Below are 144179 nucleotides of genomic sequence, written 5' to 3' on the forward strand. Positions count from 1 at the left end.
CCCACCAATCTCCAGAGAGGCAGGTATTCAGGAAGGAGCCCTCTATAATAGTCTGATAGTTACTTCTTTATTAGCTGCTGAAATCAGACACAAGTGCTTGACCAGGAGGAAAAACTGGGGTAGGTTCAGGTGTTTGAGATTAAGGCCCAGAGATGTGTCAGCACAGAATAAGATCAATGTTTTCCAGCGGGGTGTGGAATTCAGTACCTCAAGACGCTTTTGGTGTCCATTATGAAGGAACAGTTTTGGGGGTACTAAAATGCACACAGTACAAAAGTATGAACATAGCATGCTTACCTTAACGGGAAAACATGCCTGACAAATATGTAGGTATTCTTTGAGGAAACCACGGGCCGGTCTGAACAAAGGCTGGGAAGTGTATGATAAATCAATGTATCTGAATCTGAACCTGAGGTAGATGCAGTGAGCCACAGCGGGAGCGTATCTAACGGATTGTTTAAGCCCCGGGATACTAAAGGGAGAGGAGTTGTAGGGACTGCGGGGGGGAGTATCGCGGGTCCGGAAGCTGGGCGGTAGGTGGAACTGCAAAGTGATCTCAGATATGATTTGGCACCTGATTGAATGGAAGGACAGGGTCGAGAGAGGGGGTAGGGGGCTGCTGAATCGTAATTGTTCTTTTCCTATTTTACGGTGTTTGCATGTTTCAGGTGTTTATCACTCGTTTCCCAGTGACGGATGTGTTCGCCAGGAGTATCCGCGGGTCTCTCTATACTGTCGTAGCTGACTTCAACCGCACTCTCACTGAGCAGAATGTCCATGTCAACAATTCCAACTTCTTCATTTCTTACTGCACGGGGTAAGTCACACAGCGAAGCATTTAGTTGGGTCTTTTGTGCGATCATTGACCAACGGGCTGAGGATCTTCTCTCACAATGTTTTCTAGAAGGAAGGTTACCCGGCAGCATAATCAACACCGTCCTAGAATGTGCTGGGACAGCCCGCAGGCGTCGCCATGTTTCCGGAGCCAACATATCATGCGCACAGCTTCCTCATCCGAACCCACAGTTTCCCAATATCCAATGACAGCAGAATGTCTCCACACAGGACAACCCCACTCCCGTAGTGTGAGGCAAACTTACTCCAAGGGTGAATCCACCACTTCCACCACGTCACCAATAGCAAACATCTTAACCCCATATAGATACAGCACTGGAAAAATGAAACATGAGATTTCACCCAGGTTAACCACTAGCCTCTCTTCCCTCTCCCTATCCCTCCATCGAGCAAATAATCTCAATGTCATTCCTGGTCTTCCGAGGCCACGGACAGCGCAAAGCAGAGCCACCATGTAGTGTCCCGTTTTGGACGCTCAGACAAAGTTAGTCAGCATCTTTATCCCACTTTCATGCAAAGTTACATCTTGTACTGTCGGATTCAGACCATTATCACTGTCCCATCTAAAGACAACACCTCGTATGAACGCACGATGAATCTCCGTTTTGTCAGAGGCGGCATTGTGTACGTCCTGTTGAGCTGACAGTGAACCACGTCTCTGAGTTCACCTCGCTGCACCCGACGGAGGTTTCTTCAGATCCTGGTTTACAAAGCCAATTAGCGGCCAAAGGCTCGGAATTGGCAAGTAAGTGCATTTGGTACATTGTCTATGTGAGCGAGGCGATAAAGAGATCAGAGGCAATGTATCGTTATGGTGCTCACGCTGACAGAGGGTGGAAATTCTCCCGTGGTGAATCCCCTCACCTCATGCTGTTCTTTCAAAGGGAAGGGACCGTTTGACCGGCTGTGTCATGGTCCAGTCCGTGAAGTCCGCATGCCAGTTCACGGTCCGGTCCGTCGATGCCTTACTCTGGGTTTTCCTGTTTTCGCATGTTCTATTGGGTGCCTTAATTGAGGCACCTGATTCTCTTTTTGGGGCTGGCACATAAATACCTCTGTAGACCAAAGATTCCCTGTTGGACTGTTCCATTCCCCTTTCTTCTGAATTCTCGCCTGCAACCTCGTCAGTATCCCCATAAATTTCAACCGCCGGAGTGAGACCGGAGCCTTGCCACGCCAAGATAAGGAACTATCTATCGTTGAGTTTGGAACTGTCTCTTTGTGTCCCCGTGTTTAGTGTCTGTGTTCTGTGTACGAATCCCGGCCCTACGTCCTATTCCCAAGGAGGAGTCCTGGCTCTGTGTTCTGTGTACCTGCGCTCAAGTCCAAGGCTCTGTGTACCTGTGCTCAAGTCCAAGGCTCTGTGTACCTGCGCTCAAGTCCAAGGCTCTGTGTACCTGCGCTCAAGTCCAAGTTTCCGTGTTCCTGTGCTCAAGTCCAAGGCTCTGTGTACCTGCGCTCAAGTCCAAGGCTCTGTGTACCTGCGCTCAAGTCCAAGTTTCCGTGTTCCTGTGCTCAAGTCCAAGGCTCTGTGTACCTGTGCTCAAGTCCAGGCCTCTGTGTTCCTCTGTTCCAAGACCAATTCCAACTGCCCGTGTTCCAGCCCTGTCCAAGTCTGAGCTTCGTGTCCTCATTTAGTTCTGGTGCGTCTTCTAGTCCATGTTCCTCGCCCAACCCAGCAGTTCCTCGCCCAACACAGCAATTCCTCGCCCAGCCCAGGAGTAACTCGCACATCCCAGGAGTACCTCGCCCAGCTCAGGAGTTCCTCACCCAGCACAGGTCTGGGGGTACCTCGTCCATTCCTGTATCACGTCCTGTACCTGCGATGATCCTAGTCACGAGTCCCAGCGTAGACCCGCGTTCCGGTTCCGAGTTCTTACCAAGAACCAGGTTCCGGGTCCTTGTCCTGGCTCTCGTTCTGGAGTTCCCTGTTCTTGGTCCAGGTTCCTTGTTCCTAATTCCACGTCCGTGTCCCGTGCTTCTAGCCCAAGTTCAAGCCCAGGACCTGAATCCTAGTCTCGTTCAAGGCCTGTGTCAATTTCCAGCGTCGTTTCTTCCCAAGTTCCCTGGCATTCATAATAAAAATAGTCTAGTTCCTGGAACTTCAGTGTCTGTGTCATTCACTTGTGTCAGCTCTCAACGCCCCGCTTGCAACAGAACAGCCCAGTAATAAATGGACACAGCGACGCAGAAACTGACGTTTAACTCTCGCCATTCTGTGTTCCCTCCTGTTGAATACCCCCCTACCCGCCTGGGTCGTCCATAGTCTAGAAAAGTCAGTAAGGTCGCCAGGAGGCTGACATAGAGTGGGGCTGGAGGGGGAGGGGGTACACTGTCATGGTCCGGTCCGTGAAGTCCGCATTCCGGTTCATGGTCCGGTCCTTCGATTCATTACTCCGGGTTTTCCTATTTTCCCTTATTCCATTGAGTACCTTAATGAAGCACCTGATTCTCGTTTTGAGGCTGCCACATAAATATCTCTACCAACCGAGGATTCCCTGCTGGACTGTTCCCTTCCCCTTCCTTCTGAATTCTCGCCTGCAACCTCTTCAGTAAAGTTCAACCGCCGGAGAGAGACCGGAGCCTTGCCACGCCATGATAAGAAACTATCTATCGTTGAGTTTGGAACAGTCTCTTTCTGCCCCCGTGTTTAGAGTCTCTGTTCTGTGTACGAGTCCCGGCCACTCGTCCTGCTCCGAAGGAGGGGTCCTGACTCTGTGTAATGCCCCTGCCCTAAGTCCTGTCCCAAGGAAGGGTCATATCTCTGTCTTCCGTGTACGAGTCCCGGCCCTGCATCCTGTTCCAAAGGAGGGGTTCTGACCCTGTGTTCCGTGTTCCTGCGCTCAAGTCCAAGGCTCCATGTTCCTACGCTCAAGTCCAAGTCTCCGTATTCCTGCGCTCAAGTCCAAGGCTCTGTGTTCCTGTGTTCCAACACCAAGTCCAGCCGCCCGTGCTCCAGCCCTGTCAAGTCTGAACTTCGTGTCCTCATTCAGTTCTGGTGCTTCTTCCAGTCCATGTTTTTCGCCCAGCCCAGGGCTGGGGGTAACTCGTCTTGTGCTGGGTGTACCTCGTTCAGTCTTGTGGTCATGTCCTGTTCTTGCCAAGATCCTAGTCCCGAGACCTGGCCTAGACCCAGGTTCCAGTTCCGAGTCCCAACCAAGAGCCAGGTTCTGGGTCCTTGTCCTGGCTGTAGTTCCGGAGTTCTGTGTTCCTAGTCCAGGCTCCTTGTTCCTACTCCCACGTCCAGGTCCCGTGCTTCCAGCCCAGGTCCTAGGCCAGCCCTTCTCTCCTAGTCTCGTCCAGCGCCTGTGTCAATGTCCAGCGTCGTTTCTCCCCGACTTCCCGAGCATTCTTAATGAACATAGACCAGTTCCTAGAAATTCATTGTCTGTGTCTTGCATTTGAGTCCCCTCCAAACGCCCCACTTTCAACGGGCTGTTTTCGGCTCTAAATGTGAATGCCCGAATGTGGTTTGAACACAGAGCCCTGCAATAAATTTTTAATGTTTTCAGATGTTTCTGACGGATTTCTTTGTCAAGATCTCCCCTATACAAAACACTGCGGGCTTGAGACTGTTCTATCACGTACTACAACATAATCCAAAGTTTCACCCTCAATAATGACTGAAAAATTTCATCAACAGGTAGCAGTCCACTTCCTCGTTAATACTTCCTTTTCAAAATAATATCCTACTGCCACTTTCTTAATTTAACTATCTGGAAGAGCTTGTTCTTTTAATTTAACTATCTCAAGATCGCTACCCTGCTCTTCTATCATCTCCTTCCGAGATTGTCATGGGTAACAACCTCATCCGGTACATCAGTCTCCTTACCCATAGCTCGGGTTAAAACACAGGAAGTATCCGTGTTAGAATCCCTCTGTGTTTCCTCAGCAATATGCTTTATTGTCGAATGTACATCAGGAAAAAACTTGTCCATTAGCTGCGTCATTCCCTAACAACAGGGCAACATCATTCATAGGTAAACTAGGTTGTAGTCCTACTTTAACAGGTCCTATAACTAACACTGACCTTAAATTAACTGCATATAAATATACCAACGTAAGGGCACTTCCAAATCCTCGTATATAAGTCACCTCAGTAGTGTCGGACACATCACTAATTTTAGAACACTGTCTCATATTAGTGATTGAGAAGCTCCAGTATCTCTAAGTATTTTTATTGGTACAGGAGTGGATCCCTCTTTCAAGGATACAATCCTTCAGTTATAAAATGCTCTTATCTCCTCTTAACTCGGTCAGACTCTAACAAAACTTCATTTGTATTTTCTGAACCCTATGTCTTTACAGGTTTTTCAATATGTTGCACACAAGTATCTGAGACTGCTTCCATCTCTTTCTTCTTCAATCGAAAGCAATTAGCTATTACGTGACCAGGTTTCCTACAATAATTGTAAATAATACCAAAATGTCTTTCCTTCACATGTCTCCCTTCATCCTTACCGTTCTCACGAACTTCTGATTTAATTTCTGGTGTACTTTGACTCTCTGTGATATTTTTCCTTTTAAATGTTCAACCTGTAGAACATTTACTCTTATGAATTAAAGTATATTCATCAGCCAATTTAGCAATCTCCTGCAATGTAGCGGTGTCCCTTTCATTTAAATATGTCCTCACTTCAACAGGAATGCCTTTTAATTCCTCCTACAAAATCAACTCCTTTAATTCATTATACTCCCCATTCACATTTTTAGAGGAAACCCATCTCTCAAAAATACACACATTTCTCGGAGGCAAATTCCACATACGTTTTTTTTTCCCACTAGTTTCTTCAAATTTCTGAATGTCTCTCTGTACTCTTCTGAAACCAGCTCAAACGCCTTTAATATAGGCGGCTTTACAGTATCATAATCAAGTGCTTGCTCAGCATTTAATTGGGTCTAAATTTGTTGTGCCTTTTCTTTAATTACACTTTGTAACATCACTGGCCATTTCTCTTTCGGCCACGCTGAACACAGAACCAAAGTTTCAAAATGCTGGAAATATTTATCCACTTCTGTCTCATTAAATGCAAGAGCCAAAACAACCTCACGACTTGCTACAAACTGTTTCCTAGAACCAGAAGATCGATTTTCCATCTTCAATTTCTCCATCTCCAGTCCAAATTTCCTCAGGTTCTCAGTTTCTCTTTCAGCCATTTCCGCTTTAAATTTCTGAAACTTTATCTGTTCAAGATGTAACTGCATTTCGAGTGTACTCATTAGAAACCTTCCCAACTCCTCCTCATCAAACGCCCCCAAACTCACATAATGCTCAGCGATTTCCTGAATTATGGGTTTAGTTGTACCCTTTGTAATACCTTTAAGTTTCTACCTTTCAGCAATCTCCGACACCTCAGGTTTACTCGCATTCACTAAAACCTCCGGGTTTAGCGTTTTCATAAACTCGTCAACATCCATTGTTGCCGAATACCACTCACACCACAATCAAACAAAAGAATCAAGTATATTCCCTTTTCCAAATCAGATTTGATACTTAAACAAGCACTTAAACTCAAAATCGGAACATCTGCTGAAGAGCCCACAATTAATGTCACGTGATCGGCAACAATGAATATATCGAGTCAAGATTTATAAACAAACAAATATTTATTAAATTCTGATATACAAAGAAAAAAAAACCGAAAACCCTAACCGGAAGTAAACGGCTATGCGGCCATTCGGTAAACCTCTATTCAGTTCCAAAAGCAATCAAGCAAGACCAGTTCTTAAAGCCATAATTTCAAACACAGTTCTTCGAATGGCAAATTTTAAAGTCCAATAGATTTATACAGTCAATTAGTAGAGATTTTCATGAAGTAACGAATTCCTCGAAGACACGACGTCACTGCCACTCCCAGTCGGATCCTGCCTTTTCCACAGGATTCACGGAGACGGAAACAAAACAGTTTTAAAGGCACCGACCTTCCTTCGTAGAAGAATCTTACACAGCCTTTCTGCCACTTTTAGTAGAGGCTATCTCATGCAGATCACTCTTTCTTGAACGAATTCAATAATTGTCAATCCTTTCCAAGTCCGTCGAACGTCTCCCTCAGGGTCCCGTCTTCACTCTGCAATGTTACTGAAAAGATACATTAACAAACCGGGCAGCGATTGCCAAACTGCCGGTCCAGACTTCTGTGCCTTAAGTTAGAACATAAAACTCCGTTTAAAATCAAAACTACGTCATACTGCAAATAAGCAGCAGAGCGGAGTATCTCATTGACGTTCTAACTGGAAAACTAACTGCGTCACCAGGGGTCTTCCCCTTTTATACCCGTGGTGAACATGTCATCATGTGACCTCACATGGGCGGGAAAATTACACCAGGTGACCTCCATAAGACCATTGCATAATTCTCAGAAGAAGGTCACAAGATCTCCCTGAGGTATGTAACAGGTGGCAGTGATAAAGGAAGAGATAGTTAGAGTCAACTGGATTATGTGGGGTCTCTAATTCTTTTTTTTTTCCCACAACCACAGGAACTCAGTGGCGTTCATTGATTTGATGCAGGGGTAAGTGACAGGGAATGTTGCGACTGTGATTGGGTCAGTTAATAAATCAGAGGCGCTGCAGTAGCAGGTGGGTGCTCATGCTGACGGTCGGCCAGGAACAGAAAATATAGAACACCAGACCTCTATGTTCGCCCTTTAGTCTTTGATTGTTGCCAGCTCAAAACCTTCATTCCTACAGAGCCGTCTTCTTTATTTTCTATTAACCATGCGACGAAGAGTCTCTTAAATGTACCTGATAGATATATCTCTAACAGGACTCCTGACACCGCTTTCCACACACTCACCATTATGTGTAAATACATACGCTTGGAAGCCCCTATACATCCCTCAAATCACTTTTAAATTATATCCCGTAATTAGTTATTTCCACACTGGGAAAAAAAGTCTTTGGCTATGCGCTGGATCTATGCCGTTTAACTTGTACAGCCCTCTGCAGTCGTCTTTCATCCACTTCGCTGTAAAAGGAAAAGCCATAGCTCGCTAAATCTATCCTCAAATGAATATCCCTCTAGTCTAGGCAACATACTGGTAAATCTCCGTTGTTCTGCTTCTAAAGCTGTCACGTACTATCTGTAGTATGCGACCAGGACTGCGCACAATATCCAAAGTTTAATTGAGCTGCAACGTTACCTCGCGCCTTTGAACTCAATCCCTCGACGATTGAGGCCAACACCTCATACACTTTCTTAACAACCTGTTCAACTTGCGCGTCAACTTTGAGGAATCTATGGACGTGAAACTAAAGGTGACTCTGTTCTTCCACACTGATAATGAGCCTGTCATGAACGTTGCATTTTGCATTCAAATTCAACTTTGCAACGTGTATCACTTCACACTTGCCCACATTGAGCTCAGCTTTGCCAATTTTCAGCCCAACTTTGCATTTCTGATAACCCTGTTGTAACCTACAACACAATCCACACTACCCGGAAATGTCATCTGGAAATGGACCAGCCCAATCACCCGCTTCCCGAACAGATCTCTGTGGAACACCACCGTTCATCGAACTCCAAGCGAAATACCCTCCACCTGCGACCGCACTCTGTTTACTGTGGGTAAGCTAGTTCTATATACAGCAGCCATGTTTCTCGGACGCTCATAACTGAGAAGGTTTTGCTAATGTTTTCATCAGTGTGCTTTGTATAATAATTTAGAATTTGATTCCATTCCTGAGACTTGTCCTGCTCCTCTCACAGCTATGCTGACTATCCCAGACCTGACTACCGTTCTTCAACTGTCCGGAAATACTATCGAAATATATCCTCTGACAGTTTGACCGCAGGAACGTTGGGCCCAGTGGTCTGTAATTCCTAGCGTTTTCCCTGTTTCTTTCCTTGATCAAGCGAATAACAGTTGGCAAAGTCCATCCTCTGATACTACTGCAGTAGTCAGAGGACACAGAAAGGTCATCACCGAAGGCACAGCAGTATCTTCCATCCCTTCCGGTAGAAAAGTGGGGTACCAGGAAATGATGTATCGTAATGTTCCCGAAATTTTCAGCTCATCCTCTTTCTTAACATCGATATGTTCAAGCATATCGGCCTGTTCTATGTCATGCTCACATTTCAAAAAATCGCTCTCAATTGTGAACACTGAATGAAAATATCCATTAAGAACCTTGCCTAGGCACATGTTTCCTCTGCTATTCCTGATCTGTCCTACGCAGTCATCCGTCTGTTCATCTCATAGGAGTAAAAGGCATTTGGGTTTATAAGCTCCTGCCTGACTACCTTGTAATTCATTAGAAACCTGTCTGATCCCTGCTTCCTAAATCTGAAGTCTGCTTCTTTCTCCCTCTTGACTATGTCCTGTCATCCATGACTCCTTCACTCTACCATTGCCGAACTTGTCTCAAAGGGACGTACCTATCTAGAAGAACATTCTAGTGCTTCCTCAAAAAAAAAGTTCCACATTTCAGTTGTGCATTACCCTGCGTATATCTCTTCCCAATCTACGTTTCCAGTTTCCTGACTAATAGCAACGTAATTCGCTCTCCCACTAATCAACTATTTTATAATACTGTCTCATCCCATCCTCATTTAATGCCAGGGTAAAGAATAGAAGTAATGGTCACTGTCTATTATCCATTCCACTGTGGATGATCTAGCATTTACCAACGTTGCACTCCATCTGATAGACCTTGGACCACTCACTTAATCAATCTATATCGCTTTGCGACACTCCATATCCTCCATGCAATTTGATTTTCCACTCAGTTTAATGTCATCAGCAAATTTGGCTACGTCGACTCCTGCGGCATCCCACTCACCACTGACTGTCAAACTGAGAAAAACCCGGTTATATCAACTCCCTGCCTTCTATTGGTTAACCAATCCCACTATTCATGCCAATACACTTCCTCCGACTCCATGCATCCGTATCTTATTTATAAGTCTCTTCTGCGGCATCTTATCGAACGCCTTCTGGAAATCCAAGTGTACGACATCCACCTGTTCCCCCCTATCCACTGCAGTCATTATGTCCTCAAAGAACTCCAGTAAGTTTGTCAAACAGAAACTGAACTTTCTGAATTCATGCTGCGTTTGTCTAATGGAACCACTCCTCTCTGAAAAGGGATGCTGACAAGCGTCAGAGTGAGATGGTAGAGGGATGTCAGACAGGAGACCGGTAGGAAGAATGATCAGTAAGTTTGCAGTTGACACTGAAATTGCCGCTGTGGTCGATAGTGGAGAAAATTGTCTGAGGTTACATCGGGTAGTAAGTCAACTGGGGAAGTGGGTCACAGAATAACTTAGGCAAGTAGAGTGTGGTGCACTTGGGGAGTTAAACCGACAGAGAACTTACACAGATAATGGATACCTTTGGATAAAGGTAGATGGATCGGTGGGAAGGGAGACACAGACAGAGAGATGGTGAAAAAGATGTCTGGTCGGTTGTCCTGCAGCAGTAAAATCATTGGCATCCAGAGTTGGGAGGTCACCTGACAACTGTTCATCATGTTGGTTGGACTTCACCTGCAGGATTGTGTACACCTGTGGTCACTATTATATTGAAGGGATGTTGTGATTTCGCTTGTGAGGGCGGAGAAAAGAATCCCATGGGCGTAGGAAGTCATGCTACAGACAGGGGAACTTCTAGAGTTGGAATCTCGAGAAATATGTCACCTGTGTAACGAACCTGAGGCGATTAGGGAGCTGGAGGTAAAGGAACCCCTTGGAAGCAGTGATCATAATATGATTGAATTCAGTTTTAAATTTGAAAAGTAGAAGCTGGTATCAGGTGTATCGAAATTTCAGTGGAACAGGGGAAATTACAGAGTTATGAGAGAGGAACTGGCGCAAGTCGATTGGAAAAGTAAGCTATATGGAGACACGGCAGAGCAGAATTCGATGAAATTCCTACAAGAAATAAGGAAAATGCAGGAAAAATATATTCCAAGAAAAAAGAAAATCATGAATGGAAAAATGGCAGAAATGTGACTAACGAGAGAGGTTAAGGCAAAATTAAAAGCAAAAGAAACGGCGTACAGGGAAGCAAAAATTAATGGGAAAAATGAGGACTGGAAGACTTTTAAAAACTTACAGAAGAAAACTAAGGAAGTCATTAGGAAAGAAAAGATGAATTATGAAAGGAAGTTGGCGATTAATATAAAAAGGATACGAAGAGGTTTTTTTTTAATATATGAAGAGTTAAAGAGTGACAAGAGTAGATACGGGACCGATTGAAAATGATGCTGAAGGAATTATAATGGATAACAAAGAGACGGCGGAGGAACTGAATGAGTATTTTGCATCAGTCTTCACAGTGGAAGACAGGAGCAATATACCTGATAGCCATAAGTATCAGGGAATAGAATTAGGTACAGACAAGATTACTAGAGAGAAAGTGTTTGGGAGGCTAAGTGGACTAAGAATAGATAAGTCTCCAGGTCCGGATGAGGTGCACCCAAGGGTTCCGAAGGAGGTGGTTTTGGAGATTGGGGAAGCATTGGAAATGATCTTCCAAGAATCAATAGTCTCTGGCATGGTTCCGGAGGACTGGAAGGTCGCAAATGTAGTTCCGTTATTTAAGAAAGGAGGGAGGCAGCGAAAAGAAAATTACAGACCTATTAGTCTGACACCGGTAGTTGGAAAGATATTGGAGTCCATCCTCAAGTTGGAGATTATGAAATACCTCGAGGTGCATGACAAGATAGGCCGAAGCCAGCATGGTTTCATGAAGGGAAGATCCTGCCTCACCAACCTATTGGAATGTTTTGGGGTATCCTCGATTAAAGTTGACAAGGGAGAGGCTGTGGATGTTGCGTTTTTGGATTTTCAAAAGGCCTTCGATAAGGTGCCGTATATGAGGATGCTTAATAAGATGAGAGCCCATGGAATTATAGGAAAGATATTTAAATGGGTGGAGCATTGGCTGATAGGCAGAAAGCAAAGGGTGGGAATAAAGGGATCCTATTCTGATTAGTTGCTGGTTACTAGTGGTGTTCCGCAGGGGTCGGTGTTGGAGCCGCTTCTTTTTACGATGTATATCGATGATTTGGATTATGGATTAATTGGTTTTGTGGCTAAATTTGCGGATGACACCAAGACAGGTGGAGGAGCAGGAAATGTTGAAGAAACGGAAAGGTTGCAGAGAGACTTAGTCAGTTTTGGAGAGTGGGCAAAGAAATGGCAGATGAGATACAACGTTGACAAATGTACGGTTGTACATTTCGGAAGAAGAAATAATCGGGCAGATTACTATTTCGATGGGGAGAAATTTCAAAAATCGGAAGTGCAAAGGGACTTGGGGGTCCTCGTGCAGGATGCCCTAAAGGTTAACCACCAAGTCGGATCGGCGGTAAGGAAAGCGAATGCTACTTTGGCATTCATTTCAAGAGGAATAGTGTATAAGAGTAAGGAGGTGTTGATGAGGCTCTATGGGGCATTAGTGAGACCTCATTTGGAATACTGTGTGCAGTTTTGGGCCCCCTATCTTAGAAAGGATATACTGATGTTGGGGAGAGTTCAGAGAAGATTTACGAGGATAATTCCTGGACTGCAGGGGCTAACATATGAGGAGCGTTTGTCGGCTCTTGGACTGTATTCATTAGAGTATAGAAGAATGAGAGGGGATCTCATAGAAACAATTCGAATATCGAAAGGGTTGGACAGAGTAGATGTGGAAAGGTTGTTTCCCTTGGTGGGTGAGTCCAGGACAAGAGGCCATAGACTTAGAGTTAGAGGGTACCCAGTTAAAACAGAGATGAGGAGAATTTATTTTAGACAGAGGGTCGTGGATTTGTGGAATTCCTTGCCACATACAACTGTGGAGGGCCGATCATTGAGGGTGTTTAAGGAGGAGATTGACAGGTATCTAATTAGTCAGGGTATCAAGGGATATGGGGAAAAAGCCAAAAATTGGATAGATGGGTGAATGGTTTAGCTCATGGGGGAGCTGCGGAGCAGACTCGGTGGGCCGAACGGCCTACTTCTGCTCCTTTGTCTTGTTATTTTGTGATCTTGTGATCTTTCGCATTTGTGACGCCGAATCTCCAACACTCGCCCGTTTAAACTCCGCCATTTATTTTATTTTATTTTTTTTTGCTCTTTGGAAGGCGTCCGATTTACTGATGATGAGAACAACCCCTTCAGTAAAGGGACTGCTCTTCCACTCTCAGGAGCATTTCCCTCAACTTTATGCTTTATCTTTCAGTCAGGAGATATGGCTCGTTTCCACTGACCGATTCGACTGCCCGGTCCCGTGAGGCCAAAGAGGACGCTTTGGATCCTCTGCTTGCTTCTTGTTAAACATCGCGTTCTACATGTTGTCCACTGTTAATTCACTCCCAACACCGGCACTCGGTAATCACAGCACTGGCCTGTCCACCCGGCATGACATCGAATATCCGTGACCAACCCGTGTGGCATCATCACCCACTCTCACAGCTAACACAGGACTATCGCACCGTTGTAAAGTGATGTGGCCCAGAAATGACATTTCCTTGTCGGCCTGGGACGTCTTGTCACGATTACAAGACAGATGTGACGCTTCCTTGGATCTCTTTCATTCCCGGTGTAACAGTACGATAGGGAACACGTCAAAAACCGCAAGTACACCCAGATTGAAGTTTGGGGTTCGAGTGGATGTCTGTGTCTTCTCTGCGAGTGCACGGATGAAAGCCAAGAGGCGCGGGCCACTTCGGTCTTTCCGCACGGGGTGTCGGCGCCGGAGCGGTGTAGACACTGGGCCGAACAGCCAGTGGATGTTTGATGTGATCCAACTCCTGTCTCGATGTAACTGTAATAACTCTTCTGTTCTCTGATGATAAAAAGGATTCTAATATTTCGTTGTTCACGGCATGTGGCCGCTCCTTCTCTGATCTCACTACTGACCACACTGCCTTTCTGATATCTGCCCGCGGTGCTATAGCCATTTCCCAAGTTCACTGCATGAATCAATAAAACCGACGCTGTTTGTATTAACTTGGTCTGCATCTCTTGACAAAAGCTCTCTGCTGTCAATTCCGGCTGGTCATTGGGAGGGTACGTTCAGCCCCACCAGGAGTAGCCAATCCCAGGGCAGAGGAAACAGCGTGCTGACGTACCCCACACTAACAGCTCACCCTTTTTCCCTCCCAACGCTGAGCCACTCTGTGGGAAACTGCCAGCTGCTAGTGACGCCGCCCGGGGTGCGGCGAGGGACGTGGGGGACCGGAGCGGTACACCGTCAGGGAGAATACGAGCAGTGACATTACTAACATGGGCACAGCCCATATGGTCCCTCCCACCATATTGGTATCACATGCCGTGAGGGTAGACATGTCTGAATTGATGGCTTTGATAATCAGAGCGCAGGAGGATAACCTATCCGTGGGGTAATGCCAGACTTACCAGCTATCACCGGACAGACGCCATACCTACGACTATCCCCCTGTTAACCACCTCCATCCTTTCGCAGGGCTGTCAGGCTACTCGGGGCGAGGCACCGAACCCATAACCGAATCACACAGAGAGACAGTGACATCTGGAATGGAAGGTGTGAGAATCAGGGACCAGGGACACTAAGAATCAGCGCGTGGAAAGCGGGCATTCGATGAGGGGCCAGGGAGCGGCGTGGTGTGGGTGTTGGTGGGGGTGATGATAGGGTCGGTGGGGGTGATGGTGGGGTCGGTGGGGCTGATAATTGAGTGTTTAGGGAGAGAAAGAATCGGGGAGAAGAGACGGTGAAGGGCACGGAGACGTAATCGGTAACAGATCTGAGAAGGGGCATGTGGCTGGCCGTGGCTGTGGAAGTGATTGCGGGGGTGGGGGGGGGGTGAGTTCGAAAAGTTTGATTACCGAGAGTCCCGGGAGGGAGCGCCGCCTGTTTGTTGGTGGATTTAATATCACTGGCACATTTCCAGACACGTGTTGTCTTCTGGCACTAATACAGCAAAATACGAAGTTTTAAAACTAAGTTACATTGAGAAACATATATTAATATTAAATATGTATTTTTCAATGTATATGTAGTTCATAAAGAGAGGGAAATTATGTAGGCGTACATATGGGCTCATTTTCCATTCTGAAATTTGATGGCGGAGGTAAGATACTGCTTCTGAAACGTTGAATGTGGGAGTTCAGGTTCATGACGGTAGCAAGGAGAAGAGGGCGGTTCTTGGGAGATGGGGATACTTCGTGATCGATGCCGGATTTCTGATCATCGCCTGTTGAAGATGACTTTGGAGCTGGAGAGGACAGAGCCCGTAATCAATTTGACTGAGACTGCATCTCTCTGTAGCTTTTCAGATACTGCGCAGTTGCCCCTTGAGGAAGGGATGGAGAGTTGGAGGGTTGATCACTGAGAGTTCAGGGAGGAGTAACAGTTCTGGGAGATTAACTGTCCGCCCATCCCGCTAACACAGTGAGGGACGCGGAGCAAACTCGCTGTCTGCGAACTGCAGCGTACGGATGCACCGTCCCTGCCGGTTGTTCCGGTGTTTTCAGTAGAGCACAGCACAGGAGGGAAATCGGCCCCTAAAATCAGCGCTGGCAATCTCCATGACCATGGTTAATCATCCCATGTCTCAGCTCCTTTTCCCCATCATTTAAATATGCTCCCGTCTCCACTGTAACTATACCTTATGACCCGTTGCATACACACCACTGTACCATCTCTGGGTTAGAAGATTTCGGGGATTCAGCTACATGAGAGAGCAAATGACCCTCTGTCGCGCTCAACCCTGAACATGGTTCAGCTCTAAACCAATGTGAAATACCACCCTCACTGGCCATACCGCTGCCGAAATTCTGCTGCGTCCTGCATTCGTCACTCACCCCCTCCCTGGGAAATACCCTTCCCCCAATCCCTTCGATTTCCATCTTGTGCTGACACTATGTGATGAGACACGTCTTGTCGGGTTACCTCCCCAGTGACCTTCCGGTCTTGCCGGGCTTTAGAAAATAAGAACATATAGCAAAAGTTCTGAGCCAATTGGACCAGCTAGTCTGCTCCGACTCATCATCGTGGCTGATGCACTTTCTCTCTCAGCCCTGTCTTCTGTCTTCTCGTAACCCTTCATGCCCCGATTAATCAAGAATCTATCAACTTCTGCCTTAAATATGTCCAATAACTAGGCCTCCACATGTGCCTCAATGGAAACGATCCCGATGATCCATAAATTTGAGTTCCTGCCTCCTACACCAGTCCCTCAGCCACACACGCACCTGTCAGATCATCCCATCCTTACCTTCACTGGAGGGCGCACAGACACTGGTCTAGATATAACTACTTGAAGCTCCATAAATATCTCTTCAGTGTCTACTTATTTTCCCATGTATATTACTGGTCGTAGGATGTATCCTGGCTTCAGGTTGCTTACACTCCCCCTTGAGGTTGCTGTGAACCCGATCAGAGACTTCCCTGCCCAGGCGCCTGGGAGAAACATACCAACCATGTGCCACTATCGAGTCGACAGAATCTGGCCTCCGTTCCTCTGACTATCTGATCTCCTATCACCACTGCAGTCCTCTTCATCTCTCTGCTCTTCCATGCTACCACAGTGCCAGAAACCAGATCACTGCGAAGGGTTCCGGCCCGAAACGTTGACTGATCGTTTCCACGGATGCTGCCCGACCTGATGGGTTCCTCCAGCGTGTTGTGAGATCAATGCGACCACCTGCCCCACACCCTGGAGCAGATATGTTTATCAGGGACGCTGGAGGTATCCCGGAATCCTACATCTAACGCACAGACCAAGTCCAGAGGAGATGCTCCTGACATTAAGTTGCTGCACAAACACATTTATTTATGGGGTAACGCACGCCAAGTTCAGGCAACAGTTCATCAGTGTAAAGCAATATCCGTTCATGTCAATTATTCAATTAATTGATAAACGTAATATCAAAGTTCTTCTCGGAGGCAGTCACCATGTTTTCTATCTTGACGCTACAGAACTGGCGGTCATCAGAGAACATGGCAGCAGGTAGAATAAATGTGCTTTAGAATCCGAGAGTGACAGAGCACGTCAGCAGAATCTTCTGCAAACGCTGCTCCCAACCTTTACCTCCTGCCAATTAATAAACCTTTCCTTCCTTTTATTTTTTTTCATTATATCCCCGTTCTCGCCACAACCACATTACGTTCGGTAATGAATCCCATACTCCAGTGTAAATTTCCAACGGTCAAGTGACCGACAAAGCTGTGGCTTCCTGTGACATGGAGGAAAAGGAAAAGCGAGCGGAAATACTGCCGTCACGAGGCGAACGGTCGGAATTCGCTCAGAGCAGTCCTGAGATCAGATCGGGCCTGGTTCGTGCTCGGATTCTGTGAGTAGCACAGCAAAGAGATTTAGCTGATTTCATTCTAAATCAGTAGGCCCTTCAACACGCTATGACCAGACAACATCCAACTGCACAGAGGTCCTAACTTCATCGTTCGAGTTCACCTGTCTCCAGTGAGTTGGTATCAACTTTCTGATGTGTTTACCTGAACAGGGAATGACGCAAAGAGGTCCTATTCTCATCTAAAGAAAGTCTCAAGTGACTTGCATGACATAGTTAGGAAGGTGTCTTTCTGCTTCATTTCCCAGAGTGTTCATTAGGAGGTAACAAAGAATTTTAATGAACGCAGCACGGTAGAAACCATCAACACGCAGTTTGGTAAGGCATTGAGTCAATGTCCGATGGTTAATGCAGACGGTCAAATGACAAGGGACATGACCATTAAACCACAGGATATCGGAGCAGTATTGTGACCCTCGGTCCATCGTATTCCTCCAATTTTCCATCGCGGGCAATCTGTTCCACAACCCCAACCTCCTTCTCTTTCCCAAAAACCTTTAGTCCCCTGACCAATTAAGAACCTATGATCCTTTTTCTGGAAATCACCCAATCAACAGATGTACCTTGAAAAGACTTCTTAACAGGCCGCATCACTGTCTGGTATCGGGGTGGTGGAGATTGAGGGGTGCTAATTCACACGACAGAAAGTTGTAAAATTGGTCAGCACTATCTTGGATACTAGCCTCTGTGGTATCCAGGATATCTTCAAAGAACAGTGCCTCGGAAATTATGATGGCCCTAGTCCCCGAAGGCACGCCCTCTTCTCGCACTCACTCTCAGCGATTCAGGAGCAAAATCTTCCCCTCTGCCATCCAATGTCTAAATGGACATTGAACTTATGAACCTCACTCTTTAATCTGTTTTGCTCTATTTTTTTTAAATAACTGTTTAATATACATAATATGTTTACTCTAATTGAATGATTGATTGAATTTTATTTCTGTATTTATCATGTATTGATTGTATTGCTGCCGCTAAGGTAACAGATTTCTCGACACACGTCCCAGATATTAAACCCGATTCTGATATTGATTCTGAAGCAAGTCACATCCGTAAGACAGATGTTGGTGAAGATCAGAACTGAGATTCTCAATCTGGATCAGAGAAAAATGAATTCAGTGTTAAAATTCCAGCTCTCGAAATCCCAAGCGTTTGGCACAATAATGTGACAAGAATGAGCAGTTTCGCTCACCTAATTTCTGCCCGCACCGATTCGAAACCCCAGAAAATGTATATACCGATATTGTATGCAAGTTAGAGCCGCCTGTGTCCTGGTCAGAGCAAGGGAAGAGGTTAAGCAATGTAATTTCACTTGCCAGTTTCTTGTTCTTCCACATAAATGTCTACAGCGCTCGTCGACATGCAGATCCATAGTTTTCCAAAGACTGGCTGTGCTCTTTCCATTTTACACGTATTTCCACAATAGAGTGCCGAACACCTTTCCCACAGTCTCTCTGCATATGAGACGGTTTTCAGCAAAGTATGCCCTTCTGCGACTCTCTCTCTCTCTCTCTCTCTCTCTCCTTGCTGATTTGCACTCCCCGGGGCGCTACCATTCATAGAATAAATACTCAGCTGTTTTGAAATTCCAAAATGTGATACTTCAAAATTACCCACCTTGAAAACTATTTCCAATTCCTTCGTCAGTGTTTCTGTTTGATATAGCCATTTATCTCGTGCGTCAGTGCAGAAATCGTGAAGCAAATCGCTGATAGTATCCAATAACGGGGCTCGTCCGGGATTTGAACCCGGGACCTCTCGCATATTCTATGCTTTTTCACCCAAAGCGAGAATCATACCACTAGACCAACGAGCCCACGTTCGCAGACTGCGTCGCAGCTGAACTCCGAAGCCACTTAAAGTTAATTGGTGGAAAACCCATTCTCCTTTCCGTTGTTGAGAGGAGAGCCTGATGTCGAAATATGTTGGGCCCGTATTTCTTTGAGATTACGAGTATTTGCTACTTCATTCAGTCAAAATAAGAATATAACGGGCCCTGATATAGAGCAGGTGAGAATGCATTTGCCAGTGGAAGAGACCCAAACAAGGGACGTTTGTTTAAAACTCAATTCCGAGCAGACTTTTCTTGCATAGGGTGATGCTGCTCAGCGATTCCCTGCCCCGGCTGCTGGTGGACGGTTGATAATTGAATGATTTCAGGCGGGTGTACAGAAGTACTTGTTTCATGAACAGCACAGTCGTTTGATACTATTGAGACTTGGCTGTAGAAGGAAATAATACTCCACAATCTGATCAGTGTTCCAGGGATACACTGTTTTAGACATGACAGAGCAGGGGTGTGACGAGTCAGTGAAAATGTCAGGGCATTATTCCAACAGGACAGGATGGGGGGTTTGACTACTGAGGATATATCGGTGGAACTAAGGGATCAGAAATGAGTGACCACATTAGTGGGATTATATTACAAGCCACTCAATAGTCAGTTGGATTTAGAGGAGCAGACTACTACAAGAAACATAAGGTGGTTTTAACTTTCCACGTATTAACTGGGATATCTATAGTGTAAATGATCTTGAGGTGGATAGATTGTGTCAAATGTGTTCAGCAAAGTTTCCTTCATCAGTACGTAGAAGTCCCAGGTCTCCCTGATAGAGAGTATGCGATACTTGATCTGCTGCTGGGGAATGAGACGCAGCCGGTCATGTTTGTTTACGGGAACGAGTTTGTTATTTCGAAGCTCAACCCACCACAGAAAGTTTGCAAAGGGCTAGCCGGATTCGGACCCAGAACCACTCGCCTTGAAGTTCGGGTCTTTAGTTTAAAGGCAACAAGGGTGCAGATTGTGCTGCTCCTCAGTTGACATTATAAATCACAGAAAGGCCAGTTTTCATGTTATCAGAAAGGATGTGGCAAGTGCCGATTGGTACAGGTTGTTTTCTGGTAAAAGTATGATTGGCATGTGGGAGGCCTGCAAAGATGAAATTTTGAGAGAACAGAGTATGTCTGACTCTGTCAGAATAAAAACAGCAAATATAATAGATTCTGGAAACCTTGGTTTACAAGAGATATTCAGGTCATGGGTAAGAAGAGGAAATGGGTGCATAGCAAGTGGGGGATGGAAGGAACAAATTAGATACCTGAGTATAGAAAATACCGGACAACAATTAAGGAGGAAATCAGAAGGGGTAAAAGAAAGCATGAGTTTGCTCTAGCAGATTAGGAGAAAGATAATTCCAAGGAATTCTACAGCTATGTGAAGAGCGAAAGGATAGCAATGGACAAAACTGGTCTTCTTGAGGATCTTCCATTCATGGGGCCAAAAAAGATGGGAGAAACCGACATGTCCATTCTCGTAATAATTCTAAGTGTTTATCAGACAACCGGCTTCCTCACAACTACCAGCTCCTCCACTCATTATCTACAAACTTGGCACAAGGTTATCAATTCTGCCATCCAAATCACTGACTTATTATAACCATATAACTATATAGCAATTACAGGCCATCTCGACTCTTCTAGTCCATGCCGAACTCTAACTCTCACCTAGTACCACCGACCTGCACTCGGCCCATAACCCTCCATTCCTTATCTGTCCATTTAACTGTCCAATTTAACTTTAAACGTCAACATCAAACCTGTCTCAACCATTTCTGCTGGAAGCTCGTTCCACACAGCTACCACTCTCTAAGTAAAGAAGTTCCCCCTCATGTTACCCCTAAACTTCTGCCCTTTAACTCTCAACTCATGTCCTCTTGTTTGAATCGCCCCCATTCTCAATGGAAAAAGCCTATCCACATCAACTCTATATATCCCCCTCATAATTTTATATACCTCTATCGAGTTCCCCCTCAACCTTCTACGTTCCAAAGAATAAAGACCCAACTTGTTCGAACCTTCTCTGTAACTTAGATGATGAAACCCAAATAACATTCTAGTAAATCTGCTCTGTACTCTCTCTATTTTGTTGACAACTTTCCTATAATTCAGTGACCAAAACTGTACACAGTACTCCAAATTTGGCCTTACCAATGCCTTGTACAATTTCAACATTACATCCCAACTCCTATACTCAATCAACAGGAATTCTGCAGATGCTGGAAATTCAAGCAACACACATCAAAGTTGCAGGTGAACGCAGCAGGCCAAGCAGCATCTATAGGAAGAGGCGCAGTCGACGTTTCAGGCCGAGACCCTTCGTCAGGACTAACTGAAGGAAGAGTGAGTAAGGGATTTGAAAGCTGGAGGGGGAGGGGGAGATGCAAAATGATAGGAGAAGACAGGAGGGGGAGGGATAGAGCCGAGAGCTGGACAGGTGATAGGCAAAAGGGGGATCATGGGACAGGAGGTCCGGGAAGAAAGACGGGGGGGGGGTGACCCAGAGGATGGGCAAGAGGTATATTCAGAGGGACAGAGGGAGAAAAAGGAGAGTGAGAGAAAGAATGTGTGCATAAAAATGAGTAACAGATGGGGTACGAGGGGGAGGTGGGGCCTAGCGGAAGTTAGAGAAGTCAATGTTCATGCCATCAGGTTGGAGGCTACCCAGACGGAATATAAGGTGTTGTTCCTCCAACCTGAGTGTGGATTCATCTTTACAGTAGAGGAGGCCGTGGATAGACATGTCAGAATGGGAATGGGATGTGGAATTAAAATGTGTGGCCACTGGGAGATCCTGCTTTCTCTGGCGGACAGAGCGTAGATGTTCAGCAAAGCGGTCTCCCAGTCTGCGTCGGGTCTCACCAATATATAAAAGGCCACATCGGGAGCACCGGACGCAGTATATCACCCCAGTCGACTCACAGGTGAAGTGATGCCTCACCTGGAAGGACTGTTTGGGGCCCTGAATGGTGGTAAGGGAGGAAGTGTAAGGGCATGTGTAGCACTTGTTCCGCTTACACGGATAAGTGCCAGGAGGGAGATCAGTGGGGAGGGATGGGGGGGACGAATGGACAAGGGAGTTGTGTAGGGAGCGATCCCTGCGGAATGCAGAGAGAGGCGGGGGAGGGAAAGATGTGCTTCGTGGTGGGATCCCGTTGGAGGTGGTGGAAGTTACGGAGAATAATATGTTGGACCCGGAGGCTGGTGGGGTGGTAGGTGAGGACCAGGGGAACCCTATTCCTAGTGGGGTGGTGGGAGGATGGAGTGAGAGCAGATGTACGTGAAATGGGGAGATGCGTTTAAGAGCAGAGTTGATAGTGGAGGAAGGGAAGCCCCTTTCTTTAAAAAATGAAGACATCTCCCTCGTCCTAGAATGAAAAGCCTCATCCTGAGAGCAGATGCGGCGGAGACGGAAGAATTGCGAGAAGGGGATGGCATTTTTGCAAGAGACAGGGTGAGAAGAGGAATAGTCCAGATAGCTGTGAGAGTCAGTAGGCTTATAGTAGACATCAGTGGATAAGCTGTCTCCAGAGACAGAGACAGAAAGATCTAGAAAGGGGAGGGAGGTGTCGGAAATGGACCAGGTAAACTTGAGGGCAGGGTGAAAGTTGGAGGCAAAGTTAATAAAGTCAACGAGTTCTGCATGCGTGCAGGAAGCAGCGCCAATGCAGTCGTCGATGTAGCGAAGGAAAAGTGGGGGACAGATACCAGAATAGGCACGGAACATAGATTGTTCCACAAACCCAACAAAAAGGCAGGCATAGCTAGGACCCATACGGGTGCCCATAGCTACACCTTTAGTTTGGAGGAAATGGGAGGAGCAAAAGGAGAAATTATTAAGAGTAAGGACTAATTCCGCTAGACGGAGCAGAGTGGTGGTCGAGGGGAACTGATTAGGTCTGGAATCCAAAAAGAAGCGTAGAGCTTTGAGACCTTCCTGATGGGGGATGGAAGTATATAGGGACTGGACATCCATGGTGAAAATAAAGCGGTGGGGGCCAGGGAACTTAAAATCATCGAAAAGTTTAAGAGCGTGAGAAGTGTCACGAACATAGGTCGGAAGGGATTGAACAAGGGGTGATAAAACAGTGTCGAGGTATGCAGAAACGAGTTCGGTGGGGCAGGAGCAAGCTGAGACAATAGGTCGGCCAGGACAGGCAGGTTTGTGGATCTTGGGTAGGAGGTAGAAACGGGAAGTGCGGGGTGTGGGAACTATAAGGTTGGTAGCAGTGGATGGGAGATCCCCTGAGCGGGCCTTTTATATATTGGTGAGACCCGACGCAGACTGGGAGACCGCTTTGCTGCACATCTACGCTCTGTCCGCCAGAGAAAGCAGGATCTCCCAGTGGCCACACATTTTAATTCCACATCCCATTCCCATTCTGACATGTCTATCCACGGCCTCCTCTACTGTAAAGATGAAGCCACACTCAGGTTGGAGGAACAACACCTTATATTCCGTCTGGGTAGCCTCCAACCTGATGGCATGAACATTGACTTCTCTAACTTCCGCTAGGCCCCACCTCCCCCTCGTACCCCATCTGTTACTCATTTTTATGCACACATTCTTTCTCTCACTCTCCTTTTTCTCCCTCTGTCCCTCTGAATATACCTCTTGCCCATCCTCTGGGTCACCCCCCCCCCCCCCGTCTATCTTCCCGGACCTCCTGTCCCATGAACCTCTCGTATCCCCTTTTGCCTATCACCTGTCCAGCTCTCGGCTCTATCCCTCCCCCTCCTGTCTTCTCCTATCATTTTGCATCTCCCCCTCCCCCTCCAGCTTTCAAATCCCTTACTCACTCTTCCTTCAGTTAGTCCTGACGAAGGGTCTCGGCCTGAAACGTCGACTGCGCCTCTTCCTATAGATGTTGCTTGGCCTGCTGCGTTCACCAGCAACTTTGATGTGTGTTGCTCCTATACTCAATGCTCTGATTTATAAGGGCCAGCATACCAAAAGCTTTCTTCGCCACACTATTAACATGAAATTCCACCTACAGGGAACTATGCACCATTATTCCTAGATCCCTCTGTTCTACTGCATTCTTCAATGCCCTACCATTTACCATGTATGTCTTATTTTGATTAGTTCAACCAAAATGTAGAATCTCACATTTATTAGCATTAAACTCCATCTGCCATCTTTCAGCCCACTCTTCTATCCGGCCTACATCTCTCTGCAGGCTTTGAAATCCTACTTCATTATCCACAACTCCAACTATCTTCGTATCATCAGAATACTTACTCATCAAATTTACCACCCCATCATCCAGATCATTAATGTGTATGACAAATAACATTGGACCCAGTGCAGATCCCTGAGGCACACCACTAGTCACCGATATCCTATCTGACAAACAGTGATCCACCACCACTTTCTGACATATTCCCATCTTGCCACTGCTGAATTCATTTTACTATTTCAATATTAATACTAAACGATTGAACCTTCCTAACCAACCTTCCGTGTGGGACCTTGTCCTTGTCAAAGGCCTTACTGAAGTCCACATAGACAACATACGCCGCTTTACCCTCGTCAACTTTCCTGGTAACGTCTTCAAAAAAATTAAATACGACTTGTCAAACATGACCTTCCACGCACAAATCCATGTTGACTGTTCCTAATCAGACCCTGTCTATCCAGATAATTATGTATACCATCCCTAAGAATACTTTCCATCAATTTACCCATCACTGACGTCGAACTCACAGGCCGATAATTGCTAGGTTTACTCTTAGAACCATTTTTAAACAATGGAACAACATGAGCAATACGCCAATCCTCCGGCACCATGCCCTTTTCTAATGACATTTGAAATATTTCTGTCAGAGCCCCTACTATTTCCACACTATCTTCCCTCAATGTCCGGTGGAATATTCTGTCAGGACCAGGAGACTTATGCACTCTTGTATTCCTTGAAAGCGGCAGTACTTCCTCTTCTTTAATCGTCATACTTTCCATAAGTACCCTTCTTGTTTCCTTTACCTTACACAATTCAATATCCTTCTCATTAGTGAATACCGAAGAAAATAAATTGTTCAGAATCTCCCCCATTTCTTTTGGCTCCACACATAGCTGTCCACTGTGATTCTCCAAGGGACCAGTTTTAACCCTCACTATCCTTTTGCTATTTATATAACGGTAGAAACCCTTGGGATTTATTTTCACCTTACTTGCCAAAGCAACCTCATATCTTCTAGCTTTGCTAATTTCTGTGGAATGTGGAATATAATGTGGAAAGAAGAGGCCCAAACCAAAACCAACCTCTGAAGGAACAACACTAGTCACTGGTAGCTAACCAGAAAAGTCCACTTTGTACCTACTCATTGCCTCTTACCAATCAGCCAATCCTCTATGATGCTTGTACCGTTTCAAGCCTCTTCTGCGACATTATTTAGAAGGCCTACTAAAAGTGCTAGTAATTAACATTTACTGATTCACCTTTCCTGACTGTTATTTCCACAAAGAATTCGAACAATTTTGTCAGGAAAGATTTCCCCTCATGGAAACCATGAAACTACGGTCTATTTTATCATGTGCCTTCAAGCTCCCCAAAAGCTCATTGTTAATAATATCTTACCTACCACTGACGTCATGCTTCCTGCATGCGTTCTGCCACTCTCCCTTCTTAAAGAGTAGAGTGACGTTTACAATTTCCAGTCCTCCAGATTCCAATGACTGTTGAATGATCACTACCAATCCCTCTATAGTTCAGTAATGCCTGATGATGGTGGGCGTCAAGGAAGAAGCTGTTCCTGAAACAATGAGTGTGTGGATTTATGCGACTGTACCACCTCCTTCAAGGTAGCAATGAGAAGAGAGCATGCTCTGGGTGATGGGTCTTTAACGCTGGATGCTGCCTTCCTAAACATCACCTATTTAAGATGTCCTTGCTGCTGAGGAGGCTGGATGCTGGATGAGTTTGCCACTTTCAGTAGCTTTTGTGATCCTGAACAATAGCACACCTCCACCCAATAGCAGACAGTGATTAAACCAGTCAGAATGCTCTCTGCGGGACATCTGCCAAAATATGCAGAGTCTTTTGTGACATATCCAGTCTCCTCAGACTCCGAATGAAACATAGCATCTGCCCTGCCTTCTTCGTAATTGATGATGGGTGCAGGATAAATCTTCGGAGATGTTGACACCCAGGTCCTTGAAACTGTTCACCCTTTCCAGTGCTGATCCCTCAATGAGGACGGGTATGAATTCCCTTGACTTCTCCTTCCTGAAGTCCACAGTCAAAGCCTTGGTCAGACTGACGTTAAGAACAAGCTTTTCCTTTTGACACTGCACAATCCGCTGATCTGTCTCACTCCTGTACAACTCCTCCTCACCATCTGAACTTGTGCCAACGATAGTAGTGGAATCGGCAAATTTATAGTCGGTAGGTATCGGCAAAATGATACATTTATATTTGAGGCACACAGACTGACCTCCCATACTCTCGAATTTCTGGCATACTGTCATCCACAGTGAAAACAGACACAAATACATATTCGGTTCATATTATCATCACTGATGCAACCACAAGCTTTTATTTAAAAAGCCGTCTCATAGGCATTCTACTATTTTTTTTTTCTTTTTGGATCAGGTAACAACCTGATTTTCCTAATCTACCTGCAAATTCAAACCCCTTGGCCTGTTTCTGTGTTGTCTGACTCTGTGACTATTTATCCTCCTCTCTCAGCTCCACAGTCTTCCACTTTCTCCATCTTCCTTTCCTCCCCCCCACAACACGTCACACTATAGCAATACTTTTATTTTTCAACCTGTGACCTTTTGTCTGTTCTCAGTCTGTTCGCTGTTGGTGGCAGATAGATGGACAGAACAGGGCAGAATTAAGCAGAAGGATGTTTCTATCAGAATGTTAATGGCCACAGAAACAAGGTTACAGGAATAAAGCACCAGCAGAACTTTGGAGTCCAGTATTGCTATTACCTAATAATATTTATTAGTAACTACGCAATACAGTAATATAAATGTAGATAAATCAAACAGGTTAGCAATGATTATATAAAAGTAAGTGTGGAATATATGTGAAAACCAAGCTTCTTCAAGTCTAGGGGTAAAAAGATACACTCTTACGATGATGAGTAAAGTTCAGTTCAGTTCAGTTCGTGGTATTGAGTTGAGTAGTGATGGAAAGAGAGAGAGACGGAGAGATTTGAGTCTTCAGATAAGCTGACACCGTCGATCTTCTAGTTGTCCTCCAAAATTCTTTAAAAGGCACCGACTGAGACTTTAACAAAGGGGACCATTTTTCTGTGGTGGAGCTATCACCCAGGCAAGCGTGGACACATGGACAGATCCCCACCGGTCACTGCCTTTTCTTTTCACTGCAAGAGCCACTGATCGATCTGCCCGATCAATCCTCAAAAAACGCACTTTTTCTGCGGGCACACAAATCTCATTCAGAGTCCAAAACATGTGTCTGAGGTCTATATCATCTAACCTCCTATTTATCTCACCGTACTGGATACCAGCTGCCATTCAAATAACTCCTCCTTCCTCTCTCTGTGTAAGAAATGCCAGCAGGAGACTGTCCTTGAAGAAATTATAAGCAACCTGTGAGCAGTCTTCATCTCTCTTTCTCTCTCTTAAAAACAAGTTGTTTGTGTTAAATAACTCTCTCTCTCTCTTTCCAAAAGCACAGTTAATAGGGGTAAACTAGCACAGTTCAAAGGGGTAATTCAGGACCCCGTCACAATAGGCAGTATGAATCGACAAAATTATACATTTTTATTTGAGGTACCCATACTGATGCTGTTCTCCTACGCTGTCGAATTGCTGGCATACTGATTCTGTTCTCTTACGCTGTCGAATTGCTGGCATACTGATTCTGTTGTCCTACGCTGTCGAATTGATGGCATACTGAATCTGTTGTCCTACGCTGTCGAATTGCTGGCATACTGATTCTGTTCTCCTACGCTCTCGGATTGATGGCATACTGATTCTGTTGTCCTACGCTGTCGAATTGATGGCATACTGATTCTGTTCTCCTACGCTGTCGAATTGCTGGCATACTGATTCTGTTCTCCTACGCTGTCGAATTGATGGCATACTGATTCTGTTCTCCTACGCTGTCGAATTGATGGCATACTGATTCTGTTGTCCTACGCTGTCGAATTGATGGCATACTGATTCTGTTCTACCACGCTGTCGAATTGATGGCATACTGATTCTGTTCTCCTACGCTGTCGAATTGCTGGCATACTGATTCTGTTCTCCTACGCTGTCGAATTGATGGCATACTGATTCTGTTCTACCACGCTGTCGAATTGATGGCATACTGATTCTGTTGTCCTACGCTGTCGAATTGATGGCATACTGATTCTGTTCTACCACGCTGTCGAATTGATGGCATACTGATTCTGTTCTCCTACGCTGTCGAATTGCTGGCATACTGATTCTGTTCTCCTACGCTGTCGAATTGATGGCATACTGATTCTGTTCTACCACGCTGTCGAATTGCTGGCATACTGATTCTGTTCTCCTATGCTGTCGAATTGCTGGCATATTAATTCTGTTGTCCTACGCTGTCGAATTGATGGCATACTGATTCTGTTCTCCTACGCTGTCGAATTGATGGCATACTGATTCTGTTCTCCTACGCTGTCGAATTGCTGGCATATTGATTCTGTTGTCCTACGCTGTCGAATTGCTGGCATACTGATTCTGTCCTCCTACACTGTCGAATTGATGGCATACTGATTCTGTTCTCCTACGCTGTCGAATTGCTGGCATACTGATTCTGTTCTCCTACGCTGTCGGATTGATGACATACTGATTCTGTTCTCCTACCCTGTCGAATTGATGGCATACTGATTCTGTTCTCCTACGCTGTCGAATTGCTGGCATATTGATTCTGTTGTCCTACGCTGTCGAATTTCTGGCATTCTGATTCTGTTCTCCTACGCTGTCGAATTGATGGCATACTGATTCTGTTGTCCTACGCTGTCGGATTGATGGCATACTGATTCTGTCCTCCGACGCTGTCGAATTGCTGGCATACTGATTCTGTCGTCCTACGCTGTCGAATTGCTGGCATACTGATTCTGTTCTCCTACGCTGTCGAATTGATGGCATACTGATTCTGTTCTCCTATGCTGTCGGATTGACCGCATACTGATTCTGTTCTCCTACGCTGTCGAATTGCTGGCATACTGATTCTGTTCTCCTACGCTGTCGAATTGCTGGCATACTGATTCTGTTGTACTACGCTGTCGAATTGATGGCATACTGATTCTGTTCTCCTACGCTGTCGAATTGCTGGCATACTGATTCTGTTCTCCTACGCTGTCGAATTGCTGGCATACTGATTCTGTTCTCCTACGCTGTCGAATTGATGGCATACTGATTCTGTTCTCCTACGCTGTCGAATTGCTGGCATACTGATTCTGTTGTCCTACGCTGTCGAATTGATGGCATACTGATTCTGTTCTCCTACGCTGTCGAATTGATGGCATACTGATTCTGTTGTCCTACGCTGTCGAATTGATGACATACTGATTCTGTTCTCCTACGCTGTCGAATTGATGGCATACTGATTCTGTTGTCCTACGCTGTCGAATTGATGGCATACTGATTCTGTTCTCCTACGCTGTCGAATTGATGGCATACTGATTCTGTTCTCCTACGCTGTCGAATTGCTGGCATACTGATTCTGTTCTCCTACGCTGTCGAATTGATTGGCATACTGATTCTGTTCTCCTACGCTGTCGAATTGCTGGCATACTGATTCTGTTCTCCTACGCTGTCAAATTGCTGGCATACTGATTCTGTTCTCCTACGCTGTCGAATTGCTGGCATACTGATTCTGTTCTCCTATACTGTCGAATTGATGGCATACTGTTGTCCACAGTGAAAAACAGACCCAGCTGCATATTCAGTTCATATTATCAACATTGATGCAAGCACAAGCTTTTATAAAAAGCCATCACATAGGTACTCTACTATTTCCTTCTTTTCAGATCCAGTAACAACCAAATTTTCCCATTCTACCTGCAAATTCAAACCCCATGGCCTATTTCTGTGTTGTGTGACTCTGTGACTCTTTCTCTTCTCTCAGCTCTACAGTCCTCCACTTTCTCGCTCTTTCCATTCACCCCACCCCACAACACGTCACTCTATAGCAATACTTTTATTTTCCAACCTATGACGTTTTACCAGATGTTACCTATTCGATAATGAGGAAATCTCTCTGTTCTCGGTCTGTTAGCTTTGGGTGGCAAATAGAAGGACAGAACAGGGCAGAATTAAGCAGAAGGATGTTCCTATCAGAATGTTAATGGCGACAGAAGCAAGTGTGAATTATTTGGAATGTTTTGCAGACAAACAGAATTTTCTGCCTCACACACAGCCCGGCATCAGTTTGACCCTCCCTCGTAAACCGTCACCCCCTTTCTGTTTATCAACCCTCTCTCTCTCTTTCTCCCTGTCCCACTTCACCATTCGATTCCAGGAACTCCTCTCACTTCTGTCTGTGGGTGAATTTGCATCTGTGGCTTTGAACACGTGATACCTGCGTGAGTGAAATGAATAGTCCTTTGTTCTTGAACTGTGTTTCCTGTTGCCAATAATTTCCTGTGTTTTGCCTCCCTCCTTTCTTAAAGTGTGGAGTGGCATTTGCAATTTTCCATTTCCCCGACACTATTCAAGAAGCTCGGGACTATTGAAAATTATCGACTGCTAATGCCTCCACAATCATTTGAGATACTTTCAGACCTTTCAGCTACCCAAGTACCTTCTTCTCAGCATTATCAACTACACTCACTTCTGCCTCCCGACACTCAAAATCCTGGCATACTGATGGTGCATTTTGCAGTGAAGATCAACGCAAAATATTTAGTAAATTTGGCCGACCTTCTTAATCACGACTTCTTCATCATCATGTTCCACTCTTGTCTCTACTTTAGTCTCCATAGAACTGAAAATGCTTTTGAAATTCTCTGTTACATTATTAAACATTTCACCTTTTTATTCATCTTTTCGTATTTCTCTTTTATTGATTTCAGTTTTTTTTATCCTCTAGTTTTCCATTAATTATTGCGTTGTTGAATACACTCGTTTGCTTTTCTGCTTCGTCCTGCATTTACACGATCACTTTACCAGGCATTGCTGCTCTGTCATGGTCCCCTTCCAATCAACCTTTACCCAGGTACACTCTCATCCCTCTGCAGTACTCCACTGCCGAACTCACACATCTGATTTCATCTTCTCCCTCTCAAAGTGCAGGGTGAATTCTGATCACAGCCTGATAATACAACACCTAATCCAAGCCTACATTTACCGTAGCCGGCTCAATCACAAGCTGCTGGAAAAAGTCATCGTGCAGGCACCCTACAATTTCCATCTTTTGGGATCCAACACCAACCTAATTTTCCCAAGTGTCCTGCCAATTGAAACCTTTATGCCTATCATCACATTGCCATTTTTACATTCCCTTTCTACCCCCTGCTAAAATTTGTAGCCCACATCCTAGTTACTGGTGAGAGGTCTGTATATAACTCCCGTCAGGGTCTGTTTACCATTGCAGTTTCTTAATTTTACCCACAAGGATACTCCATCTTCCCAATCCTGTAAACCTATGAAATAAGAAGATATAGGAGAAGAAATAGGATATTAAGCCCATCATCTTCTCTACCATTCCATCATATTAGATCCGTGATCTCAGTCAACCCCATATACCTACCTCCTTGCCATATCCCCTGATGCACTGACCGAACAGGAAGCAATCAACTACTGCCTTAAATATACACATGGACCTGGACTCCACCGCTGCCTGTGACAGAGTGTTCCACGTATTCACCAATCCTTGGCTAAAAGAATGCTGCTTACCTCTGATCAAAAAGGGTCGCATTCCATGTTGAGCCTTGTGCCCTCTGTTTCAGTATATCCCCTCCATAACCAAAAAACATCCTTTTCACATCCGTTCAACAGGATTTAATGAGATTCCCCGACATTCTTCTAAATTCCAGTGAGTACTAGCACAAAGCTGCCAAGCATTCCCCATTTTTAACTCCTTCATTCCTGGAACCATCCTCGTGAAACTCCTCTGGACTTTCTCCAATGAAAACACATCTTTTCTGAGATATGGCTCCCAAAACTGTTGACAATACTCCAAGTGGAGCCTAGTTAGAGTCTTATAAAGCCTCAACATGATTTCTTTGCTTTTATATTCCATTCTTCTTGAAACAAATCAAAACATTGCACTTGCCTTATTTACCACAGACCATCTGCACCTGCGATGATTATCATTCTCCCCATTCGATAATAGTCCATTCTATTATTTGTTTAACCAAAGTGTATCATCATACATCTGCCATACTGTATCTCCTCTGCCACTGTTTGCCCATTCTTTCAATTGGTCTAAGTCCTGCTGCAATCGCATTGCTTCCTCGGCTCTATCTGTCCTTCCCCTTATCTTCGTGTCATCCACAACTTTGCCACAAAGCCATCAATTGTATTATCCAAATCTCAACCAACAATGTGAAAAAGCAGCAGTCCCTATAGTAACCCCAGAGGAGCACCACTAGTAACTAGCAGCCAAACAGAAATGTCCCGTTTATTCTCACTTGTTACCTCCTGATGTTTCTATCTTGTTCCACATCACCACCCTATTCCAGCAAGTCCTCTCACTTCTGTCGTGGGTGAATTTACATTTGTGGCACGTGGCACATGTGTGAGTGAAATGAACAGTCCTTGGGTTCTCTCTCCATTTGCTTCCTGTTGTGAAAGTGGTGTCAGAACGTAGCTACAAAAGTCAGAGTAAATCATTTAAGAGGAGTTTGCAAGAACAGGCCACTTGGAACAAAAGATCATCCTTAAATATACCCAATCTTCGGCTGCACAATCATCTGTGGCAATGAATTCCAATGAACACTCTCTGGCCAAAGAAATTCCTTTTCATCTCAATTCTAAAGGACGTCCCTCTATTCTGAGGCTGTGACCCTCAGACTTAGACTTCACCACAATAGGAAATATCTTCTCAAAATCAACTCTATCCAACACTTTCAATATTCCATAGGCTCAAATGTGATCCTCCTCATTCTTGTTAACTCAAGCAGGTAGCTACACAGAAACATCTAATGGTCTCCATACGTTAACCTTTACATTCAGAGGATCATTCTCGTGGACCTCCTCTGAATACTCTCCAATGTCAGCACATCCTTCCTTGGAAAAGGCCGTCTGACACAAGCCTTCTCAAGCCCAAGCATTCCATCTTGGCCTTTATATCCTAGCCTTCTCAAAATGAATTCTATCATTGCATTCGCCTTCCTTGCCGCCAACTCACCCTTCAGGTTAACCTTTCAGCAATCCTGCATGAGGACACCTGGGTGTCTTTGCTCCTCTGATTTCTGAATTTCCTCTCCATTTGTGGGCTGAGTTAAGAAACCGGCAAGGGTAAAAAGATTTTAATAGCAGTAACTTTGAAGTGAACCACAGATTACAACAGGAAATTGAAAAGGCGAGTCAAAGGGGCAATGTTATGGTAGTCATGGAAGATTTTACATTCAGGTCGATTGGGAAAATCAGGTTAGTAATGTATCTTAAGGGCGTGAGTGTTTTGAATGCCTCAGAGATAGATTTTTAGAGCAGTTTGTCATTCAGCCTAGTGGGAGATCAGCTATACTGAATTAGGTATCATGTGTTGAATCTGGAGGTGATTAGGGAGCTTAAGGTAAAAACAAAAAAACAACAACTCTCAGGATCCAGTGTTCACAATATGATTGCTTTCAACTCGAAATTTGATAGGGAGAAAATCAAGTCTGAAGGGAAATTACAATGGTATGAGAGAAGAGATGGCCAAAGTAAATTGGAAATAGCTGCTGGGAAGGATGTCAGCAGAGCAGTCGTTCCTGTAGTGATGCGACCAGAATTGAGCACAGTGTATCAAGTGGAGTCTGACCAAGGTCCCATATAGCTGCAAAATTTCCTCTCGACTTTCAAACTAATTCCCATAAAATCAGAAGTGCAGAAAAGGGACAGTATTTCCAGTCACTTAGACAATGTCAATTTTCTAGAGAACATTGAACGGATTTGCTAAATACCAATCGACTCTTACTAAAATGATACAATACTACAGTGAAGCATCACGGCACAAGAATAACTAAATAAAATGGGACAGGTACTGACTTCCAAAGACAGCTAGATAATGGGGTTGCCCTCGGGATGAAACATCGTAGAATGATAGAAACTGCTACTGTACTGAAACAATGCCGAATCCTGAACTGTTGTAATTTTGGTACTGGTGGAAAAATCACACTGGACACCTCATCAGCGCTGATTCCACTATAACATTATGAGTCGAGTCTCTGCTCCAGCACAAGCTCTAGTAACATTCAGTCAACAACAAAGTCAACATTGCCTTGTTGCTTCACTGTGATGACTCATCTTTAATGCGATTCACAGTTACTCTGTTCTGGCAATTGTTTGTTTTTCCAATATATGGTAGGAGTCAAACAGGACACACTGGAGGCCATGGTAGAACAAAGTACCCTATGGAAAATGCTGGCAATGCTGGACAATATATCTCATCCTCTGCATGCTACCTTGGCTGCACCAACTAAGAATTAAATTGAAATGAAATAAATTGAATTGAGTCGACTTTATTACTTACAACCTTCATATACATAAGGAGTAAAAATCTCTACGTTACGTCTCCTTCCAAATGTGCAATGTAAAATTTGTAGGAATTGATAATAAAAATGTATTTACAACAGGACAGTCAATATAACAGAGAAATATAGTTGTATCAGCATGAATTAATTGTCTGAATCCCTGGGGGAAGAAGTTGTCCCGGAGCCTGACAGTCCTGGCTTTTATGCTGCAGTACCGTTTCCCTGATGGTAGCAGCTGGAACAGTTTGTGTTTGGGGTGACTTGGGTCCGCAATGATTGTTCGGGCACTCTTTACCTCACTTGCCTTTTTAAATGTCCTTAATAGTGGCAGGTTCATATCTACAGATGTGCGGGGCTGTCCACAACACTCTCTGCAGATTCCTACGATTGAGCGACGGACAGTCCCCATACCAGGCAGTAATGCAGCCAATCGGGATGCTCTCAATTGTGTCGCTGTGGAAAATCCTTAGGATTTATGGACTCATGCCAAACTTCTTCAATTATCTGTGGTGCAAGAGGCGCTGTTTTGCTGTTTTCACCACACATCCTGTACGTTTTGACCACTGCACTGCTCCAAAGTGCGCAATTGGAAGTTATTCTTACCCTCAGTTTTTTGGCTCTATAATGAGTCAAAATATAGCCGAAGTGATGAACCCCTGCTGGTAAACTGCTTATTGAAACTTTTTTTTTGTATTCTTTCTAATATCTCTATCTGTGCACTAGTAGTGCAACTGTGACAATGTAATTTCCTTTGGGATCAATAACCTACCACCCTATCTATCGATTAATATTAACTGTATTGGTATAAACCCTCAGTATCTGCACTATTACCAGTATCAGCTGCGAGCAATGGTTTCGGTAAATACACAGCACCAGAAACAACACAGTGACCCTGCATTACAGACCCGATCCTCTAACGCTGCTGACAGAAGAAAAAGAGAAATCATTGTGTCGCCATCAGTTTTAAGGGAAAAACAGATGCCGGTAATAACATTAAATGTGTTGCAGAGTCAGAAAATGATATTGAAAATTGGACCATAAAATAATGGATTGAGGGAAGTGGATGAAGTGCTTGTAAAGCTGCTAACTGGACATGTACTACGCAGTGGGGCATCAACACACTCGAATCAGAATCAGAATCAACTAGTTTTAAAATCACCCGCATATGCCGTGACATTTGTGACTTTCTGATAGAAGTACAATGCAACATATAATAGAAATGAATCAACATTGTTAATTATAGTAACTATATGTCCATTAAATATGTAAATTCAGTAGTGGTGCAAAAAATAGAAATTAAAAAAGGTGAGGAAGTGTTCATGGGTTCAATATCCATTCAGAAATCGGATGACATAGGGGAAGAAGTTGTTCCTGAAGCGCTGTGTGTGTGCCTTCTCATTTCTGTACTTCATCCTGATCGAAGCAATCAGAACAAAGCATGACCTCAGTGCTTGGGATCCCTCCCAGCTGCTTAAGCACATGTATCCCACTGTCTCACTGCCAGGACTGTGAGCAGTGACAGGAGTGGCTGACGGAACAAAGAGCCTTCATACAACACCTGAGCCTGAACCCCTAAGCTTGAACCCCACACAGGTAGTACACACGTTTCTTCCTAATGTGCTTCTTCCCTCCTCTAGTCTGTAAGTCACCCTTGCGAGTAGCAGATGCTTAACCTACCACACCCCCTCCACCATGGGAGCATATCCCCAAAAAAGGGAGACAGCATGGTCTCCGTCGTCCATCCATCCTGATTGGTTCATCCTCATTCAATCAGTGTTCTGGTGCCCCACCTTATTTACAATCAAATTCCAGACTTACTACCCCATTAAACATTTAACGACCATGCAGGAAGAGTTCAGTTTGATTTTAGAACAGGTTAAAAGTGAACAAAGGTATGCAAGTCAACAAAATGGTGAAGGCCTGTTTTTATTGACATGCCTGTCGTTATTGGTTGGAGAAGGTCAACAGCAGCTCCATGAAACATTGCCGTTTGCACTTGGAATACAATTGTGCAATTCCAATCACCCTAAGGTGACTTTCAAAATGTACAGGTAAGATTTACTAGGATGCTGCCTGTCCCAAGGTTTATGAACAGAGTTTAGAGTTTCAACAATCATGGGCTTTTATGGAATGCTCGGGGCTGAGGGGAATCTTGATAAAACTCGATAAAATTATGGAGAAATTATCATGTAGACCGGGGTTGCCAACTATTTTTTTCTTAACAGCCAAAACCATTAACCAAGGAGTCTGTGACCATGCGGGGGATGGGAGGGATAGTTCAAGGAGATGAGTGAGGCAAGTTTTTCTGTCGATTTTCCCCGGTAATCAGTATCATCCTGTAACCCAAGACTATCCTACCGATGGACACGGCCACCATATTTTATGTTATCTGCAATCTATATAGATTGGTTCCCATTGTCATAAAGCTTTCTGAAAATATTTGTGCAGTATTCTTTGTCTTTAGTACATTAACTTTCACAACGTAGATAAATCAGAATAATGTCACACTGAAGTAAAACAGGAACATATGCCGTGTATCAACAGATGCAGAAACAATTACTGAAACAGCTAAGAATATCATGAATGCATCTGTCCTTGCATAACATCATTGACAAATTACAGGTGTTTCCATTCTGAAAAGGCCAATGTACTTGAAGAAAAAATCCTACAAAAAGTAAAGGATACAGCCTAATCCGTCAGCGATAAAGCCCTCTGAGCAATTCTGTACATCTACATGAAGCACTATGGCAGGAAAGCTGCCACTGTCAACAGGAACACCTACATCAAAGGCAGGTTCAGAAACAGTTACCACCCTTCAACCATCAGGCTCTTGCACCAAAGGGGATAACTTCACTCAACTTCACCTACCCTCTCAGTGAAATGTTTCCTGAACCAATGGATTCACTTTCAAGAGGTCTTCATCTCATGTTTTCAATATTCAGCACGTTTTTATTTATTATGATCATCTCTTCATTTTGTATTTACACAGTTTGCTGTCTTCTGCACTCTGGTGAACACCTTAGTTGGGCGGTCTTTCATTGATTCGGTTATGATTATTATTCTATTCATATGCCTTTTTAAAATCTTTTTATTAATTTTTCAAAATTATAAACTCAATAACAAAGTTGGTACAAAGAGATTGGAAAAATGTTCATCAGCATATATAAAATGAATTTTAAGTAACATAGATATAAAAGACTTCCAAACTCATAATGAGATTAAACATTAAAAAAGAAATAAAAAGAAAAAAAATATATAAACAAAAAAAACCCCAAAAGAAAAAGAGAAAAAAAAACAAGAAAAAAACAAAACAGGGCTAGACCAACAGCTTGTATCGGACACGTTCAATAATGTTGTTAATTCCGCTCCTCTGATCATATAATTTAAGTTTAGAAAAAAGATTTGGAAAGGTCAGATTACATCATATGAAAATGTTGCTTAAAAGGTTTCTGAGTTTCTTCAAATTTAACCGAAGGGTCAAAAATATCACTTCTAATTTTTTTCTAAATTTAAACTTAATATGATTTGAGAAAACCATTGGAATGTAGTTGGAGGATAAGTTTCCTTCCAGTTCAACAAAATAGATCTTTTCGCCATTAAAGTAACAAAAGCTATCAATCAACAGGCTGAAGAAGACAAAGATCTATGTTCTACCATTGGCAATCCAAAGATTGCCGTAATAGGATGGGGTTTAAAATCGAAGCATAGAACTGTTGAAATAATATGAAAAATGTCTTTCTAATATTTTTCCAAAAGAGGACAGGACCAAAACATATGAGTTAAAGAAGCCACTTCAGAGTGACATCTATCACAAGTAGGGTTTATATGGGAATAAAAACGAACTAGTTTATCTTTGGACATATGAGCTCTGTGTACTACTTTAAATTGTATTAAAGTATGTTTAGCACATATAGAAGAAGTACTAACTAATTGAAAAATTTGATCCCATTTCTCTGTAGGTAGGGAAAATTTAAGTTCCCTTTCCCATTCATTTTTAATTTTATCAGATATATCTGGCTGTAATTTCATAATTATATCATAAATTATTGCTATTAATCCCTTCTGCAAAGGATTAAAACCTAAAATTTCATCAAGAATGGCAAAAGGATTGGAAGTCGGAAAGGTAGGCAACGTAATATTTTAAAAAAATTCTTATTTTTAAGTATCTAAAAAAAATGGGATCTAGGCAAATCAAATTTCTCAGATGACTGCTCAAAAGACATATAGCAGTTATCCAAAAATAAATCACGAAAACATATCATGCCTTTCGTTTTCCATATCAAAAAGGCTTGGTCCATTACCGAAGGTTGGAAAAAAATTAAATATAATAGGACTTGATAACATAAATTCATTCAGGCCAAAATATTTACGAAATTGAAACCATATCCGCAATGTATATTTAATTATAGGGTTGAAAATTTGTTTATTCAATTTAGATAGTGCAAAAGGCAATGAAGTTCCTGAAATAGAGGCTAAAGAAAACCCTTGTACAGAATGGCCTTCAAGGTTTACCCAATGTGGGGTTGGAGTTATATTCCATTCTTGTGTCCAAAATATTAAGTATCGGATATTAATTGCCCAATAGTAAAATCTTAGGAGAGGCAATGCCAAACCACCTTCTTTCTTAGATTTCTGTAAGTATTTTTTACTTAATCTGGGATTTCTATTTTGCCATATATAAGAAGAAATTTTAGAGTCAATAATATCAAAAAAAACTTAAGAATAAAAATCGGTATCGCTTGAAGTAAATATAAAAATGTGGGTAAAATAATCATTTTAAAAGCATTAATACGGCCAATCAGTGATAGAGACAAAGGGGACCATTTAGTAATCAGTTGTTTAACCTGATTAATTAATGGTAAAAGGTTGAAATTGAATAGATCCTTATGTATGTTAGTAATTTTAACTCCCAAATAAGTAAAATAATCAGTAATCAGTCTAAATGGAGAATTCCTATAAATAGGAACCTGCATATTTAATGGCAAGAGTTCACTCTTACTTAGGTTCAGTTTATAACCAGAAAAGCTACTAAACTGAGCAAGCAAAGTTAATGCTGCTGGAATAGATTTTCCTGGGTTAGATATATATAATAGTAGATCATCTGCATATAGTGATAATTTATTAGTCTCATTTCCACGGGTAATACCAAATATATTAGGGGAGTCACGAATGGCAATAGCTAGCGGTTCCAAAGCAATAACAAATAGTAATGGACTAAGAGGGCAACCCTGCCTAGTACCACGGAATAAATGAAAAAAGGGGGATCTTTGGTTGTTAGTAAATACCGAGGCCAAAGGGGTAAAATATATCAGTTTAATCCAAGTATTTCATATCCATGAAATGAATATCAGACTAAAATTAAATTTCTCAAGGGTATTGAATAGATATACACATTTAACTCTATCAAAAGCTTTTTCAGCATCCAATGAAATGACACATTCTGGAATTTTGGGTGAAAGCGTCTAAACGATATTCATTAATCTCCTAATATTAAAAAAAAGAGTAACGGTTTTTAATAAATCCAGTTTGATCAGCCGAAGTAATTTGGGGTAATACATTCTCCAATCTCGTTGCCAATATTTTAGAAAAAATCTTAGAATCAACATTCAGCAGAGATATAGGCCTATAAGATGCACATTCAGTAGGATCATTATCCTTATAGAAAAATTGTGGTAATTTACCTATTGAAACTGCATCCCTAAAAACACTACATAGCCAAGGAGTTAGTGCAGTTGAGAATTTTTTTTTTAAATTCTGCTGTAAATCCATCTGGACCAGGTGCAATAGCATTCTTCATTTCCTCTACTGTAATAGGTACATCTAGTTTTGAACATTCATTAGATGATAATTTTGGAATATTCAAGTTTCCCAGTTTTATCATCATGTATATAAAATTGACTCTTAGTTTTGATTAATTGACTTTCAATTGAAGATGATAATAAAAGCTTATGTTCCATTTGAAGTTCAACTCTCTGTTTATAAAGTTCTTGATTAGGAGCTATAGAATATTTCTTATCAACCTCTTTAATCATGTCAACCAGTTTAAGTATTTCCTTATTAGTTCGCTTTTTTAGCCCAGCAGTGTATGAAATAATTTGTCCACGAATATATTCTTTAAAAGTATCCCAGAGGATCCCACTGGAAATATCATCTGTGGAATTCGTTGTAAAGAAAAACTTAATCTGTTCATCCATAAACCTAACGAAGTCTGAATCTTGAAGCAAAGAGATATTAAATCTCCATTGTCTAGAATTAGTAGATATATCCCTTAAGTTAATAAATAATTTCAACAGTGCATGGTCAGAAACAGCAATAGAATCTTATTCACAACCCGTAACAAAAGGAATAAATCGAGAGTCAATAAGAAAGTAGTCAATTCTTGAATAGTGCTGATGTACATGTGAAAAAAAAAGAGAACTCTTTGTCATTCGGATGCAAAAATCTCCAAATTTCTGAGATTCCAGAGTTGATCATGAAAGAGTTAATAAGGGTAGCCGATTTTTTTTGGAAGTGCTTGATTAAACTTGGATCTATCTATCAAAGGATTTACACAACAATTAAAATCACCACCCATAATCAGCATATAGTCATTTAAGTTGGGAAGAGATGTGAGGAGATTCTTAAAAAAAATCAGGACAGTCAACATTTGGGGCGTAAACACTGAGCATGGCAATTTTTTTGTTAAATAGCAAGCCAGTAATCAACAAAAATCTGCCATTAGAATCTGAATTCGTCTCATAGTGCGTAAATGAAATTGACGAATCTATAAATATAGAAACGCCTTTTACTTTAGCTTGTGAATTCGCATGATACTGTTGGTCCTTCCAGAATCTAAAGAAACATTGATTATCCTCTTTCCAGACATGAGTTTCTTGTACAAAAATAATATGAGCATTCATCCTGTGGAATACTTTAAAAATTTTCTTCCGTTTAACCGGGTGGTTTAAACTATTTGTATTCCAAGAAAATAAATTAATAGTCTTATCCATCATAATGAGCTCGAGTATAAAGTATGTAAAGGGTTAACCAGAGTAGAGACTCATGACCCCGGAAGAGAAAAAAAGGTCCAAAGAGGAACTGGAAGTTACGACATTTCAGACATTTTAGTAGTTTCTGGTCAGCCCGTTTAAAAAGATAAAATGAAAAAGGAATAAAAGGAAAAATACCACCCACCTCCCACAAAACCCCAGAAAAAAGCCAGACAGTGGCCAATGCTAAATCTAAGACTAAACTTACCCCCATCTTTCTGGAGGGTGACCCGACAGAAATATGTTTATCAAGAAAAACACCACCCTTATGGAAAAAAGTAAAAACTAGCTATAACAAGAAAAAATTAAGAATCTAAAGCAATTAAAAGCATCGAATAGTTCCTTGCTACTCATATTTCAAAGAACATCAAACATTAAATCATATTACTATGTTAATTTTTCAAATATAAATGATCAGAAATGACGTAAGAAACAGCAAGGACTCTGGGGACAAGAAAAAAACAATCCCCCATTTTAAAATATAATACTTTACTAACATTTCAAAAAGAAAACAATCATTAAACGTATGACTAAATAACTACCCAAAGGTATTAAGAGTAAGATATACAGGATCATGAACAGAAAAGCCTAATATCGTTTAACTATATAAAACAAGCCTACACTGCCAGATCGAGAAAACAAAACCTGGAACTAAACAATCAGAGACGAGAGAAAAAAAACAAATGATACATTGATTAATCCTCCGTAAAGGGAGGCAGATCATCGAGAAAACTTTGTGCTTCCATTGGATTTTTAAACAGACTGTGCGAGTTATCCGGCATAACCACTCTCAGACAGGCATTCATATACAAGAAAATAAATCTCAGGATTGTTTATGGTAACATATATGTGGTTTAATAACAAAATTTACTTTGAAATTGGAAAAAAAATAACTTGTTTATCAATAAGATGTAGGAAATGCAGAAGAAAGACTGTACGGATAATTATGCATTTTTTTAGTTAAATTACCCGACTGTCCCAGATTCCCCACCACCATCCCTACCCCATCAATACATTGAATAGAGTAATACATTCATGACCATAATCCAGTATCTTCTGTATCAACTCTTTTCCATCTTCCTGCTTTCTCTGTTCTGTTTACCTCCTGTACTTGGACAGGACGTACTTACAGGGGGTCTGCTCTATCAGCATCTCACGTATCTGTGGATCAGGGCAATTGATGATGAGGAATGGGTGACGAAACATGGTTAATTTGCACTCCTGGGCTCATGACCCCCAGCATAACAGCAGAGAGCTTCCCTCTACCCACCATCATCCACAGAAATCCATTACTTAACACCAAGAGAATCCCCATCCTTCACACCAAGAACCACATCCCCAAAACAATGGGAGACTTAATCACTTCCAAATCAGATTGTTCATGTTCCTCATTAATCACCAGCCAACTTTTCCCTCACCAGAGCAAATCACCTTCCAAAACACTAGAGAACATCCCTCTCTCACGGTTCATGGAAATCTCCCTGTGTGTACACCAGGGGAATGAACTTCCACATCACACCAAGGAATCTTGTTTTCCAAGCCTGTGAAGATCCCTCACTCTGCATACATGGCTATCTTTTTCCTCTGTAATAAGACACGAATCTTTGTTGGAACAAACCAACTCACACAAATAGTACCTAAAACAATTCAGTAAATTAATCACAGTCTGTCAGTGCAGGGATTACACTCGTGTGACGTAATGCCTTGCTCAAAATCTTTATTTTTAAATCTGTTGAAATCTGTCACTTTGGAGTGGCTAAGTAGTATTTCAAATCACAGACTTAACATTTTATTCACAGAGATCGTCTGTAGCGTCCAGCGTCAAATCACTCGATGGAGAAAATGTCTGAAATGTGGGTTAGGTATGGCAATGTGCAGAAAATATTGTACACGGTCATTGCCATCACTGGAGTTCTTTGTGAGTGAGCACAGCAAGTCATATTTGGAATGTCCATTTGTTAGATGGAGCAAACCTGTTCATAACCATTTTAAAAACTAGATATAACTCCTTCCTACAAAATAAGCCTTCCAATTTCCCTTGACTGGGGAGAAAACAGATCTCCATCTCAAACCAATTATTCAGGAAAAAACAAGGGAGTATTTCCTACTCCCTTAATATAGGATATTCCATAAGCCCCCCAAGACAGGTAAATTCATTTTCCTACATCAGACTGCCTTTCTCATTGCAATGTATTCCAGTTTGTCAAATAGAGCCATACAGTCCTTGTCTTCCCCATACATTCCTGTTTCCCTTACACTTTCAACAAAGGTTCTTTGAGATGAAGCATTAAATCTGGTTGTCCTTCCCAGTGCTGCCTGTTTTGAAGGGCGTTTCCAGTTTTGTTTTGTGTGCATTCTTCACCCTTATTTCTACATCACAGGAAATCCAAAAATTCAAATGGGTGGAATTCCCATCAATAGCATTTCCAAATCTAGTAGAACTGTAATTTCCTTTACGCAAACTGGGAGATAATTGTCCCTCCAAAATTGAGGGAAACACTTCAACTAGTACCATGGATAACCTACTCTACAAATCAGAGGAACCTGATCTGCTCAAAGTGAAGGGAAAACCATGCTATCAAACACCAGAAAAGTTAAAAAGTGGTCACCACCACCAAACTATGGCAACCGGAGCTGAGTCGAGATGTCATTGGCGGAAATGTGAAGGGAAACTCTACGGTATCAGAGAGTGAGGAAGCCGGGCTGATACTGGAATGGAAAACTCTGAAAATGTGGGAAGGTTAACCACAATAATGGAGAACTGAAGTAATATTGATTGTGGAAGGCAAATAATGTTAATTACTATAGGAAATTAAGAGCAACATCTGTTCCTCAGAGGAGAGCAGGCAGCATTCTGAGAAGCATTGAGGTCCACTGGTCACCAGGCATTCTCTGCAATTGGCAGAATGAACGAACAACTGGTTCAACAATAACTTCGAGAGAATGCAAAGGCTAAATGGATAATCATACAATTTTAGCTTATATTTCTCACCATCATCCCAAATTTCCTGCCACAGTACCACATCATCAGCAACAGCTCCCACTGTCCAGTGATACATTGAATGATCGTAATTCAGGATCCAGAGTATCAATTCTTTCCCTTCTGTTATGTGTAAACCTTTGCACTTGGACAAGACATACCTACTCTCTCGGCATCTAACCTATTGACGAGGACAGTCGATGGTGAGGAACAGATGAAGAAACAGAGTCAGACAGCACTATGTGGGGATGATAACTCAGACCAGGACACCTCTCACACCTCCCCCCATCACCCACAGGCTCTGTCACCCAACATCGAGAAATTGCTTCTCCTTCACACCAGGAGCCACATCCACTGTACCCTGGCAGAAATCCATCCCTTCTGAATCGGACTGATCACATTCCTCATCGATCAATATACAAATCTACCCCTACCAGGGGAAATCCACATCCACTGTACCCTGGCAGAAATCCATTCCTTCTGAATCGTACTGATCACATTCCTCATCAATCAATATACAAATCTACCCCTACCAGGGGAAATCCACATCCACTGTACCCTGGCAGAAATCCATTCCTTCTGAATTGGACTGATCACATTCCTCATCAATCAATATACAAATCCACCCCTACCAGGGGAAACCCCTTCCCACTAAAGGACACCCTTTGCTGAGGATTTATGGAAATCTCCGTGTGTGGACACCAGGAGAACGACTTTTCCTGTCACACCCCGGCATCTCTTCTTCCAAAACATTGAAGGCCCCACACTCGACACATGCAGGAGATTTCCCCTCCTCCAAAAGCGTGACAGCTTCTGCTCCATATTAGGGGTAATGCCATCCTCTTAAATAAGGATTACATTGTCCTTTAACTGGACAGAAGAAAATTTCCATTTCAGTCCTCATATTCGAACCCTTGCCCCTTCTTCCTCAAATGGAATGCTACCTCCAACCAAAGAAACTAGGGAATACCTTTCACCTCCCTCAATCTAGATCAAGAGTCCCCAACCTGTGGTCCATTGATCCCTCAATTAATGCTGTGACTTCATTTTATATTAAAAAAAAAAGACTGGGAACTCTTGATTGAGATGATTCCACTCACCATCATCATCATATCTGTTCATGACCATGATTGTTTAACGGTTCAGTACATAAGAATGCATACAGTATACAAAGTGAAATTCTTACTCTTCACAGACATCCACATAATGGAAAAAAAACAAAGAAAGAAAATTTCAGACCCCCAAAACACCCCTCCCCATCCCATGTATAAGCATCATGATGTAAATATCATGGACTGTAGCCCCACCTGCTCCACCTACCTGCTTCAGCAAAAGCATCTCCCCCAGCCCCCACCAACCACCAGGTAAGTAATAACAACTTATTCTACAGAAAGGCTTTGCTATTGCCTTCTTCTGGGCAGTATCAATGAACTTCACATTTTGTCTGCCTGGGGTTGAATAATCAGGATTTATGATCTGCACCAGCTGCTCATTCACCACTTTCTCCCATGGTTTCACGTGACTCTAATCTGGGGCTTATCCAAAGGTGACCTGCAGGCCACCAGACGGAAGGAGCACCCTAACACCTCATGTGGCAGAGACGCATCACCAAATCGCCACCCAAACATGATTGCACTAAACCTCTCAGACCAGTTAATTCCCTTTCTCCACAACAGAAATCTCAGTGGTATCTGGGAATGAAGGAGTAAGGCTGATGGGGGAAATTCAAACTATGAAAAGGTGGGACATTCAATCTGTGTTGATGGGGAGATTAAGTAACTTTGATTGTGGTTGGGAGACAATGTTAATTACAAATGGCAAACTGGGAGCAGCAACTGTTCCTCACAGAGGATGGATATCCACCATTCAATGAGAAACAGTGGTCACTGGGAATGGGAGGGGAAAATTCAGGCTTACTGGGATGGGGAGCTACAACCACCGCTACATTAGTCAGAATCTTCGAACCAGAATCAATGTGGAATAAACCTCTCACCTGATGGAGATACTCCTTGGAGTTTTCCAGGTTGCTCTGTCCAACATATAACACTAGGGCCGTGTTAATCATCTTTTCACACTCCTCCTTTGTTGGGAGTTCATTGACTGGAAGATTAACGCAGTTTTGAGTTACATTTCCACCTGGCCTGACCCAGAGGCAGCAACACCCAGAGTATGGGGGATTGTGAAGGTGGGATTGGAAATCACATTGCCAGAGAATGCAGCACATCATGATCTGCACTGAAATGTAAAGGAGGCTCAGCAGGGAAAGAAGGTTGAGTGGGTGGGGATGGATGAGAAGGGGTAAAGGCAGGTGACAGGGAGGGGTCTCATTTGAGTCTAATTTTGGATACAACTAATGAGATTAACTGATCTTCACAAATAACATGTACGGACTGCCACAGAAAGGCAGAATGGTGCAGTGTGAAGTGTTTGGAATGAGGTGTGGGGCATACAGCAAGAAGATATAGAGATCATCAAAGAACAAGAGTGCGGGTGGAGCATACAAGCTATGGGCTGAGGAAATATAAGTAGAGTGTATGCTGTGATATTTACACAAGGAATAACATAGTTTCAGAGAAGTTCCTCCAACAATGTGCAAATATGGTATTTCTTCCTGTATCCTGTGGGTAGATCACACATGATGTCACTGGGCACCAAATCTGACTGAGGGCCCTCCAGCAGACCAACTTGCATTAACCTCCCGCCACCCCAACAGACACACACAGACACATGCACACACACAATACCTGAGCAAGTTTCTTCCTCTTGGGAAGAGGATGTTTCTTGGATGGGTCCTGTAGTTGTTGACACACTGTGTCCTTTACCTTTGGAAGTCAGCAGATGTAGACAATAAAATAAAAAAGGAACATAACAGTTTGACAGACTACAATCACTAAAAGATAGCGTCGGGGTGAGATAGGAGTTGGGGGAATGCATGCTTTCCAACTGCGGTGAAATCTTTAAGACTCTATGGCATTTACTCTTGCACGACCAGATTGCTCTCCCAAACAACTGTCACTGCTTTCAGCATGAAACAGAATGAACCTCCAGGAAGTCCAGACCATTGCTTTGAGTGATCTCAGACGATGCTGAAATGTGGCCGAGGAGGGAAATGAAAACCTGATGTCATTCACCTCTACAATTCGACCATAAGACCCAGGAACAGAATTAGGCCATTCGCCCCTTTGAATCTGCTCTGCTATTCCATCATGGCTGATCCTAGATCCCACTCAACCCCGGACAGCTGCCTTCTTGCTATAGTCTTTGCTGCCCTTACTGATGAGGAAACTATCATTTTTCACTTTAAGTATACCCATGGTCTTGGCCTACACAGCAGTCTATGGCAGAGCAGCACCACACAGATTCACTACCCTCTGGCTAAAAAAATGTCTCCTTACCTCTGCTCTAATTAAGGGTTGCCCCTCACTTTTGAGGTTGTGCCTTCTAGTTCTGGACACCGCTACCATAGGAAACATCCTCTCCACATACATCTTTACTAGTCCTTTCAACAATTGGTAGGTTTTAATTAGATCCCTCTGCATTCTTCCAAATTCCTGTGAGTACCAAAGGCCACAAGATGCCAGATGCTCCTTATATATCAATTCCTTCATTCCCAGAGTCACCCTCTGGACCCTACACAGCAGGGTCCTGTGTAGAGTCCTCTGGACTTTCTCCAATGACAACATTTTTTTCCTGAGATACAGGGCTTAAAACTTTTGGCAATACTGTGCACTACACTGGATGTCCAGCAGGTGAATTAACCCATGAGACATTCTTGGTGAGAGAATGGGAGAGACTGATTGAACCCCACAGACACAGGATTTGGTACCTGTGGATGTGTCTCCCATTGGGACAGACGATGGTTCCTGGTTGTGTCCTCCAGCTGATGATTTTCCAGCTTCTTCACTTGTGGATATCTGGGGATCTGGGATAAAACAACAGAGAGAGTTGTGGGTGTGGACTTTGAGAATAGTCATTGGGCTGGGAGAGATGTTTGTGGAGCAGAGAACTGGCTTCATGTTATCCCTCTTACCTTCACCATCTTTCCCACACAAACAATTGATATTACCCTCCTTCTGGGCGGGGATGAATTGCAGGGAAGAAATGTGGGACCCACATTTCCTTGCAGTAATCCTCACTGCTCACTCCTGAGCCTGAGGACATCACTGTGCACATGGGCAATCCCAGACCTGGTCCTTTCTTTTACTCCTGTAATCTCCGCCCTGCATCTTGGCATGGATCCCATCTCACTTTCCTTATTCTTCTCCTCCAGGGGTAACTATTATTCTTCCTACTTATATCTGCTGAGTGGGAAATCACAGAGTGAATTTGAGTTTTTTTTTGTGGATTTCACATGCCAGGTTTAAAAAGCAACAGGGGCAAGTCAGGGCTTGCCTGCCAGCAGAAGGTCACTGAGAGAGTCGGAGATGGTTGCTTGTGGACTTTATGCACCAGCTTTTAAATGTGACCGAGACCTGATAGGACATGTGTGTTGAGCAGAAAATCACCTGGATTGTTGGTGACTTTTCAAGGGTCAACAAAAAGAAACGAAGTATAAGCAGAGCAGCCATTGTTGGAGTAAGAATGGTCAGGCTTTGACTCAACAGGCAGAGGCTAAGGTTCTGAGTTGTTTGAAATCATGTAGTTGATTGCAGAACTTAAGCTTAAGATGTTAAGAGTCAAAGATATCACTATTGTAGGCAGGATGATAGCTTGGGCAGTGGAATGTTCCTCCTGTATTATATGGGATCTCCGCGTACCTCAGAGACTCCCTGAACTCTACATCTGCAGGAAGTCCAATTTGAGGTCCTGACTGAGGAGATCAAGGAAATTGAGCCAGACGTACTCTGGAACATCCTGGAGGCTGAAAACCTCTTCGATGAAACTTTCACTGAGGTGTGTGCAACCTTCAGATTGTAAAATGTTGATCAGTTGGAGATCTATGGGGAGTAAGCAGTTAGTTCAAGTTTCCCCGTGGCTGTGCCATACAGCACCTTGTGGATACTGCTGGGGGGATGACCTATCAAAGCACAGTCACATCTACCAGGTCGTGGCAATGTGGCCGATTCTAAGGCTCAGAGGGAAAGGGTAAATTCAAGTTGAGCGATGTTGGTAGAACACTCAATAGTTCAGGGACTGACAGCAGATTCTGTGGCAACAGGATCGTCTGTTGGCTTCCAGGTGCTAGGATCAAGGATGTCTCAGAGAGACTGCAAAATATTTTCAGGAGGGAGGGTGAGCAGTCAGAAAGTGGGAAGGGGGCCTGCGCTGAGAGTATAGGGAATTATGGAAGAGGATGAAGAGCAAGGCAGTAATCTCTGGATAACTCCCAGTGTCACATGTCTCCCATTCACAAAGCAGGAATTGGATGATGGTAGCAATGCATGAGTGGATGAGGGTAAACAACCCTTACGTGGTACTGTTCATGATATGAAAGAATTTACCCTACAGTTTCAGAAGGAGAATGAAGTCGGATGCATCCATATTTCAGCAGAGTAAAGGGAATTACAGAAGCATGAGACAGGAGGTGGTGAAAGTTGATTGGAAGGGGATAGTAGCAGAGAGAGAATTTAGTAAAAGAATTGCAAGAGTTTCTCGAGGCACTTTTGAAGGTGAAGATAGATACATCTCAAAGATGAAGTAGTACTCTCAAGGGAGGGCGAGACGACTGTGGGTGACAAGGGAAGTCAAAGATGCATTGAAGGAAAAGAGAGGGCATATAACATAGCAACGATTAGTGGAAAGTTAGATGATTAGGAAACTTTGAAAACAAACAAGAAGGCAGCTAAAAAAAACATAAGAGAAAAGCTGAAATATGAAGGAAAGCTATTTAATAATATAAACGAAAATCCCAAAAGTTTCAGCTGTATAAACAGAAAACGAGAAATGAGGGTTGGTATCAGAATGCTGGAAACTGACACTGGGAGGTAGTAATATGGGACAAAGAAATTATTCTGTGTCACTCTTCACTGTGGAAGACAGAGGAAGTATGCCACAAATTTGAGAGTGTCGGGTGAAGGAGGTGCTTGGAGAGAAAATGTCTGAAGGTAGAAAATTCACCTGATCCAGATGGACTACACCCCAAGGGGTCTGAAGGAGGCAGCCTAAAGGATTGTGCGAACATTAGTAATGATCTTTTAAACAACTGACTTGAATGTCTATTTAGTACAGAGATGAGCGTCACAGTAGCGTAGTGGTGAGCTCTACAATATTACAGCACGGAGCATTCTGGAGTTTGGAGATCAACCCTGGTGCCATTCTGTTAGGAGTTTTTGTGTGCTCCCTGTGAAATGTGTGGGTTTTCCCTGGGTGCATAGGATTCATTCCACAGTCAAAAGACATGCCGGGTAGGTTAATTGGTCACTGTAAATTGTCCCGTGATTAGTTTAGGAATAATCAGGTTTGTCGGTGTTGGCTGAGACATCAAGGCTCAAAGTGCTGAAAGGGCTTCCTCCGCTCAGTATCACTAAATAAATGAATAACATAAAATAAGGAGGATTTTCTTCAACCAGCGGGTGGGTGTTTCTGTGAAACTCGTTGCCATGGACAGCTGTGGAAGTCACGTCATTGAGTATAGATGAAGAGGTGGCTGATAGACTCTTGTTTATTCCAGTGTCAGAGGTTATGGGGAGAAGGCAGGGAATGGAGTTGAGAGCCTTAATGGATTGGGGCACACATGATGGGTTAAATGGCCTAATTCTGCTCTTATACGACCATTCGAGCAGAATTAGGCCATTTGGCCCATCAATTATGCTTCATTTCATCATGGCTGATACATTTCACGCTCAGCTACAAACTTCTGTCTTCATGCTCTGATGAACCATTACCTTAACTATACCCAATCACTTGACGTCCTAAGCCACCCATGATAAAAAACCTCACAGATTTACCATTCTCTGCTGAAAACAAATCCTCTTCAATATGTTCTAAATGGAAATCTCTTTATTCTGAGGCTGCGTCCTCTGGTCTAAGACTCCCCCACCAAAAGAAACATCCTCTCCACATCCACTCTTTCGAGGCCTTTCAAAATTCGATAGGTTTCAATGAGATCCCCCCTCATTCTTCTAAATTCCAGTGGATACACTCCCAGATGCTTTATGGTTTTATGGACATGACAGGCAATTACTCAGCCATCAGTTCATCAATGTGAATCTGAAGACCTGAATAAATACAGCATCTTTGTGTGAGTAAGTAAGACTGACAGAGAAAATCTCCCTGAAAAGATATATTGATGCAAAACCACCATCTCACTGAGAATGATGAGAACCGGCCGGGTTACTTAAGTGACCCTGAATGTTAAACAGCATCAGATGCATGTTCAGATTAATAATAATAGCACATTCACCTATGAGCTCTGGTGAGGAAACACAGCTACCACCTCTACAGAGCTTTAAAAATTCAAAGTTATTTAATACTAGACTGGCTTCCAATGAGCTTCAGCGCAGTTTGAAGAGGTATCCTATGTTTCTTTGCAAGAATGGATATTTCCTCAAATACGGAAAATACAGTTTGCCAGATGGTTCACCTGTTTGCATATTATGCTGACCTTCAGTCAGGGCATTGACCAAAGGAGGTGACAAATTATTCTGTAGTGCTATGAGATGATGATGAGGCTACACTCGGAATAACAGGCTCACAGCTTTGTTCATCCTGTTTTCGGAAAGATGTCACCAAACGAGAAACGTAGAAATACAGAACACCTACAGCACAATACAGGCCCTTTGGCCCACAAGCTATGACGAACATGTCTTTACCTGAGAAATTACCTAGAGTTACCCATAGCCCTCTATTTTTCTGAGCTCCATATACCTGTCCAGGAGTCTCTTAAAAGACCCCATCGTATCCACCTCCACCACTGTTGCCGTCAGCCCAGTCCATGCACTCACAGAAAGACTGTGTAAAATATTCACAAGACATTTGCCTATATTTCAGTATCAAAGTTATAAAGAGAGGTTGTGTAACCTGGGACATTATTCATTCATCCCACAGACCAGTCCACAGCTTCACCACAGAGACTTGGGTGAGACTCCATTTCTAAAGCAGCTCCCAGTGACAAATGTACTTGTGATGTCTCTGGGATTGTGGACAAAGTCATGCTCTGTACCCTACTGTTCCCGAGAGAGGGAAAGTGTTTTAAATCAAGGACACATGGTGAGTGTAGGAGAGGATGTATTGTGCTAGTTTGAGATGGGAGGAGACAGCAGTAATCACCACAACCAGCCTTCCATCATACCAACACATGTCCATCACGCCCAGACATTAAGGTTAGACAACACTCATCCAACCAACAGTCTCTGCAGACCTTTTCTTCCTCCCCTGAGATATCCTAAGTCATCCCAAACGAATCTCCTCCACCTTTCTACCAGATGGCTCAAAGCCTCTGATAATGTCTCCATTCCCAATCTAAGTCACATCTTCTGAATACGTAAGACACACCAGATCAAGTGTCTAGGATGCAACATCCAGGGATACTCAGATCTGAACCTATATGTTGCAGCCCCTCAATTATCGCAAACATCTGAATATTCATATCACTTCATGTTTATCACAGCACATTACCTTCTATTCTACCCATGTACCAAACCAAATGGCCTCCAAACAGTCACTGCACAGGATGCCTAGATACTTTTGTCCACTCCAATTGATCTAGACAACCATGCAACACTTTTTCTTGGTTCCACACCCCTCTCACTCGGTCTCTCCCATACACATCACCCATTCCCCTCAGGCATGCCATCACCTATCCCCCTCGGCCACTCAATCATCTATCCCTCTCGGCCACTCCGTCATCCATCTCCCCTCATTTAGTTGCATGATGTTGGTAGAATCCGTTGAATGTTAATTGCAGAGGAGTCTCTGTAAAATACTTCCCCACAACTGATACCTGAGCTTGTATCTGGGTCCTTGGTCGTGGACAAATCATCGCTTAGCTCAGGAGTTGTCCCCTCAGTTTGTGGAGTTGGTTCGGATGTTGGATCTGTGATAAAAAGGAGCACATGGTGGGAACAGAGGAAAAGACAATTGACCACCCAGTTGGGACTCCAACATCTACTCAATCACTGAAGTCAGAATAACTGGCCTATAGTTTCCCTCCTTCTGCCTCTCTACCTTCTTGAAGAGTGGAAATACATTTGTAATTTTACAGCCATCCGGAACCATTCCAGAATCAAGTAATTCTTGCAAGATCATTTCCAATCCCACCACCATTTCGTCAACCTGCTTTTCCAGAACTCTCGTTCATATGTCTCATCTGCATTCAGACCTTTCAGTTTCCCAAGAACCTCCTCTTTAGTGATGGTAACACAGTTCATTCAAAGCTACACCATTGTGATTTGCAGGAGGCTCCATTTCTACAACTGCTACCACTGACAAATGTGCCTGCAGACGGTGATGCAATTGTGGACAAAGTCATGCTCTCTGACTTACTGTTCCCAAGAGACCCTGAATATGTTTTAAATCAAGGGCACATGGTGAATGTTGGAGAGGAAGTATTATGCTAGTTTGTGATAGGATGAGACAACTGATATCATCACAACCAGACTTCCAACGTACCAACAAAGGCACATCACACCCGATCATGTAAGGTTATCCAGCACTCACCCAACCACCACACTCAGCATTTGGCATCCTCCTCCCATGAGAGGTCATGGGTCATCCCAACCAAATCACCTCCATCTTTCGATCAGATGGCTAGAACCCTCTTGGTCAATTTCTCCAGTCCCATTCTCTCATTCCTTGCCAATACGTCATTCTCTCCAGGGATGCAGCGTCCAGGGATACTGAGATCTGACTCTGTATGCTATAGTCACTCAATTATCTACAGCACCTTTAGGTTGATTTCAAATCATATTATCTCAACAACCGAGCTCCTGTGCACTCCACTCACGCGTGTGCCAAACACAGTGACCTCCACGACCCCCCCGCAGCTCAGGGCAAACCCCAAGCCCATCCCGATTGGTCAGACCCATCATGCAACACACTTTTACTTGCTCCCTCAACACTCTTCCCTTGGTCTCTCCCACACCCTTTGAGCCATCCCACGCCCCTCTGTCCTTGGTCCATCTGTCATCGGTCTCCCACAGCCCGTCCATCACCCATCTCCCACGGTGACTCTATCACCAATCTCCCTCGATCTCTCCATCTCCCATCTCCCCTCAGTCAGTCACTTGATTCTGGTTGAATCCATCGGATAATAATTTCAGAGTGATGTCTGTGTAAAACATGTCCCCACAACTGGTACCTGAGTTTGTATCCTGGTCAGTGATTGTGGACAAATCATCACTTGGCTCAGGACTTGTCCCTTTGGTTTGTAGAGTTGGTACAGATGTTGGATCTGTAATAAACAGGGGTAAATGGTGGGAACAAAGGAACAGACAATAGACCACCAGTTTGGACTCCAACATTTTCCCTACCACTGAGATTAGAATAACAGACCTATCATTTCCTTCTTCCTGCCTCGCTACCTTCTTCGAGAGTGAAGTGACATCTGTAATTTTCTTGTCTTTCATAAACGTGTAGAATCAAGGGATTCTTTGAAGATCAAGACTAATCCCTCTACAATCTCCTCAGTCACCTCTTCCAGAACTCTGGGTCTGGTCCAGGTGATCTATCTACATTCAGACCTTTCTGTTTCCCAAGCACCTCCTCTCTTGTTATGGAAACATAAACATTCAAATTTCCACCACAGAGACATTGGACAGCCTCAATTTCTACTACCCCTACCACTGACAATGTGCTTGTAGATGGATATGGGATTGTGGACGAAGACATTCTCTGTACCCTACTGTTCCCAAGAGACGCTGAATGTGTTTTATATCAGGAACACATGGTGAGTTTCGAGAGGAAGTACTGAGTAAGTTTCTGATGGGACAACCTACAGGAATCACCAAAATCAGCATTCCATCATGCCATCACAGGCCCATCATTCTCCACAATGTAAGGTTATACAGTACTCACTCAAACACCAGTCACTGCAATCCACATCATCCTCGCATGAGAGGTCGATTCAGCTGACTAAGTCGTCCATTACAAAACACCTCCATCTTTCTACCAGATGGATCTTTGACAATTCCCTCCATCCCCTCCACACTGAGTCAATTCCCTCAGTTCCCTCCACTCTGAGTCAATCCTTCCTTGTATGTCAGACACTCCAGAACAATTCTCAAAGATGTAATATCCAGGGATACTGGGATCTGACCCAGTATGCTACGGTCACTTAATTATCCCAGTATCTGTACGTTCATTTCAGTTCATGTTTATCAAAACACATGACCTTCTGTTCATCTCACAGTTCCATGTACCAGTCCCAGTGGCCTCCTGAACACCCACTGCTCAGAATACCCAGACACTTGTGTCCATTCCAATTGGTCAGACCTGTCACGCAACACTCTTTCACTTGATTCCTCACCACTCTCCTTTGGTCGCTCCCACACATTCTCGGCCTTCCCACACCCCTCTGTAATCAGCATCTCCATCATCTATCTTCAACAGCAACTCATTCACCCACCTCCTTCAGTAACCCTGACACACATCTCCCTCGACGACTCCATCACCCACCTCTCTGGGTAACCCTGACACCCATGTCCCTCACCCACTCCGGCACACATCTCCCTCGACCACCCAGTCACCTACCTCTCTTGGTCATCCTGACACATATCTCCTTCAGCTAATCCATCACCCATCCCCATCTGGCACTCGCACCGATCTCCTTCGGGCCCTCCATCTCCCATCATCCCTCAGTCAGCCGCTTGATGCTGGTTCTATCCATCAAATGTTAATTGCAGAGAGGAGTCACTGTAAAACACATCCCCATAATTGATACCTGAGCTTGTATCTGGGTCCATGATTGTGGAGTAATCATCACTTGGATCAGGACTTGTCCCCAGAGTTTGTGGAGTTGGTACAGATATTGGATCAGTAATAAACAAGGGCACATGGTGCGAATAGAAGAACAGACAAATGCCCACTGCATTGGGACTCCAACATCTCCCAGTCACTGAGGCCAGAATAACTGGCTTGTAGTCATAGTCATAGTCCATACTTTATTGATCCCGGGGAAATTGGTTTTCATTACAGTTGCACCATAAATAATTAAATAGTAATAAAACCATAAATAGTTAAATAGCAATATGTAAATTATGCCAGGGAATAAGTCCAGGACCAGTCTATTGGTATCCTTCCTTCTGCCCCTCTACCTTCTTGAAGAGTGGAGTTACATTTGTAATTTTGCAGTCATCCGGAACCAATCCAGAACCTCGTGATTCTTGAAAGATCATCACCAATCCTTCCACACACTCATCAGCCTGCTCTTTCAGAACTCTGGGGTACACGATCTCGTTCAGATGTCTCATCTACATTCAGACCTTTCAGTTTCCCAAGAATCTCTTCTCTAGTTATGGTAAAACAGTCCAGTCAAAGTTCCATCATTGTGTTTTGCAGAAGGCTCTATTTTTACCACCCCTACCACTGACAAACGTGCTAGTGGATGTTTCTGGGATTGTGGACAAGGTCGTGTTGTGTACCCTACTGTTCCCAAGAGTCCCTGAATGTGTTTCAAATCAGGGACACATGGTGTGTGTGGGAGAAGATTTACTGGGCGAACTTGTGATGGACCAGATACAGGAATCACTACAGCCAGCCTTCCGTCATACCATCACAGGCCCATCGTGCTCCACTATCTGAGTTTATACAGCACTCACCCAACCACCAGTCACTGCAATGCATATCTTCCTCACATGAGAGGTCTGGTCAGCTAAACTAAGTCGTCCATAGCAAATCACCTCCCACTTTCTACTAGATGGCCCTTAGGCAACTCGCTCTTTTCCCAATCTGAGTCAACCCTTGCCTGTACGTCAGATACTACAGAACAATTCTCTAGAATGTAACATCCAGGGATACTCAAATCTGATCCTGCATGCTACGATCACTCAACCATCCCCAGCATCTGTACATTCATTTCAATTTATTTTTATCACAAAGCATGACCTTCTGTACATCCCGTAGTTCCATGTACCAGTCCCAGTGGCCTCTCCAACACCCACTGCTCAGAATACCTAGATATCTCTGTCCATTCGACCCATCATGCAACACTCTTTTATTTGTTTCCTCACCATTCTCTCCTCGGTCAGTCCCACACCTGCTTGGCCTTCCCACGCACCTTTGTCCTCAGAATCTCCATCACCTATCTCCCTCAGCCACTCATTCACTCAACCATCTCCCTCAGCCACTCCGTCACCCATAACCCTCGGCCACTCCGTCACCCACCTCTCTGCGTCACCCTGACACACATCCCCCTCTGCCACTCCGTCACCCAGCCCACTCTGTCACTCTATCACCCATCTTCCTAGGGCCCTCCATTACCGTTGACTGTAAATTGCAGAGAGGAGTCTCTGTAAAACACATCCCCACAACTGATACCTGAACTTGTTTCTGGGTCATTGATTGTGGACAAATCATCACTTGGCTTGGGAGTGGTCCCCTTGGGTTGCAAAGTTGGTACAGATGCTGAATCTGTAATAAACAGGGGCACATGGTGGGAATAGAGGAACAGACAATTGCCCACCCCATTGGGACTCCAACATCTGCCAGTCACTGAGGCCAGAATAACTGGCCTGTAGTATCTTTCCTTCTGCCTCTCTACCTTCCTGAAGTGTGGAGTTACATTTGTAACTTTGTAGTCATCCGGAACCAATCCAGAATCTAGTGATTCTTGAAAGATCATTACCAATCCTTCCACACGCTCATCAGCCTCCTCTTCCAGAACTCTGGGCGTACACCATCTTGTTCAGATGTTTCATCTACATTCAGACCTTTCAGTTTCCCAGGAAACCTCCTCTCTCATTATGGTAACACAGTTTTGTCAAAGCTCCACCATTGCAATTTGCAATAGGATCCATTTCAACCACTCCTACAACTGACAATGTGCTTGTAAATGGCTATGCAATTGTGGACACAGTCAAGATCTGTACCCTACTGTTCCCAAGAGACGCTGAATATGTTCTAAATTAGGGGCACAAGGTCACTGTTGTGCCAGCTTGTGATAGGATGAGACTACAGGAATCACCACAACCAGCCTTCCAACATACCAACACAGGCCTATCACACCCAGTCATGTAAGGTTATAGAGCGCTTACCCAGCCACCAGTATCTGCCTTTCGAATCCTCCTCCCATGAGTTATCCCAACCAAATCACCTCCATCTTTCAACCAGATGGTTAGAACCGTCTTTGTCAATTTCTACAGTCCCACTCTGGCATTCCTTGCCAATACGTCATTCTCACCAGAACAATTCCTGAGTATGCTGGATCCAGGGATACTGATATTCGACTTTGTACGCTACAGTCACTCAATTATCCATTGCACCTTCAGGTTGAATTCACTTCATGTATATCTCAACAAGCGAGCTTCTGTTCATCCCACTCAACCATGTGCCAGGCACAGTGACCTCCATCAACCCCAATACGCATGGCAAACCGATGCCCCATCCCCACTGGTCAGACCCATCATGCAACACTTTTACTTGCTCCCTAAACACTCTCCCCATGGTCTCTCCCACACCGCTTGAGACATCCCACACCTTTCTGTCCATGAACCGACTGTCACTCATATCCCTTGGCCAATCTATCATCCCACAGTCAGTCCCTCGATTCTTCTCGAATCCCACTGCTCGGAATAATGAGATATTTCTGTCCATTCTAATTGGTCAGACTGGTCACCCACCTCACTTGGCCACTCCAACACCCATCTCCCACAGTGACTCTACCATCAATCGCCCGCTATCCCTCCAACACCCATCTCCCCTCAGTCTATCCCTTGATTGTGATTGAACCCATTGGATGATAATTTCAGCGGGAAGTCTGTGTAAAACTTGCCCCCGCAACTAATACCTGAGCTTATATCCTGGTCTCTGATTGTGGACAAATCATCACTTAGTTCAGGAATTGTCCTCTCGGTTTGTGGAGTTGATACAGATGATGGATCTGTAATAAACAGGGGTACGTAGTGGGTACGAAGGAACAGACAATAGACCACCGGGTTGGGACTCCAACATCTTCCCATCCAGTGAGATTAGAATAACAGGCCAATAGTTTCCTTCTTTCTAACTCGCTACCTTCTTCAAGAGTGGAGTGATATCTGTAATCTCCTTATCTTCCAGAAACATATAGAATCTAGTGATTCTTGAAAGATCATTACTAATGCCTCCACAATCTCTTCAGACATCTCTTCCAGAACTCTGGGGTGCACACTGTCTGGTCCAGGTGACTTGTCAACATTCAGAACTTTCTGTTTCCCAAGAACATCCTCTCTTGTTATGGAAACGCAAACATTCAAATTTCCACCACGGAAACTTGGGAGAGTCTCCATTTCTACCACCCCTACCACTGACAATGCGCCTGTAGGTTGTTATGGGACTGTGGACAAAGTCATACTCTGTACTCTGCTGTTCCCAAGAGACACTGAACGTGTTTTAAGTCAGGGACACAAGCTGTGTATTGGAGAGGAAGTGCTGAGCTAGTTTGTGATAGAACGAGACTATCGGAAACACTAAAATCAGCATTCCGTCATGCCATGCCATCAGAGGCCCATCGTGCTCCACCATGTAAGTTTATACAGCACTCACCCAGTCACCAGTCACTGCAATCCACATCCTCCTCGCATGAGAGGGCCGCTCAGCTGAACTAAGTCATCCATAACAAATCACCTCCATCTTTCTACTAGATGGCTCTTTGACAATTCCCTCCACTTCCACTCTGAGTCAATCCATGCCTGCACATCAGACACTCCAGAACAATTCTCCAGGATGTAATATCCAAAGAGAATGGGATCTGACACTGTATGTTACGGTTACTCAACTATCCCCAGCATCTGTCATTCATTTCAGGTCACGGTCATCCCACAGATCCGCGTACCAGTCCTAGTGGCCTCCTCAACATCTACTGCTCAGAATACTGAGATATTTGTGCCCGTTCCAGTTGGTCAGGGCCATCACACAATGCTCTTTTACTAGCTTCCTCACCTGTCCCGCTCTATCTCTCCCACAACTTCTTGGCCCACCCATAACCCTATGTCCTCAGCACCCCCATAACCCATCCCCCTCGCGCCCTCCATCACCCATCCCCCTCGCGCCCTCCGTCACCCATCCCCCTCGCGTCCTCCGTCACCCATCCCCCTCGCGCCCTCCGTCACCCATCCTCCTCGCGCCCTCCGTCACCCATCCCCCTCGCACCGTCTGTCACCCACCCCCCTCGCGCCCTCCATCACCCACCCCCCTCGCGCCCTCTGTCACCCAGCTGCCCTCAGTTAGTCACTTGATTCTGGCTGAATCCATCGGATGATAATTTTTGAGAAGAGTCTGTTTAAAGCACATCCCCACAACTGATACCTGAACTTGTAACTTGGTCTGTGATATTGGACAAATCATCGCTTGGCTCAGGTGTTGTCCCCTCGGGATGTGGAGTTGGTACAGATGATGGATCTGTAATAAACAGAGGTACAGGTGGGAAAAGGGGTACAGACAATTAACCATTCAGTTGGGAATCCAGCATTTTCCCCAACCACTCGAGGTCAAGATATCTGTCCTACAGAGTTCCTCCTTCTGCCTCTCTGCCTTCTTGAAAAGTGGACTGACATTTGTTATTTTCCAGTCTTCCAGAATCATTCGATAATCTGGTGATTCTTGAAAGATCTTGGCTAATGCTTCCACTATCTCTTCAGCCACCACTTCCAGAATTCTGGGGTGCCTCCTCTCTATTTCTGGTAACATAGTCCAGTCAAAGCTCCACAATATAGATTTGAAGGAGGTTCCATTTCTACAACCCCTTCCACTGACAAAGGTGCTGGTAGATGTTACTGGGACTGTGGTCAAAGTCGTGCTCCATACCCTACTCTTCCCAAGTGACCCTGCATGTGTTTTAGATCAGAGAGACATGGTGAGTGTAAGAGAGGGTGTTATGTGCTAGCTTGTGATGGGACGAGACTACAGAAGTCACCACAACCAGTCTTCCATTGTCCCAACACAAGCCCACACACACCATCATATAAGGTTATACTGCACTCACCTAAACGCCAGTCTCTGCATTTTGCGTCTTCCTCCCATGAGAGGTGCTGAGTTATCCCAAACAAATCACCTCCTTTATAGCAGATAGCTGGAAATGTTTGACAATTTCTCCAGTCCCAATCTAAGTCACATATTACCCATACGTCAGACACTCCAGAACAATTATCTCGGATGCAACATCCAGGGATATTCAGATCTGACCCCGTATGCTGCAGTCACTTAGCTGTCCCCAACAACTGTACATTCATTTCTCTTTATGTTTATCTCAATGCATGACCTTCAATTCATCCCACTCACCCATGTACCATGCACAGTGGACTCCCCCATCCCCACTGTTCCGAATACCAAGAAATGTGTGTTGTTCCAATAGGTCAGATATATCATGAAACACTCTATGTCTTCCTTCCTCACCCCTCTTCCTACACCTTTTTGGCGCTACAGCACCACTCTGTCCTCAGTACCTCCATCACCCATATCCCTCGGACACTCCGTCACTCTACTCCCATAGCCTCTCCGTCAACTACCTCTATCAGTTAGTCTATCACCCATCTCCCTGGCTGACTCCATCACCCATCTCTGTCGCTGACACTAACACCAATCTTCCTTGGTCCCTCTATCACCGATCTCCCCTCAGTCAGCCCCTTGATTCTGGTTGAATCCTTTGGATCATATTTGCAGAGAGGACTCTTTGTAAAACACGATCCCACAAATGACACCAGAGCTTGCTTTTGTGTCCGTGATCATGGACAAATCATCCATTGGCTCAGGAGTTGTCCACTTTGTTTGTGCAGTTGGTACAGATGCTGGTTCTGTAATAAACAGGGGTACATGGTGGGAACAGAGGAATAGAAAATAGACCACTGAGTTGGGATTCCAACAAGTTCCCAACCATTAAGATCAGAATAACAGGTCTAAAGTTTCCTCCTTTCTGCCTCTACAACTTATTCAGGAGTGGAGTGGCATCTGTAATTTCCTAGTCTTCCAGAAATATTGAGAATCTAGTGATCCATGAAAGATCATTACTAATGCCTCCACAATCTTTTAGCCACGTCTTCCAGGACTCCGGGGTGGAGAATACCTGGTCCAGTTGATATATCTACATTCAGACCTTTCTGTTTTCCAAGCACCTCCTCTCTTGTTATGGAAACACAAACATTCAAAGTTCCACCACAGGGACATGGGACAGCCTCAATTTCTACAACCCCTATAACTGACAATGTGCTTGTTGATGGTAATGGGATTGTGGAGGAAGTCATACTCTGCACCCTACTGTGCCCAAGGGATGTTGGTTGTATGTTAAATCAGGAACACTTGGTGAATGTTGGGCAGAAAGTATTGAGCTAGTTTGAGAAGAGACCACACGAATCACCAAAATCAGCATTCTATCATGCCAGCACAGGCCCATTGTGCTCCACAATGTAAGGTTATATGGTGCTCACCAAACCACCAATCACTGCAATCCACATCCTCCTCGCATGAGACGTCTGCTCAGCTGAACTACATTGTCTATAACAAAACACCTCCAGCTTTCTACTAGATGGCTGTTTTACAATTCTCTCCATTCCCTTTCTGACTCAATCCTTGCCTGTGTGTTGACACTCCAGAACAATTCTCTAGGGTGTAACATCCAGGGATACTCTTATCTGACCCTGTATGCTACAGTCTCTCAACCATCCCCAGCATCGGTACATTCATTTCACATCATGTTTCCACAATGCATGAACTTCTGTTCACCCCGCTGTTCCACGTACCAGTCTCAGTGGCCTCCTCAACATCCACTGCTCGGAATACCAAGATATTTGCGCCCATTCATATTGGTCAGACCTGTCATGCAACATTATTTTACTTGCTTCCTTAACACTCTCCCCTAGGTCTATCCTATACCTTCCAGGCCATCCGACACCCCTCTGTTCTCAGCACCTCAGTCACCAATCTACATCGGCCACTCCGTCATCCAGCTCCCTTGACTACTTCGCTCCCTCTGCCACATCATCACCCAGCTCCCCTCAGTCAGTCACTTGATTCCGGTTGAATACATTAGTTGATATTTTCAGAGAAGAATCTGTGTAAAACCCATCACCACAACTGATACCTGCATTCGGATCTTGGTCCGTGATCGTGGACAAATCATCGCCTTGCTCAGGAGTTTTCCCCTCAGTTTGTGGAGTTGTTATAGATGTTGCATCTGTAATAAACAGGTGTACATACAAGGAACAGAGGAACAGACAATTGAACAGCCAGTTGAGACTCCAAAATCTTTCCAACGGCTGACATCAAAATAACCAGCCATTGGTTTCCTTTCTTCTACCCCTCTGCCTTCTTCAAGAGTGGCGTGACATTTGTAATTTTCCAGTCTTCTGGAACCATTCCAGAAACTAATGATTCTTGAAAGATCATTACAAGTACCTCCACAATCTCTCCAGCCACCTCTTCCAGAACTCCAGGGGTACACGATCCAGCTCAGGTGACTTTTCTACATTCAGACCTTCAGCTTCCCAATAAACTTCTCTCCAGTTATGGTAACACAGACATTCAAAGTACCACCATAGAGACTTGCGAGGCTCCATTTCTACAAATCCTAATACTGACAGATATGCTTGTAGATGGTTATTGGATAATGTGAAAAACCTGCTCGATACCGTACTGTTTCCAAAAGACCTTAAATCTGTTTTAAATCAGGGACACATGGTGAGTGCAGGAGAGGAATTATTGAGCTCGCCTGTGATAGGAGAGACGACACGAATCATCAAAACCACCCTTCCACTTCACCTGCAAATGCCCATCACAGCCACAATGTAAGGTTATACACCAGTCACTGTATTCCACATGCGGCTCCAATGGGAGGTCCACTCAGCTGTCCTAAGTCATCCCAAACAAATCATCTCCATCTTTCCAAGTGATGGCTAGAACTCTCTTGGACAATTCCCTCCATACCCACTTTGAATCACTCCTTGCCTGTACATTCATCACTCAGAACAATTCTTGAGGATGCCACATCCAGGGATACTCATATCTGACCCTCTGGACCCTCTGTGCTATGTAACTCAATAATCCCCTGCATCTGTACATTCATTCAGCTTCATGTCCCGCTCACCCATGTACCAGGCCCAGTGGTCTCTGCCGAACCCACAGCTCGGAATAGCTAGATATTTGTGTCCATTCCAGTTGGTCAGACCAATTATGTAAAACTCTTGTTTCCACACCCCTCTCCTCTTGGCCACTCTGTCGCCCATCTGCCTTGGTCACTCCGTCGCCCTTTTCCCTCTGTGACTCTGGCACTAATCTTCCTAGTCACTTTGTCAACCATCTCCTTCAGTCACTCCATCACTCCTCTCCCTCAGTCATTCTGTCACCCATCTCGCCTCAGTCAGTCTCTTGATTCTGGTGGAATCCCTTCAATGCCAGTCTCAGAGATGAGGCTGTGTAAAACACGTCCCTGCAACTGATACCTGAGCTTGTGCCTGGGTCTGTGATCGTGGACAAATCCTCGCTTGTATCAGGAGTTGTCCCCTCAGGTTGCAGAGGTGGCTCTGATGCTGCATCTGTAATAAAAAGGGGTACATATTCAGAGCAGAGGAACAAACAATTGGCCAGACATATGGGACTCCAACAACTTTCCAACCACTTAGATCAGAATAATTGGCCAATAGTTTCCTTCCTTTGGTATAGGATTGTTTTCTACAACCCCATAACACTGACAGACGTGCCTGTAGTTATTTATGGGATTGATGACAAAGTCCTGCTCTGTACCCTATTGTGCCCAAGTGACTGTGAATCTGGTTTAAATCAGGGACACATTCTGACTTTAGGAGAGGAAGTATTGAGCTGCTTGTGATAGGAGAGAAGACAGGAATTGCTGAAACCTTCCTTCCATCTTACAAGCAAATACCCACCACAGCAGTCATGGAAATTTAAACAGAACTCATTCAACCACCATTCACTGCATTCCACATGCTCTCCAATGTCTGCTCAGCATCCCTGTTATATCCCAAACAAATCATTTCCAACTTTCCAAAAGATGTTGAGAACTCTTTTTGACAATTTCTCCATTCCCATTCTGAGTCACTCTTTGTCTGTATGTCAGGCACCTCACAGCATTTCTGGAGGATGGAAAAACCAAGGGTATTCAGAATTGACCCTGTCTGCTACAGTCACTCAGTTATCCCCGACCACTTCATGTTTGTCTGAATGCATGACCATCTTCCCACCCACCCACGTACCAGGCCCGGTGGCCACACCCATCCCCCACGGAAAACCTACAGCTTTGTGTTGATTCCCTATCTCCCTCGGCTGTTCCGTCACCTATCTTCCCTCAGTCAATCCCTGGATTCTGGTTGAATCCCTTGGATGATAATATCAGAGAGGATTCTTTGTAAAACAGATCCCCACAACGTATACCTGAGCTTGTATCTGGGTCCATGATCGTGGACAAATCATCGCCTGGCTCAGGAGTTGTCCACTCAGTTTGTGGAGTTGGTACAGATGTTGAATATGTAATAAACAAGGGCACTTGTTGGGAACAGAGAAACAGACAATTGACCACCCAGTTGGACCTCCAACATCTTCGCTACCACTGTGGTTGGAATAACAGGCCTATAGTTTCCTTCCTTCTACCTCTCTACCTTCTTGAAGTGTGGACTGACATGTGTAATTTTCCAGTCTCCTGAAAACATTCCAGATTCTAATGAATCTTGAAAGTCAAAGCTCCACTATAGGGACTTGTTCCTCAACTGAGATGTCCGCTCAGCTGTCCAAAGTCATTCCGAACAATTCACTTCCATCTGTCCAAGTGATGGTAATAACCCTCTTTGTCAATTTCCCTCCATACCCACTCTGTGTCACTCCTTGCCTGTAAGTCATGCACTCAGAATGATTCTCGGGTTTGCAATGTCCAGGGATACCCATATCTAAGGCTCTGTGCTATGGTAACTCGATAACCCCTAGCATTTGTAAGTACATTTCCCTTCATGTTTATCTGAATGCACAACGTTCTGGTCATCCCACTCACTCATGTACCAGGCCCAGTGACATCTGCCACCCCCAATGCTCAAGGAAATCCTACACACTTTTATCCATTCCCTTTGGTCAGACCCCCAATGTAACACTCTTTAACTTGTTCCCTCAATACTCTACTGAATCTCTTCCAGACCCTTTTGACCATCCCAGTCACCTCTGTCCTCGGTCCGTCTGTCACCCATCTTCTTTAGTCCTTCCATCACCCACCTCACTCGTTTACTCTGTCACTCACACCCATCAATCACTCCGTCAAACACCACCCACAGTCACTCCATCACCAGTCTCCTCTCAATAGTCAGCTGATTCTAGCTGAATTGCATGGCTGGAAGTACTGAGATATTTCTGTCCATTCCAATTGGTAATGCAACATTCCTTTCCTGCCTTATCAAACCTTCCCTTCAGTCTCTTCAAACACCTTTTGGCCCTCTGACACCACTTCTGCTTGGCCACTTTGTCAGACATACATCTTGCCGACTCCATCACACATCTCCCTCTCCCACACCATCACACATACCCCTTGACCACTCCATCACCCATATCCTTCGGACTCTCCGTCACTGATATCCTTCAGCCACTCAGTCACCAATCTCACCTGATCACTCCTCCACCTTTCACCCTTTGCCAGTCTGTCAGCCATCTCCCTAGGTCACTCCATCATGCAACTCAGTCAGTCCCTTGATTCTGGTTGAATCCCTTCAATGATAATTTCAGAGAGGATTCTGTGTAAAACATGTCCCCACAACTGATACCTGAGCTTGTATCTGGATACGTTATCATGGACAAATCATCACTTGGCTCAGGTGTTGTCCTTTCTGCTTGTGGAGTTGATACAGATGCTGGATCTGTAAAAAAATGATGATACATGTTGAGAACAGAGGAACAGGAAATTGATCACATATTTCGGCATCCTATATCTTCCCAATCATTGAGGTCAGAATAACTGGCCTATAGTTTCCTTCCCTCTTCCTCTCTACCTTTTTGAAGAGTGGATTGAAATTTGTCTTTTTCCAGTCTTCCGGAACCATTCCAGAATGTAACGATTCTTGAAGATCATTGCAAATACCTCCACAATCTCTCCAGCCAGCTCTTCCAGAACCCTGGTGGTACACCATCTACTTCAGATGACTTACTTACATTCAGACCTTTCAGTGCCCAAGAAACTTCTCCCTATTTCTGGTAACACAGTCCAGACAAAGGTCAACTGTAGAGACTTTTGGGAGGATCTATTTCTACAACCCTTACTTCTGACAAGTGTGCCTGTAGATGGTTATGTGACTGTGGACAAAGACCTGTTCTGTACTGTTCCCCTTAGACCCTGCATCTGTTTTAGATCAGGGACACATGGTGAGTGCCAGAGAGAAACGATTGAGCTCGTTTGTGATAGTGGTGACTGCAGGAGTGACCAAAACCAACTTTTCACTGTACCAGCAAATGCCAATCATGACTGCAATGTAAGGTTATACAGAACTCATCCAACTACTGTCTTCCACGTGCTCCTCCAATGAGAGGTTCACTCAGCTGTCCTAAGTCGATCCTCTTTTTTCAATTTCCCTCCATACCCATCCTGAGTCACTCCTTGTCGTTATGTCCGTCCGTCAGAACAATTCTCGAGGATGCTGGATAGGTAACAAACAGGGATATGCGGGAGGCTCCATTTGTACGACCCTTCCAATCACATATGTGCTTGTAGATGGTTATGGGATTGTGGGTGAAGACCCGCTGTGTACCCAACTGTTCCCAAGAGGCGCTGAATCTGTTTTAAATCGGGGATACATGGTGAGTGACAGAGAGGATTTATAGAGTTCGCTTGTGATAGGACAGACTACAGGAATAACCAAAACCAACGTTCCACCGTAGGAACAAACGCCCTTCCTAGCAGCAATGTTGGGTTATACAGCACTCAACAAACCACTGGTCCCTGTATTCTCCAAGCTCCTCCCATTAGAGGTCCACTCATTTGTCATAAGTCATAGGAAACAAATCACCTCCATCTTTTGAAGTGATGGCTAGAACCCTCTTTGGCATTTCCTTCATAACCACTCTGAGTCCCCCCTTGCCTGTATGTCAGTCACTCAGAACAATTCTCGAAGATGCAACTCATATCTGACCCTCTGTGCTATGGTAACTACATAACCCCCAGAATCTGTACATTCATTTGACTTCATGTTTATCTGAACGCACGACCTTCTGGTCGTCCCCAGACTGAGTGGCCTCCACTACCCCACAGCTTGGAATACCTGTATATTTGTGTCTGTACCCACTTGTCAGATGGCCAGGCAACACTCTTTTACTTACTCCCTCAACACTTTTCCTTGGGTCGCTTCCACAGCCTTTTGGCCATTGGACACCTCTCTGTCCTCAGTCCATCTGTCACCCATTTGCCTCAGCCACTCAGTCACACAACTCTCTCTGCCACACAGTCCCCAAAACACTCGGCAACTCCGTCACCCATCTCCCTCGGCCGCTCCATCACCTGTCTCCCTCGGCAGATCTGTCACCCGTCTCCCTCGGCCGCTCCGTCACCCGTCACCCTCGGCAGCTCCGTCACCCGTCTCCCTTGGCCACTCCGTCACCCTCAGCCACTCTGTCACCCGTCTCCTTCGGCCACTCCGTAACCCGTCTCCCTCGGCCACTCCGTCAACCTCGGCTACTCTGTAACTCGTCTCCCTCGACCACTCCGTAACCCGTCTCCCTCGGCCACTCTGTCACCCGTCTCCCTCGGCCACTCCGTCACCCGTCTCCCTCGGCCACTCCGTAACCCATCTCCCTCGGCCACTCCGTCACCCTCGGCCACTCCGTCACCCGTCTCCCTCGGCCACTCCGTAACCCATCTCCCTCGGCCACTCCGTCACCCTCGGCCACTCCATCACCTGTCACCCTCGGCCACTCCGTAACCTGTCTCCCTCGGCCACTCCTTCACCCGTCCCCCTCGGCCAATCCGTCACCCGTCCCCCTCGGCCAATCCGTTGTGAGACAGAGATTTTTGCCACCAGTAACTTCAGAAATTCAGCTACAAACCAACAAAGTCATCAAGTCAGCAAAACCTCAATACAAGGACAAGATCCAGACACAACTCTCCACCAAAACACACACAACTTATGGGAAGCTCTGCACACCATTGCAGACTTCAAAGCTAAAAGCAGTGGTGCCGCCATCATCGCTGGCCTCTCTCCCAGATGAGCGAAACCTTTTTCACACTTGGTTCAACGTCACCAACACTGAGCCCCCGATACAACCTGCAACTTGGTCGTCTCTGAGCCTAAAGGATGCAGATGTTTCCACGAGTGAACAGCCGCAAGGCTACGGGACCGGACGGCATCCCAGGGCGGGTACTCAGAGTGTGTGCGGCACAACTAGCTGGTGTGTTTGAACCAGTTTTACTCTCTCCCTCTCCCAGTGTATGGTGTCCTACTCATTCAAAACATCCGACATCCCTGTACATAAGACGACCAGGGTAACATGTCTGAACAACTTGTGCCCTGTCACATTCTCCTCAATTGCTATGAGCGCCTGTCAAGGACTATATCTGCAGCATGCTACCGCCCACACTGGAGCCCCTACAATTCACCATTCGTCACAACCGATTGATAGATAACGCAATAGCCACATCTGTCCATACACATCTGGAGAAGAGGGATGTTTATGTGAGAATGCTGTTCTTGGACTACAGTTCAGCATTCAACACCATAATTCCCTACATGTTTGACAAGAAGCTCAGGGACCTCAGACTTCACCCTGCCTTGAGCAGCTGGATTCTGGACTTCCTGTCAGATTGCCGGCAGGTGGTAAGTGTGAGCTCCCTCACTTCTGCCCCCCTGACCCTCAACACAGGAGCCCCTCAGTGCTGCGTACTAAGCCCCATCCTCTGCTCTCTGTACACCCATGACGGTTGCCACCCACAGCTCCAATCTGATAATTAAATTTGCAGATGATACTACATCCTAATTCACCTACGGTCTTTTACTGGCTCTCCTCCATTACGCCCTGTTTATGTTTAGAGAAAATAGGAAGTCAGACATTTGATGCATCCTTTAAATTTGAGCAAATATGGTAACTCTTTATCCAATACTTTCATTTAATTTGATTTATTACTCCTTCAATTTTTTTTCTAAGTTTTAGATTTGATTAGAAAGTCTTTCCTTCTTTCCTTTTTGGTCATATCCTCAAAATGGACTGCCCAGTGCCTTTTTTTCTGTTCTGTTTTTTTTTAATATAGTGAGTTGCTTTTTTCTTTTCATTTAAAACCCAATGTTTTTTCCTTTCTCTTCATAAACTGGTAAGAGGAGAATTGTTATTTTCATTTTTTTATTATATTTTCTTACTAATTTAAAAATATCTATGATTTTGACAATGCCTACCTTAATCTTGGTTTATATTGTTACTGATACATATATATACTTGTTTTAATCAATAAAAAGATTAAGAAAAGAAAGATACTACATTGATTGGCCTTATCTCAAGTAATAACGAGTCAGCCTACAGAGAAGAAGTGGTGTGAAGAAAACAACCTCTCCCCCAAAGTCACAAAAATAAAGGAGCTGGTTGTGGATTGCAGGAGGAACGGAGATAGACTCACCCACATTGACATCAATTGATCTGGGGTTGAAAGGGTTGAAGTTCCTCAGTTTACACATAACTGTGAACATCATGTGATCTGTACATACCGGCTGTGTGGTAAAACCGCACAATACCGCCTTTTTCATCTCATGCGGTTGAAGAAGTTTGGCTGTCTCCAGATCTTAAGAACCCTTTACAGAGTCACAATTAAGAGCATCCTGACTGGCTGTATCACTGCCTGGTATGGGAATTGTACTTCTCCCAGTCGCAGGGCTCTGCAGAGAGTGGTGTGGACAGCCCAGCGCATCTGCAGATGTGAACTTCTCACTACTCAGGGCATTTACAGTGAAAGGTGTGTAAAGAGGGCCCAAAGGATCATTGGGACACGACTCACCCCAACCACAAACTGTTCCATCTGTTACCATCCAGGAAATGTTCGCGCAGTATAAAAGCTTGGCCTAACAGGCTCCATGACAACTTCTTCCACCAGGCCATCAGACTGATTAAATCATGTGATACAATTGTAATTCTATGTTATATTGACTGTCCCGTTGTACATACTATTCATTATAAATTACTATAAATTGCACATTCAGACAGAGACATAACGTAAAGCATTTTACTCCTTATGTATGTGAAATACATATGAAATAAAGTCAATTCAATTCACCCCTCTTCCTTCAGTCACTCTATCACCATTCTTCCCTCAGTCAATGCCACGCACTCCATGATCCTGGTTGAATCTGATGATGATTTCAGAGAGGAGCCTGCTTAAAGCAAATCCCCACCACTATTACCTGGGCATGTCACTGGGTCCGTGATCGTGTACGAATCATTGCCTGGCTCAGAAGTTGTCCCCACGGGTTGCAGAGTTGGTACAGATGCTGGATCTGTAGTAAACAGGGGCAAATAGTGGGAATAGGGGAACAAACAATTGACCACCCAGTTGGAATGAAATTAAACTAAAGAGAACAACTGACAATAAAAACAGAACTGCAGACGATGGGAAACTAAAACTGAAGCAGAAAACACGTGAATTCTAAGTCGGTCAGTCTTCATCTGTGGGAAGAGGATCAAAATTAACATTTCAGGCCATCTGTCAACAATGATTGACACCAGACTGAAACTCTCCGATAACAATGTGTTCTCATTCTCTAAGTACAGCTCACTCTCTGAGTCACTACAAGGCACTCAACATCCTCACTTCATACTTTCCGCATACCTCCATGTCACTACCATACCCTGAGGATGGACAGCATTAATCCCAACACATGGAAAGGCTGAGAGATTAAGCAGAAACAAGCAGGGCTGAATGCAGAACAACAGCTGGGGTTTCTGGGACCCATTTCAAAGGCACTGGAAAGATTTATCCTAAAAATTTGTAGTACACCATTGGGTGAATATATCAAAACTTAGTGAGATGCTAGAAGATTGGGAAGTGGTTGGTTGGAATGTTTACTTGTTATTTTTTTTTTGCAGCTTGTATTTGTTACAATCAACTGATATCCTTTGGATTATCTGGAATGTTTCATATTGGTTGCAAGTCCTGTCCTTCCTGCAACCAAGTCTCACTGCTGGCTACAATATCATAGAACATAGAAATCTGCAGCACATTACAGGCCCGTTGGCCCACAATGTTGTGCCAACCATATAATCTACACCTGAAACTGCCAAGAATTTCCCTACCACATTGCCCTCTTTCTAAGCTTCATGTGCCTATCTAAGAGTCTCTTAAAAGACCCTATTGTATCCACCTCTACCACCATCACCAGCAGTGTATTCCACACACCCAGCACTCTGTGTGAAAAAAAATACCTTTGACATCCCCCTTGTACCTACCTCCAAGCACCTGAAATCTATGCCCCCTCATGTTAGATGTTTCAGCCCTGGGAAAAAGCCTCTTGTTATCCACATGATCAATGCCTCTCATCATCCTACACCTCTACCAGGTCACCTCTCATCCTCTGTCAACCCATGGAGAAAAGGCCAAGTTCGCTCAACCTGTAAGGCATGCTCTCCAATACAAGCAACGTTCTTGTAAATCTCCTCTGCACTCGCTCTATAGTATCCACATCCTTCCTGTAGTGAGGTGACCAAGACTGAACATAGTACTTCAAGTGGTGTCTGACACTTGGTGTTGAAGTGGTGTTGAAAAGCTGAATCATTACCTCACGGCTCTTGAACTCAGTCCCACGGATGATGAAGGCCAACGCACCATACGCCTTCCTAACGACACTGTCAATCTGCACAGCAGCTTTGAGTGTCCTATGGACAAGGACCCCAAGATCTCACTGATTCTCCACACGGCCAAGAGTCTTAAATTAATATTATATTGTCTTCAAATTTGACCTACCAAAATGAACAGCTTCACACTTATCGGGGTTGAAATCCATCTCCCACTTATCAAACCAGTTCTGCAAGGTACTGATGTTGCAATATAAACTCTGACAACCCTCCAGTCTACCTGCAACATTCACAGCTTTTATGTTATCAGCACACTTACTAACCCACCCCTCTACTTCCAGGTCATTTATAAAAATCACAAAGAGAAGGCGTCCCAGAACAGATTCCTGCAGGACACCACTTGTCACTGTCCTCCAGCAGAATACAAACCATCCACAACCACACTTTGCCTTCTGTGGGCAAGCCAATTCTGGATCCACAAAGCAAAGTATGCTTGGATCCAATGCCTCATTACTTTCTGAATGAGCCTCGAATGGGGAACCTTACAAAATGACTTACTATAGTCCATATACACTACATCCATTGCTTTACCTTCATCAATGTGTTTTGTTACATCCTCAGAAATTCATTCCAGTTAGCAAGGCATGACCTGCCCCAGGAGATAATTCCAGGTGTGGATCTACACCCTGAGCTCTTCCACCTTTCCTACGATACTTCTTGCATTGAAATATCTGCAGCTCAGGACACGAGTTGCACTATACTCAACCTATTGATTCCTGATTTTATCTGAGGTCTTATCAACATGGGCCTCCAGAACATTTCACTAACTGTTCTGGCATTCTGGTCCCGTCCCCCACAACTCTACTTTAAACAAGAGGTACAGCATTAACAACCCTTCCCACTTAGTCCTCTTCCAGTTCAAGTGCAAATTGTCCCACCTACCCTGGAAGAGAGCCTAATGATCCAAAGATCTTGTGAACTCCATCCAACAGTAACTCCTTGGCCACATGTTAAACTCTATAATTGTCCAATTTCTTGCCTCTCTAGCACACGGCATAGGTAGATATCCTGAGATTACAATGCTGGAGGTCCTGCCCTTTAAATTAGCATCTAACTCCCTGAACTCCCAATGTATAATCACATCAATTTTCATTCCCACATCACTGGTACCTATATGGACCACGACCACTGGATATTCACCCTCCCACTTAAGGATGCTCAACATTTGATCCGAGTTGTTTTTGACCCTGGAAGTCTGGAGACAACTAACTATCCAGGAATCTCGTTCTTGCCCACAGAACTTCCTTTCTGTTCCCCTAGATAACAAATCCCTTATCACCCTTGCCTCTTCTCTCCTCTTCTCTTCTGAGTAACCTATGAAGTCACGCTGATATGAGCATACTCTATATTATATTGACTGTTCTATTTATGATAAATTATTATAAATTACTAGGATTGCACATTTAGATGGAGACGCAACATAAATATTTTTACTCCTGATGTGAAGGATGTAAGAAATAATGTCACTTCAATTCAGAAGCAGACTTAGTTCGAGAGACTTTCCTCTGCCCTCCCCCTACAACAATATCCAAAATGATACACCTGCTGTTGAGGGATTGGTCACAGGGGTACTCACCACTGGCTCCTTAACCCCCTTCCCCTTCCTGACTATCACCCAGTTCCTGTGCCCTGCACCTAAGGTGTAACTACTTCTCCATCTGTCCTATCTATCACACCATCAGCTTCCCAAATTATCCAGAGTTCATCCAGTTCCGGCTCAAACTCCTTATCACAGATTGTTAGAAGCTGCGGCTGGATACATTTATTGCAGTTGTAGTCGTCAGGGACACTGGAGGTCTCCCTGCCTTCTCACATCCCACAAGTGGAGCTTTCCACTGTCCTGCCTGGCATCACTACTGTTCTAACTCAGCAAATGTAAAGAAGGGGGAAAAATAGCCCAATCTGCATGTTTTTTGCCTTCCCTGACTGAATTCTCTTCTTTTCCGAAGTTGCACAGAGCTAAATCCTCAAGATCTCCACTCTCCCTCTGTCCACTCCAATGATGGCTGCTCTACTTGCACTTCCCTTACTTTAATTTGTTCTTGTTAATCAATCCCGAACGCTGATTGGCTGCTACTCAAAGTACCAAAAAAACACCTCGTGTTGTTGCTTTTAATACGGAGTGCTTTACGTCCTCTCAAGTTTCTAATCTATCTGATTGGCCGCTGCTCCAAACTTCAAAATACAGCCGTGTCGCTGCCCTTAATACTCGATCAGCAAACCTGAGTGAATTGTGTCCTCTCCAGATTCTCAACTCTCTGACTGGCCACTGTTCGAAGATTACAGAAGAGGAGGTATTTGCTCTTCAGAGGAAAATAAGGATTGATAAACCACCAGGGCCTTACAAAGTGTTCCCTTAGACCCTGCGGATGGCAAATGCAGAAATCTCTAGGGCGCTAGCAGAAACCTTTAAGCCATCCTTCGCAACAGGTGAGGTGCTGGAGGATTAGAGCATAGACAATGTTTAAGAAAGGATTTAAAAATAAACCTGTGTGGTTAAGGCGTCATACAGTGCATTGGCTTTCATCATCCGTGGGATTGTGTTAAAGAGCCGAGAGGTAATGTTACAGGTCACAGGTCAGACCCCATTTGGAGTACTATGCTCAGTTCTGGTCATCTCACTACAGGAAGGATGTGGAAGCTATAAAAAGGTGCAGAAGATATTCTCAAGGATGTTGCCTGGATTGGGGAGCAAGCCCTATGAGATTAGGTTGTGTGAACTTGACCTTTTCTCCTTGGACCGATGGAGGATGAGAGATGACCTGATAGAGGTGAATAAGAAGATGAGAGGCATTGATCATGTGGATAATCAGAGGCCTTTTCCTAGGGCTAAAATGGCTAACACGAGAGGGCACAGTTTTCAGGTGTTTGGAAGTAGGTACAGGGGAGGTGTCAGGGGCAAGTTTGTTTGTTTGTTTGTTTGTTTTTTTACACAGAGGGAGGTGAGTGTGTGGAATGGGCTGCTGGTGACAGTGGTGAATGTGGATACGATAGGGTCTTTTAAGAGACTCCTGGAGAGGTACATGGACCTTAGAAAATAGAGGGCTAAGGCTAATCCTAGGTAATTTCTGAAGTAAGTACATGTTCGGCACAACATCGTGGGCTGAAGGGCTTGTATTGTGCTTTAGGTTTTCTATATTTTCTCTAAAACAGGAAATTATAAACTGGTGAGCCTGGTATCAGTAGTGGGAAAGTTATTGGAAGCTATTCTAATGGACTGGGTATACGAGTATTTGGATAAACATGGTCCGATTAAGGATAGTCAGCATGCTTTCACTCTGGTACATCGAGTCTAATCAATCTTATATAGTTTTCGAGGAAGTTACCAGGGAAGGTGATGAAGGCAGGGCAGTAGATGTTTTCTACATGGACTTTAGCAAGGCACTTGACAAGTTCCCACATGGGAGTTTGGTCAAGAATGTTCAGCCGCAGAGCAGTCAAGCTGAGGCAGGAAACTGAATTAGACATCGACTTTCTGGGAAAATCTAAAAAGTCAGAAAGTGGAAGTAGGTGTTTGCCTCTCTGACTGAAGTCCTGTCACTAATGGAGAGTCGCAGGGGTCGGTGTGGAGTCCATTGTATTTTGTCATCAATATCAATGATCTGGATAATAAAGTGGTAAAACAGAGGTGAGTGTGGATATTGGACAACTGGATAATTGTGTCGGGGAAGCAGTAATGGGGGACAAATAAATGCTGGCTGAACTTAATAAGCATCTTGTGTGAGACTTCACTCTGGAAGACACTACCAGCGTGCCAGAAACTTGAGTTTCAGGGGGCAGAGTGAGTGCAGTTGCTGTTACTAAGGAGAAGACTCCTGAAGGCAGAAGATCTGAAGGCAGGTAAGTCACCTGGGCCAGGTGGATAACACCTCAGGCTTCTGAAAGAGGTAGCGGAATAGATTATGGAGGTACTAGTGGTGATCTTTCAGCAATCACTGGATCCTGGAATGGTTCTGGAGGACTAGAAAGTTGCAAAGGTCACTCCACTCCTTAAAAAGGGAGCGAGACAGAAAAAAAGGAAATTGGAGGCCAGTTAGCCTGACTTCAGTGGTGGGAAAATGTTCCAGTCCATTATAAAGATGAGTTTGAGATATCTGGGGGCAAGATAAAATATGCAGAAGTCAGCATGGTTTCCTTGAGAGGAAATGTAGCCTGACAAATCTTTTGGAAATTTTTGAGGAAATAACAGATAGGTCAGACAAAAGATAGTCAGTGGATGTTTATTTGGATTTTCAAGATACCTTTGACAAGATACCACATATGAGGCTCAGTGCCCAACAGGAAAGATACTAGCATATGTATAGAAAATTGGCTGACCGGAAGGAGGCAGAGTGGGAATAAAAGGGGACCTTTTCTCGTTGGCTGCCAGTGACTAGTGGACTAAAACCCATGGATTATCAGAAGTACAGATAGGGTGGAGGTGGAGAGGTTGGTTCCTATTTGGTGTAAGTCTAGGACAAGCATCTAAAGAGAGGGGTGTCAATTTAGAACAGAGATAATGAGAAATTTATTTACTCAGATGGTATGAATCTTGAGAATCCTTTGCCACAGATTGTGGTGGAGCGATGATATTGGGTATATTTAAAGTGGAGGTTGATAGATTCTTGATTAGTCAGGGTGCCAAAGGTTACTGGGAGAAGGCAGGAGAATGGGTTTGAGAAAGAAAATAAGTAAACAATGATTAACTAGCAAAACAGACACAGTGGGTGAATGGCCTAATTCTGCTCTTGTATCTTATGGTCTTGTGGTAGAGCTGCTGGCTCAGATGCTTTGCAACCAGGCTTCAATCCTAACTTCTGATGATATCTGTGAAGAAGCTGCATGTGACCATCTGGTTTCCTTTCACATCCCAAACATCATTTATCCCTCTTGGGAAGGGGAAAGAGGGAAAGACATGTCCTGCCAAAGGGTCTTGGCCCGAAACATCGACTGTACTTTTTTTCAGAGACACTGCCTGCCCTGCCGTTCCTCTAGTATTTTGTGTGTATTGCTTGTATTTCCAACCTGCAGATTATCTCTTGTTCATGATATGTTCTGAATCGGGGTTTGGTTGGGGAATAAGAGATGTTGCTCAGTCTGAGGTTTGGAGGATGGGCCATCACTCTGTATGGAGGTGAGTGATTTTACCTAGAGTGGAAGTGAAAGAAGGGGAGGATGGATGTCCTCAGAATTATGGTCCTCATGGGAGGAGGGGTTGACTCGAGATTGGTGCTCAGCACTCATGTGGCACAGATAGTGGATGGTTCGTGTCAGTCTCGGTGTGGGAGAGGATGTTACATGTCAGATCAGGAGGATGATATTCTGACATGGCAGACTGACTTGCAGACTGGGTACAGGGGAAATGACTGAGATGATCCACTGATCTTGCGATAGACTGGAATTTTCAGCAAACTGTGTGTTTTGATCAATTGGCATGTCTCAACATTTCCGAATAACTTCTCCCCCCCCCCCCCCAATGTGTTAATGGAGTTTGGTAACGTACCTGTACAATAAACCTTGTCACAGCAGAGTGTCGGCTTCAGCCAGTAGACAAAGAAAGCACCACAGTTTTTGATCTTGATTGTCCGATTTGTCTCGCAGTTGTTTTCCTTCCAGCTGAAGCAGACAGTCCTGTTGACCTCCCCCTCTCCCACGCTGGGATGGTGACCTGGAATCGGGGTTTGTGAACATTGTATAATATACCTGTCTCCACAGCACAGTGAGAAACATTCAACCAGACCCACTGCAAAACCATTGTTCACAACTCGCTGTCTGGACTGTGCTCGGTCAGTGTGAGCTGCTGTCCTCCCCACAGCCACACCTAGTATCAGAGGAAAGCTCTTGCTGATGAGACCTTGTGGGTCCCTGTCCCATGAAACACAAGTCCCTCCCCTGGTGCTTGACAACGATGAAACTATAAGCAAACTGACCCACTGTTGAATATTTCCAAAGAGAATCAGGGACATCTGCAAGCTTGGAAAATATACAAAACTGATAACAATTGCAGTGGTGGTAAGTTGTTTATAATTGTTGGATATGTTCAAATATAAGCATAACATAGACTTAGAAAAGAAACATGAATTTTAAAATAATTGCAACATGGAAACTAAGGACTGCGATTAACTAAAAACATTGCAGTTTTATCAAGCAGTAGTAAATCAAGGCAACTGGACTTGCTGTGTTGTCTAGAATAAGAAAAGAAAAACAAATCCCTGTGCTTTTCAGACCGACAAACATACTCAGACAGAAACTCATCCACCTCAGGGATCCTACACCCAAACACAGACAGAACAGTATTGTATCAAGGAATGAGAACTGCACCGATCTGTATATCAGTGAGACAAAACAACCACTTCACAAGTGGCTGGCCCAACATAGGAGGGCTAACACCTCAAATAAATACTCAGCTGTATGTCTACACATAAAGGACAAGGACACTCCTTTGATAACAAGGCCAGAAGGATGGGTGATTTGAAAGATGGGTTAAAGAAGCCATCTTCGTCAAACTGGAAAACCCATCCCTGAACAGAGAAGGTTGGGTACGACACCGCCTATCGCTACTCACAATACAGTCCTAACATGTCTACGCCAGCACACATCCATTCACGCAAAGGTAAGACTAATGATCCCCTCACTACCACTACGACTCTTAACAACCCCCATATGATCACTATACCTTTAAACAACTCAGAGTTTATAAGCCGGGAAACTGCCCACCATGGATCAGAACTGAAGAAGCCTCTCGGATGAGTGGTGAAATGTCTTCCAGAAAACACAGCAAGTCCAGTTGCCTTGATTTGCAACTGCTTGAAATGCAATGACCTGGATGACTGAGAACCTTGATAGACATTACAGATTCATTGAGAAATTACATTGACTTATTAATTACCTCATGAACTGCTGGCTGCTGTGGATTACATTCAACTCCCTGGGTGCTGCTCCTTCTCTGAAATTGCACCGGGTCTTATCTGGAGTGGGCTTGACCGGCAGATCCAGAGACCAGCTACATGTACCAGGAATCTCCAGGAAGCTGATGCACCACTGTCAGATTCCACGTGGGACCAGAATTGCAACGTGGCTTAAGTGACTGTGGGGAGCATTTCTCAGGGATGTTGAGACCTGTTTCTGTGTCTAGTCTGCTCTACCTGAAAAGTAACCAAGCTCCGCTGTTGCACATGATGACCTTACCGTTTAACCAGCCTGGACTTGTCCCGGAGCACTTGTATGTTGGAACAGCAGTCTCAGGAATCCTCCAGCCCCCAGAACTGGAAAAGAAAGCATCAACGTCCTCAACTGAGCATCCACTGAGAGAATGAGCAGGAACTGGAGCCCATTCCATTGGTTTGATATTCCCGCTAATCTCAGGAAACACTGTTTGATATTTGACATAAAATATTCTGCTGATGCAGGAAATCCTGAGCAACACTCATGAAATGCTGCAGAAACTTAGTAAGTTAGGCAAGGTTCAAAGCAAAATTTATTATCAGAGTAAATACCGTAACTACATACAATCCTGAGGTTCTTTATCTGCGGGCATATTTAGCAAATCTTTAGAACAGTAACTGTAAACGGGATCTCTAAACTTTACCTCCTGAGAAAACTAAAGAAATTTGGCCTGTCTCCTAAAACTCTCACTAATTTTTATAGATGCACCATAGAAAGCATTCTTCTAGGGTGCATCACAACCTGGTATGGAAGTTGTCCTGTCCAAGACCGGAAGAAGTTCGTGAACATGGCGCAGCACATCACACAAACCAATCTTCTGTCCTTGAACTCACTTTACACCGCACGCTGTCAGAGCAGTGCTGCCAAGATAATCAAGGACAGGACCCACCCAGCCAACACACTTTTCATCCCTCTTCCCTCCGGGAAAAGGCTCAGGAGCTTGAAGACTCGCCGGCCAGATTTAGAAACAGCTTCTTTCCATCTGTGATAAGACTGCTGAATGGATCCTGACCCGGATCTGGGCCGTACCCTCCAAATATCCGGACCTGCCTCTCGGTGTTTTTGCACTACCTTACATTCCATCTATTTATGATTTACAATTTGTTTTTTTAATAATTACTATCGATTTGTAATCCAGGCAGCAGGAAGCGCAGAATCAAATATCGCTGTGATGATTGTATGTTCTAGTGTCAATTGTTTGGTGACAATAAAGTATAAAGTACAAAGTAAACATCAGGACTGTGAACTATAAATAAACTGCAAATGCAGATAATAAATGCAGCATCTGTTTGCAATAAACTCATGACATTTTCAGCTGAGAACGTTCATCCAAACTGGAAGGAAACAGAAATAGATTGTAGCCAACTCACCCCCTTCTCTCTTCCCTTGCCTCATGTCAATGTCACCACCTCCCTCTGCCTCCCCACCTCGTTCCCTTTACTGCACTGTCCACTCCTATCAGATTCCTTCTTCCGCTGGCCCTTCTAACCATCAAATTTAATAGACTTTATTACTTGCATCGTTCAAAACATGAGAAGTAAAAATCTTCACGTTACGTCTCGGTCTAAATGTACAATGTGCAATTTATAGTAATTTATAATGAATAGTATGTACAACAGGACAGTCAAAATTACACAGAAATACAGTTGTGTCAGCATGAATTAATCAGTCTGACGGCCTGGTGGAAGAAGCTGTCCTGGAGCCTGTTGGTCCTGGCTTTTATGCTGCAGTACCGTTTCCCAGATGATAGCAGCTGGAACAGTTTGTGGTTGGGGTGGCTCGGTTCCCCAATGATCCTTCAAGCCTTTTTTACACACGTCTTTGTAAATGTCCTGAATAGTGGAAAGTTTACATTTCCAGACGTGCTGGGTTGTCTGTAACACTCTCTGCAGTGTCCTGTGATTGAGGGAATACAGTTCCCATACCAGGCAGAGATGCAGCCTGTCAGGATGTTCTCTTTTGTGCCCCTATAGAAAGTTCTTGAGATTTGATGGCCCATACCAAACTTCTTCAGCCATCTGAGGTGAAAGTGCCTTTTTCACCACTCAGCCGGTATGTAGAGAGCAAGTGAGATTCTCGGTGATGTTTATGCGGAGAAACTTAAAGCTGTTCACCCTCTCAATCCCAGATGCATTGAAGTCAATAGAGGTTATCCTGTCTCCATTCCTCCTGTGGTTCACAACCAGCTCCTTTGTTTTAGCGACTTGAGGGAGAGGATGTTTTCTTGTCACCACTGTGTCAGGATTATGACTCCTCTATAGAAGAAAAAGAATGCCCTTAACTCCTGGTGGAGTCCTTGGGGCGCCGTCATGACAAGCTTTTTGCACCGATCTTTTTGGTGATTGCTCATCATGGCGTTTCTGTAGCATTCACCAGGTTTTTTTTTTACGAGGTCGAGTTTCTAGCTCGACGCTCAACCCAGCACGGATGGAAAGCGTGCAAGGGAGCTGCTGGAAATGAACTCGGGACCTTTCTCCCTGAAGTCCAGCGCTGATGCCACTACGCCACCAGTCGGCTACTTCTCTGAAGGCTACCTTGTTATTATTTGAGATCAGGCCAATCATTGTAGTGTCGTCAGAAAATTTGATTCGCAGATGGGAGCTGTGATTGTTGACACAGCCATGGGTATACAGAGAGTAAAGGAGGGGGCTTAGGACACAGCCTTGAGGGGCATCAGTGTGGAGGGGCAGAGGTGAGGGAGCCCACTCTTACTGCCTGCCAGCGATCTGACAGGAAATCCAGGATCTATCTACACAAGGCAGAGTGAAGGCCGAGGTCTCTGAGCTTCTTGTTGAACCTGGAGGGAATTAGGGTGTTGAATGCTGACTGCAGCCCAAGAACAGCATCCTCACATAAGCATCCCTCTTCTCCAGGTGTGTAGTGACTGTGTGTAGAGCTGTGGCTATTGCATCATCTGTTGATGGGTTGTGTGGGTAGGTGAACTGTAGGGGGTCCAGTGTGGGTGGTAGCATGCTGCAGATGTAGTCCTTGACCAGCCACTAAAAAACTTGCTTACTCTTGAGCTGAATACAACAGGATGTTCAGACATGTTACCCTGGTCTTTTTAGATACCGGAACAACGGTGGATGATTCGAAGCAGGAGCATACCCCACACTGGGAGAGAGATTAATAATGTTTGTAAACACAATTGCCAGTTGTGCCACGTACATCCTGAGTGCTCGCCCTGGGAAGACGTCCGGACCTACAGCTTTGCGACTGTCCACTCGTTGGAAACACTTGCGTACTTCAGCCTCAGATGACCAAGCTGCCGGTCACATCAGCAGCTCTCTTCAGGGGCTCAGAATTGGCAACATCAGATCGAGTGAAAAAAGAAAGATTTTGCTCATTTGGGAGAGGGGCAGCATTGCAGGAAACTCTACTGTATTTAGCTTTGAAGTCTGCAATGGTGTCCTGATTTCAATCCCGGCTTCTCACATCGTCCCCACCTTTCATGTCTCCTGGCCTCATCTATCACCTTCAGCTTGTTTTCCACTTAAATCCTCCTCCCTCCACATGTTCTTAAACTGCGTTCCACCTCCTTTCTTCCCAGTCCCAATGAAGGGTCTTGGCTTAAAATAGTGAGTATTTATTCCTCATCAAAGACGTTGCTCGACCTGCTGAGTTTCTCCAGCATTTCCCATGTGGTGTCCCTTTTATACTTCGTGCTTTTCTCTATTACATTCATGCCCCATTGCCTGGGAAAGGGACTGAGCGCTTCCCACTTCCTACGTTTAGTCTCTGCTCCATCTCAGACTTCCTGCACCCACTCCCTGTTCCATGCCTGTGACTGATAATCCCATTCCCTGTTTGACTGATGCTGACATCTCTATGTATCCACAACTTGTCCCATTTCTTTCAATAATAACTCAAAACCCTGTGTATCAAACCCTATATATCCAGTCCTTTCTACATAATGATCCCAGACAACCTTATCCATTCCCTCTCCCAGACGCAAAGATGTTTATGGACACTGCCACATCCCTCTAACAAAAAAATAAATTTTCCTTCACATTCCCCTTGTTCCCAGCATATTCTCCATTTGATTGACTGATATTAATTTAATTGTCTCCTCCCATTACCTCTTGAATCGGTACCATCCTTCTGTCCGGGTTTCATCATTCATGTATTTACTGCATTCTTCCGATGAACAATCCGTGCTCCTCCAGGGCTGATCCAGGATAGTGTGGTTTACACACGGATCACCGAGTGTGGAAACTGCAGCAGGAGTATGCTCAGTGTCAATGATATAAACAATAATCTTAATTCACAATATTAATTAACAGTGTTGATATTAATGCCTCTTGTAACTCACCCCCACTCCACCAATCTCAGGTGTACACTCTAAAATAATGATCACCTACTCACATAAACACTCTCAGTGCAGTTTCACCTTCCAGCTCTCTTTATTGAATTGGTGGTAGTAAAACTGAATCATGGCGTGTATAAACATCCATACTGACAGTGGCCACCTCTCAGTCCTATCAGTCCCAACCTGGTCCATACTCCTCTTTGCCGAAATGATTCTTACTCAGTTAAGACACATAAATTCTTTCAGCAACCACTCTCTGAGGCAGTGCATTCCAAGCATTTGCTGCTCCAGGGGTTAAGGTCTCCTTCACAAACCCTGTGAACCACTGCTACATATTCCCTAGTTTTTTCTACGTCTGATATAAGACCATAAGCTAGAGGAGCACAATTAGGCCACGTGACCCATTGAGACTGCTCCACAATTACAAGATGGCTGATCCATTTTTCCTCTCCTGCCTTCTCCCCATATCCCTTCATGCCCTGGCCAATCAAGAATCGATCAACCTCTGCCTTAAATATATGTAAAGATGGCCTCCAGAGTCATCTGTGGCAACAAATTCCATAGATTCACCACTCACTGGCTGGAGATATTCATCCTTATCTCTGTTCTAAAAGGATGACCCTCTGTTCTGAGGCTGTTTCATCTGGTCCTGGGCTCTCTCACCAGGGGAACCATCTTTACCATATCCACTTTCAAAAGCAGATAAGCTTCAATTAGGTCACCCCTCATTATTCTAAATTCTAGTGAATACAGGCTCAGAGCAATCAAACACTATGACACGCCGTTCAATCCTGAAATTATTTTCATTAACCTTTGAACCCTCTCCAGTTTCAGCACATCCTTTCTAGAATAAGGTGCCCAGACCCAATTACAATACTCCAAGTGATGCCTTACCAGTGCTTCATAAAGCCTCAACATTATATCCTTGCTTATCTATTCTCGTGTTCTTGAAATGAATGGTAACATCCTATTACCTTCCTCACCAGTGACTCATCCTGGAAATTAACCTTTTTGGAATCCTGTACAAAAGCTTCCAAGTCCCTTTGCACCTCAGATATTTGAATTTTCACTCCATGTTGAAAATGGAGAGAACCTATCGTTTCTTCTAACAAAGTACATAACCATACACTTCCCGACACTGTATTCAATCTGCCACTTCTTTGCCCATTCTCCTAATCCATCTGAGTCCCTTTCTCACCTCTGTACTTCCTCAGAACTACCTGCCTCTCCACCTATCATTGTATTGTCTGTAAACTTTACAACAGCCATTAATTCCATATCATTGATATGGTAAAGGTTACTCGCAGCCAACCCTCTCAATATCCTTTCATTTTATACACCAATATGATATTCCTTTTCACCTCCTTTGCTCCAGAACATGCCTAACCTCTCCACACTCTCATCATAACTGAAACATTTCAGCCTGGGTATCTGCCATTGCACCTCCCCTGCATTCTTCCCATGCTCTGGTGACCAAAACTACCACCGATGTCTGACAAAAGCTTTAGAAAGTTCTGTATTCTGTACCCTGAATAATAAAGGTCTGTATCACATCTACGATCACAAATAGCGGCCTTGTCATTGCCAATAAATGTCCTCATGTTGTCCTTCTATCCACCCTCATACTCGAGTATCCATGAATCGAGCATCGAGCATTAGTCTTATCAACATCCCAAACTGCAGGTGTAGATGTAAAAGTGATTAATAGATAAATCTAAATTGTATTAAGTTCCATTTGCTCGTCCATGCAGCATCTTCAGACATCTTTACTGTACCCACACATGGATCTCTGTGTTGTCTGACAAACTTCAGCACCGTAAAGCACTCACCAACCTTCATGTCATCGGCAATTTACTATCAAGACTCACACGTCTACATCCAAGTCATTCAAGTATATGCATCTCCATTCAATTCAGTGTATGGTGGGTACATGGTACACCCTAGCAGGGGTAGTAGTACAGACAGATACACTGGGGACATTTAAGGAACTTAGAAACAAAGGAGAGACATGTAGGAGGGAAAGATTGGGTTAAAGGTCAGCACAATGTCACGCACTGAAGAGCCAGTACTGAGCTGTATTGTTCTATGATCTGGAATTACACTCCGTTCCCAATGATATCCCAGATAACGCTGCAGAGCAGATTTACTGGGCAATTGCCTTGTACGGGATGTCACAGTTTGGGTCTGAGAAGCCAGTTTGGGTTTCCATGCATTAGAGGCTGCCAATGGAAGATCTAATGAAGAGACAAAGCAATGAGTTTCATAAACAGAATAAGTATGGAGAAGCCAGTTTTCAAGGCTGAAGTCTCTAAGAGGGGGACTGTAGATTTCAGGAATATGAGTTTCAGAGGGAATACCAAAAAAAAAGTCTTATCACTCTGTGAGCGCCTGCTTTCTGAACCACACTGCCCGAGTTGTTGGTGAACAAACGCTCATTCAGGACTAGTCCACCAATTGTGTTTCTTTGTTTTGTGGCTGCCTGCGAGAAGATGAATATGCAGTTCATAGATGGCAGACATACTTTAATCTTAAATATATTTTGAACTTTGAAATTGCCAAGGCATTGTCGGCTATGAACCAAATGTTGGGAAGTTGAATAGTAAACTGTGGTCATCATGGATATGATGGGCTGAATGGACTGTTTCTGCTCTATGGACAATGGGTAGAGTCAAAAAGTATGTTGAACTGAGACAAAATATCTATGACTGTGTAGCCTTGACCTCAATGATCAGAGCAAAACATATTGAAACTCATCCTCTCACCTCGCAGACTCCTTTCGCTCCAGCCCTTTATCTTTCCCAGCTACCTGGCTTCACCAATCATCTTCCTTCTTCCGCACTCCCCCGCCAACCATCTTTTTATTCTCGTGTCTTCCCCCTTCCTTTCCAGCCCTGAAGAGGGTCTTGGCTCAAAATGTCGACTGTTCATTCATTTTCACAGATGCTGTCTGACCCGCTGTGTTCCTCCAGCATTGTGTGTGTGTGTGTGTGTGTGTGTGTGTGTTGCTTTACACACATGTTCAGACATTTCTGAGCTGTACAAAACGTCGACTGTTCAGACATTTTCACAGATGCTACCTGGCCCGGTGGGTGGGTGGGTGGGTGTGTGTGTGTGTGTGTATGTGTGTATCTATTGTTTTACACACATGTTCAGACATTTCTGGGCGTACAAAAGTGCCAGATTAAAGATGACTGTGGATTTCAATCACCCTGTCACTATTGTGCAGGAACAGAAGGAAGAGTTGGAAAAGAGCCAAGGTTTGGAATGTGATTGAGAGCACAGTCTTTAATCAGCACGTGGCAAACCGAGCAGGAGAGGAGGTGGTTCTGAACCTACACTTAGAAGATGAACTGTGTCAAACAGAGGAGTTGCTAGTGATATATTGTGCAGGGGATGGATTAAACTGGAGAGGGGGCAAATGTATTTCAAAAAGAATTAAAACTAGACTAGATCCAGTGACAAAGGAAATTAAGAACAGTCGAAGTTATTGAAAGAGGAGATAATGAAATGCAAAGAGAGAAACATCCCAATTGAAAACAGTCGTGAAGCCCAATACCCATATACCCATGGATGAAGCAATACGGAGGTGGCTAAGGACAGATACTGACAGCTGATGACCAGATGTGTGCAGGAGTGAGACTAAAATTGAAACTGGAATGGTAAAGTTTGCAAGAAAGCACATTCAGCTAAAATCAAATGCACCTTTTGATGTTGGATTGGTATTGAATTTGGGTCCTGATAGTGACCATCGGTGGAGGGGACAAGATGCAAGTAAGTACCTCAAACACTTGCTTGTATCAGTCTCTGTGTAAGACGGGACTGATGTTAGCATTTCACTAAATGCTAACGTAAAGCTGAAGCAGGATCTTCAACCTGAAATGTTAGGATCACAATCAGGTTTAATATCACTGACAGACAGTATGTTATGAAATTGGTTGTGTGTCAGAATGTTGTTCGCTTCAATTGTTTGTATGATTTGTGTTTTTTTTTCTTTCGCTTGTGCATTAGGTGTTGGTTTTTAGTTTGTTTTAATTTGTATTCTTTTTTTTTAAAATTGGGTCTTGCTTTATGGCTACCTGTTAGCAAACCAATCTCAAAATTGTACAATTTATACATTCTTTGATAATAAATGCACCTGATTGACTTGAAATTTGTTGCTCCGTGTCAGCAGTATGTGACAATACATAAATTATTTATTTACTCTAATTGATCATTCTTATTTAGAAGTTAAATTGGTACACAAAAAGAGAAATAAAGTAGAAAGGTTGTGTTCATGAGTTCAATGTGCATTCAGAAATCTGATGGCATGGGGCGTCACGTGATGACGTGGGATTGAGACGTGTAAATTCAGCTCTCCCGCAACAAATCAGTAAAGTACCGTTTAAATAAAACAAAGTTGGTAAATATTTTTTGAAAACTATTTATAAACTTTGTAAGACTACTTTACGGTATGCCTCCTAAACCGCAACAAAAGAAGTCTGCTGTTGCGAAGCAGCCATGAGACGGGAAGAAAAATGGGGCCTACTGCAACGATGGAGCCTCGGACTCAGGTTGGATCTCCTTCGGTAGAACAAGGAGCAATGGCGGTGGCAGAGGTTGCTCCGAAGAAGGCAACGGAATTGCGCATGCGCAAATCGACACAACACAAACTACAAGAACTGACACCCACTGCAATTGAAAATGACTCAGAGTCAGAACTGGATTCTGCAGAGAACACAGATGAAGAAGAGGAGGAAGAATTGGAAGCGAGTGGAAGTAAAGGAGATGATAGAGACATAAGAGAGGCTGTATTGCGATCAACGGCTGAATTAAGGAAAGTAAGAGAAGAGCTTAGAGATACGAAGAGATGCTATAATAAAGTTATGGAAAGACAGGACAAAATGGAAAAGAAGCTTCAGAAGATGGAAAGAGAAATGGGGCTTATGAATGATAGAGTGGAAAAAACAGAAAATGATTTGCTTGTCTGGAACTCGGAAAGAAACCGACTCTTGGAGAAAGTGGACATGTTGGAAAATTTCAGTAGATGTAATAATATAAAAATTGTTGGTCTTACAGAAGGTATGGAAGGAGAAAAGCCCATAGAATTTTTTCAAAGATGGATCCTGGAGGTTTTGCAAATGGGAGAGGAGGCTCGATCAATTGAAATTGAGCGGGCACATAGAGCTTTAAGACCAAAACCAAAAGATGACCAATATCCACGATCGATTTTAATAAAATTCTTAAGATTTCAAGACAAGGAAAGGATTCTACAGGCGGCTGTTCGAGCTGCCAAAGATAGAAAAGGGCCATTGATAATTAAAGGGAAAAGAGTTTTTTTCTACCCTGATATAAGTTACGAACTTTTGAAGAAAAGGAGGAAGTTTAATCCAGTGAAAAAAACCCTATGGGAGCATGGTTATCAATTTATACTGTGTTATCCTGCAACTTTGAAGATTTTTTTGTCTGGTGGAGAAAAAAGATTTTTTGATGACTACCAGAAAGCAGAGCAGTTTGTGCAAGATTCTCTGAATATTCACCAGATACAAGAACAAACTCAGGAGAGCGAGATAGATTGAAGATGAAGATTGGGTTTAAGAATGGATTTGTTGGATTTTTGAAGCTGGATGAATGTATAAATATAGTATTAATTATATGAGGGGCGTAAGAAAGGTTAATACTGGAGGAAATTAGCTGGGAATAATAGTACTAATTTTGTTTATATATATATAACTTTTTTTTGTTGCGGGGGAGCTGGAAGAAGCACTGATCGATTGCTACGTTAATCATGTGTGCAAGCGTGGCTTTTGCCGCGACCCGTAAAATGGAGGGGGTAGTGTTGTGTATCTTTTCATTCACAACATTAGTGGGGGGGGTATTTTGTTTTTTCTTTTTTTTTCTATCTTTTTTTCTCTTTTTGCCTGGAAGGTTGGGGGGGGGGGAACACATAGCATCATGGTGAAGTTTAAAGTGATTCCCCAAGGAACTATGAGAGTTGAGAAGATAAGTAATGTTTTAGATTGGAGTAACTTTGTTAAGAATAATGACTAATTTATTGAATTTTTTGAGTTTTAATGTTAATGGGCTTAATGGACCAGTGAAAAGAAAAAGAATCTTAACATATATTAAAAAAATGAAGATAGATTTAGCTTTTTTACAGGAAACGCACCTAACAGAAACAGAACATCAGAAACTAAAGAGAGATTGGGTGGGTAATGTTGTTGCGGCCTCATTTAATTCAAAAGCGAGGGGAGTAGCAATTTTGATCAATAAAACGTTACCAATTAGGATACAAAATGTAATAACTGATTCTGCGGGGAGATATGTGATTATACATTGTCAACTTTTTTCCGAACTATGGACTTTTATGAATATTTATGCACCAAATGAAAATGATGCAAAATTTATACAAGAAACTTTTTTGAATTTGGCGGATGCACATGAAAAAATATTAATTGGAGGCGACTTCAATTTTTGCTTAGACCCAGTCTTAGATAGATCAACCAAGGCTGTTATAAAATCGATGGTAGTAAATCTAAATTTATCATTGATGAAAGATTTAAATTTGATTGATATATGGAGAAGAATCAATCCTAAAGAAAGAGACTATTCGTTCTATTCCCATAGACATAAAACTTATTCAAGGATAGATTTTTTTTCTATTATCAATGCATATTCAACACAGAGTGAAAAATATGGAATATAAAGCAAGAATATTATCAGATCATTCTCCTTTATTAATGACAATAATAATGGCTGATAAGGAAGAAGTGGCTTATAGATGGAGATTTAATTCAATATTATTAAAACATCAAGATTTTTGTGATTTTATGAAAAAGCAGATTCAATTTTTTTTGGATACAAATTTTCATTCAGTGGAGGATAAATTTATATTATGGGATGCGATGAAAGCATATCTTAGGGGACAGATAATAAGTTATACGTCTAAAATTAAGAAAGAATATATGGCAGAACTAGATCTATTGGAAAAAGAGATTACAAGAATAGAAAAAGAATCACAAAGATATATGTCAGAAGAAAAACGAAGACAACTTGTCAATAAGAAGTTACAATATAATACACCTCAGACATGTAGAACGGAAAAAGCAATTATAAGATCTAAACAAAGGTATTATGAGTTAGGTGAGAGAGCACATAAAATTCTTGCCTGGCAGTTGAACACAGAACAAGCTTCCAAAACAATAAATGCAATTAGAACAAGGGCAAATAAAATATCTTATAAACCTCTTGAAATAAATGAAACCTTTAAAAATTTTTATTCTGAATTATATCAATCAGAATCCCAAAACGATGTTAATGAGATAGAAAGGTTTTTATCACAAGTTTCTCTTCCAAAATTGAATTTGGAAGAACAGAGGGGATTAGATATGCCTTTTACATTAAAAGAAGTTGAAGAAGCTTTAGGATCACTTCAAAGTAATAAATCTCCAGGAGAAGATGGTTTTCCACCTGAATTTTATAAAAAATTTAAAGATTTATTATTTCCTCTTTTTATGGAACTAATACGTCAAGTAGAAAAAATACATAAACTTCCAGAATCTTTGTCAACAGCGATTGTAATAGTATTGCCAAAAAAGGACAGAGACCCTATGAAACCAACATCATACAGGCCTATTTCTTTATTGAATACGGATTATAAAATAATAGCAAAAATTTTATCGAATAGATTATCTAAATATTTACCAAAATTAATACATATGGATCAAACAGGATTTATTAAAAATAGACAACTGGCAGATAATGTAACTCGGCTACTCAGTATAATTCATTTAGCACAAAAAAGGGATGAGAAGAGTATAGTAGTAGCTTTGGATGCAGAAAAAGCATTTGATAGATTAGAATGGGATTTTTTATTTAAAGTATTAGAAAAATATGGGTTAGGAACATCTTTTATAAATTGGATTAAAACTTTAAATTCTAACCCTAAAGCTAAAGTAGTGACAAACTCTCAAATTTCAACACCATTTCAGCTAAAAAGGTCAACTAGACAAGGTTGTCCACTATCACCTGCTCTATTTGTATTGGCGATAGAGCCATTAGCAGAACTAATTAGATTGGATCCAGATATTATGGGTTTTAGAGTTAACCAAGAGGAATATAAAATTAATCTTTTTGCCGATGATGTTTTGATCTATTTAACAAACCCACAACATTCGTTACATAAATTATCATCTAGATTGGATGAATATGGGAAGGTATCAGGTTACAAAATAAACTGGGATAAAAGTGAAATTTTGTCTCTTACTAAAGGAGACTATAGTCAATGTCCATTAGTAACCCAATTTAGATGGCCGGTAAATGGTATAAAGTATTTAGGTATAAGACTTGATAGTGATGTAAAGAATTTATATAAATTTAATTATTTACCACTATTGAGAAAAATTCAAGAAGATCTTGACAAATGGATGATACTACCAATAACATTAGTAGGTAGAGTCAATGTTGTAAAAATGAATATATTTCCGAGATTACAGTATTTGTTTCAAACATTACCAATACAATTGCCACAGAAATTTTTTCAAGAGTTAAATAAATCTGTGAGAAAATTTCTTTGGAAAGGTAAAATGTCAAGAATATCATTGGAAAAACTGACATGGTCTCGGCCTGAAACGTCGACTGCGCCTCTTCCTATAGATGCTGCCTGGCCTGCTGCGTTCACCAGCAACTTTGATGTATGTTGCTTATATAAATTTAGGTTAGGAGGGTTACAACTTCCAAACTTTAAAAATTACTATAAAGCAAATCAACTTAGATTTATTGCATCTTTTTTCGATGATCAAAAACCAGCATGGATTAAAATAGAACTAGACAAGATAAGAGAAAATAAACCTGAAGATTTTATATATAAATGGGAATCTAAATGGATATGGGAAAAGAAAGAATCTCCTATATTAACACACTTGATTGATCTATGGAATAAGATAAATGTTGATAAGGAAACACAGAAATCTCTATTAGCAAGGAGACCTTTGTTTCAAAATAGACTTATTCCTTTTACAATGGACAATCAACTTTTATATAATTGGTACCAAAAAGGGATTAAATTTATAGGAGATTGTTTTGAGCGAGGTATATTGATGTCATTTGAACAATTAAAGGATAAATATAAAATATCTAATAATACTTTCTTTTGCTACTTTCAGTTAAGGGCTTACTTAATAGGTAAGCTGGGTCAAACAATGTTTTTGCCAAAAGCTAATGAAATTGAAATTTTAATTCAAAAAGGGAAAATTAAAAAAATTATTTCTTGTATGTATAATTTGATTCAAGAACAGATAATTAAACAAGGAACCCATAAGTCAAAGCAAAAATGGGAAACAGATCTGAATATTAATATTGATGAAATAAATTGGTCAAGACTTTGTCTGGACAGTATGACAAATACAATAAATGTTCGACTTAGATTAGTACAATATAATTTTTTACACCAATTATATATTACACCACAAAAAATAAATAGATTAAGTTCAAATCTATCTGATAAATGTTTTCGGTGTAATCAAGAAATTGGTACTTTTTTACATTCTACTTGGTCTTGTTTTAAAATTCAACCCTTTTGGATAAATTTAAGAGTCTTATTGGAACAAATTACTGGAATTCAACTTCCACATAACCCTGTATTATTTCTATTAGGTGATATTGAAGGGATAAAACCGAAACTTAAATTGAATAAATATCAGAAAGAATTTATAAAAATTGCATTGGCAGTAGCTAAGAAGACTATAGCAGTTACTTGGAAATCTGATTCGTATTTAAGTATGGATCATTGGAATAATGAAATGACTAGTTCTATTCCACTTGAAAAAATTACTTATAATTTAAGAGATAATTATCTAACATTCTTGAATATTTGGCGCCCTTATTTACAAAAGATAGGATGTCATATTTAAGTGCTCCGACAAAGAATCTGGTTACTTGGGGAAAATAACGAATAATTATACCAAATTTATTTTGAATCCCATGGAGCATGTGGAAACCTTCCAATACCCAGGCGGCTCTTCTTTTTTTTTTCTTTCTTTCTCTTAGGTAGGACTATATAAATGGGGGGGGAGGGTTAAGGGGAGATGGGTTGATTTTATCTTTTCATGTATTCTTTTTGAAAATTCAATAAAAATTATATTAAAAAAAAGAAATCTGATGGCAGAGGGGAAGAAGCTATTCCTGAATTGTTGAGTGTGTGCCTTCAGGCTCCTGTTTCCCCTTGTTACTGGTGTCACGAGCAGTTATGCTGTAAGGAAGGTGAGGACACATCAAGGTTGCAGGATCTTCATGTTGGAAACCTGCTAGACCAGCCCAAAGTCCATCCTGTCCTTTAAATGAGGCAAGAGAGGACATAGGGCAAGCTGTATTTTCCAGTGCTCAAGATATAATAAAATATGGTACATACATAGACTATGATATTGGCATGATACCAGGGTACAGATTGCTGTAATTGCAATGACAGAATGATTCATTGGCTTTAGAAAACCATTTGAAAATAGTTGCAAGTGCTAAAGTTGTGCATCTGTTCGGGTGTAAGTTCATCAATTGCAGTCAACACAAACCTGCAAAGGGATGTTATCCTCAACAATACTAACTCATTGTTCTTTTGAGAAAGCCAATCGGGTGGATTGATGGTGATACTTGATGCACAGATTCTGACTGATTGTTGCCCATGGTATCCAAGGGGAAATAGCACAATAGAAATGTAAGTGAATGAAAGCAACATACATCAAAGTTGCTGGTGAACGCAGCAGGCCAAGCAGCATCTATAGGAAGAGGCGCAGTCGACGTTTCAGGCCGAGACCCTTCGTCAGGACTTTTTAAGTGAATGAAAGGATGCTTCAGCTGGTGTTCTGCATGTCTCAGGAACTCATTGGTCCTTTACTTCATGTCGTTAATATGAAAAATGCAGCTAACAGGTTTTCTGGTACCAACAATGTTCTTTGTTTTGAAGAATAAAGGCCTGCAGGAAAACACTATGGAAAGTTTAGATGGGAACACAAGCAGCAAACAGAAATATTCCTGGAGAAATCCGATAAAATCAGCACAGAGATATTCATACAAGGTGAGGCAACATGGAATAACTGAAGCACAGCAAGAAATGTGGAGGGACAGAGGATCTTGAATGTATTTAATCCTGCAGTCTGCAGTCTTGCAGCTCCAAGAGAACAGAACCCATGGGAGAAAGGGAAGGGGGAGGAGCACCAGAAGGTAATAGGCAGGTAAAGAGGTGAGATGAAAGACAGAAATAGGAATGGGTAAATGGTGAAAGGGAAGTAATTATGGAAGTCAAAGTGTGGATCCAATGGAGGATAAAGTGGGATAGAGTGTAAACAATCTCAGCAAGGTAGGTCTCTGAAGAGAAGTCTTTGAAGAGCATAGCTTCCCTTTGCACAGCAGGGGACTGGAGACATTTGGCATTACAATAATGCTAATGAAGGATTCAAGGGTAACAGTTACTGTACTTATCTGTAACTGCTGGTCCATTTCTGTATAGAAATAGCATTTCTGTGTTCAAATTTCTAAACAGTGTGTGGTGCCAGAGCCAGGCTGTTCTCCTTGTGCATAAGTAAATGAAAACTGATTGAGGAGTTAATTGGTGATGAGAAAGCCACTATCCAGGCTAAGCAGATAAGTAAGTGAAAGACTACCAAGATTCACAGGTATTCAGAGACATTCACGAGTCTTGAAATCATATTGTGGTGAAGCACAGCTGTAAATGCTCTGCTACTTCAATATTCAATTCCATTGAATATTGAGGGACTTGACCTTGTTTTACAACACCTGCATGTTTTTCCAGTGCAGAGAAAGTCAGTGTGGAGTCATTGCTGATGATTTGGGAATCCCCTGTGCTCTAGTTTCTTCCCTCATGCCAATGAACTGCAAGTATAGGAAATGGATATTGTAAATTCCCCATCATTCCATGCTGATGGGAAACAAGCACAGGGGAACTCTTAGGAAACTATGAAAAATAAAAAGTTGCAGGGTTACAATGAAATAAGCAAGAGAAGGATAACGTAGAACACTGAAGGCTAGCATTAACACGATGGGAGGAATGGCCTATGTCATTCCCTGAAGGTGCAGTCGGTTTAGGAACAGTTTCTTGCCTTCTGCCATATGAGTTTTAAATGGACACTAATCCATGAACACTACCTCACTACTTTTTAAATATATATTGTTCCTGTTTCTGCACTCTTTGATCATTTAATTATGTATATACATACTACTGGAATTGACTGATTCTTTTATTTTTTTTACTTTCTATATTGTCCTGTACTGCTGCTGCTAAGTTGACAAATTTCACGACACATGCTGGAGATAATAAACTGGATTGTGATTCTGACATGACATGTACAGAATGAAATTTTTCGGTGTTCATGCTGGAACTATGAGTCACTCCACCAAAGTAAAGATGCAATGGTAAAACTGAATGTGCAGAATCCACATACGAGGAAGCACTCTCTTGCTTGGATTTTAGACTTACCTGTAACAAATTATGACAGTGTAATTGTAAGGATCCAGCCACATATGCAGACAACCTGCTGCATCAAACTGTACATGCTAACAACAGGAATTCTGCAGATGCTGGAAGTTCAAGCAACATACATCAAAGTTGCTGGTGAACGCAGCAGGCCAGGCAGCATCTCTAGGAAGAGGTACAGTCGAAGTTTCAGGCCGAGACCCTTCGTCAGAACTAACTGAAGGAAGAGTGAGTAAGAGATTTGAAAGTGGGAGGGGAGGGGGAGATCCAAAATGATAGGAGAAGACAGGAGGGGGAGGGATGGAGCCAAGAGCTGGACAGGTGATTGGCAAAAGGGATACGAGAGGATCATGGGACAGGAGGTCTGGGGAGAAAGATGGGGGGGGGGTACCCAGAGGATGGGCAAGGGGTATATTCAGAGGGACAGAGGAAGAAAAAGGAGAGTGAGAGAAAGAATGTGTGTATAAAAATAAATAACGGCTGGGATACAAGGGGGAGGTGGGGCATTAGCAGAAGTTAGAGAAGTCGATCTTCATGCCATCAGGTTGGAGGCTACCCAGACGGAATATAAGGTGTTGTTCTTCCACTCTGAGTGTGGCTTCATCTTTACAGTAGAGGAGGCCGTGGATAGACATGTCAGAATGGGAATGGGATGTGCAATTAAAATGTGTGGCCACTGGGAGATCCTGCTTTCTCTGGTGGACAGAGGGTAGGTGTTCAGCGAAACAGTCTCCCAGTCTGCATCGGGTCTCGCCAATATATAGAAGGCCACATCAGGAGCAGCGGACATAGCATGTCACCCCAGCCGACTCATAGGTGAAGTGTCGCCTCACCTGGAAGGACTGTCTGGGGCCCTGAATCAACGACTGCATTGGCGCTGCTTCCTGCACACATGCAGAACTCGTTGACGTTATTAACTTTGCCTCCAACTTTCAACCTGCCCTCAAGTTTACCTGGTCCATTTCCGACACCTCCCTCCCCTTTCTAGATCTTTCTGTCTCTGTCTCTGGAGAAAGCTTATCCACTGATGTCTACTATAAGCCTACTGACTCTCACAGCTATCTGGACTATTCCTCTTCTCACCCTGTTTCTTGCAAAAATGCCATCCCCTTCTCGCAATTCCTCCGTCTCCACCACATCTGCTCTCAGGATGAGGCTTTTCATTCAAGGATGAGGGAGATGTCCTCCTTTTTTAAAGAAAGGGCTTCCCTTCCTGCACTATCAACTCTGCTCTCAAACGCATCTCCCCTATTTCACGTACATCTACTCTCACTCCATCCTCCCGCCACCCCACTAGGAATAGGGTTCCCCTGGTCCTCACCTACCACGCCACCAGTCTCTGGGTCCAACATATTATTCTCCGTAACTTCCACCACCTACAACGGGATCCCACCACTAAGCACATCTTTCCCTCCCCCCCTCTCTGCTTTCCGCAGGGATTGCTCCCTACGCGACTCCCTTGTCCGTTCGTCCCCCCCATCCCTCCCCACTGATCTCCCTCCTGGCACTTATCCTTGTAAGCGGAACAAGTGCTACACATGCTCTTACACTCCCTCCCTTACCACCATTCAGGGCCCCAGACAGTCCTTCCAGGTGAGGCAACACTTCACCTGTGAGTCAGCTGGGGTGATATACTGCGTCCGGTGCTCCCGATGTGGCCTTCTATATATTGGCGAGACCAGACGCAGACCGGGAGACCGCTTTGCTGAACACCTACCCTCTGTCCGCCAGAGAAAGCAGGGTCTCCCAGTGGCCACACATTTTAATTCCACATCCCATTCCCATTCTGACATGTCTATCCACGGCTTCCTCTACTGTAACGATGAAGCCACACTCAGGTTGGAGGAACAACACCTTATATTCCAAAAATAACAGGGTTGTTATCATGGGTGACTTTAACTTCCCTAATATTGATTGGCACCTGATTAGTTCCAAGGGCTTAGATGCGGCAGAATTTGTTAAGTGTGTCCAGGATGGATTCCTGTCACAGTATGTGGACAGGCCGACCAGGGGGAATGCCATACTAGATCTAGTACTAGTTGATGAACCGGGTCAGGTCACAGATCTCTCAGTGGGTGAGCATCTGGGGGACAGTGACCACCGCTCCCTGGTCTTTATAATTATCATGGAAAAGGATAGAATCAGAGAGGACAGGAAAGTTTTTAATTGGGGAAAGGCAAATTATGAGGCGAGAAGGCTAGAACTTGCGGGTGTGAATTGGGATGATGTTTTTGCAGGGAAATGTACTATGGACATGTGGTTTAGAGATCTCTTGCGGGATGTAAGGGATAAATTTGTCCCGGTGAGGAAGATAAAGAATGGTAGGGTGAAGGAACCATGGGTGACAAGTGAGGTGGAAGATCTAGTCAGGAGGAAGAAGGCAGCATACATGAGGTTTAGGAAGCAAGGATCAGATGGGTCTATTGAGGAATATAGGGAAGCAAGAAAGGAGCTTAATAAGGGGCTGAGAAGAGAAAGAAGCGGGCATGAGAAGGTCTTGGCGAGTAGGGTAAAGGAAAACCCCAAGGCATTCTTCAATTATGTGAAGAAAAAAGGATGACAGGAGTGAAGGTAGGACCGATTAGAGATAAAGGTGGGAAGATGTGCCTGGAGGCTGTGGAAGTGAGCGAGGTCCTCAATAAATACTTCTCTTCAGTATTCATCAATGAGAGGGAAATTGATGATGGTGAGGACAATATGAGGGAGGTTGATGTTCTGGAGCATGCTGATATTAAGGGAAAGGTGGTGTTGCAGTTGTTAAAATACATTAGGACAGATAAGTCCCCGGGGCCTGACGGAATATTCCCCAGGCTGCTCCACGAGGCGAGAGAAGAGATTGCTGAGCCTCTGGCTAGGATCTTTATGTCCTCGTTGTCCACAGGAATGGTACTGGAGGATTGGAGGGAGGCGAATGTTGTTCCCTTGTTCAAAAAAGGTAGCAGGGATAGTCTGTGTAATTATAGACCAGTGAGCCTTACGTCTGTGGTGGGAAAGCTGTAGGAAAAGATTCTTAGAGATAGGATCTATAGGCATTTAGAGAATCATGGTCTGATCAGGGACAGTCAGCATGGCTTTGTGAAGGGCAGATCGTGTCTAACAAGCCTGATAGAGTTCTTTGAGGAGGTGACCAGGCATATAGATGAGGGTAGTGCAGTGGATGTGATCTATGTGGATTTTAGTAAGGCATTTGACAAGGTTCCATATGGTAGGCTTATTCAGAAAGTTAGAAGGCATGGGATCCAGGGAAGTTTGGCCAGGTGGATTCAGAATTGGCTTGCCTGCCGAAGGCAGAGGGTCGTGGTGGAGGGAGTACATTCAGATTGGAGGATTGTGACTAGTGGTGTCCCATAAGGATCTGTTCTGGAACCTCTACTGTTCGTGATTTTTATTAACGACCTGGATGTAGGGGGTAGAAGGGTGGGTTGGCAAGTAAACAGACGACACAAAGGTTGGTGGTGTTGTAGATAGTGTAGAGGATTATCAAAGATTGCAGAGAGACATTGATAGGATGCAGAAGTGGGCTGAGAAGTGACAGATGGAGTCCAACCCGGAGAAGTGTGAGGTGGTACACTTTGGAAGGACAAACTCCAAGGCAGAGTACAAAGTAAATGGCAGGATACTTGGTAGTGTGGAGGAGCAGAGGGATCTCGGGGTACATGTCCACAGATCCCTGAAAGTTGCCTCACAGGTGGATAGGGTAGTTAAGAAAGCTTATGGGGTGTTAGCTTTCATAAGTCGAGGGATAGAGTTTAAGAGTCGCGATGTAATGATGCAGCTCTATAAAACTCTGGTTAGGCCACACTTGGAGTATTGTGTCCAGTTCTGGTTACCTCACTATAGGAAGGATGTGGAAGCATTGGAAAGGGTACAGAGGAGATTTACCAGGATGCTGCCTGGTTTAGAAAGTATGCATTATGATCAGAGATTAAGGGAGCTAGGGCTTTACTCTTTGGAGAGCAGGAGGATGAGAGGAGACATGATAGAGGTGTACAAGATAATAAGAGGAATAGATAGAGTGGATAGCAGGCACCTCATCACCGGGGCACCACTGCTCAATACAAGAGGACATGGCTTTAAGGTAAGGGGTGGGAAGTTCAAGGAGGATATTAGAGGAAGGTTTTTTACTCAGAGAGTGGTTGGTGCGTGGAATGCACTGCCTGAGTCAGTGGTGGAGGCAGATACACTAGTGAAGTTTAAGAGACTACTAGACAGGTGTATGGAGGAATCTAAGGTGGGGGCTTATATGGGAGGCAGGGTTTGAGGGTCAGCACAACATTGTGGGCCGAAGGGCCTGTACTGTGCTGTACTATCTGTTATATTCCGTCTGGATAGCCTCCAACCTGATGGCATGAACATCGACTTCTCTAACTTCCGCTAATGCCCCACCTCCCCCTCGTACCCCATCTGTTATTTATTTTTATGCACATTCTTTCTCTCACTCTCCTTTTTCTCCCTCTGTCCCTTGCCCATCCTCTGGGTTCCCCCCTCCCCTTTGTCTTTCTCCGCAGACCTCCTGTCCCATGATCCTCTCATATCCCCTTTGCCTATCACCTGTCCAGCTCTTGGCTCCATCCCTCCCCCTCCTGTCTTCTCCTATCATTTTGGATCTCCCCCTCCCCCTCCCACTTTCAAACCTCTTACTAGCTCATCCTTCAGTTAGGCCTGATGAAGGGTCTCGGCCTGAAACGTCGACTGTACCTCTTCCTAGAGATGCTGCCTGGCCTGCTGCGTTCACCAGCAACTTTGAAACTGTACATGCTGGGCAGTTTGCTTCAGAGGGATGTATGGGGCAGAGTCCATTACGGGTACTGATAACTCAGGATATCACAGAATTTCCCCTCACCCCTTACACCTCTGTGTGAATGAGAACAGTGACATACCTGTGCAGTACACCGTGTGATTACTAGGTGTTGGCTTCAGCAGATACACAAAGTAGCCAATGCAATTTTTGATCTTAATGTCCAGACAAGCATTGCTGTTTTGACTCGTGCCCTGTCCACTCACAACAGATTCAGGATTTGTGTTTCCATTCTCGGTGAAGCAAACCCTTCTCATCACCTCCCCCTCTGCCACAGCGGGATGGGAACCTGGAATAAGGTTAATACAAGTTTAATTATTATTCAACCATCCATGAATACAGCCAAAAAAAACAATGTTACTCCATGGCCAATGTGAAAAAAACAACAGTAATACACAGCACAAGGCACATATAACATATATATCAGATAGCAGTTAAACATACAATCACTCAATAATATAATATAGCCCAATTCCCCGAGCCCATGAATGTGTTGGCAAGAGCAAGTCCACAGCAATATGCAGTCGAACCCAATCCAGCTCATCTTCCACTGAGTGGTCACTAGAGGGCAGCACCGATGCCAACATGGCTGCAACGTCACACCGTCTCCGGCACTGACTCCAATGTCTCTCTCCTGGACGGCTGCAAACAGGCGACACCACAGCATGATGCCCGGTCCTCACTACAGTTGATCCCACCAATAAACCAGTGAACCAGACATCCAGCATTCCATATTACCAATGTCCAACAGGGCCTTGCGATCATAGGAGAAACAAGTAAAACTCTATCACATTCTGTCAGACTGCACAACACCTTCGCAAACCAACTCTAACGGCAACACGGACCCCGACAAGTCTAGTTCCTCCACCAAGGAGCAACACGCTGATGGAGTAGACCTGCAGTACTTGAAGAAATTCTTAATGTCCAGCTTGTGAATGAAAGAAAAGATGTTTTAAAAAAGACAGATTTTATTGGCTCTGCATCTGTGTGTGCTGCCATCTTACCAGATGGCAAACATAGTAAATTGTGCCCAGCCCCATCGGAAATGTGAATGTGGACCATTTTAATGCAGTGTTTCAGATTCACCCATGATCTGCTCTGGCCTCTGTCAATAGCAAACTGTTACCACCCCACCCTGCAATCCAAACTCGCTGCTACAGATCCAGGTCTCTGAGACAAGCCCCTGCTGGTGAGAGCCTGTGGGCCCAGGGCCTGGACTAGAAACTCCAGCATCACCCCTGATGCACAAGAGACAGCTGGTGAAGATGCACCACCAGGCCAAATGATCACATTTCAAACAAAACATTGTTTCACAGAGAGATGCTCACACGTTCAACACTTATTGCAGTTAACCATAATACCAAAATAAACATGATCAGTTCACCCTCTACAGTTGGCTCCAGCTGCTAAGGCCTTGTAGTTCTCCAGGTTTACCCTGGCGGTCAGGGAAGTTTTGGAAGATGCAGCAAGACAAGGGTTAAGGTTGTGTTCAGGCAAAGGTAGTTTATGCAACGTGCAGAAAATGCTGGAGAAACTCAGCAGCCCAGGCAGCATCTATGGAAAAGCGTAAGTGATTCAGGCCGAGAATTTTCATCAGGACTGGGGAAATGAAAGATGAGAAGACAGGACAGTAAGGTGGGGGAAGGGAGGAAGAAGTACAAGGTGGTAGGTGATCGGTAAAACCGGGAGAGGGGGAGGGTTGAAGTAAGGAGCTGGGAAGTTGATTGCTTAAAGAGATAAAGGGCTGGAGAAAGGGGAATCTGACAGGAGAGGGCAGAAGCCCATTGAAGAAAGGGAAGGGGGAGGAGCACCAGAAGGTAATGGGCAGGTAAGGAGTTGAGATGAGAGAGGAAAACAGCAATGGGTGAATGGTGAAAGAGGGAGCAATTAAGGAAGTTAAAGTGTAGAGCCAACGGAGGATAAAGTGGGATAGAGCAAGATGAGTCTTTGAAGAGAAGTCTTTGAAGAGCGTAGCTTCACTTGGCAGAGCAGGGGACTGGAGCCATTTGTCATTACAAGAATGCAAATGAAGGATTCTAGGGTAACAGTTACTGTATATTAATTCTGAGTATCATGGGTCTTTTATGGGTGGGCACGTGGCCAAGTCGTTAAGGCATTCGACTAGCAATCTGAAGGTCGTGAATTCGAGCCCCAGCCCAGGCAGCGTGTTGTGTCCTTGAGCAAGGCACTTAATCACACATTGCTGTGCGATGACACTGATGCCAAGCTGTATGGGTCCTAATGCCCTTCCCTTGGACAAGATCAGTGTCGTGGAGAGGAGAGACTTGCAGCATGGGCAACTGCCGGTCTTCCATACAACCTTACCTAGTCCTGCACCCTGGAGAGCGAAGACTTTCCAGGTGCAGATCCATGGTCTCGCAAGACTTACAGACGCCTTTTTTTTTAATGTATTGGTTATATTGATGATTAGTATCAGTATTATTGTTGTGCGATTCGAGATTCATCATGCAAATAGGGGTTTGATCAAACACAATGTTACCAATTGGTCAATATCTGTAACCACTAGTCAATTTCCATACAGAAATGGTATTTCTGTGTTCGAACTTCAGAACAGTGGTGTGCATAAGTAAATGAAGTGTGATTGAGGAGTAAACAGCGACAAAGCCACTACCCAGGCTAACCAGATAAGAAACTCAAAGACTATCGAGATTCACTGATACTCAGAGACATTCACTGGTCTTGAAACCATATTGTGGTGAAGGACAACAATAAAGTTCTGGTACTACTCAATATTGAGGGACTTAAACTTCTTTACAACCTCTCAATGATTCTCCAGTGCAGATTTGAAATGTGAGGGACCTCCACTTATCACAAAGTAAAGAAATAAATTTTTATTCTATTTTTACTTACAACATACCCTGACCATACTTACTGCAAATATTATAAATATACGTGTTTCTGTACTTGAGAAAACATTTTACATCTAATCTTAAAATTCAAACAATTCAAATATAAATTTAACAAAAACAAATTGGAACACTAAGATTAAGAAAGCACAAATTAAAGACAGATAATCAGCAATGAAAAGCTGAATTTACACAATTTGAAATAGAAACAGCATCACTTTCAGTAACTCTATTAGTTCATGATCTCTGGGTGCCCTGAGACAGGCCGGGCTGTTTGGGAACTGCTCCTCCACGGCAAGCAATGGAGATACAAAATCTTTCCTGGGTGTGATCTGGAGCGATGTTAAAGCTCAAAGGTCAAAGTACATTTAATAGCAAAATATGCATACTATAGACAACTGTGAGATTTGTCTCCCTACAGCCAATCCCAAATAATAGAAAAAACTATAGAACCAGTTTTTTTAAAAAAGATCGTCAACAATCCGATTTTACAAACAATAAAAGTAAGAAGATGGCTTTCTGAACTGAAGTTTACAAAAGTGAATCCACAGCTGAATCAGGAACCCAGTTGTTCCAGTCCGTAGCCTCAGGGTGGTCAGCAGGCAGACCCACAACACCACTGCCAGAGAAGAACAGGAAGGTGGCACTCCACTGTCAGACTCCATGAGGATTCAAAACTAGTGTATGGTTTGAGTGACTGTGGGATGCATCTTTCAGAGACGTGGAGATCAGTGTCCTTGCTTAGGGTCTTGTGCAGAGATCTGGGTCATCACTCTGACCCTCCTCTCAGGAAAACTAAGCCCTACTGTTGTGAACTCCGAGCTTACCTTCCAACCAGCCTTGTCTCTTCCTGCAGCAACAACCTTGTGGAACTGCTGTCTCGGGGAGTTTCCATCTGCCAGAACTGAAATAACAATTGGAGAATGGAATGAGGCAGAGTATTCACTTTGAGAATTGAACCCTATCCTCACCCTGTCTGCTTTCAACCTTCCCCCATGCCATCTAATTTTCTTTTTTAATTCTCCATCCCTATTTTCCATTTCTCCCTCCAGGTCACTCACTCACTGTGCAGAATGTGTCAGCCCTCTTATCCCTACAGTTGCCCGCTGCCCCATTGTGACGACCGACAATCTGGTCTTCCAGCAATTCCCCTTCCCACACCCTTCAATCTCCCTTCATGCTGGGTTTGAAGTCATTATTCCCTCATTACCTGCTGAATCTGTACCATCCTTGCTCAAGACTTTTGTCGGACATACATTCTCCACTCGTGCTGGGAGAATTCATTCTCCTCCAGGACTGATCCAAGATGCTGTAGTTTACACACGGATCACCCAGTGCGGAACCTGTAACTGAGGGACAGGGTGGCAATGATTAGTTTTTTAGGGTCACCTGATATCACACAACATCTTATTCACCCAGCCCACTTCCCTGGGTGTACTGGAGAACGTTAGTCAACTGCACTCAGAGTTGTGGTAATGCAGGAAGCCCCATCATCAATTTCTGCTGAAATGGTCGCCTACATTCTGTGCTCTGATGCTGATCAAAGTCCTGAGGACCACGTCACCACTTCCCACCACCATTCCCCAGTGTTATCCTCATTCCCAGCTACACTCTCGCCCAGCACTCTCTCCCCTGTAACAAGTGCCATCCACACTCTTCCTCTCACCCATCAGCCCACCTCTGTTCCCTGCCACACTCCTGCAACCTCTCCTCAATCCTGTCCATCGCTCTGCTACTCTTCTCTGTCTCTCCTCCATTCAGTACCACCATTCCAGTGCCTCTCTGCTATTCTCAGATTTTATGATTATGAGGACCCGCAGTTCCCCTTTTATTGTCATTTAGTAATGCATGCATTAAGAAATGATAAAAATGTTTCTCCAGAATGATATCACGAAAACATTTTATTTATTTATGTTTCCATTTTTATTTTTTTGATACAGTGTCGACAGGCCCTTCCAGCCCTTCGTTCTGCATCGGCCAGAATCTCTCAATTTAACCCGATCCCAACTGTGGGACAATTTACAATGACCAATCGGTACATCTTTGGACCGTGGGAGGAATCTGGAGCACCCAAGGAAACCCATGCTGTCACAGGGAGAACGTACAAACTCCTTGCAGGCAACATAAGACCATAAGATACAGGAGCAGAATCAGGCCATTCAGCCCATCAAGTCTGCTCTGCCGTTGCATCCCGGAGCTCCTCTCACCATATCCTTTGACGCCCTGATCAATTAGGAAACTATCAACTTCTGCAGTCTGTGGCACAGCATTCTTCAGATCCACCATTGTCTGGCTAAAAAAATCCTCCTTACTTCTGTTCTCAATTTTGAACTGTGCCCTCTAGATCTGGATGCATCCACGGAGGAAACATCCTCTCCACATCCACCCTATCTGGTCCTTTCAACACTCGGCAGGTTTTATTGAGATTCCCCTGCAGTCTTCTAAATTCCAGTGACAACAGGCCCAAAGCTGCCAAATGCTCCTCGTATGTTAACCCCTTCATTCCTGGAATCATTCTGGTGAACCTTGCTCAACCTGGGTTAAAGGTACTGTAAAGTGTTGTGCTATCCATTGTTAGCGGGCTGTTAATCGCACATGATTGTCATTATCACCACCTCCCTTTCACCTCAGCACTTAGACCTCCCATTTCTTCCCTTCCCCTTGGGAAGGCTAATGAACCAATTTTAAACCCGGTCATCCCTCAGTGAATGATATTTGCCACCTTCTGCTTGTAACCACATTTCACCTGGTGCTTTTTTTTTAAATATGTAGATTAAAACGCCACCATATACTGCTCTGGTATATGGTCGAGTGACGTGCATGTGGGGAGAGCAAACTGTAATCTATGCAGCGTTGATGAGAATGGGTCAGCACATTCTTAATGGACCGAAAGGCTGGTGTCCCTGCAACAATCATCTATAACTCATCAACATAATTAGTGTTCAAATGCACCTTGACGATCTACCACCCCACAAATAAGAGATTTTAAAAATCAGTCCTGAAACAGTAAAATAAAGCAGAGATAAACACTGCCAGTGATATCACCATAGCCCCTGTCTCAGTGGATGTGTTCAGTGGTGGGGGAGTCTAGAACAGAGGGCACAGCCTCAGAATAGCCATTTGGCAAACGGTACCATAGCATTAAGGCCAGGACCAACAGGCTCCGGGACAGCTTTTTACACCATGCCATCAGCACATTGATCTGATTGTATATCTGACCGTACATTGATCTGAATGTACATACATGTATACACAACGTTTAGGTATACAATCCTCACAAAAGGCTGGAGGAACTAAGCAGGCTGGGCAACGTCTATGGAAACAAAGTACAGTCGATGTTTTCCCCATCCCCTTTTCCCTCTCTCCTTGCCTGCTCATCACCTCCCTCTGATGCTTCTCCTCTTTTCATTCTTCCATGGCCTTCTGTTCTCTCCTGTTAGACTCCCACTTCTCCAGCCGTGTAACTCTTCCATCTATCAAGTTCCCAGCTCTTTCCTTCATCACTCCCCTTATGACCTTGTGTTTATCTCTCTCCCCTCCACCCACTTTTTAAATCTACTTATCTATTTTTCTCCAGTCCTGTTAAAGGGTGTCAGCCTGAAATGTCGACTGTACTCTTTTCCACAGATGCTGCCTGACCCACTGAGTTCCTCCAGCATTTTGTGTGTGGTCCTTAGACTTCTGGCATCTGCAGATTTTCTCTTGTTTGAAATACGCAATGCTATTGTTGGGCAATATCCTCCCACATTTCCCTTCTTTATAGCTTGTACATTGCGCTGAAGATGCAACATAAAGGTGTTTAGTCCCTTGGATGTAAGAAATAAAATAACTACAAATACAATATGTCCATTTAGAATGGAGATGAGGAGGAATTTCTTTAGCCAGAGGTGCAATTCATTGGCACAGTAGGGTGTGGAGGCCAAGTCATTGGGTATATTTAAGGCAGAGGTTGATAGATTATGGACCTGAAGGCTGGAGATTGGAGCTGAGAGTGAAATGGATCAGCCATGTTGAAATGGCAGAGCAGACTCGATGGGACAAATGGCCTATTTGTCCTCCTATATCTTACAGTCTTATGGTGTCCACTAAACTCAAAGAACAGCCTCTGTTTCAGCTCCCATTCTGTGTGTTGACTCTGACAATCATCTTCCACACCAGAAAAAAAGACCTGCATTCAGGTTTTGTATTTCAATGTGGAAAGCCCTGCAGGGAATAGCCACCCTCTCCTAGTTTAGCTGTTAGTGTACACAGATATCAGGATAAATTCCCAGCCTCTTAATAGTCATTCTTCATTGATGTTTTCTGCTGGAGTGCTTGGTGTGCTTTACTGTGTTCAACACAGTTCAATAAAACTGCTGTAACTCAGCTTCATTTAAATTTTCACGAAGTTTCAATACCTGAAGCTTTCAGACAAACTGAAAAAGGAAAGAGACAGTACACTGTTAAGGGCAAGGTCCTCAGCATTGTTGCTGAGCAGAGGGATCTTGGGATCTTGGTTCGTACCTCCTTGAAACTGGCTACACAGGTCGATAATGTGGTTGAGGTGGCTTATGGAATGCCTGTTTTTATTGGTCAAGGCATTGAGTTCAGACACAGCATCTTGTTTCATTCTGGAGGTCAGGGAAAACTAAGTGAGCTGATCACTGATGGCTAATTGGAAAATTCAGGCCACTCTGGCTGTTGAAAGATTTGGATGGCCCAGTAATTCACTGTTTCACACAGACACACAGATGTACAGAGCCGATATGAAGACAGACATACCTGTACAATACACACTGTATAAACCAGGTGTCGGCTTCAACTCGTACACAAAGTAAGCTGTGCAATTTTTGATCCTGATGTCCATTTGCTTGGTGCAAGTCTTTCTCTGCGGGTTGTCTTTAACCCAGTTGAAACAGATAGTGCGGGTCACTTCGCCATCTCCCACATCGGGATGGGAACCTGGAATGAGGTTTATAAACACCGTAAAATGAACCCACTCCCACATCGGGATGGGGACCTGGAATAAGGGTTACAATCACGATAAAATGAATCTGCTCCCATGGTACAGCCGGGAATGATGTCAGTACCTGCCAAAGCACTGTGGTTCACAACCCAAGGACCGTTCCATTCTCAGTCAAAAGTTCACATTCCACTCCCCTCAATCCATGTACCCTGAGGTCACTTCATGCTGGTAATGTCCTCGGACAGGGGCTCCCAACCTGAGGGCCATAGACCCCCCTCAGGCAGCCGTGTAGGTCAGGACATTGGATGTATTTAAGGTGGAGCTTGCAAGATTCTTGACTAGCCATGGCATCAGATGTTACGGGGAGAAGGCCGGGGAGTGGGGCAGAGGAGGGGAAAATGGATCAGCCATGATTGAATGGTGGAGTGAACTCCATGGGCCGAATGGCTTAATTCTGCTCCTATGGTCTTAATGAGAGGGATCCGTGGCATAGAAAAAGGCTGTGAAATCCTGTCCATAAGATCACAGGATATCGGAATGGAATTGGGCAATGGAGGGCTTTCATTGCTGGCCTAAACACCATCGTCGTGAAGGGCAAAAGAGAATTTTTAATGAAAGAAGAACTTTGAATGAAGTGGTGCTATATTCAATCTGTAAGAGGGTCAAGAAGGTTGATCCACAACACTCCTGCAAAGCCGCCCCTCCTCTGGACTCCATAAAGATCCACAACTGGAGTGGAGACTGAGTAACTGTGAGGAAACCCCTCCGTGAACTCTACTGATTACCCTACTGCAGCCAATTAAAGCCCTGACTCCAACCAACATAGCCCTCCAGGTCATAAGAGACTGAGATTGTCAATCTTACCCTACTCAATAATAACTGTGGTAAATTCTTGTAAACCTACCTTTTAACCAGCCTGGACTCCATGCAGAGCAGTGAAAGAATGGAACCGTAGTCTCGGGGATCTTCACATTGCCATGACTGAAACAATGATCAGAGAGTCAGTCCCAGACCAGGAACTGTGGTCTATTATATCCACACACTGCCCAGCTCTGGTCAGATCACAGGAAACTCTATTTGTCCTCTGCCCCTTCCAAATTCCTGTGCAAATAACCATTTCCTCAAAGATGAGTGAGGGAGTTTCCTCTTCCCTGCCCCCACACACTGCCCCCCCCAAAAGAAGTGACATTCCTCGCTTCTCTGCCCGACTCATTCTATCACATTTTACACTCATCATATACAGTCTAAATGCAGAAGGAAACCATTCAGCCCATCAGGTTCAGACTGTACCCTTGGAAAGTGATCCTTTCAGTACCATTCACCACCTCCTCTAACCAACAAATACCTACAAAACACAACTGACTCATTTACATTTTTTATTATAATGCGCTGTGTCATATGACCATGGCCGATCAAGGTCATTCCACAATTGCTCTTCACAAACTTTTCTGCAGAAGTGATTTGCCATTCCCTTCTACTGGGCAGTATCTTTACAAGATGGTGACCCCAGCCATATCCATACTCTTCAGAGATTGCCTGCTGGCATCAGTGGTCACAAAAACAGGACCTGGGATATGCACCAACTGCTATATAACCATCCACTATCTGCTCCACTAGCTTCATGTGTCCCAGATCAGTGGTGGGGGCGGTGGGGGGGACGTGGTGAGGTCTAAGCAGGTGGGACACCTTGGCCAAGGGTGACCTGCAGGCTAGCAGAGGGAAGGACCTCCTTACACCTCCTTGGGTACATCTACCCTGCCAACTGATACATTTGCTTTGGCTAGGGAATCTAGAGGGCAATTTATATTGCTACCTCACAATATAGTATATAGAAACAGCCAGGAAGAAGATGGAGAATTCACTGGCACCATCCCATTAGGATGAGACTGGGAACCCAGGGGATGCAAGTAGCAGCAGAAGCTGCTGAGCCTCACGAACCTCACCTGCTAAATCTGTACCATCCTTCCGTAAGGTCTCCATCATCCATCCACTGACCACTGCACCGAGTTTCAGAGCAATTCGAGCTCCTCCAGGGCTGATCCAGGATGGTGTGATTCACACACGGATCACCAGTGATGGAGGCTGCAACTGAGGGACAGAACGATGACCTGTTTTTATGTAGTATTCACTGATCATTCAGCCTTTGCTATCCCCCACACAACTCCATTACTACAAGTCTTTGTGATGTTGGAGGAAAGAGGAGAACCAGGAAGAAACTATGTGGCCATACAGGGAACGTGTTTCTGGGGGCAATTCGGGAAGGCACAGTATATATACATCCTAAAGATGAAGAGATATTCTAAAGGGACAATAAGGCAACCGTGGCTGACAAGGGAAGTTAAAGACAGCATTAAAGCAAAAGAGAGGGCATATAATAGAGCAAACATTAGTTGAAAGGTCAAGGATTGGGAAAATTTCAAAAATCAACAGAAGTCAACTGAAAAAAATGAGAGCAAAGATGAAATATGAAGGTAAGCTTGACTATAACATCAAAGAGCAAACCAAGAGAGTTTGTCAGATATATAAAGAGAAAAGAGAAGGAAGAATGGATATTGGACCACTGGAAAACAACACCAGAGAGGTAATAATGCAGCACAAAGAAATGATGGATGAATTCAATGAGTATTTTGCATCAGAACTTTAAGAGTGTCAGGGGAGGGAAGAGAGTTGCCATTACTATGGAAAAGGTGCTTGGGAAGCTGAAAAGGTTTGCAGGTAGATCAGTCACCTGGACCAGATGGCTAAACTATAGGGTTCTGAACGAGGCAAGTGAGAGATTGTGGAGGAATTACGATTGATTTTTCAAGAATCACTAGATTCTGGAACGTTTCTGGAGCAATGGAAAGTTGCAGATGTCTATCTGCTCATTAAGAAGGGAAGGAGTCAAAACAAAGGAAATCAAAGGCCAGTTAGCCTGACTTCAGTGGTTGGGAAGATGTTGGATGCATATGATAAAGTAGGCCAAAGTCAGCATGGTTTCTGTCAGGGGAAACCTTGCCAGGTAAATTTGATGGACTTCTTTGAGGAAACAGTAGGCAGTATAGACAGTGTGGATGTTGTTTACTTGTTTTATCTGAGGTTTTTGACAAGCTGCCATACATGAAGCTGCTTAACAAGATAAGGGCCCATGGCATTACAGGAAAGATACTAATGTGGATAGAATATTGGCTGACTTGAAGCAGGCAAAATAAATGGAATAAACAGCACCTTTTTGACTGGCTGCTGATGACTAGTGATGTTCCACAAGGGTCAGTTTTGGGACCATTTCTTTTTACATTATATGGCCATGACTTGGATGATGGAACTGATGGCGTTGTGGCTAAGTTTTCAGAGAATAGAAAGCTATGTGGAGGACAGGTAATGCTGAGAAAGCAGGGAGCCTGCAGGAGGACTTACACACATTGGGGGAATGGACAAAGAAGTGGCAGATAGAATAATGTGGGGAAGTGTATGCTCATTCACTTTGGTAGAAGAAATAAAGGCATAGTCAATTTTATGAGCAGGGAGAAAATTTAAAAAAAATATGAGAGGTGCAAATGGACTTGTGAGTCCTTGTGCAGGATTCTCTAACCGTTACCTTGCATGCTGAGTTGGTGGTAAGGAAGGCAAATGAACTGTTACCATTCTTTTTCAAGAAGGCTAGAATATATGAACAAGGATGTGATATGGAGGCTTGGCCAACCTTGGAAGATTGTGAGCTGTCTTGGGCACCTTATTTAAGAAAGGATATGCTGGTGTGGGAGACGATCCAGAGGAAGTTCCCAAGATTTATTCTGGGAATGAATGGGTTAAAGTATTAGGAGCATTTGATGTCTCTGGGTTTTTCTAGCTGGAGTTTAGAAAAATGAGCTAGGATCACTAACCCATTAGTCTCGGCCTGAAACGTCGACTGCGCCTCTTCCTATAGATGCTGCTTGGCCTGCTGCGTTCACCAGCAACTTTGATGTGTGTTGCTTGAATTTCCAGCATCTGCAGAATTCCTGTTGTTCCCATTAATTCAAATATTTAATTAGCTAATCATGTAGCAGCAGCTCAATACATAAAAGCAGAGTCAAGAGGCTCAGCTGTTGTTCAGACCAAACATCAGAATGGCAAGAAATGCGATCAAAGTGACTTTGATCACGGAATTATTGGTGCCAGAGGGGATAGTTTGAGACTCTCAGAAACAGCTGGGATATAACACACATCAGTCTCTAGGGTTTACAGAGAATCATGCAAAAACAAAAACAGAAAATGTTCAGTGAGGAGCAGTTCTGTCGGTGAAAGTGCCTTGGTGATGAAAGTGGCCACAGAATGGTCAGATAGGTTCAAGCTGACAAGCAGGGGACAGTAACTCATATAACTACATGTCACAACAGCAGTGTGCAGAAAAGCATCTCTCAACATGTCGAACCTAGAAGTGTTTGGACTACAGCAGCAGAAGGCCACACTGGGTTCCACTCCCATCTCCACTTTATGAGATACACTCTGTACCCAATAAAGTGGATGCTGGGTGTATAAAGTGACACTGATTGCAAGAACAACACATGCATAATGCTCAAGGAGCTCAGCAGGTCAGGCAGCATCAATGGAGATGAATAAACAGTCAACTATTAGAACTGAAACTCTTCTTCAGGGCTGGAAAGGAAGATGCCAGAATAGAAAAGGTGGGGCTGGGGTTGGGGAGGGAAGTTAGGACTAGCTAGCAGATGATAGGTCAAGCCATGCGGGTGGAAAAGGGAATGGGCTGGAGAAGAAGGAGCCTGATAGGAAAGGAGAAGGGATCATGGGAGAAAGTGAAGGAGAGGCAGCAGGGGGTGGTGATCGGCAGGTGATGAAAGGAGGTAACAGGCCAGAATGGGGAATAGAAGAAAAGGAAAAGGGAGGGGAAGGAAATAAAATACTTGAAGGAGAAATCAATGTTCATGCATCAGGTTGAAAGAGACTTGGGCAGGGATGCCCCTGGACTAATGGCAAGAACCTGTCTGAATCTCACCAATCAAGCTCCAGCTTTTATACAGGATATCCTGCACAGAAAGTGGATCTTCAGCTCACAGAGTGAACACTGATCATCAAACACCAACTTACCCCAGTCCAGCACTATTCAACTTTTATCATCCAGATGTACCCAACACCTTCCCCAGGATCTAACCCACCACCACACAAAGAACTATTTACAGTGGCCAGTTAACCATTCAAACCTGCATTCCTGATAAAGAGTCCTGAACTGAAACATCGACTCTTTATTCCTGTCCACAGATGTTGCCTCACTCTGAACCAAACGTGAACATCTCTGGCATGAGAGGGAAACAAGAGAACCTTTCAGAGTCCACATGGTCACAGGGAGACCGTGCAAACTCCATGAAGGTCAGGTTTGAACTGAGTCACTGGAACTGCCCTTGGTCTTTCCTCAAGCCTTGCCCAGGAGCACAGGTACCTCCCTTCCTGGGGCTTCTCCCTCAGCCAGCGGGTCTGCTGCAGTCACAGATGTGGCTCCAGTCGCACCTCTCCCCACCATGACAATCGCCTCGGTGACATCACCCAGCTCAGCCTGTGATATCACCCAGCTGAGCCTCCGTGACGTCACCCAGCTCAGCCTCCGTGACGTCACCCAGCTCAGCCTGTGATGTCACCCAGCTCAGCCTCCGCGACGTCACCCAGCTCAGCCTCCGCGACGTCACCCAGCTCAGACTCTGTGACACTACCCAGCTCAGACTGTGACGTCACCCAGCTCCGCCTCTGTGGCATCACCCAGCTCAGCCTCCGCGACGTCTCCCAGCTCAGACTCTGTGACGTCACCCAGCCCCGCCTCCGTGACGTCACCCAGCCCCGCCTCTGTGACATCACCCAGCTCAGACTCTGTGAAGTCACCCAGCCCCGCCTCCGTGACGTCACCCAGCTCAGCCTCCGCGACGTCACCCAGCTCAGCCTCCGCGACGTCACCCAGCTCAGCCCCTGTGACGTCACCCAGCTCAGCCTCCGCGACGTCACCCAGCTCCGCCTCCCTGACGTCACCCAGCTCAGCCCCTGTGACGTCACCCAGCTCAGCCTCTGTGACGTCACCCAGCTCAGCCTCTGTGACGTCTCCCAGCTCCGCCTCTGTGACGTCACCCAGCTCAGCCTCCGCGACATCACCCAGCTCAGCCCCTGTGACGTCACCCAGCTCAGCCTCCGCGACGTCACCCAGCTCAGCCTCCGCGACGTCACCCAGCTCAGCCCCTGTGACGTCACCCAGCTCAGCCTCTGTGACGTCTCCCAGCTCCGCCTCCGTGACGTCACCCAGCTCAGCCTCCGTGACGTCACCCAGCTCAGCCTCTGTGACGTCTCCCAGCTCCGCCTCTGTGACGTCACCCAGCTCCGCCTCTGTGACGTCACCCAGCTCAGCCTCTGCGACGTCACCCAGCTCCGCCTCTGCGACGTCACCCAGCTCAGCCCCTGTGACGTCACCCAGCTCAGCCTCTGTGACGTCACCCAGCTCAGCCTCTGTGACGTCACCCAGCTCAGCCTCCGCGACGTCACCCAGCTCAGCCTCCGCGACGTCACCCAGCTCAGACTCTGTGGCCTCCGTGACGTCGTCCAGCTCCGCCTCTGTGACGTCACCCAGCTCAGACTCTGTGACGTCACCCAGCTCAGACTCCGCGACGTCACCCAGCTCAGACTCTGTGACGTCACCCAGCTCAGACTCCGCGACGTCACCCAGCTCAGCCTCCGTGACGTCTCCCAGCTCAGCCTCTGCGTCAGTCCATCTCTCATTCCCATCTTCAGCTACCTTCCGCTCTGTCCTCTGCTCTTCACAAACTCTTGAAATTGTCCCAAGGCTCCTTCACCAACTATCCCTGTGTTCACTAATCTGGTTAAGTAACGTACAACCCAACTTTGCTTTCACATCCCAACATCGCCTCATCACTTCCTCCCAGTGTAATCACCTCCAGCCTCTTAACACTCCCTCTAGTTCAAGCCTCTTGGAGTGTAATCACTGCATTACCTTTCTTTCCTTCTAAATCTTTTTATTGTTGTATTATACAGGAAAGATAACATGAGTACATTGAAGTAACAACACTTACAATGTCTCAAAACAGACATTATCTTAAAGATTGAAAAAAAATTTGTGATAACAAAAAAAACCTACTAAGCAGAAAAGTGAGAAAAAAAAGAACCCTTAAAGTGTACGATCCAGGAGTCATGCATCATACAAAAAGCTTCTAAAAATAAACATCAAACCGCCAGCAAGAAAAGAAAATATACTAAAAAATTTATAATTAGATTGTGGAAAAATTATATCAATTAACTCAAATGATAATAATGATCAAATGAGCCCCATCTTTTCTCAAAATCAAATAAAGGTTCAAAGGTTCGACTTCTAATTTTCTCCAAACTAAGACATAGCATTACTTGAGAGAACCATTGTGACAAAGCGTGAGCTGATGTATCCTTCCACTTCAACAAAATGGCCCTCCTAGCTATCAATGTAACAAATGCAATAACATGTTGGTCAGACACAGAAATACCATGAATATTTTGAGGAATTATTCCAAAAAGCACAGTTAATTTATTAGGTTGTAAATTAATTTTAAGTGCTTTAGAAATTGTTGAAAAACTGACTTCCAGAACTGTTCCAATATAGAACAAGACTAAAAAATGTGTCAGTGTAGCTATCTCAGTTTTACATCTATCACAATGACTATCAACATTAGAAAAGATTTTAGAAAGTCTCTCCTTTGTCAAATGATAACAATGTACAGTTTTAAATTAAATCAATGCACAAATTGAAGAAGAGTCAACCAACTTCAAAATCCGCACCCAATCCTCCATCATAAAAGTCAAATTAAGTTCCTTTTCCCAATCCTGTTTAATCTTAGACAAAGCTTATCCCATTGTAATAATAAATTATAACAACTTCTAATAGAATGCTTAATCAAAGGATTCATACTCATATAGTATCTAACAGGTCAGCTTCCAATACGTAAGGAAAATTACTTAAATATTTTTGTAAAAAATGTCTTACTTCAAGGTATTGCAGATAGTGTGAGTATGAAAGAGAATATTTATCAATTAATTGTTCAAAAGACATCAATCTATCTTCTTTAAATAAATCCAAAAAGAATTAATACCTTTATTTTTCCAAAGTAAAAAAATTGGATCACTCAAAGAAGGCTTACAGAAGTAATTTTGGTAAATTAAACTACAAAGTTTAAATTTTTTTAAGATTAAAAAAATTGCAGAATTGGAGCCAAATTTGTAAAGAATACTTAATCACAGGATATAGGTTTAAATTAACAACTTTAACTAATTGCATAGGTAAAGGAGCTCCCAATAACAAGGTTAAATAAAACTGTTTTACAACTTTCAGTTCCAGGTCTACCCAAATTGGCCAATCACTCTTATCAACCCAGTAAACCAAAAAGACATATCCCATATTAACAGCCCAATAATACATTCTTAGATTAAGCAAAGCAAGACCTCCATCCTTTTACAATTTTTGTAAGTGGTGACATTTATTAATTCTTGGTCTTTTATTATTCCAAATAAAAGATAAAATAATAGAATCAATCCGATCAAAAAACTTTCTAGTCAAAAAAACAGGAATATTCTGAAATAAATACAAAAGTTTCGGTAAAATCATCATTTTAACTATATGAATATGACCAACAAGTGAAAATGTAAGTGGACCCCATCAACTAAATAAATACTTCATAGAGTCTACTAAGGGAACAACACTGCATTGCCAGCCATGCTTTCTCCTGTCTTCGCCTGAAATTCTCTGCTGAAAGATCTCTGCCTCCCCATCTCTCTGCATTCCCTAATATTGATTTATCGAACCGGGTATCTGGAAGTTTCTGATCACCAACTTTAATGCTGTATGTTTCAGTGTCAAACTGGCTTCATAATGTTCCCCATGTCCTGCAGTACTTTTCCCCATTAAACATAGGCTGTCTCTGCTCAGCTACAGAAACAATAAATAACATCTACTTCCTCTTACTGTACACAGCAGGCAGTTTGTCCCTACAACACATTACTCACCCAGAGAACCCAGGATCAGCAGCAAAATGGTCAGTTCAGCCGGTAACATTCTGGAAATGAAAGACTGGAATTAACTCAGTGAGAAACAACACAGTGAGGCTGAGGACAAAGTGTAAGTACTAATGGGAACTGAGGATCAAAAGGGATATCGATCTATAGTAGGATAGATACCTCCCTCCCTCACTGGGACCCCACAGGCAGAGGTGGATCTCCTTTTCTCCTTCATGACAAAGGTGAGATCTCGTTCACTGAGACCCCACAGTAAGAGGTTTCATCTCCTTTTCTCCCTCACTGAGATGCCACAGATGGAGGTGAGATCTCCCTCACTGGGATCCCACAGACAGAGACGAGAGCTCCCTCATTGAGACCCTAGACAGAGCTGAGGAATTGCTTCCTGAAACCTCACAGATGGGTGAGACAGAGGAGATCCATCAGCTTTAATTTATTTACACTCTCGCTTCCCCCACCCCCACACACTGTCCCTGTGCAACACACACATATGCAAACAGAGCACAAGACAAAATTCAAGTTCTATAGCATGTGTGAGGATGTCTACTCACGTGTGACTCCCGATGAGGTGTCGATGTGTGACTGGAGGGAGATGGGACCACCTACAACCTCCTCACTCTCTGCTATGAGCGGTGTCAGGCTCAGCGACAGGTCGACTACTTTCTGCGTCGGCTTCTCGAAGCAATGAAGTGTGAGCTGGGCAGTGCAACAGCTGATGTATGTTTGGGAAAGGTATGCAAAGCAAACAAACAAACAACCTGAGCCTCTGCAATGAAGAGCCTATTGTTCCCAGTCAATCACTTCCTCTTACAACCATGGGTTCAGTGATGGGTCAGTATTGAGCAGTAAAACAGGAATGGACAGAGGTGCTGGAGACAAAATAGCCACAGGATTACTGTTGTCAGGTTTAAAATAGGTCAGAATTGTGGAGTGGAGGCTGTATATCATCTGTAATGGACAGCACACATTAATCAGAGTAGATACAGGGTAAACCCCCAGTCAGGTTGGCAATGGACTGTATTCAGGGCCTGTTACTGAGAAGGAATTGAGAGAGAACTTTATGAAAGATTCAGAGACTTTTACACACAGAAGTAAGTGTGTAGTCACACTGAACCACCACGGGGTGCTTATCTCAGACTGCAGGAAGGGGCAGCATTAGTTAGGAAAGCAAACGGCACATTGATATTTATTGTATGGGGGGTGGTGTTGGTCATCGAGTTGGAGATACAAAGTCAGGTATCAAAAGGTTGAGCATGAAAGGTTAATGTCCTGGGTTCACTGCAAGGAGTATGATAGAAGCAGCAAGTGAGCCCAGGGTTTGGACCAGCATGTGGAATCATGAACCTGTAGTGAGAATAGGTTGCAGGAGGAACAGGACTGGCTGCTCTGTTGTTTTAGCCAGGACAGAGTAGGGGGGATTAAAGGGAGAGTGGTGGCGTTACTAGTCGGGGAAACTGTCACGGCTGTGTTCCAGCAGGACAGGATGGAGAGCTTGACTACTGAGGCTATATGGATGGAACAAAGGGATAAGAAATGCATGACCACATTAAAGGGATTGGATTACAGACCACTCAATAGTCAGCTGGATTTAGAGTAAATTTGTAGAGATCGCAGACTGTTAGAAGAAACACAAGGTTGTGATAGCACAGAAGCAAACTGGATTTGAATCTGGGACAAGTCGCCTCGAAGTCCGGTGCTGATGCCACTAGACCACCAACCGGTTAATAATGCCATTAGTTTCAAGACGATTGAGGAGCAGATTTGGTCTGGTCCTCAGGTTGATATTCTAAATCAGAGAAAGGCTAATGTTGATGTTATCAGAAAGGATCTGGCAAGTGTACATTGGGACAGGCTGCTTTCTGCCAAAGGCATGTTTGTTAAGTGGGAAGACCTCAAAAGTGAAATTTTGAGACAATAGAGTTTATATGTTCTTGTCAAAATAAACGGTAAATATAGCAGGTTTTGGGAACCTTGGTTTTCAAGAGATATTCAGGTCCTGGGTAAGAAGATGAAAGGGGAGCTTAGCAAGTAGGGGAAGGAAAAAATTAGGTATTTGAGGAGAAGAAGAAATGCTGGAGATCGCTTAACAAGGAAATCATGAGCACTAAAAGAAAGCATGAGGTTGCTGTAGCAGAAAGGTGAAGGAGAATCCCAAAGGGATCTACAGATATATTAAGAGCAAAATGACAGTAGGAAAAAAAAATGGTCCTCATGAAGATCTTCTATGCATGGAGCCAAAAGCGTAGGGGGAAATTTTAAATGGATATATTGTATCTGTATTTACTCTGGAGACAGACAGTGAAGCAAAGCAAGGACTATATACAGATTAGAGAGGAGGGGACGTTTGCTGCCTTGAAGCAAACTAGGGTGTATAAACCCCCAAGAATCTGACAATGTGTTCCCTCGGACCTTGTGGAATGCTACAGCAGTAATTTGCAGGGGCCGTAGCAGAGACATTGAAAATATGCTCAGCATCAGGTGAGTGTCAGAGAACTGGACGATTGCAAATGTTGCCCCGTCATTAAAAAAGATTCAAATAATAAACCAGGAAATTACAGGCCAGTCAGCCTGCCATCAGCAGTGGGTAAGTTATTGGAAAATATTCTAAGGGACCAGATATATAAATATTTGATTAGAGAAGGATAGTTTGAAAACTGTCAGAAACAATTTAATCCAGACAAGTCTGAGGTGTTGCACTTTGGTAGGATAAACCAGGGTAGGACTTACATAGTGGCATTCAGGAATGTCCCAGAACAGGGGGAACTGGGAATACACATCCATAATTCCTTGAAAGTAACATCAAAGGTAGATAGGGTCACATATAGGTAGATAGTAGTTCTGTTCAGCTACTCACAGAAAAGATACCCATAAGATTTGAAGAATGCAGAGAAAATTTACAAGACCAGATGTTGAAGACCTGATTTACAACAGGAAATAAAGGTAAACACAATTGTGACAGGTATAGATAGGGTAAATGCAAGCTGGGTGAGACTAGAACTGGAGAAAATTTACAACGATGTTGACAGGACTTGAGGCCCTGAATTATAGGATATGGTTGGAAAGGTTGGGAATTTATTCCCAAGTGCGTAGGAGAATGAAGGGAGATTTGATAAATGTATACACAATTATGAGGGTTATAGATAGGGTAAAGGTAAACAGCGATTGAAATATTTAAGGGGAACATGAGTGGAATCTTCTTCACTGAGAGCGTGGCGAGAGTATAGAACGAGTTGCCAATGGAAGTGCTGGATGTGGGTTCCATTTCAACATTCAAGAGAAATTTGGTAAAGTACAGTGCATGAGAGGGAGGAGTTTGAAGGGCTCTAGGCCTGTTGCAGTTTGATTGGACAAGGCAGATTAATGGTTTGGCGTGGACTACATGGGAAGAAGGTCTCACTTCTGAGCTCCAGTGTTCTAAGCTTCTTCTCTGATTTCTGAATTCTCTCTCCATTTAGAAAATAGTCTATGCCTTTATTCCTTCTACTGGAGTGTATGACCACATAATTCACTACACTGTGTTCCACCTGACACTTTGTCAATCCTCCTAATCCAAGTCTTTCTGCAGACATCCTGCTTCCTCAAAGCTACCTGTCCCTCCACTTACCTTTGTATCATCCACAAACTTTGCACAAAGCTATCATCCATAACACTGACATCTCTCTCTCTGGCTATCCATCCCATAGGATGATGATGGTTTCTTTCAGTCAGCTAGTGGGGTGGAACCCCACTTCTCAGAAAGGAACAGCGTGTGTGTGAATGGATTTCAGGTGGGTAGGGGGTTGCACAGGTCCAGACCCAACCTCTTGACATCCCCTCCCAGATCCAGAGGCATGGTGGGGTCCAAGACGGCTGGGGGAAGTTCTGTAGCAGTGATTGATAGATAGATAGACATACTTTACTGATCCCGAGGGAAATTGGGTTTCGTTACAGTTGCACCAACCAAGAATAGAGTATAAATATAGCAATATAAAACCACAAATAATTAAATAATATGTAAATTACACCAGATGGAAATAAGTCCAGGACCAGCCTATTGGCTCAGGGTGTCTAACCCTCCAAGGGAGGTGTTGTAAACTTTGATGGCCACGGGCAGGAATGACTTCCTATGACACTCTGTGTTGCATCTCGGTAGAATGAGTCTCTAGCTGAATGCACTCCTGTGCCCACCCAGTACATTATGTAGTGGATGGGAGACATTGTCCAAGATGGCATGCAACTTGGACAGCATCTTCTTTTCAGACACCACCATCAGAGAGTCCAGTTCCATCCCCAACATCACTGGCCTTACGAATGAGTTTGTTGATTCTGTTGGTGTCTGCTACCCTCAGCCTGCTGCCCCAGCACACAACAGCAAACATGTTAGCACTGGCCACCACAGACTCGTAGAACATCCTCAGCATCGTCTGGCAGATGTTAAAGGACCTCAGTCTCCTCAGGAAATAGAGATGGCTCTGACCCATCTTGTAGACAGCCTCAGTGTTCTTTGACCAGTCCAGTTTATTGTCAATTCGTACCCCCAGGTATTTGTAATCCTCCACCATGTCCACACTGACCCCCTGGATGGAAACAGGAGTCACCGGTACCTTAGCTCTCCTCAGGGCTACCACCAGCTCCTTAGTCTTTTTCACATTAAGCTGCAGATAATTCTGCTCACATCATGTGACAAAGTTTCCCACCGTAGCCCTGTACTCAGCCTCATCTCCCTTGCTGATGCATCCAACTATGGCAGAGTTATCAGAAAACTTCTGAAGATGAATGGCTGGACCAACATTTGTTGCAAGGGATGCCCTTTCCACACTTCACGGCACATGTTTGCAAGATGCCCGTTGACCCTATAATAGGGTTTGTCCGCCCTTTGACAGGTCTTGTTATTCGTCCTGCAGGGTGTCTAGCCACCCTCCTCACCAGGCAACTGGTAGGGGAGCCGGTTTAGTCGCCGACCACCTGACCATGCGAAAGGTAGTACTGAGTTACACGGTACCAGTATCACTCAGATGAGTGACCTGACCCTAATATAATGTGAAAATAAATAGTCCCAATACCAACCGCTGTGGAACACCACTAGTCACCAGCAGCCAACCAGAAAGATCCCCTTTGTTTCCACTCAATGCCTTCTGCCAATCAGCCAATCATCCATCTCGCTGATATAGTTCCTGTGCTCTTATTTTGTTTAACAGGCTCATTTGCAGCACCTTGTTAAAAACCAACTGAAAATCCAAGTAAGTAGCATCTTCTGACCATCCTTTGTCTATCCTGCCTGTTATTTCCTCAAAAAACTCCAACAGCTCTGTCAGGCAAGAATTCCCCACGGAAGCTATACAGATGACATCCTATTCTATCATGTGCCTTCAAGCTCCTCAAAATCTCATACTTAATAATGAAACTAACATCTTACCAATTACTGAAGTCATACTAACTGCCCTATAATTTTTTGTCTTCTGATATTTGCAAATTTCCAGTCCTCCTGAATTATCCCAGAATTGAGTGATTTCTGAAAGACCATTACTAATGCCCCCTTAAACCCTTCAGCTACCTCTTTTAGAAATGTAAGCACCTTCTCTTTGGTAACAGCAGAATCAGAATCAGGTTTAATATCACTGTCATACATTGTGAAATTCATTGTATTGTGGCAGCAGTCCAATGCAACACAATAATAATTAAACACTGTAAAATACAATGCATTTATACATAGTATTTAAGTTAGTAGAGCAAAAAAAGAGCCAAAATATGAAAAAGAAAACAGATCGAGCACATGAGTTCATGGTTCATTCATAAAGCTGATGTTGGTGGGCGGTGTGGAAGAGGCTGTTGCTAAAACGATGAGTGTGTGGCTTCAAGCTCCAGTACCTCCTCCATGACGGTAGCAATGAGAAGAGGGCATGCCCTGGGTGATGGATTCCCTAATGCTGGATGTTGCCTTTCTGAGGCTTTCCCTGTCCAAGATGTCCTCACAGTTGGGGAGAGAACACGCTGGAAGGAGTAGGCTATTTGCAATTTTCTGCAGCTTTTTCTGATCCAGTAGAGTACCACCTCCTCATGCCATTCCAGATAGTGATAGCCCCCTGACACTCCCAAATTCTGCCACACCGTCTTCTGCAGTGAAGACAGACACCAAATACATTTTCAGTTCATCCATCATTTCTTTGTCATCCTTTATGACCTCTCAGTATCATTTTTCAGTGGTCCAATCTCCACTCTCACTTCTCTTTTACTCTTTATATATCTGAAAAAATCTCCTTGCATCCAATTTTATATGATTGGATAGCTTACCCTCATATTTCACTTTTCTCCCCTTACTGCATTTTAATTTTGCCTTCCGTTGCTTTGTAAAAACTTCCCAATCCTATACCTTAACACCAATTTTGCTATGTATGCCTTGTGTTTTGTTTTCATGCATTCTTTGACTTCCCTTGTCAGCTCAACCTGCCGTTAAACCACATTGCGTTTGGGATTGCTTTATCCTGGGCCATCCAGATTGCACCCAGAAACTCCTACTGTTGCTTTTCTGACATCATCCCTGCCAGTGTTGCCCTCCAATAAACTTCAACCACCTCCTTTATCAAGCCTCAGCAGTTTCCCTTCCTCCACAGTAATGATGATAATCTGATTTTCGCTTCTCCCTCTCAGACTGCAGGGTGAATTCAGTTATGTTATTATCGATGGCTCATTATACAATACCCAATCCAGAACTGCCTTTTCCTTGGTGGGCACAACCACATGTTGTTATAAGAAGCAATCTTGTAGGCATTCTGCTATTGCCTTCTTTTAGACCCAGTACCAACATGATTTTCCCCATCTACCTGCAAAGTGAAATCCGCCAGGGCCTGCTTCTGTGTTGCACGAGCCTGTGACTCCTTCCCTTGCCCTCTCAATTCTACTGTCTTACAATTTCTCACCCCCCGCAACATCTCACTTTGTACCAATACATCGTGTTTCAATGTGCGATGTTTAACCAAATGTTACCTGTTCTAGGATGTGAAACCCCTCTGTTCTCCCTCTGTCTGCATCCGTTAACAAATAAGAGAACAGAACAGGGCAGAATTACCAGAGGGATGTTCCTATTACATCTGTAATGCCCACAGAAGCAAGAGCAAATAATTTGGAATGTTTTGCAGGGAAACAGAATATTCAGTCCAACAAACTGTGTGGCATCTCTCTTGAAATCCCCCCTCCACTTTTCTATTTATCTTTCTGTCTCTCCTAGCTGACTAGCTGGTCTATCTGCCTCCTGTACACCACTTGGTCATCATTAAAATTCTGCCAACATTTCTGCAAACCGAACGTTTATAGATGGTGTTTGAAGCACTCACGCTCACTCTGCCCCCAACACTCTTGAATTTCTGGCTTACCGTCCTCCTATTTACCTCACCGCCCTGTTCCAGGAACTCCTGTCACTTCTGCCTCTGGGTGAATTTGCATCTGTGGTTTTCAACATGTTATACCTGCGTGAGTGAAATGAACAGACCTTTGTTGTCAATCTGTGTGTTTCCTGTTGCCTCTAACTTCCTGTTTTTAAATTTTCCTCATTAAAGAGTGGAGTGACATTTACAATTTTCCATCCCCCTGAAGCCAGTCCAGAGTCTACAGATTGTTCCCTGGAGCATAGAGGAATGAGGGGAGATTTGATAGAGGTACAGTATATAAAATTATGACGGGTATAGATAGAGTGATTGCAAGCAGGCTTTTTCCACTGAGGCAAGGGGAGAAAAAAACCAGAGGACATGGGTTAAGGGTGAGGGGGGAAAAGTTTAAAGGGAACATTAGGGGGGGCTTCTTCACAGAGAGTGGTGGGAGTGCGGAATGAGCTGCCAGACGAGGTGGTAAATGCGGGTTCTTTTTTTAACATTTAAGAATAAATTGGACAGATATATGGATGAGAGGTGTATGGAGGGATACGGTCCGTGTGCAGGTCAGTGGGCCTAGGCAGAAAATGGTTCGGCACAGCCAAGAAGGGCCAAAAGGCCTGTTTCTGTTCTGTAGTTTTTCTATGGTTTCTATGGAAAGATCACCATTAATGCCTCCTCAAACATTTCTGCCACTTTCAGCTGTCAGCTGCAGGTACCTTCTTCCTAGTAACATCAACTACACTCTCTCTGCCCCCAACACTTGATATTCCGGCATAGTGACGGTGTCTTTCACGGTGAAAGCCAATGCAAAATAATTATTAAGTTTGTCCACTTTTCTTTATTCCCCATTACGACCTCTCCAGCATCATTTTCCACTTGCCTCTATTTCACTCTTTGTATATCTGAAAAAAAGCGTTTGGTATCTTCTTCTATGTTATTGGCTAACTGACCTTCTGATTTCATCTTATCTTACCATTTTTTAATTGTTTTCACTTTGTTTTTAAAATCCTCTCGTTTCCTAATAATTGTTTTACTGCTTGCCCTCTTTTGATTTTATACTGTATTTGACGTCCTCTTTTCAGCCATAGTTGCCTCATCCTCCCTTCACAATATCTCTGAAACTTTGATATTTATCTATCCTGTTCCTTCTGAATTACTCCTATAAATTCCAGCCATTGCTGCTCTGACATTATCCCTGCTAATGTCCCTTTCCAATCACATTGTCCAGGCCCACTCTTATGCCTCTGTAGTTCACTTTACTCCACTGCAGTATTGATACATCTGATTTTAGCTTCTCCCATTCAAACTGCAAGGTGAATTCTATCATATTATGATCACAGTCTGATTACACGAGCCCAAATACAGACTTTATCCTAGTGTGCTCAACCACAAGCTACTTTGCAGGCATCTTACAAATTCCTTCTTTTGGGATCCAGCACTAACCTGATTTCCCCAATCTTCCTGCAAATTGAAAACCCCATGGCTATTATTACATTACCGTTTTTACATGACATTTCCATCCCGTTGTAAATTGTAGCCCACATCCTAGCTACTGTTCAGAGGTCTGCACATAACTCTTGTCAAGAGCTTTCTACTTTTGCAGTTTCTGAACTTCACCCACGAGGATTCTACATCTTCCCAATCCTATAAGACCATAAGACCAGTAGGCATAGGAGCAGCATTAGGCCATTCAGCCCATCAGGTCTACTCCACCATTCCACCATGACAGATCCCTCTCAACCCCCTACACCTACATTCTCATGATAATCCTTGATGCCCTGAGCTATCAGGAAACAACAAACTTCTGTTTTAAATATACACACAGACTTGGCCTCCGCTGCAGTCTGTGGCAGAGCATTCACCACACTCTGGCTAAAAAAAAAATCCTCCTTACCTCTGTTCTAAAAGGTCGCCCCACAATTTTGAGGCTGTGCTCTCTAGTTCTAGATGCCCCCACCATAAGAAACATACTCTCCACATCCACCCTATCTAGTCCATTCAACATTTGATAGATGTCAATGAGCTCCCCAGGCATTCTAATTTCCAGTGAGTACAGGCCGAAAGCTGCCAAACACTCCTCAAATGTTAACCACTTCATTCCAGGAATCATCCATGAGAACTTCTTCTGGACTCTCTCCCATGACAACACATCCTTACTGAGATATGGGGCCCAAAACTGTCAACAAAAGTCCAAGCTCAGCCTGACGAGTGTCTTATAAAGGCTCGATATTATCTACTTGCATTTATATTCTATTTCCCTTGAAGTAAATGCCAACATTGCATTTGCCTTCTTTACCACAGACTCAAGCTATGAATTAAACTTCTGAGAATCATGCATCAGGACTCCTAAGTCCCTCTGCACCTCTGGTGTTTCAGACTTCTCCCCACTTAGATAATAGTCCACACTACTGTCCCTTTTACCAAAATGTATTATTGTACATTTCCCAACACTGTATTCCATCTGCCACTTTTTGCCCATTCTTTCAATTTGTCTAAGTCCTGCTGCAATCGCACTGCTTCCTCAGCACTACCCATCCCTCCACCTATCTCGTATCATCTACAAGCTTTTGCCACAAAGCTATCAATTACATTACCCAAATCATTGACAAACAATGTGAAAAGTAGAGGTCACAATACTGACACCTGAGGAACCATCCAGCAAAAGCCCCATTTATTCCCACTCTCTGTCTCCTGTCTGTCAGCCATTCCTCTGCCCGTGCCAGTATTTTTCCTGTAACGTCTTAGGAGTTTATTTGTTTAAACAGTCTCATGTGTGACACCTTATCAAATGCCTTCTGGAAATCCAACTTAATGACTTTCTCTGCCTTTCATTTATCCATCCTGCTTGCTACTTCCTCAAAAAACTCTAACAGATATGCCAGGGAAGCTTTCCCTTCACATAAGCCATGCTGACTTTGACTAATGTTATCATTAGACCAAGTACCCCGAAACCTCCTCCTTAATAATGAACTCCAACACTTTCTCAACCACTGAGGTTAGGCTAACTGGCCTATAACAACTTTTCTTTTGCCTTCCTCCCTTTTTAAAGAGTGGAATGACATTTATAATCTTCTAGCCCTCTGGGACCCCGCCAGTATCAAGTGATTCTTGAATGCTTATTAAAAATGCTTCCACTAACTCTTCTGCAAACTCTCCTAGGGATCTGAAATGTAGTCCATCTGGTCCTCGTGACTTTTCCATTTGAAGATATTAGAGCTTGCCAAGCACTCTTCCCTTTGTAATAGCAATGGCACTCCCTCCTGTTCCCTAAAAGTCCTGGACCTCTGGCACACTGCTAGCTTTTTTTTCCTCACAGTGAAGACTGATGCAATGCTCTCATCAAGTTCATCTGCCATTCCTTTCATACGACCCCACCAGCAACATTTTCCAATGGTCCATTATGAACTCCAATGCCAAGTCTCTCTCAGAACTCTATGACTGTGGCAAAGTACAGCTCCAACACCATATACAAGTTTGCTGATGGCACCACTGTTGTGAGCCGTATCAAAGTTGGTGATGAATCAGCATACAAGAGGGAGACTGAACATTTGGCTGAGTCATGTCCTAACAACAATCTCTCACACAATGTCAGTAAGACCAGAGAACTGATAATAGACTTCAGGAGAGGGAAATCAGAAGTCAATAAGCCAGTAACCACTGACGGATCAGAGAGAGTGCACATCAGTAACTTTAAATTGCTGGTGTCACTATCTCAGAAGATCTGTCCTGGACTCATTATAGAGAGATAATTGTGAAGAAAGCATGACAGCACCTCTATTTCCTCAGAAGTCTGCGGAGAATTGGCAAGTCATCAAAAACCTTGGTAAAGTTCTGTAGCTGTGTGGTGCAAAGTGCGCTGACTGGCTGTGTTACGGCCTGGTCTGGGCATACCAATGCCTTTGAGCAGAAAATCCAACAAGAGGTAGTGGATTTGGCCCGGTACATCATGGGTAAAACCCTCCCAACCATTGAGCACAGCTACATGAAGTCTTGCTGCAGAGAATTAACATTAATCACCATCCAGGCCAAGCTCTTTTCTCGCTGCTACCATCAGCTAGAAGGTACAGGAGCTTTTGGTGGCCCAAAGTGACAACTGTACTTTTTTTCCATAGCTGCTGCTGGGCCTGCTGACTCGTCCTGCTTTTTGTGTGTTCCACCATGTCATTCATACCTGTCAATTTCTAACTGTGCTACAAGAGTGTCGACATTATTCCTTCAGTGTGAGCATTCAAAGATATCACATTCAGTGCTGTATTCATCACCCTTTTCAATTTTACCCACATTACCATCAGTAAAATTTATATCAGTTTCTAACCTTTTTGCCTTTTTATTTATTTGGGAGAATTTTGACATCTCTCTTGAACTGTCCTTCCCTTTTACTTTCTCCTCCACTCTTCTAAACTGCTGAAATGTGGAGCCTAATATTTAGTTTGAAGACAAACTTCATCCTAGCCCACTGTCGGCAGTCTTATGGTCTAAATCTAATTGTCCTATGGACTGCAATTTTAACCTGTCACCTGCCTAAATTCCATCACTATTTTGGTTTTGCTATCAGTGGTGAAAGCGCACTAAACCTCCTTTATACTAACATACCAAGTGCATTTAAAGTTGTTTTCCCTCCCCACACCGGGCTCTCAGATCAGTTAGCATAAGGGCTCTCAGATCAGTTATCTGTTATGCTAATACCCGCATACAAACCACTGGTCAAACTGGCCAAACCAGTTCTGAGGGACCAATCTCAGCATTGCAGGACTGCTTTGAAAACATGAACTGGAGAATGTTCAGAAAGGCTGCTACCTATGGCAACCATGTTAACGTCGAGAATATGTGGATTCTGTGACCAGCTAACACAGAGACGTGTGCTGAGAATTTTATCATCACAAAACACTTCTATGCGAGGACAAATCAGAAGCCATGGCTTACTGCAGAGATCCATGCATCGATGAGGGATTGTGTTTCTGCCTTTTGATCAGGACACGTGACACTTCTCAGGGAAACAGGAACTGTGCTTTCCACTCCATCAGCAAGGCAAAACCGGAGAATTCTCAGAGAATATGGAACCACTCATGTGATACCAGAGAAACGAGGCACATGTGGCACGGAATTCAGAGGATTACAGACACGTCTACACCGTGCATCACTGATAAGGATGCCTCATTCCCTGACAGGCTGAGTGTCATTTCTGCCCAGTCTGATGCACAGAACTGAGTGCTGGTGAGAAAAGCACACAAGGGAGCAGACACTCTGTCTGGCTGAAGCTGAGGTGAGAAAGACAGTGGCCAGAGGCAACCCACGCAAAGCTGCAGGGCCCTATGATATGGCGGGTCAGGTTCTGAAAGACTGGGCAACCCAGCTAACTGAGGTGCTGCGGATATAGTCAACATCTCTCTGGAGCAGTCCATTTTCCCCTCTGTTTTCAAGATGCCAATGTCATCCCAGTGACAAAGAAGGTGATAGTAACCTGTCTAAATGACTATCCGCCAGTGGCGTTACCATGAACCATTATAAAATGATTTGAGCAGCTGCTCATGCAGAGCATTAGAGCCTTTCTCCGGCTAGACTGGAACCTTTCCAGTTTACGTACTGCTTAAATCAATCCACTGATGATTCTACAGTCTCTGCCCTGTCCCACCTGGAAAATGGGGTCTCACATGCGAGGCTGTGAGACCAGTTCAGTGTTTAACTCCATTATACCCCAGACTCTGATTGGAAAACTGTCCTCACTGGGTCTGAACACCTCCATCTGTAATTGGTTCCTGGACTTCTTAATGGAAAGGTCACAGTTAGTCCATGTGGGCAGCAATATCTCTAGTCCCACTACCCTGAGCACTGCTGCACCCCAGGGTGATGTGCTTAGCGCACTGCTGATGGACGACAGTATTTCAGAATTCAGCTCAAACCGTATCATCCTGTTTCCAGATAACACAAGAGTGGTTGTGGCCTCATCAGTAATGATAATGAGTCAGAGTACAGACAGGAAGTGGAGTGGAAGTGTGAGAACAGCAACTTAAGCCTGAATGTGGAGAAGACCAATGAAAAGACCGTGGATATTAGGAAGGTGCAGATGAACCAACCCCCTCTGAAAATTAATGACTCCTCTGTGCACCAAGTTCCTGGGATTTCCCATCATGGGTAACCTCACCTGGTCTCTCAACGTCACCTCCCTGAACGAGGCAGCTCAGCAGTGTCTCCACTTCCTCAGGAGATTCAGGTGTGTGAGCACCCACCATCAGCAGAATTTTACAGCTGCATCTCCATCTGGTATGGGAACAGCGGAGCGTCGGACAGGAGGTCCCTACAAAGGACTGTGAGAACGTCAGAGATTATCATAGGGGTCTCCCTAACATCAGGAATGCTGCATACATGCGGCCCTTAGAATTATTAAGGATCCCACCCATCCGTCCAACATCCTCTTTGACTTACTACCATCAGGCAGGAAACTCTGATGCATTAAGACAAGTAAAGTCAGGATGGAAACAGTTTGTTCCCTCAGGCCATTAGGCTTCTGAACTCACTGCCACAATGCATTCCAAGTATCACCAGTTCATTGGTTCCTTTCCCGACAATATTTAATTTATGCACTTTATTTTGTGCATTTATATGTAATTCATTTGCAGATTTTTTTTTCTTACTTTCCGAAGATATTGTGTCTTCTATGTCTACTCCTGTGTTTGGCACCCTGGTCCAGAGAAATCTTGCCTTATTTGACAGTATACGTGAATCAATTTCGATGACAATAAATTTGATTTGACTGTCCCTCCTCACCGTCTCAGCCATATACCATATCCACTTGTATACCATCTGCCCCATCCTCAGCCTTATCACTCCGGTTTCCATTTCACTGCCAAAGTAGTTCAAACCCTCCACAAGAGCTCTAGCAAACCTGCCCGCAATGATATTTGGTCCCTCGGGTTCAGGCCAGATATGTTAACTGTTTTTCCTTTCCATAGATGTTGCCTGACCTGTTGAGTTCTTCCAGCATTTTGTATGTGTTGATCTGGGTTTCCAGCATCTGCAGCATCTTGTGTCTATGATTTTCCAAGTCATGTCTTATCATCATAAAATTGCCTGCTCCACCCCTTCCAAAAACCATATAGTTTTCCAAAAGCAGCTTGAATTGAAAGTCCGCTCATCTGAAACATCCCTTCAGCCACACATTTATTGACCAATCCTTGTATTTCTATACTCAGCGCACGTGGCACAGAGATTATAGAGTTGGAAGCCTGGTACTCTTTAACCATCAATCCCACTCCCAAAGCAGGCATTGCAACATCTCATTCCCCTGTCGTTAGCACCAAGGTGAACAATGATCTCTGGCTGATCTCCGTCACTTTTCACAATGTCCAGCAGATGCCCCCAAGATGTCGCCAGTGCTCATTCTCAGACCAGATACATATGACCAGAGGGGGCAGTTTTACGGTCAGTAGTCAGAGGTTCACAGGAGATTTCAGGTCTACATCTTCACCGAGAGGGTCTTTGCAGTTTGGAATGCAGTTCCTGAGAGACTACTATCTGGATGAGCACTTGAATCAACAAGGCACAGGAGGTGATGAACCAAGTGTGCTTAATTATTATAGACAGGTACTTGATGGTCAGCATGGTCTGGATGGGCCAAAAAGGCCTGTATATGCTGCATGTTTTATAGTTGTTTCCAAGTTCAAAGTAAAAGACAAACTGATGAAGGTAGCATCATGCCATGGGAATGCTCTTCAGGTGCAGGGTCTGGAAATCTGGTCAGGATTGCTGGGAAGGTGACTACTGCTAAATACAAAGAGATCTGTTTGGCTCTGCCAGAAAGCTTAAACTGGTGAGGAGGTTAGTCTTTTGTTAGGACAACGACCCAAAGCACACTGTCAGAGCAGCCATGAAGTGGCTTCAAATGAACAAAATTGTTGCCCCTGCGTGGCCCAGTCAGCTTCCTGACCTTAACCCAATCGAACATCTCTGGCAAGACATCACAATTGCTGTCCACCGCTGCTCCCCACTAATCTGGCACAGCTTGAGCAATTTTGCCAGGAGGAGTGGGCAAACCTTGCTCCATCACCTTGTGGAAATTAAAAAGAGACTTCTCCAAAAAATAAACTCCTGTCCGTAATAACTGTGAGAGGTGGTTTAACTAAATATTGAGCAAAGTTGAATAAACACTTTTGAACTTTTGAATTTTTAGCTTTTTATGCTTTCCAATTCTCCCTGGTTTTGGCCTCTATTAAGAAAAAAAAGAGCATGCGACTTACAAATAAGAATTCTGAGTTAAATTGATCAAGCTCCCTGGTTGTAATATTCAATTATGTGACCAAAATGTTGGAAGGTGAACACTTATAGAAGGCACTGTAGTTTGATAGATCAATATATGAAACCGAGAACATGAACTGTAGAGTCCTTGAAAGTGAGTCCAAAGGTTGTGGAATCAGCTTATCATTGAAGTTATCCACATTGATTCAGCAGCCTGATGCATGAAGGGTAATAAATGTCCTTGATCTGGTTGTGTGTTAACTCAGGCTCCTGTACCCTCTGCTCAATGGTAGCATATGAAGAGAGAATGGTCTGGATGTTGGAGGCCCTTGATAATGGATGCTGCTTTCTTGTGTTTGTACTCCTTGTAAATGTGCTCAACGGCAAGGAGAGCTTTTCCCTGGGACTGGGCTGTATCCACCACTTTCAATAGGCTTCTCCGTTCTTTGCATTGGTGTGGGACAGGGATGGATTGACCAGTGTGTGGCAGCCTCGACCTGAGGGGCAAGGCGAAGTCCTCTTGCTCCTAGTGTGTTGTCTTCTTGAATAATGACATGGAGGGGCCTCAGGAGGTGACTCTAGAGCATGGCTGCTGATTTCAATCCACACACTGATCAGTAGATTAAATGAACGCAGAAAACTGCCTCCCAGGAAGGTGGAGACAATAATGTGGGATTAGCGTAGGGTCAGTGTTAAATATGTCCAATGGTTGGCATGCACTCAGTTGTCCAAAGAGCCTGTTTCTGTGCTGTGTGACGCTCAGCATCTCTCTCTCCTCTTTTACCTCTACTTTCACTCTCACATTCTCCCCATCACACCCTCAACACATCACTTTATACTAATGCCTCATGTTTCATCCTGTGAACTTTCATCAGATGTTACCTATGTCAATTGTTACGTACCCCGTAACTGGGTTGCCAAACCAGCAGAAATGGATCACTCAGTTGGAGTCTGGAGTACTAGAACTAAGAAAGTTTTATTAAAGAAACAAGCAACACATTAATCGAAAGGATAATAAATGCAACAATTCAACAATGATAAACACACATGTGCACAGAATTAAGATAACAGCATCAATCAAGCTCTATCGTTGTCTAGGGGTTAAATGACCAATTTCAAAATGACTCAAAGTTCAGTCCAGTTTGTAGTTCAGTTCGCAGTAATCGTTGCCATGGCGGTGGACAACGTGGGGGAAGAGAGACATAGAATAGGAACAACTCATCATTCAGCACAGCTTCACTCACAGACCAGCGGGATGGCTCACAGACCAGCTTTTGGGCAGGTCCTTGGTGATGTCACCTGAGGTCACCGACTGTGACCCCTCCTCCAGATGCGGTCGATCCTCTGCAGTGAACCCGGCACCCAGGCAAGGGCGGACACACACCGGGTTCCCGCTGATCGTACCTTTCCACCCTTGTCGTTGTCTGGGACTTCTCACCCACTCGTGAGAAGCGCACCGCTTCCAGGGTCTCGTTACCTCGGGTGGCGTGTGTGTGTGTCTTAGCGAACCTGTCCCTTTTTATCCCCCTGCTGGGGTATCGCCTGTCCATCACTTCAAACAGTTCAGGGCTCAAAGGGGGGAGCCGCTCCAGACAGCTCTTCCTCCCACATCCCTTCATTACACATCTCCAGACGCTGCTCCATTGTTCCTTATCTCTCCTTCCCCTGAGGGCAGGTGGCAGACCAACTGCTGATGCCACTGATGCTAGCCCAGGCCAGCAAACATCTTAATTTTATGTGTATTCTCGTAACACTTCCCCCCTTTCAGGATTTTTACCGGGAGGTAAAAATTACAAACATGACTACATTATCTGATACATACACAATATACATCTTTAACAGTTATTTAGCTAATACAGAGAATTTGAAGCTGTCAACACCTTGACAGACAGTCATCACATTTTCTGTTCCTTTTACACGTGTTATTAATAATCCCTTAGACCAGGCTCCAACTCAGCAAACTTCATAGTGGCCAAAAACACTGATGAATTGCGACCAATGTAACCTCTCATTTGGTTTTGTCCCGGACCACAATAACAAGGGTCGTCCCATTCCGACTCAGTTTTCTCTCGCAAGGGCTTAGTAGGAGGGGGACGGGTATTGACCGCAGAGTTATTGCAAAACTTCCTGCAGTACCCCAGCATCTCCAAGAGCCTTCTGAGGGCCCTCTTGTCTGTCGGGGTTGGGAGGTCAGCGATAGCCTGCACTGTAGCTTGCATCACTGCCAGCTGCCCCTGTGTCACCACAATTCCCAGGTAAGTGACTCTCGTGTGGCCGAATTCATTTTTTCCAAGGCTCACTATCACGCTGGCTTCAGACAGCCGTGTTAAATTGCCAATACACACCTCTGTGTTCATCAGCCCTTTAGTCACTGAATTACTCAAAAAATATGGGTGTTGTTTGCTTGGCCGCCCTATTGTAACCAACATAACCCAACGTCCCAGTTCTTTGCATTTCCTCGGGACAATCAAACACATGGGTGCGAGTCGTTTAATTACTCCTTCGGGGATTAAGGGAGAGACCTTATCAGTAGACCTGGCCAAAACAATAGCCTTCTCCCATCTGACCGATCCCATCCTAATCTTTTCAAAATGGTTTTTTCCTCTTATCAAGGGGCCCCTAGCTTCATTGATTTCCACGCTAACACCGACTAGGTTTGTTAGCATATCAAAAGCCGGTGACCGTCTCAGTTCGCGTCGGTCATGATCAATAACATTCTTACCCCTGGGCAGCCGGTAAATCTCTTTCATGATTCCACCAACTGTTTCCTCCAGCACCGCAAAATGTCCACCGGGGGGTACCTCGTGGGCCATGTTAAAAACCTCATCCCCATAACTCTTTTGCACCACCCCCCATTCCTCATCTGCGGGTACTGTCCTTGATTTCCCTTTCTTCCTTAGCACTTCCTCCTCCGCACAATAGCTTGTCAAGGCTGTGTCAGAGAGAGCGGTCTCGGCCAAAACCATCAGCCCCTCGTCTCGCTCCTGCGTCTGCACAAATTCTTTCCTGGCTACTGCTACGTCCGTCCCAGCTCCCTCACTACCTCTTATCTCACTACACCCTGTCTCATACAAGGTTGGCAGAAATGTTTCAGCCAAATTCACCATCGCGGGCGGGGCCTCCATGCTGGCAGGCTGACCCGTCAATCTCACGACTGGGAACACGATTCCTCCGGCGATGTCATTACCGAGCAAGACTTCCACGTCTTTCATCGGTAATTCGGACCTCACCCCGATCGTGACTCGTCCAGAGACCAGGTTGCTCTGTAAGTGTATCTGGTGCAAAGGGACTGACTCTGTCCCTTCCCCAACACCTTTGACCTCTACCTCCCCAGTCTGGGTCTCTGAGCTAAACTCTAATACACTCTTCAGTATTAGTGACTGACACGCTCCCGTGTCTCTCCAGATCCGCACTGGAACTGGTTTTAACCTCTCCTTCACTGACACCAGTCCGGCCGAGATAAACCTCTCGCGCCCTTCCTGGACTTTTTCAGACCTGTCCTTCCCTAGCGGTTCGCTTAACAGCTCAATACAGCCATTCCAAATTTCCGCTTTTCCTTTCCCCGTCTCCTTTCTTGGGGCAAAGCACCTGGACGCAAAGTGTCCGACTTTCCCACAATTATAACAGACGACCCCAGGAGACTTCCTACCAGGCTGCTCCCGGTCTACCTTATCCTTTTCACTAGTCCCCGGCTTACTTTCTGACTTTTCCGGCGGACTCTCCCCGCCGTCCTGACTACCCTTCTGGTAGCCTTTACTCGGGGCAACCCTCATTTTATGCGTCAACGCATACTCATCCGCTAACTTAGCAGTTGCGGCTAATGTGGCTGCCTCTTTCTCATCGAGGTAGGGTCTCATACCCTCAGGGACACAACCTTTAAACTGCTCAATCAGAATCAGCTGCAGCAGTCTGTCATAATCCCCCTCTACCCCTTTCGAGGCGCACCAACGCTCACAATATGTTTGCATCTCGCGAGCAAACTCCAAATACGTGCGGTCCCACCACTTCCTCGCATTCCGGAACCTCTGCCGGTATGCCTCCGGGACCAACTCATAAATCCTGAGGATGGCCTCCTTCACCACCTCATACTTCTGGGCATCTTCCGCGGATAAAGCTGAGTAAGCTTCTTGGGCTTTCCCTTTCAGTACACTCTGAAGTAAAACAACCCACTTATCCCTCGGCCAGTCCTGACTTATAGCTACTTTTTCGAAGTGGAGAAAGTACCGATCCACATCGGTATCGTCAAATGGGGGAACCAGCCTAACCTCCTGGGTCGCCCGGAACCCTCCACCTTGGTTCGGCACGAGCCCCTGCTCGGCCCTTATCTTTAACTTCTCCAGCTCAAATTCCCTTTCCCTCTGTTTCTCCTCTCTCTCCAACTGTCTTTCTCTCTCTTGCCTTTCTACCTCTTTCTCTCTCTCTCGCCTTTCTAACTCTCTCTCTTTCTCCCGCCTTTCTAACTCTCTCTCTTTCTCCCGCCTTTCTAACTGCTTCTCTTCGTGTTCTAACTGCCGTACCCGGAACTCGTGCTCGAGTCTCAGTTTTTCAAGCTGTACCTGTACCGCGTCTCCAGCAGGTTTTTCAATAGACACCTCCCCCAGCTCACCTTGGGGAAACACACCTTTAGATACATAGTGCTCTACAATAGCTCTGTGTATCTCCTCTCTCCTCATTGTCGACTTCACCTTAGAAAGATTCAACCGTTTGGCCACAGCTAACAATTCCGATTTCCTGGCATCCTCTAATGCCTCCAAGGTCGGCGCCTTTATAAATTCCTCAACCTCCATTTCTGCTGTTTGTCTTTTCTTTCTTTCGGGAATTTTAACCCAATCAATTTACTCCGTCCCAAATTTAGCGTTCAAAATCGCGGACGAGAACCCCACTTATGTTACGTACCCCGTAACTGGGTTGCCAAACCAGCAGAAATGGATCACTCAGTTGGAGTCTGGAGTACTAGAACTAAGAAAGTTTTATTAAAGAAACAAGCAACACATTAATCGAAAGGATAATAAATGCAACAATTCAACAATGATAACCACACATGTGCACAGAATTAAGATAACAGCATCAATCAAGCTCTATCGTTGTCTAGGGGTTAAATGACCAATTTCAAAATGACTCAAAGTTCAGTCCAGTTTGTAGTTCAGTTCGCAGTAATCGTTGCCATGGCGGTGGACAACGTGGGGGAAGAGAGACATAGAATAGGAACAACTCATCATTCAGCACAGCTTCACTCACAGACCAGCGGGATGGCTCACAGACCAGCTTTTGGGCAGGTCCTTGGTGATGTCACCTGAGGTCACCGACTGTGACCCCTCCTCCAGATGCGGTCGATCCTCTGCAGTGAACCCGGCACCCAGGCAAGGGCGGACACACACCGGGTTCCCGCTGATCGTACCTTTCCACCCTTGTCGTTGTCTGGGACTTCTCACCCACTCGTGAGAAGCGCACCGCTTCCAGGGTCTCGTTACCTCGGGTGGCGTGTGTGTGTGTCTTAGCGAACCTGTCCCTTTTTATCCCCCTGCTGGGGTATCGCCTGTCCATCACTTCAAACAGTTCAGGGCTCAAAGGGGGGAGCCGCTCCAGACAGCTCTTCCTCCCACATCCCTTCATTACACATCTCCAGACGCTGCTCCATTGTTCCTTATCTCTCCTTCCCCTGAGGGCAGGTGGCAGACCAACTGCTGATGCCACTGATGCTAGCCCAGGCCAGCAAACATCTTAATTTTATGTGTATTCTCGTAACACAATGATGTGAACCCTTTCTGTTCTCACTCTGTTGGCATCCGGTGGCAAACAGGAGAAGAGAACAGGGCAGAGTTAAGCACACTGATATTCACATTAGATCAAGAGTGAAAGAGTGCAGAGAAGATTTACTAGGATATTGCCAGGTCTTCAGGAGTTGAGTTACAGGGAAAGATTGAACAGGTTAGGACTTTATTGCTTGGAGCGTAGAAGAATGAAGGGAGATTTGATAGAGTTTTACAAAATTATGAGGGGTATAGACAGAGTAAATGTAAATAAGCTCTTTCCATTTAGATTAGGAGAGATAAATATGAGAGGACATGGCTTTAGGGTGAAAGGGGAAATGTTTACGGGGAACATTGGGGGAACTTCTTCACTCAGAGAGTGGTGGAATTGTGGAACGAGCTGCCATCTGACATGGTAAATGCGGGCTCACTCTTACCTTTTAAGAATTGGATATGTACATGGATGGGAGAGGTATGGAGGGTTATGGACCGGATGCAGGTCAATGGGACGAGCGGAATAAAGTTTCGGCAGAGACTAGAAGGGCTGAATGGCCTGTTTTCTATGCTGTAGTGTTCTATGGTTCTATCACGAATCACAACACAAGCAAGAGTGAATAATTTGTAAAGTTTTGGAGGGAAATAGAATATTAAGCCCCAGAAACTGCATGGCATATATATTTCCCTCCCTCCCCTTCTCTCCGACTCTCGCTCTCTGTAGCACATCGCCACCGTATTCCAGGAAATTCTCTCACTTATCTCTGTGGGTGAATTTGCATCTGTGGCTTGAAACACGTGATGGACAACAAAAAAATCTCAGTAAGATCAGAGGAAATGAAAGCTTTTTTTCCAGTCCCATGACCACTACCTGAATGTTCATCACTGGTATTGTTTACTTATTTTGTAAATTATAATAATTTTTATGTCTTGCACTGTTATGCCATCATAAAACATTCTGCACAAATGTCAGTATTAAAAAATCTATTTCTGTTTCCCAGCTCCATTTCTCACCATGGCCTTGTTTCCAAATGTTGCTCAATACCATCCTGTGGCTTTTTACCAGATAGGTTGTCTTTGGGTCTGACACAGGGAGTCTTTCATTCACTCGCTGTCAGCTTCCTCTCAAACACATCAGACTGCTGGAATCTGGAGCAACATACAAGATGGTGGAGGTGTTTAGCAGGTCAGGCAGCATCTGCAGAGGGAAACGAACAATCAATGTTTCGGGTCAAGACTCTTAATTAATCTATGATCAATTACCTCCTCAGCCCCAAACTGTGTCTGTGTCCATGCTGTCACACTGTACACAGATTGTAATGGACAGAGAGATGAGAGACAGACTGCAGGGTTGATCCTTCCACACCAGCACAGTGTCAGATATGCACTTTGCAGAGGAAGGTGGGATTAGTTCAGACTGGCAACGTGGTAATTACAGATATCGTGGGTCAGATGGACTATCCCTGTGCTGGGCTGCTTTGTGATTGAGTGACATTAGTGTTTTGTACATAGAATGCATTACACTGACACCACAAACAAGAGAAAACTTGCAGAGGATGGAAATCCGAGCAACACACACAAAATGCTGGAGGAACTCAGCAGGCCAGGCAGCATCTAGGGAAGAAAGCACAGTCAACATTTTGGGCAGGACTGGAGATAAAAAGCTGAGGAGGAGATTTGAAAGGTGGGGGTAGAGGAGAGAGAAACACAAGGCGACAGGTGAAACGTGAAGGGGAAGGGATGAAGCAAAGTGCTGTGAAGTTGATTGGTGAAAGAGATAGAAGGCCATGGAAGAAAGAGAAAAAGGGGGTTGCAGGGAGGAGCACCAGAGGGAGGTGATGGCCGGGCAAGGAGATAACATGAGAGAGGGAAAGGGGATGGGAACTGGAGAAGGGGTGATTCTAGGAAGTTTGAGAAATCGATGTCCATGCCATCAGGTTGGAGGGTGCCCAAATGGAATATAAGGTGCTTTTCCTCCAGCTGAAGTGTGGCCTTTTCAGGACAGTGGAGAAGGCCATGGATGGAAATATCAGATTGGGAATGGGGAGTGGAATTAAAATGGGCGGGCACTGGGAGATACTGCTTGTTCTGGTGGACTGAGTGTAGATGCTTGGAGAAATTGTCTCCCAATCTACGTCGGATCTCATTGATATACAGGAGGCCACACCAAGATCAATGAACACGGTATATGACCCCAAAATACTCACAGGGGAAGTGTTGCCTCACCTGGAAAGACTGTTTGGGCCCTTGAATGGTAGTGAGGGAGGAGGTGTAGGGACAGATGTAGCACTTGTTCTGCTTGCAAGGATAAGTGTCAGGAGGGAGAACAGTGCGGAGGGACGAATGGACAATGGTGTAGCGTATGGAGTGAATCCTGTGGAAAGCAGAAAGTAAGGGTAAGGAAAGATGTGTTTAGTAGTTGCACCCAGTTGGAGGTGGTGGAAGTTTTAGAGAATTATGTGCTGGACATGGAGACAAGTGGGGTGGTAGGTGGGGACAAGTGGAACCCTATCCCTAGTAGGGTGGCAGGAGAACGGGGTAAGTGCAGACATGTGTGAAATGGAACAGACACAGATGAAGGTAGAGGTGATGGTGGAGGAAGGGAAGCCCCTTTCCTTGAAAAAGGAGAACAGCTGCATCATTCTAGAGTGAAAAGCCTCATCCTGAGAGTAGAAGTGGAGGAGATGGAGGAATTGAGAGTGAGGTAGGCCTGAGATTCAATCGATTTTTACACTGGGTTGAATTTGAAAGGACGGGTACAGGTAGATTCAAAGGCAACACCTTCCAGACCCCAGAGCAAATTAAGGTGATAGAATCCAGAGTTTAGACGACAATTTAGGTCCGGACACGTTGGAAATGTTGGTTCCAGGCCCCATGATGGTCCAAGATGACTGAACCTGATACCTGATGACAATTTAAGGGCATGCTTAATCGGAAAGGTTGGGTACAGGCTGAATAGAGGCTGCAGGATTTGGATGACGACATAGGCGCCAGGCCAGATTGAAGAGGTCAGGGGCCTGAGGTGAAGAACAGACCTGTTCAGCTTGCTGCTCCACGACACAGCCTCGGCTCTGTGCTGAACTGAGGGTCTGGGAACGGACTCTTTCTGGACGTCAGATCAGAACTCTATTTGTTTGCGTATATTGTTTATATGATTCGTGGTTTTATTGAACATTGGGTGCTCAATGATTTTTTTTATAGGTTCTGTTAGGGCTCTTTGTTTCATGGCAACCTGTTAGGAGACAAATCTCAAGGATGTACAACACATACATATTTTGATACTAAATATACTTTTAATTTTATTTTCAGACCATTCTCTCTAAACTCGAATGACCGTTGTACATGAAAATCACAGCACCTGAGCAGTTTCCGATATACTCAAGCCACCCTATCTGGCACCATCAATCATTACATGGGCAAAGTCACTTCAATCACTTTTTTCCACATTCTGATGTTTCATCTGAACAAGTGAACCTATGAACCATGTCTGCATGTGTTTATGCAGCGAGTTGCTGCTACATTATTTGCTGATTAGATATTTGTATTCATGGTGGCTATCCCTCGAAGTCGAGGATGATGGTCTTCATTCTGAAGAAGTGGCCCACTCAGCGAAGATGCATGTGCGTGTATTTGTTTAATGTGTACTTGATGTTGCACTCCAAGAAGCACACAATACTTCACAAATCAACCAACTGATCCCAATAGCATGGAAATCACGATGATTGGAGCTGATGAATTTGTTGCAGCCTTCATCCACCTTCACAGCCATTGAGTTTGAAGTAACTTCATCCGCCTGTTCCACCATTGAGGTCTTGGTTGGATTGTTCTTTGTCAGGGATCTCACCCTCGTCCTTACCGCCATGGGTGACCCTACCAGGAGCATAGCTCCAGATGGCATTGCTCTGGGGATCACAGGACCACACAAGCTTCTCCACCACAACAAGGTGACAATCCATGGAGAAGATTGTCAAATAATGCAAACAGTGCATTATTTGCATTAATGAACAGATGTACCTAATAAAGTGGCCACTGAGTGTGTGGAAAACAACACACTACAAGCGTATTGTTTGGACAACATTA

The 144179-nt window shown here is 44.0% G+C and overlaps 1 protein-coding gene, 1 long non-coding RNA gene and 1 other non-coding gene across 3 annotated transcripts; all 3 read right to left on the bottom strand.

The window, feature by feature from the left end:
• Window positions 1–829: 829 nt before the first annotated feature.
• On the bottom strand, window positions 830–18849 carry LOC134341520 (uncharacterized). The gene is made up of 3 exons (XR_010016775.1): window positions 18749–18849; window positions 14201–14333; window positions 830–6934 (listed from the first exon to the last, which is right to left on the bottom strand). It is a non-coding gene; the product is annotated as an uncharacterized LOC134341520 (long non-coding RNA).
• Window positions 18850–18858: 9 nt separating this feature from the next.
• trnap-ugg (transfer RNA proline (anticodon UGG)) lies at window positions 18859–18947 on the bottom strand. The gene is given in 2 exon segments: window positions 18859–18894; window positions 18912–18947. It is a non-coding gene; the product is annotated as a tRNA-Pro (tRNA).
• Window positions 18948–42090: 23143 nt separating this feature from the next.
• On the bottom strand, window positions 42091–119439 carry LOC134341521 (uncharacterized). The gene is made up of 23 exons (XM_063039393.1): window positions 119329–119439; window positions 118769–118818; window positions 111712–111856; window positions 110673–110749; window positions 109585–109764; window positions 106034–106172; window positions 105651–105727; window positions 102039–102245; window positions 84469–84604; window positions 80633–80709; window positions 78948–79112; window positions 72019–72111; window positions 67414–67506; window positions 65098–65190; window positions 63741–63833; window positions 60974–61066; window positions 58010–58102; window positions 54834–54926; window positions 53478–53570; window positions 48423–48518; window positions 47341–47418; window positions 46590–46696; window positions 42091–42777 (listed from the first exon to the last, which is right to left on the bottom strand). Exons 2-23 carry the CDS (start codon window positions 118815–118817, stop codon window positions 42715–42717), a joined length of 2340 nt encoding a protein of 779 aa, XP_062895463.1. The 5' UTR covers window position 118818; window positions 119329–119439; the 3' UTR covers window positions 42091–42714.
• Between the last annotated feature and the right edge of the window lie 24740 nt (window positions 119440–144179).

The sequence above is a fragment of the Mobula hypostoma genome, unplaced genomic scaffold, assembly GCF_963921235.1.
Source record: "Mobula hypostoma unplaced genomic scaffold, sMobHyp1.1 scaffold_36, whole genome shotgun sequence".
NCBI classification, from domain to species: domain Eukaryota; kingdom Metazoa; phylum Chordata; class Chondrichthyes; order Myliobatiformes; family Myliobatidae; genus Mobula; species Mobula hypostoma.

What these genes read in the sequence shown, in the direction of transcription:
- LOC134341521 (XM_063039393.1), bottom strand. Translation starts at nt 118,817, where the DNA reads ATGTTACCGGCTGAACTGACCATTTTGCTGCTGATCCTGGGTTCTCTG. An exon ending in GCTGATCCTGGGTTCTCTGG is followed by an intron (nt 111,857 to 118,768) that starts GTGAGTAATGTG and finishes TCTGTCCCTCAG; the next exon opens with TTGCAGCCTCCATCACTGGT. An exon ending in GAGTCCAGGCTGGTTAAAAG is followed by an intron (nt 109,765 to 110,672) that starts GTAGGTTTACAA and finishes ACCTCATTCCAG; the next exon opens with GTTCCCATCCCGATGTGGGA.